This window comes from Diuraphis noxia, unplaced genomic scaffold, assembly GCF_037042655.1.
Source record: "Diuraphis noxia isolate RWA-SAM2 unplaced genomic scaffold, SU_Dnox_SAM2 contig0003, whole genome shotgun sequence".
NCBI lineage: Eukaryota > Metazoa > Arthropoda > Insecta > Hemiptera > Aphididae > Diuraphis > Diuraphis noxia.
Genome location: NW_028301713.1, coordinates 25218734 through 25342553, shown reverse-complemented (window position 1 = coordinate 25342553; position 123820 = coordinate 25218734). Strand labels below are relative to the sequence as shown.

Here is a 123820-nt window from a genome sequence, read left to right as displayed (position 1 = left end):
CGTTTACAGTTCAAATTTTTACGAAATCTCTCGAAAACGCAAAAATTTGCAAGTAATTTTGAAGTTGAAAAATCATAAAAATTTTTTGTGTCTATAACTAAGAATTAAAAATATAACACTAAGTTTTCCATAAGTTTTCCTTCAAGTAGCTATAGAGAAAATTTAAAGCGTCATTATAAGAAAAATGTTTTGAGTGTTCGAGTATTAAATGTTTATGAAATCGCGTAACGACAACGATTTATCCTCAAACCAGGTATATATCTACGATAATATAAGGTATTATGAATTATGATAACTACATGCAAGTTTTTTGGAAAAATTGATTAACCATGCCTTATGCAAAATATGCGTCCTAATTGAAAAATAAAATATTTGTTTCAAAATAGAATATATGACAATATTTAAATATAATATATCCTAGACTGACAAATCATCTCCGTTCAGAATCGTTTTTCGTATACAATGATACCTATCATTGCATTCAAATTTAACCTACCCTAGTCAGAGGTCCATCCAACCCCCTAACCCCCCCCCCCCCCCCCAACAGCAGAGTGACATCCACTTACCCGCTTTTTTTTTCTTTAAAAACATAGTACTATATTACAAATTCAGTTTAATTTTATCTTTGCTTATCTTCATTTAAAATCGTTTTTCATCATATTATACATGCTATAAGTTGGTTTCTTAATTTAATACATTCAATATTATGTGCTTTCCCAATTTGTATTTTGATAAACTCAAAATGATTTTTAAGTTTATTATACTTTGTGATTTTGTACGTTTTGAATATAAAACATGTATTAACAATAACATATAGCGTAAAAAACGTTTATCGTGTTATATTATGGCATAAATGAACATAAAGATTAGCTATTATTTATAATATATAATCTTAAAACATAAAAAAACATATAAAATAATATAAAGGTATAAATAATTCATTATTTTACTAAAAGTAAAAGTAATAATACGGTAAACAATAGAAAATTACAAAGTAATTACCATCGAAAATTGAAAAAAATTGACATGCACCACTTAGTCAAAAGGAAAGATGGGGAAAATATTTAAGAAAATGAGATATTTTGTCATATTTTATATCAGAGTTGGTGGTCTAAATTGTTTTTAAATGAATGTGGGTGGATTATAAATATTTTTTTGATGGTTACAAATCATTACAAATGATATTACATAATTTCAACTAGATTTCAGGTACCTGCAAGTCGAACTTCCATTTTGGCGGGGCTGGGGTGACGTCACCCTGGCACCGCCACATTGAAAAAATTTTTGAGCCGTTTTGGGTGGGTTACAAATTTTTTTTTGGTGGTTACAAATCGTTACAAATGATATTACATAATTTCAACTAGGTTTCAGGTACCTGCAAGTCGAACTTCCATTTTGGCGGGGCTGGGGTGACGTCACCCTGGCACCGCCACATTGAAAAAAATTTTTGAGCCGTTTTGGGTGGGTTACAAATTTTTTTTGATGGTTACAAATCGTTACAAATGATATTACATAATTTCAACTAGGTTTCAGGTACCTGCAAGTCGAACTTCCATTTTGGCGGGGCTGGGGTGACGTCACCCTGGCACCGCCACATTGAAAAAAATTTTTGAGCCGTTTTGGGTGGGTTACAAATTTTTTTTTGATGGTTACAAATCGTTACAAATGATATTACATAATTTCAACTAGGTTTCAGGTACCTGCAAGTCGAACTTCCATTTTGGCGGGGCTGGGGTGACGTCACCCTGGCACCGCCACATTGAAAAAAATTTTTGAGCCGTTTTGGGTGGGTTACAAATTTTTTTTTGATGGTTACAAATCATTACAAATGATATTACATAATTTCAACTAGATTTCAGGTACCTGCAAGTCGAACTTCCATTTTAGCGGGGCTGGGGTGACGTCACCCTGGCACCGCCACATTGAAAAAATTTTTGAGCCGTTTTGGGTGGGTTACAAATTTTTTTTTGGTGGTTACAAATCGTTACAAATGATATTACATAATTTCAACTAGGTTTCAGGTACCTGCAAGTCGAACTTCCATTTTGGCGGGGCTGGGGTGACGTCACCCTGGCACCGCCACATTGAAAAAAATTTTTGAGCCGTTTTGGGTGGGTTACAAATTTTTTTTTGATGGTTACAAATCATTACAAATGATATTACATAATTTGACATAAATTATAATTTATATATAGTAAGTGGCGGGGCCAAGGTGACGCACCTCCTATTATGTATGATATTTGGACTTATTTTAGATTCTGAACGAAGTGATGAATGTATTGATTTTACAATGATGTGTGTTTTTTTTTTTTTTTTGTTTTTTTTTTTTTGTGTCTGTGTACAGCATAACTAGTCGAAATAATGCTTCGATTTCAAACTTTGGGGGTGGTTTCCGATGTATAATTGAAGATCCTTGGTGCATTATAGAGGTCAAAAGTAAACATTTTCCAACAGTTTTCAAAAAAATCGAGAAAAACAAAAAAAAAAATGACAGAAAAACGGGAATTTTTACGCAAAATCAGTTTTCGACCAAATCGATTTTTTTATATGGTTGTAATTCAAAAAATAATCACTTTAAATACTTGAAATTTTCACCAAATGTTTATGTTAGTGTTCTCTATATACAGTTTAATTTTCAAACATTTTCGACTTTTTTTGAGTTATTTATAGACCACTGAAATTTACACTTTTTTTGAGAATTTTTTTTTGAAGTGTCGGTAAAAAAATGTTGGACGACCAAAAAAACTTGAAAATTTAATACAAGGTTCCTTATGAGTTTTTCTTATTGTAGCTAAAAAAAATTAAAAATCGTAAGTCACAATTTTTTTTAATAAGCTTTTATAGTTCAAAATTTTACGAAATCTGTCGAAAACGCGAAAATTTGCAAGTAATTTTGAAGTTGAAAAATCATAAAATTTTTTGCGTTTATAACTAAGGATTAAAAATACAACACTAAGTTCTCCATAAGTTTTAAATTGACATGCAGGTGGAAATATATGTACTATTTGAAATCATGAAATTGACAACAGATGGATTGTGCCTTACAACAAACTTTTGCTTAAAGTATTTTGATGGTCATATTAATGTTGAATTATGTAGTTCTATAAAGTCGATAAAATATGTAACTAAATATATTAATAAAGGCAGCGACCGAGCTACTTTTAGCGTGCAGTCGACAGATGAAGTGGACCAATATCAGTCTGGTTGCTACATTTGTAGCTCAGAAGCAGTTTGGCGGATTTTATCATTTAGTATACATGAGAGAGCACCAACTGTTATCCATCTCGCAGTTCACTTAGAAAATGGTCAAAGGGTATATTTTTCAGAAAGTAATGTAAGTGATGTTGTTGATTATCCGCGAGATACGACACTAATAGCGTTTTTTAAATTATGCGCAGAAAATGAATTTGCTAAAACGTTGACTTATGATAAAATTCCAAGTTACTATATAGGGAATCAGGTTGGTAAAAAGTTTAATCGGCGTAAACAAGGAACTGTGGTAGAAGGGCACCCTGGCATCAAAAAAACCGATGCTCTGGGCAGGGTATACATATACTATCCATCCTAACAATACCTAGTGTTTTCACTTGAGGATGCTGCTCCATATAGTTAAAGGTCCAACTACTTTTCAAATTCTTCGCACAGTGAAAAATGTAATTTATGATACTTTTCAAGGTGCATGCAAAACGTTGGGTTTATTGGATGACGAGTCTCATTGGGAAAACACGCTATCAGAAGCGTATATAATATATGTTGCACACCTAAATCACTAAGATGTTTATTTGCTATCATGCTAACGTTTTGTCAAATTACTGATCCTTTGATGCTTTGGCAAAATTATCGTGAAAGTATGGCCGACGATATGCTGCATCGAAAACGACAGGAATTGTCATCAAATTATATTAGTTTTGAACAAAGTATATTTGATGAAGCTTTATTTGAATTAAACAAAGACGTGGAAATTTTATCGGGAAAATCTTTAGTACATTTTGGTTTTCCTTTAGCGATAAACATAAATAGAACAACAATTAATATTGAGTGTTTAAGAGAGAGAAATTATGATCAACAGCAACTATTACTGTCCGTTCAAAATGAAAATCAATTAAACCGTGAACAAATAATTGTATATGATTCAGTGAAGTCGTCTGTTAACAATAATGAAGGCAAAATATTGTTTTTAGATGCTCCTGGGGGCACGGGTAAAACTTTTTTGATAAATTTACTTCTTGCAAAAGTATTAGTATATCATATAAAAAAAAATATTTAATTAATATTATTTTCAAATTCAATCATTTTGCCCGATTGTATAATACTATAATCACACTAATATAAGTTGAAATACTGCAGTAGTTCCGATTACAATGCACTAGTCCGTATTAAAATCTGTTTAAATTATATTTCTGAACGACTCAACGACAGTACCTGTCGTAAAGTCGTTTATATAAACTTTATCATTTTTATTGCATTATACCTAACAACTTCTGATTCTTTAAATCAAACTCCTGGATATTTATCGGCAAATACATCAAGGAAACAAAAAGTGGCTATGGAGATTAAATCTGGAAAACAAGAAATAAAAAATTTAAAGAAGAATATCGTAAGTTTAAGTCAACAATCATATAATTATGATACAGTTGAACATTTTTTAAGATTAAATGAAAAATATTTATCACCTGGATTATGTACTATTGTCAAGTCCAAAATTAATTTAAAATAAAAACAAAAAGAAGGTTATAGATATAATAATGAAATCAAACAATTAGCATTAACAATTTATTTTTCAGGACCTAGAGTCTATAAACTTTTATTAAATATTCTTTCATTACCATCAATATCAACTTTCAAACGGCTAACTCATAAATTTGAAATGATACCAGGCTTGAATGATATTCTTTTTAATATTGTCAAGTATAAGAGGAATAAATGTCAACTGGAAACAACCAATTGCATATTTTTTAGTATCAAGTAATTATACCGGATATGACTTGCAGGATATTATTTTTGAAACTATACGTAAACTTTTTGATATAGGATTAAATATAAAAATATTTATTACTGATATGGGTTCTAACTTTGTTAGTTTCAGTAAAAGTGTTAATGTTACACCAGCCCGACCTTATTTTAAAGTTTGTGAAAATAAAATATATATATTTGACCCTCCCCATTTATTCAAATCAACAAGAAATATGTTTTTTCAACATAATTTCAAATTCGAAAATGACTTAATTGAAAAAGAACATTTAGTATCATTTTTTGAACAATACAGCAAATAACAGATAGAACTGAGTTTTGGAATAACTTTTGTTCAATTAATATTTTTATTTTTTTTCATTAAGTGACCGTAGCACTACATGTTTAATACATATTTTATGTTTATTTTTTAGTACTAAAAATAAAAATAAATCCGATTAAGTCAAAATAAAATAGCCTATTTGTGAATCTGATTATAAAAACAATTTTTATGGTAAAAGGATTCATCTAAGTCAAGTAGTTTATGTTTAAGAATTTTTTTTAAATTCAATATTTTTTTGGTTAAATTAATTCGGAACGTACCTAATAACTTTTTCAAAAATATGATTTTTGAGAATTTGCTGACATGAGTATATTGTTTCTTTAATTATTTACTTATCATTATTATGTTTTGTAGGTATAAACGGTTTTCCCAAATATTTTAGATCTTAAATCAATAATCGATGAAATAAAATGCATAACCAAGATAAGAAAATATCGATTACGACTAACTATTCACTATTGACATTATTTCAGTAAAAATTAAGAAAAGTATTTATTTTTTTTTTTTTATAGTGAAAGTGAAAAGAGGCTTCAACAACTAAAGTTATTAGTATTGTGTACATATTAAATTATGTTCATTACATTAATAATGAATATTCAAAAGTTACAATAGTCTGAAATTACAAATACATGTTTTTTTTTGTTTTTTTGTGTTTATTATTATGTTTTATTCAATCTGTTTCAAAGGAGAACAGTAAGAATAATAGAAGCTAAGATAAAAAAAAAATAATAATAATAATCTATAAAATGGCAGACATGAGTAAGATTTTCTTATGCTAGGTTATTATTGTACATAGATTCACATAGGAAGTGGCTAGAAAGTAGAAGTTTTAATTTGTAGAGGAGGCCAGAGTGCCAGACTCTATCAAAAGCTTGAGAGACGTCGAGGAAAGCACCAGTTTAGTATAACTTTTCCTCCAAGGCATATCTAATTTTGTCAACCAGTCGATGGACCTGATGGATCGTTGAGTGACTGTTGCGAAAGCCAAATTGGGAGTCATGTAGTATTTTGGATTCTTCTACTGTAGGCAGTATTCGTTTGAGTAAGAGTTTTTCAAATAGTTTGGAGAAGGTTGGGAGGAGACTTATTGATCTATACGAGGAAGGACAGTAAGGTGGTTTTGGTTTTTTTGGTTTTAGTATGAGTATAATGATAGAGTATTTCCATAATATAGGAAAGTATAATAAATGAAGCATTGAATTGTAAATTTGAGTTAGGAAAATTATGGTTTTCCTGGGAAGGTGCTAGAACACTTCCGTTGTAATAAGGTCAAAGCCAGGTGTTTTTTTTAGATATTTTTCTAAAGTTAAAGAAGGGTATTTATTATAGAAACTATTAGCTACGTAGCCCGAAACATATTCAGCACACCATTCTTCTAATATTTGTGTTAAGTATTGACGGTCGATAGTTGTCGATCGCGGTTGTTATACTATTGTACTCATACGTAAGATAAGCTATGATAACGAGCTATCGGCTCGACCGGTCAAAGGAGCAGTTTTTAGTCTCATGACAGCTGCGACCGATGCACCGTCAACCGCCAATTCTAAGTGAGTAAATGAGAACAAAAGGTATTATTATAATTAAAATTTAAATAATATTCTATGCAATTTATAGGGTATTAAACTATATCAATAAATTTATAAAACACAAAGATATAAAATTATTTGGTTAAACAATTATTTATTGTATAAGTGGTTTTATATTTATAATTTAAAGTTCTAATTGTCGTGCGTTCGATAAACATAATTAAAGTAAATCGCCGTACGGCCTGAACATATAGTCCTTCGAATGCGGATCGCGTGCAAATTGTGCGCGGAATAAGTGATGCAAAGTAGCTGACGTGGATTCAAATTGGTGCGAGTGTTAGAGGAACACTATTACACGAGGTATCGAAAGGTAAGAGAGCTTTAATATTCCTTTATATTAGAATCTATAATACCGACATAGTGTATTTCACCTAAACGCCTAAAATAACACAACCACCACACAGTATACACATACAATCATCCAATAAGCCCATCAAGGTTATCGACAAAATAATAAGTCTCAGACCACAGTAAGACAGTATAGACTATAGGTAACAGTTAGATTAGCGTTACTGCGTTAGAAAATACACAGATCATAATAATGTGCGATAAAGCAACTTTGATAAGCCGACGCGGCGTTATAAAAGGCCGATTAAAAAGATTGTATAATTTCGTATAAAACTTTCCTATGCTGGAACGATTTTCAAAAAATACAACAAGAAATTGAACAAAATGCCGAAGATGCACTCGAAGAAGAATCTTATAGGATAGAGGTCGAAGAGTTGTATTTTGATATAATTGCCAGTTGCGAAACATTGTTTGAAAAAATAAAATTGTCGAACGAAACAAACGTAGACGAAAATGAATTGAATCAAAGGTCATCGCGTCAATTGACAAATATATCTTGCTGGAGTGTAAGTGGTACATCAAACTAAGCATCGATAGTCAAGTTGGCCGCCTTAAGCGTAACGGAATATAGTGGAGACTATAAGGAGTGGTCAACGTTTCACGATATGTTTATAGCACTAATACACTCGAATGAAGCCCTAACTGATGTACAACGATTTTTCTATTTAAAATCAGCACTTACCGGGGAGGCAGCAAAAATGATAAAAAGTTTCGAAACATCGGCACAAAACTATACCACAGCATGGGAATGCCTAAAAGAGCGATATAATAATAAACGCGTTTTGGTAAAGAATCATACGAAAGCGATTTTCGACTTAAACACATAGACCAAGAATCATCGGCGAAATTAAGATACTTCATTGATTCACTACAAGGGCACAGAAAAGCATTAGAAGCGTTAGGTTACGAAACAAAAAACTGGGGTCCACTTTTAGTGCACGTAATTCTGATAAAATTAGAGCCACATTACGTGAGTGGGAGACTCGAGCAAACAAAACAGAAGTATCCGAAATAGATGAGTTAATCGAATTTTTGCAAAAAAGATTTCAAATATTAGAAGCAGTTGAAGGTGTTCAAAAACTAAATACCAAAAACGATCAAAAAAGACGGCAGCCCTCATCAAAATCAAAAAAACATGACGGAGCGATGTTTCAAAAAACAAGCTTAATGCACGCAACGACTCGACTGTTAAATTAAAATGTTACGTATGTAACGAAAGCCACCCAATTAACCATTGCACAACATTTTTAGCGTTGTCAATTCCCGAACGAAAACAAAAAATCGATCAATTAAAAATGTGTGTTGTATGTTTATCAAAACACGCTGAAAATAAATGTAAGTTTAAGGGCTGTCGTAAATGCGGCGATAAGCACAATACACTGTTGCACACAACCGTCAATGATGATAACAATGAGCCCACAGTATCGACGTCAATTAACGCTCACGCAGCAAGTAACGCCGAACAAACACACGTTTTACTGTCACGGCTATGATATTCGGGTTCACAAAGTAATTTTATTACGCACGAGTTAGCACAAAAATTACAGCTCGTTCGAAAAAGGGTAAATTTTGCAATCACCGGGATCGACGGGGCGACTAATCATGCGCATTTTTCAGTAACAACAGCAGTGCAATCGCGAACTACGGCATATAAGGAAACACTCGATTTTTTAATATTACCAAAAATAACGCCTAATCTACCAATAAAAAAATTAAATTAGCAAACTCAGATATACCGAAGTATGTCAAACTCGCTGATCCGTCGTACACGGAACCCGGAAAAATCGATCGAATTCTAATAGGCGCGGAACGTTTTTTCGAAATATTAAAATCTGGCAAGTATAAATCATATGAAAACGGCCCAGTGTTCCAGGAAACCGAGCTAGGGTGGGTCGTAGCTGGACTAATTACCGACAAAACGACAACTAACGTACACATATTCGTCGCGCAAACAATAAATAAAGAAAATTCGGACCCGCTACAAAACCAGTTGTCGAAGTTTTGGAATCTTGAAGAAATCACGACAACGAACCATCACGATCTGGATGAAAAACGGTGTGTTGAACATTTCGAAAATACCGTCAAATGAGGTGACGACAGAAAATTCGTCATACAATTACCAGTAACAAAAGAAGTAGAAAAATTAGGCGATTCACGAACAATCGCTCAAAAACGATTTTTTGCGTTTGAAAATCGTTTGCGAAAAGACCACAAGTTGTACGAAGGTTATAAAGAATTTATGAACGAATATTTGCAACTTGGTCATATGGAAGTTACTCCGGGTAATACGAACACACAATCGTATTATATGCCGCACCACGCTGTATGCCGAGATAACAGCCTCATGACAAAAATACGTGTGGTGTTCGACGCGTCATATGCTACCAATATACGGGTTTAAGTTTAAACAACGTGCTACTTAAAGGACCTGCCATTCAAGATGAGTTAATCTGTATTGTCTCCAGATTCAGAACACATAAAGATGTACTATCTGCTGACATAAAACAAATGTACAGACAAATATGGGTATCCGAAAAAGACAAAAACTTACAAAACAAAAAACTCTATGCGCACAGGAAAAGGTAATAAATGTATTATACATTTGTGCTCTATAGTCTATAATATATCATAATTATTATAATTGTTGGATCATTTCCAACGCAATATTTTATTTATTTTACATTATTTTATCATTCATAAATTGTTAATAAATCTAGGCCGAGATGAAATATATAAATCTAAATGGTTTGGATACGAACATATGCAGTTTTTAAATGATAAAGATGAACCAAGGAAAACCATAAACGTGAGTTTAAAGTTAATGTTGAATATTGAAAAAATAGTTAGCTTACAGTGGCGCAACAAGCGGGGGTGTTGGGTTGTTGGGTGGTACTACTTACACTAGGACACCAGGGTACCTGACATTTTTTAGGGCACTATATTTGATGTGTTTGTGATATCGGAAATTTCCAAAAATAATATTTAAAAAAAAGTTATTACGTTCTAAATAAATTTAATCAAAATATATTGATAGGTATATTAAAATATTCTAAAAATTAACTACATAACTGAGAAAAATGTTTTTATCATCAAAATTGTTCTTATAATCAGATTTATAAATTGGATATTTTTAATTTAACCTATTTGAAATATTTTAATATATATAGGTATAAAATCTATACTATAACTATGGTGACCAGACGTACTTTTAGATTCTGAACGAAGTGATGAATGTATTGATTTTACAATGATGAGTGTTTTTTTTTTTTGTTTTTTTTTGTGTCTGTGTACAACATAACTAGTTGAAATAAAAACGCGAATATTTGCAAGTAATTTTGAGGTTGAAAAATCATAAAATGTTTTATGTTTATAACTAAGAATTAAAAATACAACAGTAAGTTTTCCATAAGTTTTCCTTTAAATAGCTATAGAAAAAACTCGAAGCTTCATTATAGGAAAAATTTTAAGTGCGTTTGAATTTTAAATTTTTCGAAATAGCGTAACAATAACGATTTATCCTCAAACGAATTTAAGTATTTGTTATTATTCAAAAAGTATAAGTCGTAGACACATGAAAATTTTACCAGTTATTTAGATTGGCATTTTCTTCACATGATTCAATTTTCAAATATTTTGACTTTTTTTGAGATATTTATAGACAACTGAAATTTTCAATTTTTCAGACATTTTTTTTTTTGAAGTGTCGATAAACATTTTTTGGCCCTATCAAAATACTTGAAAATTTAATACAGAGTTTGTCATAAGTCAGTCATATAGTGATTAAAAAATTATAAGAATACATAGGTACAATTTTTTTTTATAAGCGTTTATAGTTCAAATTTTTACAAAATCTGTCGAAAACGCGAAAATTTGCAAGTAATTTTGAAGTTGAAAAATCATAAATTTTTTTGTGTTTATAACTAAGGATTAAAAATACAACACTAAGTTTTCCATAAGTGTTCCTTCAAGAAGCTATAGAGAAAATTCGAAGCATCATTATAGGAAAAATTTAAAGTGCGTTTGAATTCGATAAATTTTTTTGGCCCTATAAAAATACTTGAAATTTTAATACAAAGTTTCTCATAAGTTATTCTTATAGTGATAAAAAAATTATAGGAATACATAGGCACAATTTTCTTTTATTAGCATTTTAAGTTCAAATATTAACAAAAATTCGTCAAAACCATGAATATTTTTTTTAATGTCTGTCATCACGTTTTGGGGCAGTAAAAGTGCTTTGATTTTTGACTTCAGTACCTTATTTAATCAGTAAGTGAATCTAGTTAGTACTGGGGGTCAAAAGTAAAAAATTCTTATATATTTTTCTAAATAATCGGGATAAACAAACTAAAAATTAACAGAAAAATAGGAAATTTTACGTACAATCAGTTTTCGACAAAATCGATTTTGATTTTTGATGTAACTTTAAAACAAATGAGCATTGATACATGAAATTTTCACCGAATGTTTATATAAGTATATTCTATCCACCATGAAATTTTCAATAATGTTTGACTTAAGTTAAACTATTCATAGGTATATGCAATTTTCGATCATTATTAGTTTTTTTTTAAATTATTAATATCGATAAAAATTTATTTTTTGGGTAGAAAATCTTGAAAATTTGATACAAGGCTTTTTAACATATCCTTATAATAGCAGTTGAAAAATAAAAGAAATTCATAGTCACAATTTTTTTTTTTTATAAGCAATCAAATTTTAAATGTTTACAAAATATGTAAAAATCACAAAAATTCGCAAATTGTTTTAAGCTAGAAATTCATAAATAATTTTCTTTTTAAATCTAAGATTTTAAAATTTAATACAAGATTCCTTACAAATTTTTCAATCTGTATCATAAAAAAAATGTCTACCGGAAATTCAAATTAAATTTTTATTAGCATTTGAATTTCAAATATTGACAAAATTTCGTCAAAACCATGAATATTTGAAAATTATTTTGTAGTTCAAAATTCATTATATTGTTTGTATTTATATCTAAGGTTATAAAATTCAACAATAAGTTTTTCATAAGTTTTGCTTCAAATAGCTATAGAGAAAATTTGAAGCGTCATTATAGGAAAAATGTGTTGAGCGTTTCGAGTTTTAAATTTTTATGAATTCGCGTAATGATAACGATTTATCCTCAAACCCGGTATATTGTATATCTACGATAATATAAGGTATTATGAATTATGATAACTACATGCAATGTTTTTGGAAAAATCGATTAACCATGCCTTATTCAAAATGCGCCTTAATTGAAAAATAATTTATTTGTTTCAAAATAGAATATATGACAATATTTAAATATAATATATCCTAGACTGACAAATCATCTCCGTTCAGAATCGTTTTTCGTATACAATGATACCTATCAATGCATTCAAATTTTATCCCATCCATTACAGTAACCTACTGTACAGCAGAGCGACATCCACGACTTACCCGCTTTTTTTTTATTATTATTCTTATTATGTATTGCAAATCACCTATATACAATTACTCCCCGAATGTTTTTTGCATTTATAAAACTAGACTTGATTTTTTTTACTTGTTTTACACAAACGTCATTTGGTTTTTTGTTGATTTTATTTATTTTTTAATTATTATTTAGTTTGCGTTTATTTTTTTTTAGTGTGTAAATAATACCAGCACCGATTATGTAGATTTTGAGCAAGTATTGTAATGTATAGTTTGCCGCGGATGTCCATTGCAAATTATAACTTCAGATCAAATAGACTTGGTAAATATCAGACCAATTTTTTTTCTCTATTACTAGGGAACGGACTTTTGTGTCATAAAAAATAAGAAAAATGTCCTAAAAAAATACGACTTAATGCCGTAAATAAATGCTTTAATATCAAAAAAATTCCCTTCAAAAATGCCATTAAAAACTTTAAAAATGTACTTAAATTCAATAAAAACACAATTTCGAACTTAAAACTTATAAAAAACACATTCTTATGAAAAACTTATCTGATAAAAATATTGAATAAAATAACAGCTATAATATGCTACACTGCTACAGTAACTTGTATGTATGTACAAAATAACATATCCTATATGTGTGTCTACACGTGTCAAAAATAATTTCGTCTGGGTTTATCTAATCGGTAAAATACATAATAAATATTTATTTTTATTTTTTTAGAATACATTTTAATTGAATTTTACCCATTCCTATATAAATATGACTTAAAAACATATAAAATACACTAAAAATGTAAAAAAAATGTAATAAAGTATTAAAAGGCAAAATAAAAATTACGTTTTTTAATTCCTTGATGTATGAAATGAACTTTGTGCTTGGAAAGCAATGTTTTCGGAGATTCAGAAAAAAATGCAATTTGCATTAAAATCCGTTCCCTATCTATTACCATGGTATAAATGTAATTTCACAAAATACTAATAGCCAATTATTGAAAAATCCTAAGCCTAAACGTTTTAACCGTCTAGTCGTCGTAGAAAAAAAATCTTGGTAACAAAATCTCACTAATCAATTTTACAACGCAATATTTTGTTTTTTAACGACAATATTACTAATCATCAATGTATCATGGATACTATGGCAATTTGTATGATATATTACCGTGAACTAATCGTTTTTGCGTTCAAATCATAAAAAATTTAAAACTCTTGTTTGACTTTTATAAGACACTGACCCTTCCATCGCCCTGCAGTTACGGCCTTGATGGCATTACATAATACTCATGCGTAGGATTCCTATTATAGCTATATCGCCAAGTTTAAATCAAGTCTAATTTGCAATCCGTGTTTGGCTACTAATATATACTTACATGATACACTCTATTCAATAGAGTCTATTGCTTGGCAATGGATTAAATATGTCGATATCGTATCAATTATAATATAATATTGTAACAAATTGTAATATTGTTGGCTTCTGCATGCTTGTGCACTTCGGTGGTAGTCATGTTGTCATACCGAGATCCAATCTATCAACGCTTTATTAGACGATATATATAACAACATTCGGGCGGACGTATATTCAACAGTGCAGCACTAAACTCGGGTTGATGAGGTTTTAATGACGGTTTTTTTGGTGGCTGGTGAGGGGGGGGGGGTGGAAAGGTTGAATGAAGAACGCTCGAGCCAACATAATATTTTTACTTTCTATCACGCGAACATGGTATTTTAAACAATCGGTTTTATTTAAAAAAACAAAGAAAAACAATTAAAATAAGATGTGTCCCCCTCCCCCGGAATAGATCTTTGAATAAACTCTTGAATGGACGTCCGGTGGGAAATGTGTTTTATATACTTACCTGCGTTCAACATGTTATCATTTTCTATAAGACGTAGTACGTAGCATCAGGTTAGTCTTGCTCCGCACAAACGCTGATCATAATGCTTATTTATATAATATAATGCTTTTATATATACATTTTCCAAAATGGAAAACAGTGACCCGGGTAACCCATTTTCTCTAGACCAATTTAGATACGAGTTCAGCGTCGCAAAATTAATAAAATCTCTTTCGAAAAATCGCAACTATGATCACACTGGACACGTACATTTAACCACCATTTCTTAGTTACACTTTTTGTTTTTGTTGTAACGTCCCAGCATACAGGAGGACGAACGACTTGTGTTGAGGTAGATGGATTGAGCGAAATAAGTATAACAACTTGTTTTATGATTAATTATTATATATTTATTTGACCTGAATAAAACACTATTATTGAACAAGAATGATATAATTGAAAATTATTCTAAATCCGAATGATTAATTTGTACTGGTGTCTGGCGTGAAGGTGCTTGCACTGACTCTGGTAGATCACGTCTGATTTTGGGCTATTCGAGGCTCTCCTATATAGTCCTACTCTCTGCGTTTCCGCTCCTATCGAAAAGATATGTGTCCATGGTCGAATCATGCCAATACGTACGCGCGCAATATTAGGATATCGCATATCGCAGCTTTCCACGCTCGCGCGGCCGTTCGGTTCACATCCTGTTATTCGTGATACGTAATCTCAATAAACCAAAGCCATATTTTCTCATTATGACATTAATCAGCTCTCACTATTTCGAGTAATTAATCTCCATTGGTCTTCTACTCAGCTATCATATACTCCAGGACACCTACGTACATTTACGTGTATATGCGGATTTTAGGTGTCTTAGCGGGACGTCAGTACATAGCATTGTTATGGCAGTGCAGACGATGACGTCTTATCCGACTTTGGTTATCGAATAATAATAAATAATAATTCAATATATATACCTATCCGTGGGATACGAACGTGGTTGTTCTACTCAAACTCCCCATGACCCTTCCATCGTGCGGTGCGGATCAAACAATGCGGGAGTACCCCCGCACTGATGCACCATAAATTAAATTTGGAAAACTCATACCTACCCCTTCCTACCTATACTTATCTATACCTGATAGATAGATACCTACTTTATATAGAGAAAAACAGGCTACCGGATGTGCCCCAGCCACCCCTCTCCCCGGTTTGAGATAGAATTGTCTCGTAATCGTAAGACTTTAAAGCGTTGACGGCTTTTGCAGGTCAGCTCACTTACTGCTCAATATTCTTGTACATAATATATATATATACAGCTGATTACAGATATATAATATATAATATTTGCTGATATTTTTACTGTTTATCGTTACGTTAGCTGATTATTAATGTTAAACATTGTTGTCGAGAATGTGCCGTCTCGGCCCGATGACAAGAATCGTCGCGTTGTCATCCCGCTTAGCGTCAAAATGCGCGCAATTTCGGAGATTTTTTTTGTTTTTAAAATACACATATTACATTATTGTTATCATTATATACATACACGAAAGTCATCTGCAATAGCCAGCCGGAAGTCGCGTCGTTTTAGTATGTTTTTCAATATTATTATATCTTCTACATAATACTATAATATAATTGTACGCGAACCATAAAATGTAATATTAATTATTATTATTGTCATATGTTATCATTATGTGGCGGTATATCCTAGATCTGCCCGCTGGGCAGCGAACGGGCGAACGAGAATTCAATTTAATTTCTTTATAGGTACTTAATGTCACGTTTTAGTTACTGCCGTTATATAGTACGTTATATTACTTATTCACTCTGCGTGTTCGCATACTATGGTTCTGTTTAACACGACTATTGCTTGTGCAATCATGTAAATTACGTACCCTTAACTATTATGATAACAATATCGAATCGACAAGTGGAAGCGTGGGTGTTCATTTTAATTTTATCTTTTCCCATCGTGCCTAAAATCGTTCCTAAAATATTAATATAACATTATTATTATTGTTGTTGTCGTTAATGGCCGCCGAACTGAAATCTTCGGTACTTCGAATCGGAAACCGCACGTGCAGGGGCGTTATGAAAAATATAATATTACATAATCATAAGAGTGATAAAACATTTTTCATCAGAAAATTATTTTACTTACTTTTAGCCTATGATATGTAGATAATTTTTTGTTTGTCGTTGTAATTTTATATTTTTGTGAGCTTATTAGATTAATCGTATTTTACAGGTAACTAATTAATAGGTATAAATCAATTTTTTTAATAATTACCTAATAAAGTAACTCAAATATTTTTCAATTTAAAACCACCTATTTTCTTATTTTATATCACATTTTAAGTCATCATGATATGATCCCTAGTCAGCAATTCATAATAGTAGCAGATAATTCACATAATATATTATAAAATGTGTGATATAAGATGAATTCTAATTAAATGGTCTAATGTGTAAAATTTATATATAACTAATTAATTTAAATTTAATAAAAATTATCTGTGATAAAAAACAGTACTAACAAATTAATAATGTAAATTCTATGGATATTAATATTATTGGTATCGATGTCATCTCATTGGCGCGTCGCGTCAAATCGTAGGTATATAGGCATACAATTTACTGCATGGTTTCATTTTCATTATGTATATTTACGGAATTACCCACCGCAATACATCGTTAAAAACTATTTTGACAAAAATAGTATTGGTAATCTGGTTTATGAGACCTGTTAGATCGTGGCGTTACCAACTGCAGCAGAACAATATTATACGTACACCACATTTAGAGTGAAAAATACAAATTGTATATTCTTGTTTGATGGTGAAATCTAGATCTAAGAGGCACATAGGCGCGATTTCAGCTTTGACTTTGGAGGAGGACTATCCAAATATAAATCAAACAGACCCGCCCGGGATAATATGACTATACCGGTAAAATACGATTGAGAACGTTATTTTTGGTAACACAATAAATTGAGAACGCTCATTATTTTTATTTAATTTTTAACGTTGCCAAATTTAATCGAACAATAATTTGAGCACGATAATCGACTATCAAACGATAAAGAATGTTATGTATGGTATGTAGCAAATAAGAGTTCTAATAATTTATTAAAATATATAGAGTATGTTTGATTATGCTATCCCGCTTTAACTAATTCATATAGGTAACTCATTTGTCATAAACTCATAACATATTTATTACATTTTTTATAATATTCTACAAGTTTTACTTTTTTTTACATAATATATAATACATATTCTTATAATTCTACATTTTTTTCATTTTTAAACATATTTATATAACATATGATTTTCTTCTAGAATATTTGTTAAATGATAAATAGTAAATGATATGGCAACGTTTCACGTAAATTCGTTCTCAATAGTGACCTTTTTTGGGTTTTTTTTGGGGTGAGCGGTAAGTTCTTTGTTATTTTTAAGTGTTCTCAATCGTTCGGTCAAAAAGGTATAATGTTCTCAATCGTTCGATAGCCGACTATACTATAATAATTATAGTATAATTTAAACAGGTCGTTAATTATACGCTAATTATATATAACACATTTTTACAGGGGGGTAAAAACATCCTATATCAGAGATGGCAAACCTTTTGATAACTGCGGGTCAGATCAAAATGTTTGGTTTGATTTTATTTGCCTCGAGTGTCAGAAACTTTTCAGGCCTTGTTTTTGCTTAAAAAATAGCAATACATTCAATCGCATACTTTAATCTACAATTAACTACTTAACAAATAATTTCTCAGTTAATTGTTGTAATATTTGATTTTGTTTATCCTTGAGCTGAGAAATTTGAATTAAAAAAAAAATGAGGAGAATGTAAAATTGTATTCCATGCGTGTGTATCAAATATAGTATATCAAACATTGTATACAAATCTAGTTTATAATGTAGAGGTGATATAGTATAAAATATAAATATAGAACAATTGTAATTTATCAAATAAAATCATATATTATCTAAATCTGCCTAGAAACTTATAACATTGTTATATTTGTTAAAGTACATTTAAAAATAAAAATTATACTATATAAATAGTTATTAACAGTGAATTAAAATACTTCTTATATAGTAAACTCTTGTAATAATAAAATGTATTTATACAATAATCAACTAGAGTAGTATCTAGTAAATATATCTAAAAATAAAAACATAATCATATCATATAATTTCAATGAAAAGTTTAAATATAAACGGTTCTATTAAATTACTTGTGATTTATACCCGTGTATTAAACCAGGTTAACAATTATAACTTTTTCAATGATAAACCAAATACGCAATTAAATGTAATACTTGAGATTTGTACATTATTCCTCAAATAACAACCTAAACCTAATAGAAAAATACGCCATTAATGCTTGTAATTTTATTAAAATTATACGTACTAGTTTCTTTCTACTTACGATATTTCGCTATTTTGACAAAACCCGAACACTGATTCATAAAATTCTTTAAAAAAATTAAATTAAAAAATGTTATTTTCAGTTTAATACAATATTATAGGTGCATTTCCCTGGCACCCTCACCTCGGGATTTTGGAACCAAATAAGGAGCCTTTTTGGTGCTACGTTTGTGCTGCTTTGTGCCCGACTTTGAGCGTTTGTGCAACAAACCCCAATTTTCAACGAATTTTTCATAGTGGGGGTGCTGTCGTTTCCACAGCACCCCCACCTTGGAACTTTCAACTTTGGATTACGCCATTCGTTTGTGCCACATTTGTGCTATTTTTGTGCTGCTTTGTGCCCGACTTTGGGCGTTTGTGCAGCAAAACCCCGATTTTTAACAAATTTTTCAAAGTGGGGGTGCTGTGGAAACCACAAATCACCCTTAGCTCAACATTTTAGTATACCAAGTAATCCTTAAAAGACTTATTTTACCTTCTCATATTCTAAATAATCAATATGCAAATTTAACCATTTGGATAAAAATATTCGTTCATTAAAAAATGTAATATGAAAAAAATCAAATTTAATAAAAAAAATGTTTAATTTGCGATTCTGAACGAAGTGATTAATGTATTGATTTTACAATGATGTGTGTTTTTTTTTTTTGGTTTTTTTTGTTATAGTGCGTGTGTTGTTACAGCACTAGTTGAAATAATGCTTCAATTTCAAACTTTGGGGGTGGTTTCCGATGTAAAAGTGAATATCCTTGGTGCATTATAGAGGTCAAAAGTAAACATTTTCCAACAGTTTTCAAAAAAATCGAGAAAAACAAAAAAAAAATTGACAGAAAAACTGGAATTTTTACGCAAAACCAGTTTTCGACCAAATTGATTTTTTTATATGGTTGTAATTCAAAAACTAATCACTGTAAATACTTGAAATTTTTACCAAATGTTTATGTTAGTGTTATATATATACATTATACAGTTTAATTTTCAACAAGTTTTGACTTTTTGAGTTATTTATAGACCGCTGAAATTTTCGATTTTTTTGAGAAATTTTTTTTTGAAGTGTCGGTAAAAAAATTTTGAATGACTAAAAAAACTTAAAATTTAATACAAGGTTCCTTATGAGTTGTTCTTATTGTAGCTAAAAAAAATTTAAAATAGTTTGTCACAATTTTATTTTATAAGTGTTTATAGTTCAAATTTTTACGAAGATTGGCATTTTCTTTACATGATTACATTTTCAAAATATTTTGACTTTTTTTGAGGTATTTATAGACAACTGAAATTTTCAATTTTTCTGTAAAATTTTTTTTGAAGTGTTGTTAAAACTTTTTTGGCCATATCGAAATACTTAAAAATTTAATACAAAGTTTCTCATAAGTTATTCATAATATAGAGATTAAAAATTACAAAAATACATAGGCACGATTTTTTTTATTAGCATTTACAGTTCAAATTTTGACTGAATACATAAAAATTACGGCTATGTTCAAATTATGTTAGATAGAAATTCATAAAAGTTTTTCTTTTTAATTCTAAGATTTTAGAATATAAAACAATGCTCATAATATATTTTTACAATAGCAGTTAAAAAATAAAAGAAATGTATAGTCACATTTTTTTTTTAAAAAGCATTTAAATTTTAATTTTGACAACATACGTAAAAATCACAAAATTTCGCAAATTGTTTTAAGCTAGAAATTCATAAAAAATGTTCTTTTTCAATCTAAGATTTAAAAATTTAATACAAGATTCCTTACAAATTTTTCAATCTTTATCACAAAAAAAAATGTCCACCGGAAATTCAAATTAAATTTTTATTAGCATTTGAATTTCAAATATTGACAGAAATTTGTCAAAACCATGAATATTTGCAAATTATTTTGTAGTTCAAAATTCATTATATTGTTTGTATTTATATCTAAGGTTATAAAATTTAACACCAAGTTAACCATAAGTTTTGCTTCAAAATAGCTATAGAGAAAATTTGAAGCGTCATTATAGGAAAAAGTTTTTGAGCGTTTCGAGTTTTAAATTTTTATGAAATCGCTTAATGATAACGATTTATCCTCAAACCCGGTATATTGTATATCTCCGATAATATAAGGTATTATGAATTATGATAACTGCATGCAATGTTTTTGGAAAAATCGATTAACCATGCCTTATTTAAAATGCGTCCTAATTGAAAAATAATATATTTGTTCCAAAATAGAATATGTGACAATATTTAAATATAATATATACTAGACTGACAAATCATCTCCGTTCACAATCTTTGACATCGGAAAGTACCCTCGAAGTTAGAAATTAAAGTATTATTTCGACTAGTTATGCACTTATGCTTATGCTGTACACAGACACAAAAAACACAGACACACACACACATTATTGTAAAATCAATACAATATTCATCACTTCGTTCAGAATCTAAAATAAAATAGTTATAGTAAAAATTACAATAACTGTTTATTAAAAGATGCCTCAAATCCAGGTTTAAGAAAAAATGTTAAGTTCATCAACAAGCTATCTTGTTTAGTCAGATACGCATATTAAATAAAACATAAATAATAGAAACTATATGCATGTTGAAACAAGTTATAAAGAGGTGATTATTAATGTCGTAAATACAACGGTTGAACAAAACTATTTCAAAATTAAAGTTGCTCAAAAACATTTTGAACAAAATAAATAAACTTTAATTTGAGTACGTTCATACCATACATTTCAACCTATTATATGACAAAATTAAATATTTTGTTTCACTCAATCCTCATTAAAATATGATACATTTTAAAACCAAGTTCATTTGTTTTAATAATTTGGATATTACCTATTTTGTTTCATAGTTTATTAATATAATATAATTATAGAGCTCCTTTTTAAAAAAATTACGAAAAACAAATATTAAAATCGGGGGAGGGGGGGTTGCAAGACTAATGGACCTTGTACTCAAAGCTATTATATCAATGGTGTTTAGAAAAATATTTTTCGAATTTATGAAAATCAAAAAGTAACTACCTAGGATCTCATGGTAAATGTTGCTATAAGTGCGTTGGCTGAGTGGTAAAAGAGTCATATTATGCCCGATTTTTTTATAACAACCCTAAAAGTGGGGGTGCTGGAGTCGTGCTTCAGTTATAACTTTTTACAGCTTTCGATACAAACGACGACTTTTGCGGTATAAACAGAGTACAAACGATCGCCCCGGGTTTTTTTACGAAAGCTCAAAGTGGGGATGCAGGGGACATGGACCTTCAGTTAGTCGTTTGTTGTCTGCTGTGATTGTAAGTATCTTGTTTTTACATTTCAATAGATTAAATATTTAAGATAGTTATAATAATATTTTTTCCTATCTTACGATTTTAAACAGTTTACTAGTAATAGTATACCGATATACAACTACTTTGGTATAAATATTTTATATGATGAAAGTCTGGTATAAAAAAAATATGTATACATATTCTATAAATCAGTGACAAGTGTGCCGTGGCTAAATATGGGTTGGAGTTAGGGTGCCGCGAGGGCAAAAGGTTGGGAAACGCTGATTTAGATTATGGGAAGTTAAAATTAGTCTTTTAAAGATTAATTGGTATACTAAAATGTTGAGTTATTCCAAAATTCCAAGGGGGGGGGGGGGGGGGGGGGTGCCAGGGAAATGCACCTCAATATTATAGTACCGATTCATATACCATAGTTTAATATTATCATAATATATATAGTAATGATAATTAATTTTATATACCTGAACTGTCCGTGGATGAATAATTCATAATAAAATCTTTCAGTGGACCTGAAATGATTTGAATTATGTTTAGGTAAGATGTTTGTTATTACTTTATAGTTGTTACATTTTATATTTAACCAAAAAAATGATATACAGTAATAAATATTGTTACGTATCTATAAAATATGTACGAGATACCACGCAATTGTGATACAAAATAAGTATTAACTATGACTAAAACTAATAAGCCATTAATATCAAAAGCGTGCGGAGGTCAACAATAAGAATGTGGTGAATAAAATATAAAATTGGTTAAATTATAAAAGTGCTTTCACACGTCCCTTCTTAGAAATGACTGTAGACCCGTGTGAAAGGATACGAAGCGGTCAGCATATTAAGTTGAATCACAATACAGGAAAGTCCTCTCCTAAGGACGAAATCATATTATGTAAGAGAGACGGGGACAAGAGCTCGTCAGACGGTTTTTAAAATGTGAGCCAGACGGTTCTTAAATTTGAACTAGACGGTTAGGGACATTTAAGACACTCAGAGGCAGGTCGTAATGCCATCATTGTCTTTTTTTTATATCATTATTTCAAAATCAGGTCGTAACACCGCTCACCAACACCTAATAGATTACTACATAGTAATTTTGTATCAAGTTTAAACGTAAAATAAAGATATTGTTAAGGACCAAATCCTATATAAGAGAGACCGGAGAGACGGGGACAAATGCTGGTCAGAAAGTTTTTAAAATGTGATCCAGACGGTTCCTAAATGTGAGCTAGACGGTTAGGGACATTCAACTCATTCAAGACACTCAGAGGCAGGTCGTAATGCCATCATTGTCTTTTATATCATTATTTCAAAGTCAGGTCGTAACACCGCTCACAAACACCTAATAGATTACTACATAGTAATTTTGTATCAAGTTTAAACATAAAATAAAGATATTGTTACACTTATACATCAGTTAGGTATATTTTCATTCCTACGTTGATGTATGAATCGACGTTCAGTCGGGAAGTAACAATGCACATGAATATACATGAAGACTTTACAATTTAAATTTGTTATCGGCAGAAAAACAAAATTATAAATAATTATAAATTATAGTTATAGATCATTGATAATAATTACTCACTATATGTTGTATCATTTTTTATTTTTGACAGTGTTTTCTCTAATATAAAATATAATTGATGGTATTATTTACTGTAGCATAAGCTCGTAAAAACGCATGCTATAAACTTACAGGTATATGTATAGTAAAAACACAGAAAGGAATGTGAAAAACTTGTGATGCTTCTAATACTATTATAATGGTGTATAATTTTTTGATAATTATTCAGAGAAAGATTTACTTAAGGGGATTCGATATCACGATTTTCTGTCTTTGTCTAACACAAAGAATTTTAACAGTGTTCTCTGCCAAACGTATATAAAGTGAAGCGATAAGATTTCTGAAAACAAATTCGAATTTTTCGTCAAGTATACTTTAGATCAACTTCCGCACATTTTTTAATTATTTTAATTTTATCTTCTGCAAAAATTGAATAATGTAATTTTTAATATAACATTTTTAGAAATATAAAATATTAAAAATGTGAGGAAGTCAATCTTTATAGTATAAAACCTTAATTGGTTTTTTAAATTCTTATCGCTTCATTACATCAATAATTGGTGGACGTATATTGATTCCGCCGCCGGCTATTAATTCCGCTGGCTACTGTTTAAAATATCTAGACATCGATTCCGCCGGTTACTGTTTATAGTATTTACAAATCGACTCAGCCAGACACTGTTAATCCCCTCCCCCTTGTATTTCAAAATATATAGTATATTATAATATGTATAAAATGATAATAACTGTATAATTCGAAACTAAAATATAATATATTCTAATTAATACGTGTATATGAATATATTATAAAATATTAAAATATATAGTCTAAATTGTATAAAATGATAATTGTTCGTTCCGCAAACAATACGTCCGTCAAGTTGGCACCGGCACTTTCTCCAAACAACTCAAAATTGGTATCAAAATTTTGCTACGAATTCGCTACATTTTGCTACGCTATTTTTAGAATTTGATGCTATTTGGTTTTTTCGAAAATCCGGAAACAAACATGCCGGTGCTATCTTGACGTAGCACCGGAACTTTCTCCAAACAAATAAAAATTGGTATCCACATTTTGCTACGAATTTGCTACATTTTTCTACGCTGTTTTTGGAATTTGCTACCTCCTGGTTTTCCCGGAATCCTGGAAAACAGAAAATTTCCCAGCACCAGCACTTTCTCCAAACAACTCAAAACGGGTATCAAAATTTTGCTACGAATTTGCTACATTTTGCTACGCTATTTTTAGAATTTGCTACAATTTGGTTTTTCCAGAATCCCGGAAAATCGAAAATTTCCCAGCACCGGCACTTTCTCCAAACAACTCAAAATTGGTATTAAAATTTTGCTACGAATTTGCTACATTTTGCTACGCTATTTTTAGAATTTGCTACTATTTGGTTTTTCCGGAAATCCGGAAACAAACATGCCGGTGCTATCTTGACGTAGCGCCGGCACTTTCTCCAAACAACTCAAAATTGGTATCCACATTTTGCTATGAATTTGCTACATTTTGCTACGCTGTTTTTGGAATTTGCTACCTCCTGTTTTTCCCGAAATCCCGGAAAACAGAAAATTTCCCAGCACCGGCACTTTCTCCAAACAACTCAAAATTGGTATCCACATTTTGCTATGAATTTGCTACATTTTGCTACGCTGTTTTTGGAATTTGCTACCTCCTGGTTTTCCCGGAATCCCGGAAAACAGAAAATTTCCCAGCACCGGCACTTTGACCAAATACCATGATATAATAGGTATTAACATTTTTTATTTTCATAGATTATTGTTCCATTCATGTGCTATAATGCGTTTCACAACTAATTATAATGCGTTTCACAACTAATTTCACAACTCACGAAGTTCAAGTGAAGAAATAGGACATTACACTTCACATGTTAAAAGAGCTAATGGCCTGTGGAATATTCACGACGACTTGGTAAACAAAATAACAACATATAAAAACACCGAAAAAATTGAAGTTCAACCCCATATTTTATTTTATGTAAAAGAGTAAAATAAAAGTAAAATTATATTAATTTGGAGAATAGATGATAATAATTGAAATAAATTTAAAGTACTTATATTTCAGTTTATTAATTTTTGTATATATTTTGTTTTATGATATGTTTTGTATATTTCGTTAGAATTATTATTATATTCGTACAACTATTATACCTTTTGAAGCCCATTTAAGCTTTTGTATGAATAAAGTTTTTGATTGATATTGTTTTATGTCAATTAGACTGTTTATCTAATTACAATTATTCTGTTGTAACTGTTTCACCAAGTTGAGTAATTTTAAGCATTTTTATGATTATATTTTTTGTTTGTCACTCTTATATGCCAATTAGGCTGTCTATTTAATTAATATTCACTTTTTAATTGTTAGTTATATGCCAACCAAGCTGTTTATTTGTTTTATTATTAATATTATTATCCCCTTTTGATTGTTATTAATTATTTACTAAACAATCCGGTTACTTATTATTATTACTATATTCTTTATTGAGTCAAATAAATGGTAAAACTAAAATGAATTTCTACAGTTCATTTATTTATAATATATACTATACTTAGACAACGATTGTCCAGTACTATAATATTAACATGTTGAAAATAGGTTTATACATATATTGACTGGAATATTTTTAATTTGGAAATTTAAAATGTTGATAACATCTATTTAAATTTAATTTAATTTTTTGTTGTTCATACCCAGTGTCGGACTGGCTCGAAAAGGCCCAGTCCGCGATTTGGAAAAAAGGGCCCCCCAACAGTAGCCCAAAAAAACCATCGTGACATCAAACATTATAAAGAAAAACACAGATTCAAATTGTATCATAGATTAATATTTATTTTAATTAATATTAAAGGTAAAACAAATTAAACAATATATATGAATAACATCTCAAATCAATAACCTTGATAGTTCTGATGGACTTTTAGCAATAGTATTTACAACAATTTCCTTATCAACAACATAGTCTCTTTCAATATTTATCATTAATAGAGTTTCCATAATATCTTGAGAAATTAATGACCTTAATTTAGTTTTAATATTTTTGAGTTTGGAAAATGTACGTTCACATGTAACTTGTGTACATGGTAACGTTAAAACAAATTTATACGCCAATAGTATATGTTATTAAAAGAGCCGAATTGTTGAACAATTTCGTACAAAATATTAAAAGCACATCTTAAACAATTGTTACATGAATTGCATTCTAAACTGTGGTCAATATTTAGTTCTGGTTCAGAGTCAGATTCATTGTCAAAAGATAGATCATTTTTTGAAAATGTGTCATTAAAATTTTTAGTTATTGAATCAAATTGTATTGCAAATTTCCCGGGATTCCGGGAAAACCAGGAGGTAGCAAATTCCAAAAACAGCGTAGCAAAATGTAGCAAATTCATAGCAAAATGTGGATACCAATTTTGAGTTGTTTGGAGAAAGTGCCGGTGCCAACTTGACGGACGTGCAAACAATTATTCAAAAACCTGATTTTTCGCGCCAGTACGTTAATTACGTTAATTACGTGCCAACTAATGCCTCAATTCCGGTGGCGGAAAATTTGTGTGGAGCCAAATTATTTTATCCATCAGAGTTTAAGTTATCACGTATTATTTATTATCAGTATATTTTGATAAGATATTTCATAATAATAATATTGAATTGATTAGAATAATTATTAAATAATTAATAATTATAACATCTAGAGTATACCAGTAAACACATTTTTAAATAATATAATCATTTATATTATTAATTATTGTACCTTATTTTACTGTTTTTTTAGTCATATACTTAGTATACTTGGTCAAAACTTGCTTAACTTTGAATAAAACTGATCCAAATTTAATATTTATGATCAAAAATGGCAAAAATTCCCAATTTATTAAAAATAAATTTTCTTATGTCAAAATGGAAAAGAGGATCTCATAGTTTGTCGATCGACTTTCAAAGATACACACATTATTATATTATTTTTTTAATAGCACCAATACATGCATTCGTTTCTGCATCCAATGTTGAAACTGTTCCTCTTACAAAAAACAATAAATCGGAAAGAGGAAAAATGGCACTACAAAAAAGGATTTTAATAAAAACAATTTTTGACTTACTACCTATTACATTTACATTTTTTTATTTTAATATTGAATATGACTCAGTACAGTAAATTTATTTTACTTTTAATTTCATTTGATTAATTTTTACAATTTTACATTTAATTTTTTTAAATATGGGATGTAATGATAGATCGCTTCCACGTACACCCTGGGCAACGTCAATGACCTATGACTATTATAGTTAAGAGGACGCTATACCCGCATGTGTTGTCTCCGTCTTACAAGTACGTAACATTGCAAAATCTGTTTCGCGCGGGAAAGAACCGAGAAGGCTACAGTCATAACTAAAAAACGAAATTCTCACCACAGATAAAAGGGAATTTCGACTGTGCAACGTTGTTTTTATTTTTTTGATATTAGAACTGAAAAAAAAGTTATTCGATTTTGAAAAATGCAAAAATAATGCATTTTGAAACAATAAGAACTTTTTTCTATTTGTGATATCGAAAAATTGAAAACAACGTTGCACAGTAAATGTTCTCCTTATTATGTGGTGAAAATTTCGTTTCTTAGTTATAGCTGTAGCCTTCTCGGTTCTTTCCCGCGCGAAACAGTTTTTGCAATGTTACGCACTTGTAAGACGGAGACAATACATGCGGGTGTAGCGTCCTCTTAATTTGACGGCAAAAGATCTATCAAATGACAAACTATGTAATAATATAATATAGGTATTATATTATGTATTAATAATTTACAACTATATTGTGTTTCTATAAAATCCAAAATACCTATCTTATCAAATAATCTTATCAAAATATACTGATAAATTAGCAATACGTGATAACGCCACCGGAATTGAGGCATTAGTTGGCACCATGGTTAAATAACTAGGTATGATCGCAACTTTATGATACGCAGGTGTCATGGCCGCCACTGGCAGTGAATATTATCACTTCGATTTATCAGTTTACAGTTATCAAAACCATGTTCAAAACAATATTTAAAGCAATAAAAATACAAAATTGAAATTACAAATTATTATTTTATTTTAAAAATGTATTATTTAATAAAATAAACATCAAAGTTTGATTTAAATTTAAATTTAATATCATTTTTATTTTTGCCACAAGCATCAATCCATTTATTACAATAATAAGAGTTTTTCGGGAATCTTAAAAACCTTATATTTGTATCATTTTTGTCATTGCATCTTTTTTTCGTCCACTTTTACAGTCTTTTACCGCACACCAAGACATTTTAATAATAATTAAAATTGATAGTTGACAATATTATTAACGTCAATGGCACAAACGAATAATAAATAAAAGACTAAAAGTGCTAAGATTCCCGCTAATTTTTGTTTATACAAATTAACTTGAATTATCTTAATTCATGGTTTTGAGCGGCGAAATTCAAGTGGATACTATATTAAGACACAAGTTATATCGTGTTAGTTTTTCATATAAAAAGAATGGGACGAGGAAAAATAAATAACAAATCATTTTAGTAATAAAAACAATTTTTATTTTACAAGAATAGAACATGTACAAACATATTTAAAACCTACATAATATACAACTAAAAAAATCAAAACGAACTTTCAATCAAGCTTTCAAATTGAAAATTAATATTCAATCCAATATTATGGTCAAATATGATAACTGATAAGCGTAGTCGGTTATCAACATTATCGGAAGTTGCAAAATCCAGTGATAAAAATCACTGCCAGTTGAGATTTCTTTCCATGATAAATCATGGAATGATAGTACATGCGCAGCCCATAACGAAAATGCGCCTCAATGCGATCATACCAAGTTATTTAGCCATGGATGGCACGTTAATTCCACCACCAGTAGGCTGGTCGTTTGTGATAGTGGTGCGCCGTTATCTAACTGATAGTGGGCAATGTGCGTATTCCAACGGTTACATTTTTATATTATTTTTATGCACTTTCAATATTTTTTCTTCGTTCATAAAGTTGTGTAACACTTTCAGTGCCACCGAAATTCTGTATTTTGATGGATTAAATGTTTAAGGTGGTACTGATCGCATTTTCGTAAATTATGTGTTTTTTCATTGGCTACTCAAAATTCGTTCATTTTCTTAAAGGCTTCATATTCATTAAATTACGTTCGTACTTTTTTCCTTGTTTTTTTATGCCTCTCGAGCTGTTCGGCCATTCAACGAGCCTCCAATTCAGTTATTCAATATTCAATTTGTTTTTGTTAATCTTAGATACATTCGTTCTCATCAAAAATGCATACATTCATTCAATACGTCATATTCAATCATTTCATTTTAGTCATCTGTGAATTGTTTTCTGTAAGTATCGTTCAATCATTTATTGCGTTCAACCCATTAATATTATTCCTCAATTTAGGATGCACCATGAGATACTTACAGAAGCACGTGAATTTTTTTTGTCATTGTGAATTATATATTGTGTTCAGTGATTTATTCGTCCGAGTTGGTGGCCCGTTAGTTGTACGTTCTCAGGATTGTCACACATTTAATTATTATTATATTGTATTTTTATTGTGCAAATATGTGCATCCTGAGACGGTAGCGTTTAGTTCAAAGCCGCTTACCAGGGGCGTGCTCACGGGGAGGGGGGTGTCATATCCCCCCCCCCCCCATGAACTTTATTTTATGAATTTTCTTGAGTTTCTTGCTAGTTTCGCTTTTCTCGAAAAAAGAGGTAATGCATAATTGGTTTTAATTTTTAAGTTGTGTTAATAATTATTATCAAAGATATAAAATATATATTATAGTAGTCGGTAGATACACATCTGTGAGTAATATTATGTTGTTAGATACCAATGGACTATTATAACATTAAAACATTTCAGTCCATTATGTTTCGATATCTATATTATGAACGCGCCCATCGATATATCAGTACGACAGTACAGATTATATCAATCACAACGGACCAAAATAGTTCGTTCCGGGATTCCCGTCACAATCTATTGTTATCAATAACCGAGCCATAATAAACTAATAACTGCGGGCCATAGACTGTAGAGTACTTACATAATTACATCTATCTCTGACTATAAATTTAAATAGGATTTGAGACTATTTTTTCAAAAAATCAGTTCTTAAATGCAAGTGAAATAGAATCCTTTAAAAATCTGGCAGAGTTTTATTTACCGCATGTCAATAAAGACTGATTTGGCTGAACTGAAAATATGGCGAACAAAGATATTGGACAATTCTGAAGTCATTAAAACTGGCCTAGATGCTCTCCAACTCTGCAGTTCCTTTATTTATACAAATTTGAATAAGTTACTAATAATGTTATGTGTCCTACCCGTTCCAACATCCACCCCAGAAAGATCGTTTTCAACATTAAAGAGGGTGAAGACATACACTAGAAACTCAATACTTAAATTACAATACTCTTTAACTTATTAGTTTAACCGACATTCAATATTTACTTGCATTTTATTTTAGGACCGTTTTAATGGATTAACGTTGTTGGCAGTACATAAAGATATTAGCATTACTCCAGATGAAGTCTTGGATGAAATGTCTATGAAGCCAAGAAAACTTGAACTTATACTTTAGGTCTTTAGATCTATACTTTTATTATATCCGATTATATAAAATAAAATATTTTATAAAATGTTAATTATGAATATGTTTAGCTCTATATCTAGTATTATATCATATAATATACCTAATATATCAACCTACTTCTAAAATATCAATATATACATTTTGTGTATATGACAATCAAAAAAACAAGATACAATTTATCCCCCCCCCCCCCATTAGAAAAAGCTGAGCACGCCCCAGCCGCTAACGGACACCAGTTCCTCAGGTAACCAGCTGACGAGCTGCCAGATTATTATTCAGTATTATTATTATTATTTTACTTTGCTAATCAAGCACTTCAATATTATATTGTTTACCTTTGATAATCCAGCATATTGTATTTTATCCACTTATTGGGTGCCAAATAGCTTTCTCACACTTAATATTATCATTTGCTGTATTATTCGAAGCCAATAGACTATATTGTAACATTTGTATTATCATTTTTATACTAAACCAAAGTACCTACCTACCATCACTTAGAAATTAGAATTATAATAAAAACAATTATTTAACATATTCGGGTTACCTATTTTATTTCCATCATTATTCATTTAAGGTCATTACTATTATACTTGAATTTAACTAACGCCTTGTCGTGAAGGCACCCTGATTAACCTATATTAACGTAAATTATTATATTTGATTTTTGTTCAGAGCTGAACGCGACAGATAATAATTGTATAATTCAAAATTAAAATGTATAATATAATTAAAATAAATATAATATAATTGTATTTACTATTTAATATATTATTTCCTTTATATATTATGTGTCAGTTTGTATTTTTGAATCGGTTTCCACCAATTTTGCGTCAAATGAAATCGGCATTCAACAATTTATATTTCTGGCCAAATTGTTTTTGCACCAATATGTATATCTTCTTCAAAATCAGAAACTATTTCCAATGGACTGAATGATAAATTGATTTCTGAACATTTTTCAATAACGTAACCAAGCGATCGCGCATATGACGTGTCTTTATATTTTTTGCTTGATTCACATAAATTTTTGCAGTACACTTATTATTTATCTTTATTTATACGCTGCCATTTAAGAGCATCTAAAAACTTTACATAGTCTTTTTTATGATATTTATGATCATTATATGAAATAAAATCATTTTTTCTTTAACTAGAAACTATGGTAAAGTTCATTATAATTTATAACTGATAAATAATACGCTTTAATAAATATAATAATACTTATGTGCAACACTATGCACGTGATGGAGCAATTTCGTTAACTGATTAGTAACTAGGCGAGAAGTAACATGGGAAGATTAGGAAGTCCACATTTTAACAATATAAAAAAAATATAAATATAGGTCTTTATAGATATTAAGATATATCATATCTTAAAGATAAGATTTCAGTCAGAACTCAGAATCATAATTGACATCATTTATGTGTAACGAAATATGTTATAGAAATACGTATATAAATATAATTTAGACTATATACATATTACAAAATATTCACATACGCGTATTAATTAGACTATACATTTTTTGAATTATTATACAATTATTGTCATTTTATACATTTTATTAATATATATAATGTTATACATCATACTATGTAGGAGTGTATATTTTAAAATTCATTTACAAGGGAAAGATAAACAGTAGCCGGCTGAATTAATTTCCGCCCTGAATCAATATGTAGATATTATAAACCGTAGCCGGTGGAACCGTTATATATATATATATTTTAAACAGTAGCCGGCAAAATCGATGTAGGTAAACCTTTTTCCTAAACAGGTAATTTCGGCGGAATCAATAATTCCCCCAATTGTGAATTGGTACGTGTGGCAATAAGCATGTCACTAACACCTTATAGCTTACTACAATGTAATTTTATATCAATTTTAAACGTAAAATAAAGATATTGTTACACTTATACATCAGTTATATTTTCATTCCTACGTTGATGTATGAATCGACGTTCAGTTGGAACGTAACAATACACATGAATATGCATGAAGATTTTACAATTTAAATTTGTTATTGGCAGAAAAACAAAATTATAAATAATTATAAATTATAGTTATAGATCATTGATAATAATTACTCACGATCGTTATCATCTTCATCATCCTCACGATAGCTGAATATGTTTGACAGTACTTTCTCTAATATAAAATATAATTGATGGTATTATTTACTGTAGCATAAGCTCGTAAAAACACATACTATAAACTTACAGGTATATGTATAGTAAAAACACAGAAAGGAATGTGAAAAACTTGTGATGCTTCTAATACTATTATAATGGTGTATAATTTTTTGATAATTATTCAGAGAAAGATTTACTTAAGGGGATTCGATATCACGATTTTCTGTCTTTGTCTAACACAAAGAATTTTAACAGTGTTCTCTGCCAAACGTATATAAAGTGAAGCGATAAGATTTCTGAAAACAAATTCGAATTTTTCGTCAAGTATACTTTAGATCAACTTCCGCACATTTTTTAATTATTTTAATATACTTACTATATTTTAATATAGTTACTTTCTGAAAGCCAATAGTCTCTTTCTCAACGCTAATGAGCATTTCGTTGTTAATTCTGGTAAGTTTTTTATTTAACTCTGCTTGTGCCTTATCTTTTACATCAGGATGTTTAAGTTTTCGTAAGTCATATCTTTTTCCATTTTTTGGGATTATCTTTTTCATTCTAATTTTGAAGGTGGCCACTAGTGGGACGGGGTCTGATTGACGACCTGCCCCTGGGTATTTTTAACCGCTATACAACTATTTCTGAATCTCTGGTTCACTAATATGTAATCGAATTGATTTCTTACAACTTTTCCAGGTTTATCCATTGGGGATTTCAATGTGTATTACTTCCGTGGATGTAATTTGAACCATGTATTCATTACAGCCATTGTATTTGTTTCCGCAAATATTTCCAACCTGTCCATTCGGCTATTTCTTTCTCCTAGTCAAAATGTTCCTACGCTCACCGATGTCCTTCCTGCTCCCAATTTTGCATTTAAGTCCCCCATAACGATCGTTAAGTCTTGTTTTTTCCACTTATTCATGACTTCATTAACACATTGATAGAATTCTTCTATCTCATTCTCTTCTTTCTCCGCTGTTGGAGCGTAACTTGAATGATGTTAACATCTACTGGTGTAGCTAATAGCTGTACGAGTATAGCTCTTGAAGAGATTGGTATGAAGTTCTTTATCGATTTAGCCATTTTATCCGCCAGAATGATACCTAATCCATACTCATGTGTTCCAGTTGTTGAACCTGAGTAAAGTACTTTGTGGTTTTCTATATTTATGTTGCCTGAATCTGGCCAACTCATTTCGCTGATACCGAGGATTGAAATATTCATCCTATCCATTTCTTTAATGGCATTGTGTATTTTCCCTGCCTGATACACTGTTCTTACATTACATGATCCAATTATAACTTTCTCCTGTTTCTTAATCCTATAACGAACATCAGTACTTCTATATGCAATCGTTCCTCCCGAGCATCCGAATGAGGAACTTACTCCGGATAATAATTTAATCGCACTCGTAGTCATGATGATATTTACTAGGACTTATCCATTTTGGATCTTTAATGAGGTGGATTGTACAAAAATTCTTCCTCATTCCTATGCCGTTGACCACGCTCTGTAGTTCATCCGCCTTAAGAGCCGGTTTCCCAACTCCAGAACAAAAGTGTCCCTCTCATTTCAGCTCCGCCACCCGTAGCTGTTGGCTGCTATGAATTAGATCGCTTATGCGATTGTTCGGCCTCCTTAGTCGAATTTTACGACAGGCGTGGAGTTACTATGGGTAAATTCTACTGTCCCTACCCACAGGAGCCCGTATAATAATTAACGAGGCGTATTTTTTGTTGCCCCTTGGTGTCAAATTCCTAAATACGGCCCTGGTGATGCGGGTTGCCTATATTGAGTAGTTAATACAAGTTTGGGAGGATCTTGTACTACGAATTGCCTATACAGAAGTTCCTTTGATTTTACATGTACAATTTAAGTGGGAGGATATTCAGAACCCCCTATTTGGCTATTATATACTACTATTATCAAACATTAAAATATATAATATAATTAATATAAATATAATATAATTGTATTTAATATATTATTCCATATATATGTATGTGTCAGTTTGTATTTTTGAATATGCTTACACCAATTTTGCGTCAAATGAAATCGGCATCTGGTCACTGTCTCACCGTCGCCGGGTCGAATCCCAGTCATGGGTGGACATCGCTTTCTGGGCAGTACAGGCTGTCTGGAGAGTGAGAGGCCGCCGCCCTCAACCCGGGCATAGCAGAAACCTACGGGTGCCCATTAGAAATTCTGCCAAATAAGCGTCCAAACTAGGCCTTCAAGCCAACTGACGGACATAAGTGCCATATGCAAAAATAAAAGTATATGTGCAAGTCGGAACCAGTAGATTTGAGTCTGTAGTACATGAATGAATCAATTAACTGTGGGTTTAATATGTAGCGACCAATATATTTATATTTTGATTTTGATTTTGCCAAGATTTATTTTATTGGGTGTTATTTACATATCGTAATACAGTAATTCAATCATAAGAAACCCTGTTACCATTTATTACTTGAGTGATTAGCCTTTAAGTACACACACACATCTCTTTACCACATAGCTCACTAGGATTTTCACGACGGATTCAACCAATGGTAATGAGCTATAACACATACAATATATACAGTATAATATACTGAGTATTTACAGTACCACAAAAATACGACGGTCGGTATGTGTGATAAGCTATATGCTACGAAGAATCTCGGTAACCAGGCGCATGACCTATTATTGTTCGTTCCCGAAAAACAAGAATGGGTACAATTTATTATAAAATAATATTTCATAGTGAATCAATTCCCTATTTCCCCGATGCAGAAAGATGATGAATTGATAATACAATATGTATAATCTGTTACCTAAATTATTTTTAAATAACTAAGCAAATGTAATAATTTAACCGCGTGATATCCGTTAGGTATAAATTTGATTTTTCACAATCTAGATACACAGACAACGTATTATCATCAATCCATATTTTTGTTACATGTTGAATGTTGTAATATAATTAGTCATGTATAAGCACAGTAAAAATTATAAAATAATTAAGTATAAATCTATGAACAACTCATTATGTTAACTTACTTACTTAAATGAAAGAATCTTCCTGTAATGAAAATATAATTTATTATAATTATTTTAAATCTCAGTTTGTCATTGTTTTATATTTCAAACTAATAAACTACACATACACAAAATAATACAAAACTATATAATAATATTTAAGCTATAATTAATTTAGCCTAATGCAATGAGGTATGTTCCACATTCTCGCCTAATGGATTGAATATCTAACCAAAATATTCCACTTGATGTATAGAGTATAAAATTCTAATAGCTGTCAGATGTGTCGATAAGTCAATGATATTCAACTAAGATTCCAAATTAATTCATAGCCAATTTAAAAAGAAAATTTACTTATGGATCATAACTCAATGGCCACTAGAATTTAGGTGTGGTAATATAAACATAAGTCAGTGGCAACAAATATTTGTTTAAAATATTTTGTATTATTTTGGGCATTTGACTCACATGAGTAATACACAATAAGTCAATAAATCAAAACCTCAATATGAGAAATGAAAAATCTAGTGAAAATCCAATGTTGTAAAAATGTACAATTTAAAAGACTCATAAAAACTTAATTTAACTCTCTGGTGGATATTTTTTTTTGTGCTAAAGATTTGCAAACTTGTAAGGAATCTTGTATTCAATTTTCAAATCTTAGATCTAAAAGAACATTTTTTATGAATTTCTAGCTTAAAATAATTTGCGAATTTTCTTGACTTTTACGTATTTTGCCAAAATTCAAACTTTCAATGCTTATAAAAAAAAATCGTGACGATGAATTTATTTCATTTTTCAACTCCTATTGAAATGTTAGGAGCCTTGTATTAAGTTTTCAAGCTTTTCTAGCCAACAAATAATATTTGATCGATATTAATTTAAAAAAAAACTAATAATTATCGAAATTTGCATATGCCTATAAATAGTTAAACTTAAGTCAAAAGTTTTTGAAAATAGCATGGTGGATATAATATACATATATAAATATTCGGTTAGGTTTGATGTATCTATGGTCATTTGTTTTAAAGTTACATCAACAACCAAAATCGATTTTTTTGAAAACTGATTGTGGGTAAAATTTTCCGTTTTTCCCTTAATTTTTAGTTTGTTTATTCCGATTATATAGAAAAATATTGAGAATTTTTTACTTTTGACCCCAAAACGTACCAACTAGATTCACTTTCTGATTGAACGAGGTACTGAAGTCAAAAATCAAAGCACTTTTACTATCCCTAAACGTGATGACAGACACAAAAAACAAAAAATTAAAAATTAAAAAAAAATTACTCACCAAATTTATTTTCTTCTTTATTCTCGTGTATGTTTGACAGTGTTTGCTCTAATATAAAATATAATTGATGGTATTATTTACTGTAGCATAAGCTCGTAAAAACGCATACTATGAACTTACAGGTATATGTATAGTAAAAACACAGAAAGGAATGTGAAAAACTTGTGATGCTTCTAATACTATTATAATGGTGTATAATTTTTTGATAATTATTCAGAGAAAGATTTACTTAAGGGGATTTGATATCACGATTTTCTATCTTTGTGTAACACAAACAATTTTAACAGTGTTCTCTGCCAAACGTATATAAAGTGAAGCGATAAGATTTCTGAAAACAAATTCGAATTTTTTGTCAAGTATACTTTAGATCAACTTCCGCACATTTTTTAATTATTTTAATTTTATCTTCTGCAAAAATTGAATAATGTAAATTTTTAATATAACATTTTTAGAAATATAAAATATTAAAAATGTGAGGAAGTCAATCTTTATAGTAGTCTTGTCGACAACTTCAAATTGGTTTTTAAAATTCTTATCGCTTCATTACATCAATAATTGGTGGGCGTATATTGATTCCGCCGCCGGCTATTAATTCCGCTGGCTGGGTACTGTTTAAAATATCTAGACATCGATTCCACCGGTTACTGTTTATAGTATTTACAAATCGATTCAGCCAGACACTGTTAATCCCCTCCCTCTTGTATTTCAAAATATATAGTATATTATAATATGTATAAAATGATAATAACTGTACAATTCAAAACTAAAATATTTTTTTTTATTAATTTTACAAGATATTTACAATCTATTCATAGAATAATAAGCAAATTAGATAAGAGCAATAAAAAAAACATGAGTAATATGATGGAAGAAGCCACCCAATGATGACACTACCTATTTTGTTAAGTTTAGTAGGGGGAATTTGATCTAGGAATCAAGCATGAAACTAAAATATAATATACCTATTCTAATTAATATGTGTATGTGAATACATTATAAAATATTAAAATATATAGTATAATTAATAAAAAATATAATATATTATTCCATTTATATGTATGCGTCAGTTTGTATTTTTGAATGGGTTTCCACCAATTTTGTGTCAAATGAAATGGAATCTAACAATTTATATTTCTGACCTGCAAATGGCTTTTGCACCAATATGTATATCTTCTTCAAAATCAGAAACTATTTCCAATGGACTGAACGATAAATTGATTTCCAAACATTTTTCAATAACATAACCAAACAATCGCGCATAATATGTGTCTTTATATTTTTTGCTTGATTCACATACATTTTTGCAGTACACTTTTTATTTATACACTGCCATTTAAGAGCATCTAAATACTTAACATAGTCTTTTTTATAATATTTATGATCATTATATAAAATCAAATCATTTTTTTTCACAAGAAACTATAGTAAAGTTCGTTGTAATTTATAACTAATAAATAATACGCTTTAATAAATATAATAATACTTATGTGCGACACTATGTACGTGGTGGAGCAATTTTGTTAACTAGATCGATAGTCGATACTGATTAGTAACTAGGCGAGAAGTAACATGGGAAGATTAGGAAGTCCACATTTTAACAATATAAAATATATTATATAAATATTATAGGTCTTGTGGCGACAGCATTATCACCACTTGATATTGTATTTATCGTATTTATTGTATTTATTTGTTTTTATTGTAAACTTGTACCATTTTTACCGTACCCATATTTTATTGTAATATGTTTCCACCTGTGCAATTATTTCGCGCTTATCGCGCTCCCCTCCGCGCTCGACTGGGCCGTCGCGACGACAACGGCGTCTCACGCAAGCTGGCCTACCGCAACACTACCGTTTTTCCTCTGCGACCGCACGCAACGTTCTCAAAATCTCAATCTGTTTTTCCGTTTTTTGTTAACCGCGCTCTCATAGTCGCATAGACCATACACCATTTGTGTCTTACCGCGTTTTTTTGTTTATATCAGCGCGAGATAGAACGCTCGTCGTAGCCCCGGCTCCGCGTAACCCACTTTTTTTTTCTTTTGTATCACAACTGTGAGAAATCTCTGTGTTTGTCGATTGTCGACCACAATAAAGCCAGTCTATCTTATCACGTGTTGTTTTGTTTTGCATCTGTTTTAACTTGCCTACCTCATTTACGAGTACGGGCGTGCTGATAATCGCCACGCGAATTACCACAGTCTTATAGATATTAAGATATATCATATCTTAAAGATAAGATTTCAGTCAGAACCATAATTGACTTTTATGTGTAACGAAATACGTTATAGCAATACGTATATAAATAGAATTTAGACTATACACTTTACAAAATATTTACATACACGTATTAATTAGACTCTACTATTATTTAGGTTTGAATTTATATATAATTATTATAATTTTATACATTTTATTAATATAATATATATTATGCATCATATTATGTAGGACTGTATATTTTAAAATACATTTACAAGGGAGGGATAAACAGTAGCCGGCTGAATTAATATCCGGTGGAATCAATATGTATAGACATTGTATAAACCTTTTTCCTGAACAGGTAATCTCGGCGGAATCAATAATTCCCCCAACTGTGAATTGGTACGTGTGGCAAACAGCATGTCGTGAAGCAAAAACGTATTCTCTGTCACACGTTTATTGGCAGAAAAACAAAATTATAAATAATTGTAAATTACAGTTATAGGTAATTGATAATAGTTACTCACGGTTTGTTGTATCATTGTTTATTTTTGAAAGTTTTTGCTCTAATATAAAATATAATTGATGGTATTATTTACTGTAGCATAAGCTCGTAAAAACGCATACTATGAACTTACAGGTATATGTATAGTAAAAACACAGAAAGGAATGTGAAAAACTTGTGATGCTTCTAATACTATTATAATGGTGTATAATTTTTTGATAATTATTCAGAGAAAGATTTACTTAAGGGGATTTGATATCACGATTTTCTATCTTTGTGTAACACAAACAATTTTAACAGTGTTCTCTGCCAAACGTATATAAAGTGAAGCGATAATAATAGCGATTTCTGAAAACAAATTCGAATTTTTTGTCAAGTATACTTTAGATCAACTTCCGCACATTTTTTAATTATTTTAATTTTATCTTCTGCAAAAATTGAATAATATAAATTTTTAATATAACATTTTTAGAAATATTAAATATTAAAAATGTGAAGAAGTCAATCTTTATAGTAGTCTTGTCGATCAAAAATCAATCAATTGTTTCAATCAAAAATAAAGTAGTAAAATATTGTGACATAATAATACGCTTGGTACCTAATTTAATTTTGATAAAAACCCATCCAGAGTTGATTGAATTTTCCCTTTTACCGTTCAAAATGACTCCATTGACTGGTATGTGAATTTAATAAACGAACTTTTTATTGTGTGTTAGTATACTTGCGGGTCTTGTGGTCACTGTCTCACCGTTGCCGAGTCGAATCCCTGTAGTCATGAGTGGACATCGCTTTCTGGGCAGTACAGGCTGTCTGAAGAGTGAGAGGCCGCCGCCCTCAACCCGAACATGGCAGAAACCTACGGTTGCCCATTAGAAATTCTGCCAAATAAGCGTCCAAACTAGGCCTTCAAGCCAACACACGGACATAAGTGCCATATGCAAAAATAGAAGTATATGTGCAAATCGGAACCAGTAGATTTGAGTCTATAGTACATGAATGAGTCAATTAATAGTATTATGTATTTGTATGTTCACAGCCAGCTTTGACGCGGTAAAAAAAATTGTTCAAGTAGAAATGTTCCGCTCCGAGAACACCGATTATACCGCGTAACACAATACGGTGATTACACAAAATTATCCGTCTGTTTGCGGCTTGCACAAAAATATTTACCGTATCAACTATTTTTTTATTAAATGTTTTTCAATCAAATATCGATAATTTTTTATAAAAATAATATTTCAAGTACAGAACACAAATTATTTAATAAACTTTTTTTATAAAAATTAGCGATATTTGATTGAAAAATTAAAAAAAAAACGAAAAATCTAATAAAAAAATTGTTGTAAATATGAAAAAAATTATAAAATATAAAAAAAAATACGATAAATATTTTTGTGCAAGGCGCAAATAGACGGACAATTTTGTGTGATCACCGTATTGTGTTACGCGGTAAATCGGTGTTCTCGGAGCGGAACATTTCCGCTTGAACAATTTTTTGTACCGCGTAAAAGCTGGCTGTGAACATACAAATACATACTACTATTAACTGTGGGTTTAATATGCAGCGACCAATATATTTATATTTTGATTTTGCCAAGATTTATTTTATTGGACGTTATTTACATTTCGTAATACAGTAATTCAATCATATGAAACCCTGTTACCATTTATTACTTGAGTCATTAGCCTTTAAGTACACACACACATTTCTTTACCCCATAGCTCACTAGGATTTTCACGACGAATTCAACCAATGGTAATGAACTATAACACATATATTATATACAGTACCTATAAACAGTATGGACACAAAAATACGACGGTCGGTATGTGTGATTGCTCGTATATGCTCGGTAACCGGGTGCATGACCTATTAATGTTCGTTCCCGAACAACAAGAATGGGTACAATTTATTATAAAATAATATTTCATAGTGAATCCCTTCCCTATTTCCCCGATGCAGAATTATGATAATATAATATGTATATCTATTAAATTATTTTTAAATAACTAAACAAATGTAATAATTTAACCACGTGATATCCGTTAGGTATAAATTTGGTTTTTCATAATCTTGATACATAGACAGCGTATTATCATGAATCCATATTTTTGTTACATGTTGAATGTTGTAATACAATTAGTCATATATAAGCACAGTAAAAATTATAAAATAATTAATTATAAATCTATGAATGACTCATTATGTTAACTTACGTAAATTTAACATAATTGATTCAATGTTACTCGGAACAATGAAATAATTTGCTATGAAAATATAATTTATTATAATTATTTTAAATCTCAGTTTGTCATTGTTTTATATTTCAAACTAATAAACTACACATACACAAAATAACACAAAACTATATAATAATATTTAAGATATAATTAATTTAGCCTGATGCAATGAGGTACGTTCCACATTTTCACCTAATGGATCGAATATCTACCAAAATATTCCACTCGATGTATAGAGTATAAAATCCCAATGGCTGTCAGATGTGTCGATAAGTCAATGATATTCAACTAAGATCCCAAATTAATTATAGCCAATTTAAAAAGAAAATTTACTCATGGATCATTACTCAATGGCCCCTAGTGGCGTAGCTAGACACTTTTTTCTGGGTAGGCCCGATATTTTTATGTAAGGATTACCAATGAATAGTTTTATAAAATAAAAAAGTATCAGAACACCGTATACATTTATTTCAGGCATATTACATGGATTTATCTTATGTTTTAAAACTAATAGTATGAAATTAAATTAATAAAAAAGATATAGCTTTATTAAAATATTTTTAGATTGAAAATCCAATTTTCTTTTTTTCATTGATGCAAACTCGTCAATTATAGCAGATGGATTTTCTATGAATTTTCCACTTATTTCTCTCTCAATAGACAGCAAAGTTAAATTATTTAGTCTGCTACTTGTCATCGTTGACCTAGATATGTTTTTACTCTTTTCATCGTCGAGAAACTCTTTTCTGCTGAGGCACTAGATACTGGAACTACCAAAACATTTTCAATAATTTTTGTTAATTCTTCAAATCCAACTTTGTAATTTTACTTCTTGATATAATTCAAAAAGATCAGATACAGATAAAAATAAGGGTTTTCCCAGTTGATATTGGCATTTAATTTTTTTTTAAATTTTTATTTAAATTAATATCGAAAGATTACTGGGCCTCACTGAGAAAAACTCGTGTTGAGGCCCATGGGTTATCTTAGATTACAAACAATTCTAATTGTTTTAGGTACATATTACATTATTTTTAAAAACAAATAAGGAGTTTTTCATAAATAATACCAGTAACTATTACAAGCGTTAAACTAGTATGTTACATACAATTTTAATTCTTACACATATATTCATATCGTATAGCCAGTGGTTATTTTTTTTTTTTTAATATGGGTAGCGGTAAATTAACCATATCATTGGGCATCAAGTTGAGTATCTTTGTTCCCAAAAAATAGTAAACTTTTCGACAATTAGTTTTTTAGGGCCAATCTAAGGAAAATTTACTAGCTGCATATCTGGTGTTGACCCCATGGTTTATAGAATCCAACTGATTATGTTTTTTCAGATATATGGTGATTGTTTTTAGGTATAAGAGTTCTATATTGAGGACATTAAAGTCTTCGAATAGTTTTTCGGTTTGATATCTCCAATTTTTCTTGTTTGCGACCCTGAGTATAGTGTTTTGGCATTTCTGGAGTGGTAGAAGGGCGTTGTTGTAGGCAACACCCCATCCGATTATGCCATACGATACTATTGACTAGAATAGTGCTAGGTATATAGTTCTGATGTCTTTGAAAGGCAATATATCACGTAATTCTTTCATTATATATATCATTTTTTTTAGTTTATTTGTGACGGATGTAATCTCAATTTCATATCAGAGCACATTTCTATGCCTAAATACTTATAGTTTTTGACAATACTAACCGAGTTACAATCACAGCTTTCCAATGTATTACAGTTGGTTTCGTGGATTTTTATATTGTGTATGGGTGGTAAGGTTTGTTCAGACAGTGAGTGGAGTAAGATGGTTGATTTCTTGAGATTTAGAAATAAACTGTTATCGCTCAACCAATTATGGATAGATTTAAGATCGACTTCTATATTTTGGAATACTTCATTCCAAGAACTACCAATACAGATCAGTACGGTGTCGTCTGCATAACACACTATTTTACTATTTTACTTAAGTTGTTTTATATCGTTTAAATGGATGTTAAAAAGAACCGGAGATAGTGTAGTACCTTGAGGTACTCCGCATTTTATAATATTTTCACTAGAAATAGTACTGTTTATTTTTACCCTCTGTTTTCTGTTTTCTAGATAGGATTTAATGAGAGACAAGGCCGATCCAGTTATGCCTATATTCTGTGTTTCACTTAGAAGTTTATCGTGATCCACTGTATCGAAGGCTTTAGCCAGATCTAAATAAATTGTAGCACATTTTTTTTCTTCATCGAGAGCAGTACCTATAGATAACTTTTGTGACATTAACTATTGCTTGGTCCGTGTTTTTATCAGGTCTAAAACCGAATTGATATTCAAAAAGAAGATTGTTTGGCTCTAAGAAGAATATAAGTTTTTTTTATGATTTTTTCAAATGTTTTAGCAATGTTTGAGATAACTGATATCGGATGAACGTTTTCGAGAGCTGAGATAGGACCTTTCTTATGTATGGGGGTTATTATAGCTACTTTAAAGGCATCTGGTACTTTATTTTGTGATATGCATAGATTAAAAATATGACTTAATGGTTTACAAAATATTAAACTATGTTTTTTTAGTAAATCGGAGGATATTTTATCAAGACCGAGTGAAGATCCGTTTTTTTGATTTAAAGATATCTTCAAAAATTCCAGAATGAGTGATCGGATCGAATTTATTAAAGCTAACCTTGTTTTGCGAATTATTGTCGAAGTTTGTAGTGTAATTGTAGGTATTTTTACAGTTTTTTAGTGACGTAATTAAATCGGTAGCTACATTTGTAAAATACTTATTACATTTTTCAGCCAAAACATAATCGGGGTTTTCATCAGTATAATCATTTTTGTTTTTAGAGTTATTTAATAATTCTTTAAGGTTACTTGATTTCTTATTTTTTGCTAAGATATTGTTAATAGTCTGCCATTTAAGGTTTGTGTTATTTCCAGATTTTAGTAATTCTGCTTTATAGTAAAGGATCTTTGCATTTTTTATTATTTTTGTAATTTTGTTTCTAAAATTTACGTAGTAATCTTTTAATTTTAAATTAAGCGGGTGTTTCTTAACTTGTAAATGGAGACGGTCTCTTTGTCTTATTGAGTTAATACTGGCGGTAGTGGCCCATGGTTTCAATTTTTTGGTTTTTGAGGAGATGGATATTTCATCCGAGGCTTGGTTTTTTAGGTTATTTAAAGTGTTAGTGAAATATTGAGTGGCTTTATTTACATCAGTGACTTCAAGTATTTCTGACCAATTGTGGTTTTCAATTGAGTTTGATAGTTTTTGATTATCAGTTTTTAATATTTTAAGTGGATTTGGCATATTATTTCTTTTATCTAATATATTGCCTAAACTAAGTATTGTCGGGTAGTGGTCCGTAATGTTAGAGAGTACAATTATTGATACTATGTTAGCATGGGACTTTGTTTTAATAAAAATATGATCTATACAGGTATTTGAAATTGGTCTAGTGATGATATTGATAAGCGATGCAAACCCGAACTGTGCCATTGCCAGTAAGTACTCTTCTCGTATTTTAGAATGCTTGATCAAATCAATATTTAATGCACCTAATAACATTTTGTAACTAACTGTTTTTAAAGTGGAATTTAAAAGTATTATATCATTAAGCTCGAATAAAGTTACGTCTATTTTTTATTTATAATTTGGTAATAAATTCATTTGATCGATAAAATGGAAATGTTTCAGCATAGCGACAAATTATTTCACTGTCTAAATAGGTTGGTGAATTTTGGTCTAAAGTTGCATACATATCATCATTTGTATTAAAACGTCAGTTCATTTCGAAATATATTACGTCTAAAATATTAAAAAATATTCTCTTTTGCTCTGTTTTCATGTCATCAGACGAATAAGCCATTCTTTTACCAGTGGTAATAGTTACATAATAATCGGCCAAAATACTAGAATTTTGAAGTGTTCTATTTGATGACAAATTATCACTTGATAGCGTAGGTATTTTAGAATTTTGAGCAATAACCAATGATCGCATATAGTTCAAAAAACTTCTCATAATTACATAACTCTAATATTTGTTGCTTTGTTATATTAATTAATAATGTACAACGTTTTATATCAAGAGTAGTTGATTGCAGGTTAATTGATAAGCATTTAATAATATTTAATATTTCGTTTAAGCACACAATTATTATGATAACTTCAAACTTAGCAAACTGTATGGCCAAACCCTTTGCCTCTGCAGCTTCTTGTTTTTTAGTACTTTCTCTAAATGCATTAAGAACTTTTAAAATATCAATAAAATGATTTTTTTTTAAATGTAATACCCTTGTGTTTTGAAACCCACCTTGTTTCACAATGACGTGGTACTTTATACTTAGTTTCATGTAAAAAAGCATGATGACGAATTGTAGATACCGATTGGAACGCATAAATAGCTTCTAATAAACCAAGTATTTCATATACGTCTTGAATATTTTTCGTTACATCAACTAGAACTAGGTTTAACCTATGAGCATGGCAATGAATATACGGACACGGATTTTGTGCTAATTCCCTTATTTTTGTTTGAACACTAGAAAAAGCTCCGGACATCACTGACGCACCATCATATGATTGACTTACACAATTTTAAATATCCAAACCAACATTATTTAAAAAAAATATTATGCCATCACACAGTGCTTGAGCATTTAAATCGTTCAATTCGACAAAACCTAAAAATCTTTCTTTAATTTTTAAATTGTGCAAATATCGAATACAAATACACATTTGTTCAATTTTTGACTGACCTCATCTACAATTAAACTAAATATCTGGCTCCCGATATAAACTTCATTTACTGTTAATTGTAATACAAGCTTGGATGTAGTTTTTATTATATCATTTTGTATTTCAGGCGATATGTATTTGCTATTTTTAGGTAATAAATTAAAATTTGTTTTAAAATGTTCATTTTCAATGGAAAGTAATTTTATAATTTCTAAAAAGTTACCTTCATTTACGTCATGACGTGAACACAAACTTGCATCATAATTTTCACTTTTGAATTCTTCTTTTCTTTCTCTTCAATTTTCTCATAGTTCGATATATTGTCGTGCACAATATAAAACACACCTTATTACACTTGTTAAAATAGCTCGATTTTTTATAACTTGCTCCTTGACTTGCTTATTTATTTGAGTCGAAATTGATCTAGTTTTTTTGGTTGATAGCCATGTGCCATATTTAGCAATTGCATTTTTATGTGAAGTAGTATTATCATGTTTTTTAGTCATGTTACTTATATTTTTCCAATCAGAATATCCACCAGTAATTAGAACATCTTCTTGCGAATGAGAAGGAAATGGCGACAACAATAACAGAATACGGCATTCATCTTAATTGAGTATTTCAACCGTGGGTACTTATTGTACCAACTGCTTTGAAAGCTACGTTGCTCCCCAGATATAAAAGTACGAAGAAAACTGATGACAGGTTGTACAGCGGTATCCTCACGAGTTACACTAGTATCAAAAATGTTTAAATTCAACTGTTTATTTGTATCTGATATTGGTGTACGCGCACTTGATCCAGGGTCATTAGGCTCCGAAGCAGTTGAAACAGCAGTTGATTTTAAATTACCTGATGTGATTAAAAAACGTTCCATTTTTCGAAAACGAGCAACGCGACGGACTATGTTAAAATAAAAGCGGGAATATAATCACTATGTTGTACTAAAGGCGTTCGGAGTGACGCAGTGTGCGATTAGTATTATACTAATCGACAATCGCAAGCGTATCTATCCGACTACAACTTATTACCGTCTCGTTATTTTTGGAAATAAAGGCTCTGTTAAACAGAACGCGTTATAACGCGCGTTAAAGCGGTAAATGGCTCGTCGGCGTGGTGCTTTCACGCGCGTGAATAACGCCGCGTTGTAACAAATTACAAAATCACGTGACGTGAAGATAACGCTTTCTGTTTGACAGAGCCTTAATCGTCAATTGAATGGATAAGATTAATATCTATCATATTGTAGGTAACGGGCAATACGGGCTGTCGAGCTATAATATTATATTATACACTGGCTTTGATGCACTATATTTCATTTCGACGGATGCCGATTAACAGGATTTGATCGGTTATTAAACCACAACACTCAAAATAAAAGACGTGTCATTAATTGATTTTCAGAACCGATTAAAAACCATCAGGATTTAATTTTGTTAATTAAAACCGTATTTACAATATATTTAATTCTATTATTTTAAATACATATATTCATATACACTACATATTTTATAGGATAAACATCTTCTTTTTTTTTTGGAAAAAAGTGGGTAGGCCCGGGCCTACCAGGCCTACCAGCTGGCTACGCCACTGAATGGGCCCCTAGAACTTAGGCGTGGTAATATAAACATAAGTCAGTGGCAAGTAACACACATTACACAATATATCAAAACCTCAATGAACAATTATTCACTACATAGTACATAATATAGTTAATAAAAGTATTATCATACGACATATATTATACACATCATGAGGAGGAGACATAAACAATAAACATACTAATCAAAATTAACAAATCAATTACAAAATCGAAATTAAACTATGAATCAATTATTTGTGAGTCAGCTTCGTATTCAACACTTAAACCAATAAATAGACTCAACAAGAGTGTATATAAAGATCAGCTTTAGAGGCTTTCCGTAATTGTTGAATTTGTGACATATAGCTGATAAACCTATACCTGATATAAAAAATACTGAAACATCTCTTAAACACGCTAGAATATGGCGTATTAATGACGTATCATATTTAGGATTTAGCTAGAAAAATTTTATCCAATACAAAAGAAAATGCAAAAATACAAAAAACTGAAGGTATTGAATTATAATATTCTGCTGTGACATATAGGTACTCATAATAGATTACATTATAAAAGGGTAGATGTAAAATATGATAATATAATAACAGTAATACATAGTTTGAATGATATGGTGCTTGTAATGTTATTATAATGTTATAAAATCTCGTATCTAATATCATTGATTATAAATACTGTAGATAGCCCACTGCTATAGAAAATATGCTGCGCCGTAATTACTGCCGTTAGAGAGCGCTAAGGAATAAGGCCTGTAATGAAATAAAATAATTGTTGATAATCGTCGCCGACCGCCGCGCGCCGCCGAGGACAACCGTTGTCGTGCGTTGTCGTGCGTCGTTGTCAAATAGTCAAACCATAGACATAATAATATATGGACTGCGCTCAGAGAGAGAAAACCGGGACCGATATAAACTGAGAGAGATAGCGATTGTTGGGGGCAAGCATGGAAGAAACTATTGAATATTTTTATTTAAGCCATGAAATAATCATTATCTAGTTTCTAGTATCACCAATGTCCAAAACAACAGTCAAGTCTCAACAAGTAAAAACTAAAAAGTAAGAACTGCAAGAACATAATATTTTAAATTATTATTAAATTATATAATGCATGAAAATCAAGTAATAAAAATATTAAGCAATAAGTAGGTACGTATACTTTGTAAAATAATTTAACATAATATTTACTATTATTACACATTTATTAATAATAAACATATTCATGGTGTATAAAATATAGACGTATTTCTTCCATGACTGCCCCCAACTATCGCCATCTCTCTCAAACAATTTCGACGACCTGACATGATAGACTGGGGGTGAGGAAAGCGCAGTCCATATATTATTATGTCTATGAGTCAAACGCCGTCGCAGTCGTTCAGCGATTGCAATGTTTCCTGTGCGCGATGACACAGATGACAGACCCGATATCCGACATCGATGATGGCTAGAATACGAATATAATATAATATAATATAATATAAAATACTGTATGCAGTTTGTTCACATAAAAAGTTTTTCCCTTTAATTCGATTACCTAGGTACTTACTCGTTTGTGAACATTTAAAATAGGTACTTTTCAAATACTTATGTCAAAACTAAAATTCATATTCATATTCATAATATCACAAAATTAATAAATTATAGAAGAATTTTTTATACCATGACTATAATATTTTCATCAAAATATTCAAAAATCAAGTGTTTAAAAATTACAAATATTTAATTAGGTTCACTAAAATGTTTTTTGATTATAATATGATTAACGCAATTTGTACACTGGAAATAGTAAATACATCGTTATTCTGCAAAATAAACAGTGTAACATTCATCCGATTTATTTATTTTACTATTATTGACTAAATTACCATTGTACTTACCTCTGTGACCACTTCTAAACCAATGACTAAGCGTATTTTACAATTTATTGTTTTATTAAAATTTTTCTATTTATGTTCAAACAAAAATAATATTTTTTTTTCATAATAAAATTATACAAGAAGAATTTTAAATTAATAAAACAATTGAGTTTTTTTACAACTTTATTAACATATAAAAAAAGTTACTATTTTAAATCTGTTTATGTACCTAATAACATGTATTATAAATAGGTGTGGTAAATTACTTAGGTATTTTGTAAAACCCGAAGTTTATCTGCATTTTGCATTATTCGTTTTCCAATGTTTGCATTTAGCCACTTGCATTCTTTGTATAATTTTATTGTTAAAAGTAGTTCAATTACATATTGAAAGTGTTCTTTGCACGAAGATTGAAAAATTGAATATTTGTCCTCTATTTTGGTTTCTGCTTTAGAAATTAATTGCGTTAATAATTTTTTGTTGCACTTAATTTCATCAAAATTATTTTTAAAAACATGTAAACATATAGTAGATATATCTAATAATATATTTGTTGGTGCTTGCAACCCATACCCTTGGCCTGTATAATCATACGTTTTGTTATGCAATAAAAGTTGATTTTCATAATTTTTATTTGTTTTTGTTATTAAATTTAATTTGCACATTTCACAATTGAATTTTTGAATGCATTTTTTTGCCAAGTAACCAGCAAAATATGTTATGCTACAAGTCTCCAACGATATTGGTGTTGCCTCGACAGTTGTTTTAGGGCTACCAGAAGTTTCTGAAAAAGTAGAAACTGATTCGAGCGTTTCACTTAAATCTTCGACTACTACTGGCCCCGGTAGTACAGTTACGTTTTCTACATCAGCTATGGTTATGTAATTGTCGTCATCATCCTCACAGTTTCTGCAACACGTTGAACATTGCATTAAACTGTAAGTGCATATGACCAAAACAACAATGGAAAGTCCTCGCTGTTGGATTCCTGTTATATCCATTTTTTTGTCTCATTAATGAAAAAAAATTTTCCAACGCATCTTGTGTTAGACGGTTTGTCATTAAAAAGTAATCTTTTCCTGTAGGCTGATATTGGCTCATATCTCTTTTTCAAAATCATCAAGATTATTTAGATCAGTTTCTTCTTCGGCTTCTAACTCCATAGAAGCAACCCACAACTTCTTCCAAGCATTTCGTAAATTTTCCTCAGTCAAATTATCCCAGGCAACTGCTGCCATGTAACAGCAGTGTTTCAAATTCAATAATTTTGAAAATGCAACAACACTCTCTCCAGTGCCTTCATTTAATAAAAGTCTCCTCAACATTTGTTTTTGGTACATTCTTTTGAACTTTTCGATTACTCCCTGATCCATGGGTTGAATCAAAGACGTTACTTTTGGTGGAAAAAACATGACTTTATAATCTGGATCAATTAAATTCAATACTTTGGCGGATGGGTGAGTGGGTGCATTGTCTAGTAGGAGTAACACTTTACCTGTCTTGTGATGATACATAACCTGTACTAATAATAATCCAAAAACGATAGTTATGATAAATTCGACAACGGATAATAGAGGGTTCGTATAACGGAGGTTCGGATAATCGAGGTTCTACTGTATGAGTAGATTTAAACAAACAATTTGATTACAATATATATTTGTACCTAAATTAGATTTGTAATGTTAAAATGGGTAGGTACTAGGTTAACACAAACTCCATATTTTATTTTAATTTACAAATAAGAATAAAAGTATGAACATTTTATTTAGTGTTCAGTTATATAGTGTAAAAATTAAACTCATAAAAGGGTCATGCTCATGCATAATATTTTTTTTAAATAAGAACTATTTTTTTTCGCTCATAATTACATATATTATGCTTATCCAGCGAGCCCAAAAAATTAAAATCCTATAGGGTCTTTTTCCTTCAATCAGCAACTCTAAGTAACAAAATATGTCAATGATAACACAGAGCGTACGTCGCGGGGGGCGAGTGTGTACCTTCATTTTTGAACCAATTAGCAAATAATAATTAATGAAGCAACCAGAACGCAACCGGATAGCGGATAGCGCATGGTACTCATGGTAGTCGGTAGTCTATCAACATGAAAGTGCGCAACGTATCGTCGGTCCCCACTTCTGCAATCACTAGCGCTTACAACGTTCACCGCCAATACTAGGCGGGTGCCCACAGCGCTGTATAACGGCTGCCGCTAACTGACGTACAGCCTTTTTCCTATAGCAGTGGGCTATCTATAGTATTTATAATCAATGCTAATATTAATATCTGTATTGTGCAAATCACAATACGTATGGGAATGACACGATGCACAAAAATCAATTTAGGTACAGGCCACACGTCATGATTATTGTGGTCTAAAAATATTTTTAAAACTAGCCCCTATTGAGAAATGATTTCTCATTCTGATTGTTTGAACGTGTTGTTGTTAATGTTGTTATATACGATAAGAATACAATTAATTATATTGGATTTTATGGCTAGCTCTCCTTGATGCATAATTCTATTTATATACATATATGAGGTTCTTTTCAATTAATCAAAAGTAATATTATAACATTTATAACTATGTTATAGCCATTGAGTTTCATTTTGACAATCTAACGATTGTCTTAATATGACGTATTATCATAATATATATTTGATTATAATATGTATGTTGCGTATTTTTATACTTGGATTACCTATTGTAATACATATTTAACAATCTATAACCACGACTTATATAAATTTTTTTCATGTTTGAACCGACTACGTCACGGTTTCGTGATTGCTTTCGCATTCTCTCACGAAAACCATACTATATATTACACAATATATAAATAACTATAATATATACTTACAAAATGATTTTATAAAATTTTCAGTCAAATTTGAATCTTTATAATTTTTATCTATTGAAAGATAAATTATGTTATTTAATACTTCCAGCATGTTACTGTTTTTGTAGTTTAATCTTTACTCTGATTACAATAAGAATAGTAGACGGCGGCCGATTTGTGCGCATAAAGCCACCCTTACGTCCGCGAAGTGGAGCGAAGCACTGGCGCGCCGTGAGAGCTGTGAGCAACGGGAGGAAGAATAATGGGCGCGGTTATCACCGGCGGTGACGAAAACTCGTATAGTAGACAAGCGTCCAGGGTCAGAGAACCGAATGGAATCAAAATGGTGGATTTTTATCATTAATTTACACTGAGATAATATTTGAAATACTTCTAACCATTTTGTGGTTGCATCAACAATGACAAAAAAATATTTATTTTGAAATGGTCCAAGAAAATCGCAATGCACTCTAGTCCACGGTTTTTCTGGCCATTTCCAAGGTGATGTTACAGATTTTGGCGGATTTTGCCTGACATTAATACAATTGTCGCAACTTTGTGTGATATTTTCGATTTCTTTGTCCATTCCTGGCCACCAAAAGTATGATCTCGCTAAACTTTTCATACTGGAAGAACCCATATGACACGAATGAAGTTCCTTGAGTATATTATTTCGAAATTTAGCTGGTATAATAAAACGGTAACCCCATAATAGACATCCCTGTTCCACTGCAATTTGAGTTTTTCGTAAATTATATGAATTAAGTTCTAAATTTTTAGAAAAACCACTATTCCATTCTCCTGTTTTGACTGCGTTTAATACTTTGGCGAGAATTGTGTCTCTACTTGTTTCAATTTTTATTTTAGACCAGTCTAATGTGAAAGGTGATTGTTCGTGAATAAAATTAAGACTGATACATTCTTCATTATGATTTTCAATTTTTAATTTTGAACTTTTTATTCGTGATAAAAAATCGGCTGTATTATCTTCGGATTTTACATATTTTATGTCGAAATCGAATGATGATAAAACATAGGTCCATCGTTGTAACCTATTAGCCGCGTAAATTGGGATACCTTTCTTATCACCGAAAATATATATTAACGGTTTATGGTCGGTTTCTAATAGAAAATGCCTACCATATAAATAGTCATAAAATTTCGTAACCCCGTAAATAATTGCTAAAGTTTCTTTTCAATTTGTGGAAATTTACATTCTGACTCAGATAGAACTCTTGATGCATATGCTATAGGTTTTTCAGTACGATCTAGGTACACATGGGAAAGAACTGCGCCTAGTGCATAAGATGATGAGTCTACAACGAGTTTAATCGGAATATTATGATCATAATGTGCCAATACGGGTTTCGAAATTAAAATTTGTTTGACTTTATTGAATGCTTGGTCACATTTTGGTGTCCAATTCCATTCACTGCCGTTACGTAAAAGAGTGTACAATGGTTTTAAAATATTTGCAGCGTTTGGAATACATTTTATGTAATACGTAACTAAACCTAAAAATGATTTTAGCAATGTTTTATTTTCTGGGACAATGGCATCGTTTATAACATCTGTGTGTTTTGTTAGTGTGTGTAAACCATTTTCATCTAACCTGTGACCCAAATATTCAATTGACTTTTGCATAAATTTGCATTTATTCAACTTTACTCTTAAACCTGCATTTGACAATACATTTAGTAATTTGTCTAAACGAGCATTGTGCTCTGTGATAGTGGAACCTGCAACAATAATGTCGTCTTGGAATATACCTATGGCCTCAAGACCTGCTGTTGAAGTTTCCATAGCTTTTTGAAACTCCCCTGCTGACGACTTTATTCCAAAAAGGGTTACGTGTATAGCTAAATAAACCTTTATGTGTGTTAATAGTGGTATATTTGCGATTAGATTCTTTAATAACCATTTGTTGGTATGCGTCATTTAAATCTATTTTCGAAAAATATTTTGAACCACTAATATTTGCATATAAATGTTCTATTTTTGGAAGAGGGTATTCAGTCCCTTCTAATACCGGATTTATTGTTATTTTAAAATCACCGAAAATTCTAACCGTGCCGTCTGGTTTTAATATTGGTACTATTGGAGTTGCCCATTCGCTGTGGTCAACGGGAACTAAAATGTTGCTTTTGATTAAACGCTAAATTTCGGTTTCAACTTTTCCCTTTAATGCTAATGGAATAGACCTATGTTTGTAAAATTTAGGTACTGTCCCCGCTTTGATATTTAATGAAATTTCGTATTTTTTAAAAGTGCCTATTTCATCTTTAAAAACATTGTTATATTTTTTTATAATACTATCGACACTTACGTCATTTTCAATACTAAACAAGGTAAAACATTTTATGTTTTTTATATCATTTCGACCTATTAATGGAGGACCACCATTGTCGATAACATAAAGGCACATTGTAAATTTTTTATTTTGGTATACCGAATCGACAAATATTTTTCCTATCGGTTTAATGTCGTTGCCGACGTAATCAGATAGCGAAATGTCATTTTTTTTAAATTTGATATGACTAAACAGTTGATGATATAATCTTTTTGAAATTACGCTATGTTGTGAACCGGTATCAATTTCGAAGCTTAAATTATTGTTTTGTACAATTAAATTAACTGTAAACGGTTTCACCGCTTTATTTTGAAAATTTTGATCAATTATGGAAAAAAAAGTATTTGAAAGATCATAATTAACTGTTTCGTCATCATCATTATTATCATACAAAAATGTATTTTGTGTTTTTATATTTTTCTTTTCTTTCTTACCCTTTTTACATACGGTGGACAAATGACCTTTTTCACCACAATTGTTGCACTCGAAGTCCTTGTATCTGCAGTCTTTTTGAAAATGATTGTAACGGCCACAAATCCCGCATTTGATTTTTGACTCCTTGTATGTGTTGAACCCCTGCTTGGCAGTATGTCCATTATTTTTTTGTTGGTACTTCAAGTCTGCGTATTCTTCTTTTTTCCAGCCACTCTTGTCATTTATTGCAGCTTCTTTGGCTGTCGCGATTTCCATTAGATTTAAATATGTAACTCCAATTTTTGAGGCATCCTCTTCTAACAGACGATCTTGGATTGGTCCTGAACCCATTCCGACAACAAATATGTCTCTAATGACTGTTGTTAGTTCCAACGAAAACCCACATTTTGAAGCAAGATTTTTGACACGTGCACCCTATTGGCACACCGATTCATCTTGTCTTTGTTTAGCTTGATAAAATGTATACCTAGCCGCGAAGAACGATTTTATTGGTTTGAAATATTTGTTCAAACTTTTCATTAGAGTTTCATACTCAACATCGTTTGGCGTGCTAGGAACACATAAACTAAAAAGTACTTTGTGAATTTCCTCACTGACTGATGATAATAGAATGTCTCACAACCCTTAATGTACAACCTAGTGTCTTGACGCATTGTGCTCCACCAATATCTTGAACGTATTTTGGCTAACGTTTTAACAACATCAAAATGTCCCGAGTCATCATGACAAAGTTTGAATACGGATTGCCTGACTGAAAATGGAATCACAATTTTCGCTTGTTCACGGCCATGTTCTTTTTGAATGAAAACAAGAATTTCATTTTCATATCTGTACAATTCTTTATATTGTTTACATTGATTGTCCTGTTTGTTACTGGATAGCTCCTTGGCTACTTGTTTGCAGAATGGATCTGTATTTTGTGCTATTAAAATACGGCTGTTTGGTGGTGTAAAAACTGCTAAACAAACTTTGATTGTGTTTTCTTCTTGGTTATCTTCTATTGGATATCTTGATAGATGATCTGCAATTTTGTTAAGTCGTCCAGCTCGAAATACTGGTTCCATATCAAATGCAGCTAGATCTACTACGTATCATGCAAACTCCTGTTTAATTTAGCTTTATTTATAATGTAAGCGGTAGAATAGTTGTCAGTTATCAATTTGAATTGTTTACCAATTAGATAGAGTCAAAATTTTTCAGTAATTGACCAATGAACTGCTGTAACTTCCAATTCGTTACTATGGTATCTTTTTTCTGCATCTTTTAAAGATCGGCTTGCATATTCGATAACTCGTAATTCACCATCTTGTATTTGAGTTAAGCAAGCGCCTAATCCTTCGTATGAAGCGTCTGTTTCGACCGATGTAGGAGCGTCAGGCACAAAATGTGCTAAAATCGGAGCAGTTATCAGTACAGTCTTCAATTTGACGAAGGCTTGAAGTTCCTTTTCATTTAAAGATATTGCAGTATTTTTGTTTTTATCGTTGGTTCTGATGTGTTTAGTTTTCAATTTGTCTGTAAGAGGTTTGGCAATTTGTGCAAAATTCTTTATGTATCTTCTTAAAGTATTTGCAAATCCAAGAAAACTGCGAAGTTCATTCAGAGACTTGAGTGTTTGGTATCGACTTACAGCTTGTGTACGATCTGGGTCAGGTCTATCACCTCTAGAGTCTAAAATTCTGTCAAGAGTTTTCAATTCTGATACTGCAAATTCACATTTTTTTCTAGTAAACTTAAGATTGTATTTACGTGTTGCTTTAAAAAGAGAATGAATAAATTGAATATGTTTATCAAAAGTATCGTGCGCAGATCATCATAATATTTAGCTAAACCGTTATCGATTAAATTACTGTATGCGATAGATATAGCTCGAGCTAAAATAGCTGGTGCGTTAGTTAAACCAAAAATAACACGACAAAATTCTATATGATGATCAGGCGTAACAGCAGCAGTTTTGAAGATATCATCTTCTTTAATCTTAAAGTTATTGAAGGCATGTTTAACATCAACAAGTGTTTTGTATTTCTTTCCTGCTATTTTGTGAACCATATCGTCCATTTTATCAATTGGAAATGGATCTTTGATTGTGAATGGGTTTATTGTGCGAGAATAGTCAACAACAAATCTTCTTGGAGTAGACTCATGATGTGGTTGTTCGATGACAAATGCTGGAGCACCATATGGAGATGTAGAATTTCTACACACACCACTTATAATCCATTTTTCTACCTGTTCACGCATAGATTGCTTGTCAATTTCTGATGCTTTATATGGTTTACACTTAATTGGAATATCTCTAGTTAAATTGATTTCCATATGAAAATTAGGAAATTCGCCAATTTCATTTTCTGATGTGGAAAAAATATCATTATACTCAATTAACATATTTTCTAATACTTGTTTTTCTTCACTTGACAAAAAATATTCAGTAACAGTATCACATTCAGATTTGCTACTAATCAGAGTTGGTGTTTTTGAAATGAGAGGTTTACTGTCAAATCTGGACTGAATTACACAACCAATAAACGACTTATTAGATTTTATACAACCAAATTCTTGAGTTGTAGATGGAGTGTTAATGCAAATTGCTCCATTCGGTTCGATTATGATAGTGGCATGTACTGCAGCTTGCCAATCACGTCCTAATATCATAGCAATTGGAAGTGATTCTCATAAACCTACTTCAGGCATAGTGTAGTCGATTTTTCCAACCTGTATTCTTAACGTGATCCAGCCAGATGGAGTAAAATCTCCCTCAGGTGTAGCGTATGGTCCGTCTTGCCATTCATGAATTACAGCATCTTTGGGCACAAAACATTTTCTTAATAAGGTAACACATGACCCGTTATCCGGCAAGGCGTATATCGTAATTGATCCATTAATGGTAACTGGTATTTGAGAAATATTGACTAAATCTGTTGAAATACAATTAATACTTTTACTGTTTGTTAAATCTTGTATTTTTTTCTCAGACTGATGTTTAATATCAGTTGACTTTTGATTTTTGGTATTGACTTTATTTGAATCTCTATACTTAGAAACACTATCAGGAAAAGGGCAGTCATAGCTTATATGACCAAAAGTTTTGCATTTAAAACACAGTTGCTCATCCTTATTATCTGTAGTAGGGTTATAACGATGAATTGGTTTAGTTGTTTCATTTGGAACTTTAGTATTATTAAATGTATTCTGATTGTTACTATTAGTAGTTGTATTTACTTTACGAATAGTATCAAGTGGTAAAGCGTGGTCAATGAGTTCTTGAACAGTTAGGCATCTAGCTGTTACAAGCGGAATAGTCCAAATATTATCATTTATTCCTTCCAAAATAAGAGATACGCGATCGGATTGTTCCATTTTGAATGGTGCCTTTTCGATAATAGCATCTTTATCAAAAATGTAGTCTACAATTAATTCATCTGTACGTAAGACGCGTTTACTTTGAAATTTAAAAAAATCAGAGAAAGACATTTTACACTTGAAACGATCAGTTATTTTATCCTGATACTTTATGCCAATTAAGCGCTGCACCTCTAAGTCGAGATACTGCGTTGACTAACGTTAAAGATGATGTCCAGTGTGCATGACTAGATATAAGTTCTACTTCTAAGATCCAATCAGTAATGTCTTCATGGTTATTCCCGTGATACAAAGAGATAGCATTAGCTGTATCATTAGTTGATAAGATTTGAACTTTATTATTATTGTTTGCACTTAAATTATCTGAGATCAATTTATGAGTATGTACAAGTTGCGTTAATAATTCAATAGAAATTGTACTGTTATCCTTAGATTCGATCTTTTCATAACTATCGATTTTTTGTTGCATTTCTGATAACTTGATTTGATCTTATTTTTGTTTAAAACGCGAGGTAATAATTGACTCTTGTAGATTATCAGCGACAAGGCGTTCGTTGTCGGCTAATAAAAAATCAATAAGCTCATCTTTGTTTCCTTTGTCCGGAAGATGTCGAAACTTTAACTCTTTTCTGAGTTCATCCGCTTTAATAGTTTTAAGTTGATTGATGTCAACAGAATCGAAAATTGTAGGTGTATTCATGACAAATTAATTTAATACGAGAAACTGAAAAACAACAAACAAAAAAAACCGATTTAACTGATTTGTTAATAATTCACTGACAAACGTGAGTACGTGACACTGACAATCTCACAACAATTACGTAGATACCACGCACTATCTGTTTACAGAACTGTTTGTGATACTAACGACTTGGAGTATGCTGCGAAACACAATTATTCTGTCGTCACTGACATCAACCCACGAAGGTCGGTACTTGGTTCTAACCTATAATTTCAGACGTAGTAATTGCTCATAAGGCTAAAACCATGTGACAGCAGATCTTACTGAAAGGCGACAATAAATAATTATAGATTACGCGGAATTGGTTTCACGTTTTACCACAGCGCCATGTAATAACTAATAAAATAATATACTCGAATATTAAATAGTTAAAACAGTTTATTTTAAAAATTACACAAACTTAGCGAGACCGATTCGACGACGCGCACTATACGACGTCCGATCGACAACTAACTACATATAAATGATAATGCTGATAATGAAATATATCTTACACTACATAATATTGATAAATGATAATGCTGATAATGAAATATATCTTACACTACATAATATTGATAAATGATAATGCTGATAATGAAATATATCTTACACCTATAATACCGACATTAACAGCAATAAGAAACAATTCAAATACACCAACCTCAAAAAGAAAAACATCTCAGACATCGCCAACAAATAAAAAATTATACTACAACGCTGTTTAAACTCAACTAAAAAAACAAGGAAAGTATTGGAAATGGTATTAGAAACACCAAGCAGAATGGAACAAAATCATATTAGTGCATCATTAATATTCAAAAATAATACTGCTTAATAGTTAATGATTCTTACCTATTTATATATTCCCTGAATCAAACTGTCAAAATCAAATATTAATTTATTTATACATGACTATATCATATAATCGTCTGACGAATAATTGATTTTGACATAATATTTTTTGTTTTTTACCTTAATTGATTTTTATATAATATGATGTGTTTATTTTATACACTGAGTCAAACTGACAAAATCACATATTATTTTATTTTTACAAGACTATTGACTATATTTAATGTAGTATATTATGATCTGACATTCTGACGAATAATAAAATTGATTTTGACCTAGTCAAACATTATTATATTAATTATTATTTATTTTTCATAATTTCATATTATGTCATTATGATATTATATAAGCTATAATAAATATTATGCTAAAGTCTGTTATCAAAATTTTGTATTTTTCTTATCTAAGTGTAAATTAATGATAAAAATCCACCGTTTTGATTCCATTCAGTTCTCTTTCCCCAGACGCTTGTCTCCCGCATACGTTATCTTCGTCTTATACAAACGCATAACATAGCAAATTGTATGCTCAGCAGTCAGCAGATCACGTATATAGCTCCGTTAGTTTAAAATTTAGAGTAAATTGACTTCTTACAAAACTTAAAAGTAACAAGTAATGTAAACCGAGGGCATCAAGGAGACTTTTTACTATACCTAATTTAATTTTAAAGTGAGTTATATGTATTTTAAAATTTTACATTGTTCGTATATCTTAAAATACTCATAACTCACTTTAAAATAAAAATATAATTAAAAGCCTACGAGTTGCTCTCGATAGTAATGTTACCTTTAATTTTTGTAAGAGGTCAATTTACTCTAAATTTTAAACTAACGGAGCTAAACGTGATCTGCTGAGCATAAAATTTGCTATGTTACACACTTGTAAGAGGGAGACAACATATGCGGGTGTAGCGTCCTCTTAAGGCCTTCATATTTGATTAAATGATTAATGCGTATTACCTTCTGTTATTTTTTTAATCATGTATATAAAATATTTAAATATAACACTATGTAACTATAGTTATCTATCCTTACTGATATCCTCATGCGCTTCAGCCCCAATATTTTGGGTACAATTTTCATCTATAAAAATATCAATATAAATAAATAATTAAATAATATAATAATAATTTTTATAAATCTTTGTATGTTATATTGTTTTAAAAAAAAAACTAATTAATTAATTAATATTGCTGATTAATAACTGCAATGAAAAGTTTATTATAAAACATTTTTAATACATAATAAGAATTAAGAATAATAATTAGATTTACATAACACCATGGTCTACATAACTGCGTAATCCATTAAACATTTTTAACAACACAAGTAATATAATAACATAACCTAGTATTTATACTATGAACAAAAAGGAATTAGATATGTCTAATTTCAACACTCCCCTTCAATTCCTGCATAAAAAAAACTTTATCATATAAACAACTGAAGTATTAGGTAAACGTGTAATCCATTTTTTAACAAATTATTCTTAAATTTACTAGTAGGCAAGGATTTTGTCAGCATATCAGCTCCTTGATCAGTTGTATGTATGTATTTTAACCACTAAACAAACAGAAGGGAATCATAAGGCTCATCGAAAAACCGTCCAACATTTCTAGATTTTAAACGTGTTGCCACGTACCGAGAAATTCCCTTTATTTTAAGTTTTCTGTGGTTTGTGGCTACATTGTTAATCTGCAATTCCACTCATAACAACAACAACTTACACAGTACAAAACGTCATGGCTAACACGTTCTGACGATTTTCGAATAAACAGTGCTGCACGGCATATAGAAAAAAGGGAAATTCCCGGTACGTGGCAACACGTTTAAATTCTAGAAATGTCGGACGTAGTTTTATCATCTCCCATAAGAGCATATGTTAAATGAAATATGATTCTCTTCTGTTTGTTCTGTGTTTTAACTACACTATTCCTTCTTGCTTTTTTCTTGAATGTAGGTAGTAATTAGTGATGTTTATATATCAATATGTTTGGTACGTTTATGTATTCAGGGTTTAATGTTAATTTTATGCAACTTTGAATATCTTCATAGAGTAATGTAGGTTCACTAACCTAACCCCAGAACTCAGATATTACTCTTAGGGTAATGAATTAAATTTACTACATTATTGATCTCTCATTTTAATTTCCTAGTCAGCTTATTTATTTATTTATAATATATAAACGCCAAACGGCAATTTTAAAATATCAGAATAAGTATAAGTTAAAAGTTAATAGATACAATAATAGTATAATAATACAAAACAATAATACACAAAAAAAAAAAAGATCATACAGAAAAATACACCATAATATAAACTAAATGGTAATACCTATTAATTTAATAATATAAAACTATAGTACAACATATTTATAACCAGTATATTTAATTACATATTAAAATCAAAATTAAGATATTTCAGATTACGAACCATTCTGTGTAAGGGGTGATTATGTCCGTATAATGTATTGTAAATTGGAACTTGGAAAAGTGATTGATTTCAGGAGAAGAAGGAAGGGATACGAAAATATATTTTAGAGAGGAGATCTATGGTGCCACCTAGGAGCGAGATTATAAAGCGCTCATCGGCATCTTGTCGACGAGTTGACAGCATTGGTATTCCCAAAGAACTACGTATTAGGGAATAGTCATGTGTAGGGTGAGGTATCATCATTATGTAGGCAATGTAGGGAAGAAACCTATTTTGTACACGCTCGAGTCTTAGTTCGTCTTTGGCTAGGTAGGGATGCCATACTACCAGACCATATTCTAATATAGAGCGTACTAAAGATAAGTATAATGCGCAGAGACAACGGGCAGAAGAAAACTGTTTTGTATTGCGTTTAATAAAACCCAATACTTTTAAAGCTTTACCCATGATAAAATAAACAGGTATGTCAGTAACTTACGGTTATTACTTATTATGCGAGTTTGCGCAAAGATGGCGTCCGGTTTGCGCCGCTTTTCATTTGCTGAAGTGTTATCATTTATCATGGTAATATGATTCTCAAAATTCTCAAATTATTCATGATAAGGTAAAATAAAATATAAAAATGTAAATTGTAATTGATTAAACTATTGAAGTATTAATATTAAACAGTTATTGAATAAATTATAGTATAAGTTCATAACTTAATGAAATAAACTTAAGTAATATTGTAATATAGACTATACATAACCCACATCATAGATAACTATTATTTTTGCATTATGTTATATTAAATATATTGTTGATTGTTAAAGAGCTAAAATAAAATCATTATAATATTAAACCCTATGTAATATTATTGTTCTGAGGTAATATTTATTAGATAATTAACAAATAGCGGGATTCAGATTAATATCATTAAATTAAAATTAAATTTAAGGTCATGCTTATGGGAGATATGATGATAAGTGATTACTGATTACGTATAATTGATAACACGCGCAAGCCGGCCGCCATATTGTGCGCACCATAAAGTTGCTGACATACCTGTTTATTTTATCATGGCTTTACCTACAGTGACATTTATATGGTGCTCAAAATTTAATGATGGTGTATAATGAATACCAAGATCTTTATAGAGGAAAGCACGGTTAAGAAAAGTGCCATTAAGGAAATAGTTGTGGTGGATAGGAGATCGCTGCCTAGAAAACGACATAACATGACATTTACTTATATTAAGGCTAAGACCAATGGAGTTCGCCCAACTTGCAAAAATAAGTAATTCTGATTGTAGGATATGACATTGATTAAGACTGTCTATTTTAAGGATAATTTTTATGTCATCCGCAAAAAGAAGGAGTTTAGCCTTTGTGATCCATTTGGTTATCGAGTTTGACAAACAGAATAAATAAAAGAGGACTAAGGTGACTTCTTTGAGGAACTCCAGATGGTATCACAGCTAACTCTGAAACAGCATTTTTGATTTTTATAAATTGTTTTCTACCAGTGATGTAAGAGTGCAACCAAGATAGTAGGGGATTCCCAATACCTAAAGACTTAAGCACCATTATAAGGCAATCGTGGTCCACTGTTTCAAATGCTTTATTAAAGTTTGTAATGATTCATCTACTCGACCTCTGTGTTCGATAACTTCTGATAAATAAGAAGATGCAACACCACTAGTTACGGTTGATTTATGTGATCTAAAACCATGCTGCTCCCTTATAATAAGATGATTAAGACTACGCTTTATTCTGGAGTATACTATCGATTCAAATAATTTACCAATATGTGGTATTATAAAAATTGGCCTGTAGTTTTGGATATCAGAGTCGTCACCAGATTTCAAAACCGGTGTTATAGAGGATATTTTCCCGATCATGGGGAATATGCCTAAATCTAATGAACGCCTGAATAGTAAATAAATTGGGTAAGCAATAGAAAAACGACAATTGTACAAACATTGAGCGGATATGTCATCTGGGCCATTAGAGTAAGTATTTTTTAACGTTTTAAGAGCGGAAAAAACATCGTCGACAGTAAACGTTATATCGGAAGGCAGTTCATAAGATAAGTAATCGGATGAGCCAGTAAATGGCGAAAGTTGGAGAACCGAGGAATTGAACGTCGAGGAGAAATGAGTTGAAAACAGATTAGCTGATTCAGTTGGAGTATTTGAAGTAATATTACCGAGATGGAGTGATGACGGAATTGGAGGTTTCTGTTTTAGATTATTTAAAAATTTCCAGAATTTGGAGGGGGAAGATGATAGAGCCTCCTCGGCATGACTAATATGAGCAGAGTAATCAACTTTTGCTCTATATTCAGAGAAAACAAGATGATCAGATATCAACTTGGTTCGCTTATAAACTGCATGGGCTTTCTTCTTGTTTATTATGAGATTTTTGAGAATACTGGATGTCCATTTAGGACATTTAGAAGGCGAAAATACTTTAACGGGGACAAACTTATTTATGGAGCTTGGAAGTGCATCATTAAAGACAACAGTAGAATCATCAACTGAATAAAGCGAAAAGGTATTTTCCCAATCAAACGATCCTAGATATTGGAGCATAGATTTATAATCAGCCAATTTATAATCACGGTATTTATGTGTGTCTATAGCAGTTATGGGAGTTGGAATAGGAAAAGATATTAACAAAGGTGGGTGGTAAGAATCCGGAAAAACGATTGGAGTGTTGGCAAGTTGGATAGTAGGTGTATCAAAACTAGAAAAGACAAGGTCAAGAAGTCATCCACGGGAATTAGGCACTTGATTAAGCTGGTAAAAATTATAGTACGAGAAAGAATCGACAAGATGAGTAGAAGTTTTAGACATTGTACCAGATGCGAAAAGACTTTGGTTGCTTTTAGATCATTTAATAAGAGGTAGATTATAGTCACCACAGAGAAGGATAGAAGTAGGGTTAGTGGATGATATTAAGTGTTCGATAGAGCTGGTATGGGCCTCAAAATCTGGGAGCGTAGACACAGGTGGTAAGTAAACTGCACCTATAATAGTTTTAAATGAATTAATGGACAGAAGGGTATATACTTGCTCAAGCGTGTTGATGTTTGTACAGATAAGAGATGTTTTTATATCCGACTTGATTGCAATGAGAACACCACATCCTCGTGAGTAGTTACTGTTAAGAGAATTTCTGTCAACCCTGAAGATTTGATAGCCATTGAGCCCGAGTTCAGAGTCATGGACATCAGAAGAGAGCCATGTTTCTGTGAGGATGATAACATCATAACAAATAAAAATGGGAATAGAACTTCTAAAATTACTTAATTTAGTTTTTAACCCACGGACATTTTGGTAGACAATGTTAAAACTATTTAGATTAGAATTCGAATGATTATTATTTTTAAAGTGGTTTACAAAATCAAAAAATTCAGTAGATGTATTAACAGATAATTTACAAAGATAACATGAAGCTAGGGGTACCAAATGGAAACATTGAGGATCGATAAGGTATGACGATGATTGACTGACGTCACCACAGGTCCCTGGTATATTATTCAAGCTGGTTAGTTTTTTGCACGAGTGACATTACCATGAGTTGAATGGTTTAATTGAAAATCCTTATCTGCCGGGACAATGTGTTATAATTTAAAATAGAGGGAACGCCGTTGAAATGTCTGACCACTATATTATTTTCTCTGTTCTTCCTACGTTGTTCCAAATCGGCATAAACCTGACGTACTTGTTGCCGTTACATTAATGTACGATCACGAACAACAGACACCAATAAGGGTGGGTCCGTAGCAGCACGAGAACACATACCGGTTACAAAGTCCTTAATGAATTGTTGGGAAATGATCTTTGATGAAAATATGACTTTTAATGGGCGAGGGTTCTTACCAATAGTTTGACCCAACCTGATCATCTTCACATCTGGGGGCAGAGACATAGCAAGTGGTAGAATGGACTCATACAGATGCTGTAGGTCATCAGATAAACGTTCAGTTGGTATAGTAGCAGAAGATTCAATAAGTTCGTGGACGATGGCGTTAAAAGAGCATTTTTCTTTTTCTGATAATTCTTGGAGTAGCTGAGGAATGTTGTCTTCAGATGAAGAGGGCAATTTACTCACGTCAGATTCAATGACACCGATCCTATTGTTGAGAGTAGAAAGTTCGTTGCGAAGAGACGTATTGTCTGCTCTTACATCAACAATTTGTGAAGCTAGTGAGTCAACACTGGCTTGAAGTTCACAAAACTTTTTATTGAATGAATGGGATAAAGCCTTACATTGAGCCAAAGTAGCATCCTGAGTTTTAAGCATGGCCGAAATTACTCGATTAAATTCTGCAGACAATAGTGGGGTGGGTGAAAGTGGAACTGAAGGCTTGACAGATTTGAGCAACATTTGCTGGTCAGAGACTTCAGGTGAATTAAGATTATCCGAAGACATGCAAAGAGATGCAAGACAAATAGCAGTAGTAATTAAACACCTTGAATAATCAGTTAAAGCAGAATAGACTGATTCCAATATATACGATAACGTAATTATGGTGACCTTGACACGTTCCGCGGACGAAATGAAGATAACGAGAGTAATAACACAATCCTGTAAAACGCATGCACTGTGTTTTAATGAGCAGCAAACGACGATAAGATGTAATAAATATAAATTTACCTTCACTCCTTGAACAAAAGGAAAACGGCCTTTAAAGGAAATATATTAAACAGACTGACTCAAAACCGACACCAGTCTGTACGCGAACTTTTTATAATTTTTGGACTTAAAAATAAAAAAAAAAACTGACTATTATGTCCGGTAAAAACAAAAAGAGAGCACGGAGCTTAATTAATTGTGTATTATACACTATGAAAACACGTTTTGGCATGGCCACTAAAATTGCAAGTAAATCGATTTTAATTTGATGTTGGGTGACTATCTTGCTGGGTAATAAAATCTGATTTTGATTTCACAAAAAAATACACTAGACAAACACAGCATAAGCATTATCATTCAATCCGACATACGAATGTTATTGTACATATATTTAAAAAAAAATCAAACTATTAATAAGTAAATTATGCATTAGAAAATAAGTAGTATGTTTTGGTATGTTCTGTACCCTCCGCAAATCCAGGTGATCCAGGTACCACACCCAGCCTATGCTATGCTTTCGCGACCGTGTCCAGCCTTGCCCCCTCCCATCCATGTTCGACCATGCCCGTCCATACCTATCACTTACCGACCCCTCCCCTCCCATCCATACCTTACATGCCCACCCCTCTTATCTATTCCTATCATAAACATACCCCCCCCCCTAAAAATTAAATATTAAATAAAACTATTAACCCTCTCTAGTCTTGATTTTCTATAACCAATAACCATCATATACAATGGATGAAGTCATCAGGCTAATTCTTAAAGTTAGAATAACCTAGAGCTCCGAATATTTAGTGAATTACATGTATATGTAATACATGTAATTCTGATTGAATTCGCTCTAATGTTTTCACTCATTTTAGTTTCACATCTAATACATAAGCATAATATACCGAGTGGCTGCATCCATACTATATAATCTAAGTACTATCATTTAATCACCATATTGTTGTATATGTATGTATGTATGTATATATGTATGTATGTATGTATGTATGTATGTATGTATGTATGTATGTATGTATGTATGTATGTATGTATGTATGTATGTATGTATGTATGTATGTTTGTATGTATGTTTGTATGTATGTATGTATGTATGTATGTATGTATGTATGTATGTACTGGAGGCTTACATATAAACGCGCAAATGTGTTGACTCAGGGTAAAAGAGTGTGTGACCATTTCGGTTCTCACGATGGTCTACGTGACCGAAATGGTTGGGTCAGCACATACCGAAAACCCCGGACGGACCGTTGCGACGGGCCCGGTCGGTGGTCGCCAGTCAGTCGAGTAAAGTCTGGAAAGAGTGAACGACACGAGCGTATCTACACAGAGCATCTTTTAAGTTTATAACAGAGCATCCTTTAAGTTTTGTAACAGAGCGTCACTCATATAGTTTTAATCAAAACCTCTCATAAGTCGTAATAATGTATCAGTGTTAATATATTGTTTTTTTAAAGTGTTTAATTTAAAAAATCATCAAATATATACCTAGTAAATCCGTGTGTTATTTCATTTGACGCCAATATCTACTATTTGAATACCATACGACGGTGGACTACACTTCAATATTATCAAGTTATCAATATCATATCATAGACTTATTTCCTACGGGATGGATATATTATATATTAAACACATTATATTATTATCATATATATAACATATTATCATTCACACACCATTTTATTATATAAAATATACTATATTATTATAGATAACCCTCCTTTACAACCCACCTACCTATCCAATTGATCATACCTCACGATCGTGTTAGTGTGTAAAGAAATAATATTAAGTATTATTCATATTTAATTAAACGATATTTAGTATAACGTCTATTATACTAATCGAATATAATATAATATTAGTATAATACACATTGATATATTATGAAAGTGTTTCACTTTTATTTATCCTTTAATAACTATTATAAGGATAATAGTTATCGATAATATTATAAACAGTGGAATCTAATTTAAATCATATTCGATTTTCTTCTTTCGAAACTAAGATGTATACCTACCTAGGAGAAAAATTATATTTAACTATCATATAAATATATTACACATTACTATATTGTTTACGAACACCAACGACTAAACGTAACATATTAAGACCCCTAGAAGTGTTTTTCTTTCGATTACCTTTAATGTCTATTATCGAGATGTTAACAACTGTTATTGATTATATTATTATAAACAATTTAATTTAATTTAAATGATATGTGAAATATCTTCCTACAATGTAATGATTGAGCATTATATGTATGTTTTCTTATATATTTATATTATTATAATATATTCAGTTATATTATTCATTTATTTCCCTTTTATATATTTATATATACAAATATATAGTAGGTATATTAATATTAAAGAAATGATATTGAGTATACTATTAAAGAAATTAAATATATATAAGTAGTAGGTTTATTACTATAAGTAACACACATTGATATATTATATACAATTAATTAGAATTAAACTCTTGAAAATCCTTATTACAGAGTGTGAAATTGTTTTTACTTATAATAATCTTTTTAACAACTGAAGTGTTAATAATCACTGATAATATTATGAGTAATCAAATCAATAATTAGTATGATATCATCTCATAATTATTCCTTTTATTAGGTATAATATTTTCAATTTATTAGAAGACATATGAAATACTGAATATTACCCTTCAAACTTTGAAGGAACATACATACTAGAGAAACAATATACAGTATAATAGTATATTAATAGTATTAGAGCTCTCCTACCATTTTGATAAATAGGTGTATAATATGTTATAATATAATAAATAAGAATATTAGCTTTTATTAATACAATCTTTTTAGATTTAAGTGTAGATATGTAATACTTAAATATAACAAATTGTATATATCATATCACTTAATGTTTATAGTTTAATACCTAAGTACATACAGTTATCGAATGATAGTGATATAAAAATAATATTATCATTATAGTTAAATAATAACCGAAAGTAATCATTTACTTACTATCTAATTATATTATATTATATTATATTTATATATATATAGGTAATAGGTATATTATTATAACTATCACACATTAATATATTATATACAACTCACTGAAATAAAACTCTTGAAAATATTATTACAGGATGTGAAATTGTTTTTACTTATAATAATCCTTTTAATAACTACCGAAGTTTTAATAATCACCGATAATATTATAAACAATCAAATCTAATTTAAATGATATTTGATTATCTTCTATCAAAAGTAATATGTTCTTAAGTGGTAAATTTAATTTAATTATTAGACAAATATATCACATTTTAATATACTATTTACGAATAGCAAAAATTAAATATATTATTATGAGATGTGCTGTAGGTGTTATTACATACTATGTGTAATATCTATGACAGAGAATACAATATATACAATGGAAAAATTATTAAGAAAAGATTTATTAAGGTTAATAGAAAATATATAAGTATATCAATTTCATATAAAGGTTATATTAAGTTAAATACTAGTGAATTAACAATCATTAATTTAAGACAATTATTTATTATATACATATATGTATCATGATTAATTAAAGGATATATTTCTAACATTTTTTTGTATTCAAATCGATAATTAGGATGTTTGAAAGAGTATTTGTAACATGTATTCCCAAACCATTTATTAGGAAATAAGAACGCATCAGCTAACACGTTAGCCGATTGAATATCTAACACTCTTCAAGTATCACGAATAAAATAATAATCCATCAATCTCTCGATGAGCCCATTTGGACTTATGGATCCAACTATAGGGCGCTACCAAAATCTCCAACATCAACCGCATCCAAAGATTCCAATCAAAAACTTTACGTACAATTCTTAAAGCGCCATTCTTTGTTTCTAATCACTCCCTCCACTCCGACCTCAAAATTCCGTATGTCTCTGAATTAGCGAAAACACATCATAAACGTTTCAATAGCTGCATAGCCCACCATACAAATCCCTTAATCTCTGACCTATCATCTAGCTGTTTCTATCCCAGGTAACCCAACCAAAAGATTAAAAAGGCAGTGGTGTCGTGACCTGCTAGCCTAAGTGAATATATGTACAATAATAACCTAGCCTAAGAAAATCTCACTCATGTCGTAGTACCTCCACTGGGAGGCCTCACAATCCGCCAAATCTGCCATTGTATATATTATTTTTATTTTTATCTTAGCTTCTATCATCAATTATTCTTATTGTTTCCTTAGAAACAGATTGAATAAAACATAATAAAACAAAATAAAATCTCGATGAGGTGGGGTCTAACATTAAATTTATTTCTTTATTAATTTCATCACAAATCACGATAGATATTTAACTTTGATATATCAGGAGTGGTACGAGCACGCGTGCGCATTTTCGTATAGATATTTCGATCCTTTGACATACCACTCTTGATATAATTTAAAGGGAAATTATTATAATCATATAGTTCCTTCTACTTTGATATTAAAAAGTTTACCATCACATGTTTATACATCTCTAGATTGAATACTTTACAGGGTGTCCCGCGGGGATTTACACATTGCGATATCTCATGAAATAATGGAGATATCAAAATTCTGGTTTTATAATAAGTTTTATAGAGATGAAAACTACAATTATTTCATTTTTTAATGTATTTTAATGTTTTTGTAAATAATTTAAAAAATTAATGATGGCCATTTTATAGAGTTTATTTTTTTGAAAATATTGACGTTTCAAAATTGTATTTTCATTAATTTCCTGATTTTTGATACTTTTTCTAGTTTTGAAGAAATAAAATATGATTATAAATTTATAATTATTAGGAACATGGAAAGTATTCGGCCTGCCGTATGGGAATGCGCGCGGCGCGGTTGGTCACATGTTTGATAACATTATGGTGTTAAATAATTCGCAATTTTTCTCAAAATTAAAAAAAATATTAAAAATCAGAAAGTTAATGAAAATAAAATTTTGAAACGTCAATATTTTCAGAAAAATAAACTCTACAAAATGGCTTAATCTTTATTTTTTTTAGAAATTATTAAATATAAAAATATATTTTTTAACTTTTTTACCAAAACATTAAAATAAATTAAAATATGAATTAATTGTAGTTCTTAACCCTGTGAGTCATATTACAAAATCAGAATTTCGATATCACCATTACGAGTATTTCGGCAGATATCGCAATGGTTAAATCCACACGGGACACTTGTAGATGAGCTAATTGTTAATGTATTTTTAGAAGCCTAATATTTTAAGTTGTATATAGCATATATATATTATGACAATAATATTTTTTTTTTTTCAGGGGAGCCCGCGGCAACATAGGCCATTGGGTGTGGGGTGGTACGGTAGGGGTTATTTTTGTATATTTGTGTGTAGGTTTTTAAGTGGGTAGGGTTGTAACACGTGTTTGTGTATGTGTGGCAAGGATATGTTGTTGAAACCCCGGGTGGTCAACCATCCGGGAGCTAGCAACTGCGACCGGTACGTACGCTCAGTGCGTTTCCGCAGATTGAGCGTACGACCGCGCATCACCAAGCCAGACAATAATATTGTATGGTTCGTAATTTAATGTATTATTATGTAAATATAATTAATATAGGTACAAAACTATGCTTTTACACGAATATTTAATAGTGTGCCCTAAATCACTTAGGGAACGTAGTGAAGACACGCACTACGGAGTCTAACCGGATTCGGGCACTAGTCCCCCAGCTCAGTTAGGGTCCGGAAATACGCGGACGGGCACGGTCGAGTATGGATGGGAAGGGGCAAGGCTGGGCACGGTCGCGAAAGCATAGCATAAGCTGGGCGGGGCACCTGGATCACCTGGATTTTCGGGGGGTACAAAACATACCAAAACATACTACTAAAATATTATAATATAACATTCTAAATAACTAATAATGTACACTTACATAATTTGTTCAATATTTCGTCAAAAACCTTCTCTAGATTTATAAAAAAATAAAATGTATCACGCATAGATGAAACTCGGGTTGTAACTGTACTTATTTTTCATTCTAATTAACTACTTGTGTATGTAATTACAACATTCAAATATCCAATGATATTTAAACTATTATTTTAGTGTGATGAAACTAAACATTACACTCAATTTTCCATAATGTATTAATATCTAACCAAAATATTTCACTCGCATTATGGGGTGAATGAACAGATATGATTAGATTAGATTATAATTGATATGTCAGATATTTTGAGAAGTCAGCAATATACAACTTAGATTCCAAATAAATTAATAGTCAATTTAAAAAGACAATTTAGAGACGGATAACTCAGTAACTTTTAATACCTAATTGTGATATAAACATAAGTCAGTGGTAACAAAAACTTGGTTAAAATTATGGGCGGTTTGCGTTTGGGCGAATTGCCTTTTTACCCGTATAATAAAAGTAATGTGCACGTGTCTGACAGCCAACCGTGTAGCACGTGTTTACCTTTTCGCGAATGGCATTTTATAGCACATCACTAATGGACACACATATATACGGTAATATAATATTATATTATTATGTAACTACCCACCAAATCGCAGAATGAGCAACGTTAATAAGACGGGCAGACCGTCATTATCGTCGGTCATTACAAAAACGATACCGAATAAACTAAATGATAAAACTATTTCAACACAAATAACTAAATCTAAAAATGTATATCTCTCACAACACACTCTCCCTAGTTGTTCTAAGGTACCTAAAACCACTACTTCTACCCCACTCTTAGTTCTCCTACTGCGACTACATCAACATTATTGTCATCGGCGTCTTCTGCGTCCAGCGTTATCAACAATCAAGTAATAAATACTAACAATACCTTACAAAACACAAACCGTAATTACGCGTCCGCGGCAGCTAAGGAAAACTATCCCAGCAGAGAACAAGCACTTGTGTTCAATTCAATAGACGGTATACCCCAAAGAGACTATATTTTCGCCATAGGCAAAATAATCCCGCCTAAAAATATTGTTTTTGTATCACGCATATCGAATAACCGCTTTTGTATTTTTCTTTCAACCAAACAAATACTTGACTCACTTCTAGAAGCCACTCAAACGATTACAATTAACGACAACGTAATCCAAATACGCAGACTTATTAATCCTGCTAAGAGGATAGTCATATCTAATGTCTGCCCTTCTATACCAAACTATGTAATACTCGACGCGCTCAAAAATATCTATGTTAACCCTGTATCCGAAATTTCCTACCTCAAAGCAGGTATCAACATTGAAAACTAAGAGCACATCTTAAGCTTCCGTCAACAGATGTTTATTAAACATGAAGACACACCAAATCTCCCTGGATCTTTGTCACTACTCTACAATCAAACTGAATTTAGAGTATTCTTCACTGATGACAGAATCACATGCTTTTTATGCAAATCCACTGGCCACACCTCTAACACTTGCAAAAAAACAATTGTCGACCCCCAAACCTCTACCACACATAACCAACCCGATTCTGTCGAAAAACCACCCTTGGAAGAACTTACCTCATACCCCCTTTGTCTGACACTCTTGAAACGAATATCACCCCTTCCCCAATAAAATATCCTAATACTCCTTACATACCCACCCAAACAATGGAAGGAATAACAGAAGACTACCTAGCAAACGAAACCTCTCAGCCCAGCCCCCATAACAGTACTGAAAAAACCGAAAACCATCTCACTCCACCATGTGAACCACATAAAAGGCCCCTTTCTGACACCTCATCTCTAGCAACACCTCCCTCTCCCCCTTCGGTAAACTTAGACGCCGAGAGAAGCAGGAATAGCTCAACAAAAAGTAAAATGGACAGATCTCGTTCTAATTCCTCATCCAAGATAGCTGACAAAATATCCGACGGGCTCAAACCAGCTGAGGACATCCTCTCTAATGACTCATCCATCTCCTTAAATCAATTCAAATACGTACTGGAAAATTTCACTAACAAAAATTTAAATATTCACAACATCTGCAAAGATATTAACTCGGATATTACATCGCTTATGCTCTTGATTGATTCAGTACGACCTCAAGTCACCGATCGCTCCACCAAAGCTCTACTCACCAGACTGACCAACTTTCTATTCCAAGCCTTACCACCGCCTCAAGACAACTAACCCCCTATGCAACCCCACTCGGCTCATTCTCAATACTACTGATCTCTACCCACCTAATATACCATTCACTATCTATTAGTAACATCTTATCATGAGCACAATTATCCAATGGAACATCAACGGCTACTATAAACGGACAGTCGACATCAACCGTATTGTATATGACTTTCAACCTAAAATTATATGCTTCCAAGAAACCAACCTAAAAAATAACCACACTGCCCACATCAAAAACTACTCAGGTTATTTTAAAAACAGAACTTTCGCTAACAGATCAAGTGGCGGCTTTGCCACCTTCATTAATAATACTCTTGAAAGCGAAGACATCCCAATAATTTCTGACCTTGAAGTAACAGCTACACTCGAAAAATTTGTAAAACACCTATGCATAAGCAATATATATATATTTCGGACAGTAAAATCTTTACCAAACAGCACCTCACAGATATTATACGTCAACTTCCTAAGCCCTTCGTACTCTTAGGTGACTTCAACAGTCGCAACATAGCATGGGGTTGCTCGCACACCGATGATCGGGGGAAATCAGTAGAAGAATTTCTAGACGATGAGTCCGTTTTCCTCCTCAACAATAATGAACCTACCAGACATAATATTGCCAACGGTACTTTCTCAGCAATTGACCTTTCCATCACAGACTATTCGACACCACTATTCGAATGGCAAGTGCTGACATCATACAGTAGCAGTGACCACTGGCCTATAGGTATTCAGTATTTTAATCACTCTCCCGGCATAAATCATAGAACCCACTGGAATCTCAAAAACCGCAACTGGGACCTCTACTCGCAACTAATCGAACATGACCTCTGTTATACTCCACTAGACATAAATCCATGTTATACCCAGGATAAAATTGACTCAATAGTTAACAAAATAGTTCACGGAAACTATTTTAAATGCAGCCCATAAGTCAATCGGACTTAAGACCAACCTAAATCCCAGGAAAAAAATGTTCTATGGTGGAATAAGGACTGCCTCGATGCAATTAAAAACTATAAAAAGAGACTCAACCGATATATAAAAAAAACCAAAACTCTTGAAGACCGCATACTCCTAAACAAATGCTATGGCCATAGCCCGTTACACTACTAAAAATAACAAAACCCTCTCATGGAAAAATTTCACATCTTCCATAAGCTAGAATACTTCTCCTAAAATAATATGGAACAAAATAAACTCTACCAAAGGTAACAAATTCAAAACCATTCTTGATATTCTACACTACAAGCAAGAAAAAATATTATCCTCTCCCAACGCCAAACCTTGGAAAAATTATAAACAAACGTCTAATTTGGATGTTAGAATCAAAGTCTCTTCTTAACAAAGAGCAATGTGGTTTCAGACGTAACCTCAACACTAGATGCGTTAACTTCAATACATACCGACATCTCCTCCTCATATAGAAACAAACAACACCTCATTGCAATTGCTCTCGACGTCAAAAAAGCATATGACACTGTATGGAAAACAGAGTCTTAACACTCTTAACAATTCTTCACAACTGGGAACTGAATGGTAATCTCCTTAGATTTATAAAAAAAATTCTTGCCAACCGAAAGTTTTGCGTAAAAGTCAATAACCACCTCTCATCATCCCACGATATTGTCAACGGACTTCATCAAGGATCTGCTCTCAGCGTTACTCTTTCTTCTCGCCATTAATGACATTTTCGAAAAAATCCCTAAGCCGGTCAAATACATTCTCTTCGCGGACGATTGCCATATCTACTGCAGTGAATCGCAAATTGAAACTACCACCCATTTTCTTCAACTTTCCCTGAATGCCCTATCCAGGTGGTCGTCGGAGTCTGGTTAACGTTCTCTCCCTCAAAAACACAATGCATCATATTCAACAAAAAGAAAAAAGATCACATTCTGCAAATTTCTTTCATGAACTCCCCTTTGACCTTTTCCAATAATATCCGTATCCTGGGCCTCACGTTCAACGACAAACTTAGCTAGCGCCCCAATTGAAAAAACTCAAAGGCGAATGTCTAACAAGAATGAAAATCATTAAAATACTCTGTAATAATACACGGGGATCTGAGACAAAATGCCTCCTCCTTATATTATTCTAGAGGGAATTGTATATCAACCTAGATATGGCTCAGTCTTATTGCAGGTCGGCAGTATCACTCTACTTGGTGTGTTAGAAAAGCCGTCAAAAGGAAAGCCGAAGAAGACTTAAATGCAAGACCAAATAAGATAATACATAAAGAGAATCAGCATATGGGATTCGTAGAAAACATTTTCCCATAATTCCCACAACTATTAATGAAGCGTAGTTCGACCAACTATTTAAAACTCAAATCGATATTTAAACTAATAATAAACAATTTTGTTTCGTTAATAGAGAAAAACAAATTATTTTGTTTACGTGAACTGAAAACTTAAAACATATTTGTGAATGTGAAAACGTTTTTGGCGACGGAACATTTAATTACGAACATTTATTTTTATCAATTATATACAATACACATATTCAAAAATAATTATTACATACTCGTAACATATGCACTTCTGAAATCAGAATCTGAAAATCAATATATTTCTATGTGGTTAAAAAAAAAAATCGTGTCTTGCTTTAACAGGTATAATTATTAATGGACGAAAATTTCATTCAGATTTTGAAAAAGCAGCTCATAACGCAGTTATTAATTCATTTTCGGATTGTCAATTGATGTGCTGTCAGTTTCATTTAGCGCAATGTTGGTTTAGACAAATTCAAAAAAATAAAATATTGTTAAGAGAATATGGTACCAATTCCAAACTTTGTTTTTGGCTTAAACATTTTTTTGGATTACCATATTATTTACCATCCAATGAAGTAGGCGATGGTTTTATGGAGCTCATATCAATCGCTCCAAAAACTCAAAAAATCATCGAATTTACAGATTATATGCTTGATACATATATTTCAGATGAGGGTATTTTTCCTCCTTATTTATGGGCAAGAAAACCTGGAAATGATCATACCTAGCAACCTAGCAAAATAATTAAACATGGTTCATGATTGTATTCAGTGGCATATTTTATTATTTACCACATTATTTGACCAGAACGCAAGGGATTTTAAATAGAAACCGACCTACAAATTATCGGCCATGAATAAAATACACTTTTAAGTCATAAAAAAAAGCCAAATTCAATATTCACTACAAGCTATAAATTTCTTTAAATTTATATTGATTTAAAAAACTATTCTACTAACATAATTAATATGGCATTGATGGAATTTACATATTGATTAATTTTTAAATCATTAAACTATATATACCATACAATTTTGAACATATACTTGTATCCTGTTCTGGTATATTATGATGTTACACGTAAATGAAGCGTTCGACCAACTATTTGAAACTCAAATCGATATTAAAACTAATAAAGAACAATTTTGTTTCGTCAATAGAGAAAAACAAATTATTTAGTTTACGTGTACTGAAAACTTAAAACATCTTTGTGAATGTGAAAACGTTTTTGGCGACGGAACATTTAATTACGCTCCTAATTATTTTTATTAATTATATACAATACACATCTTCAAACACAATTATTACATACCCTTATCACGTGCACTTGTGTCATTAGAATCTGAAAATCAATATATTTCTATGTGGTTAAAAAAAAAATCGTGTCTTGCTTTAACAGGTAAAATTACTAATGTATGAAAATTTCATTCAGATTTTGAAAAAGCAGCTCATAACGCAGTTATTAATTCACTTCCGGATTGTCAATTGATGTGTTACAAATTTCATTTAGCTCAGTGTTGGTTTAGACAAATTCAAAAAAATAAAATATTGTTAAGAGAATATGGTACCAATTCCAAACTTAGTTTTTGGCTTAAACATTTTTTTGGATTACCATATTATTTACCATCCAATGAAGTAGGCGATGGTTTTATGGAGCTCATATCAATTGCTCCAAAATCTCAAAAAATCATCGAATTTACAGATTATATGCTTGATACATATATTTCAGATGAGGGTATTTTTCCTCCTTATTTATGGGCAAGAAAACCTGGAAATGATCCAAACACAACAAATGGAGCAGAATCATTCCACGCACATTATAATTCCCAATTTTATTCATTGCATTCAAATGTATTTCAAGTAATTAATGTGTTACAACAAATTCAAGTAGAAACTAACACAAAATGCAATGCTTTAAATAAAAATATTTACAATATTCGACGAAAGTCATATTAGAAAAACAGGAATAGTTAAAAACATGCTAGAATAAGCAGGTATATATCAGGTGAAATTAAACTCTTAGAGTATATACAACGTATGGGAGTAAAATTCCCAGAAAAAAAAACTTAATAAGCAAAAAAACAGATATACTTTTTCAATTTTAATTATATTTTAACTTCATTTTTAAAAAATCTAAATCATTTCAATTTTTAATTACACGCGCACACACATAAATAAACAATCCATCTTTAATCATACCCGTGGAATTCACGGAGAGTCCCAAGTCTGTCAAGATGAGAGGGACAATGGATTGATAAAATACAGCTTCCCAGGGTATTAAAAATAAATAATAAAAAAATGGTCGCCCAAACGCATTACAATGTTGTAAATAACTCGCCCAAACGCATTATGCTAAATTGTCCAAACACATTGCAATTTTTAAAAATTCGCAAAAACCCGTGACGTCCAAAATTATTATTGTAATTTCGGATAGTCGATTAATTCTAATGAGTAATACATATTAAACACAATATATTAATACCTCAATGAACAGTTCAATATACATATTTCCAATAACAATATAGTATTACTTAAAATAATATCATACACAATTATTATTGCATTATGTATTATGTATATAATATGTAACCAATGAATTTATTAACATTATCTCTCAAAATGTAAAAGTAGATTAAGCATTATAATATTGACATACCTATCAACCTAGCAAAATAATTAATTTCGACCTACGAATTACCGGTCATGAATAAAATACACTTTTAAGTCATAAAAAAAAACCAAATTCAATATTCATTACAAGCTATAAATTTCTTCAAATTTATAATGATTTGAAAAACTATTATAGTAACATAATTAAAAATATAGGTATGACATTGATGGAATTTACATACTTTACAATTTTTAAATAATTAAACTATTAAACTATATATATATATATCATACAATTTTTAACATACTTGCATCCAGTTTTTGTATTATGATGTTAAACATATACATTTGTTCTGTAAAAGTTCAGATTATAATAACAGCAAATATTAATTATTTGTATAAATATAATTCTTCTGTACATCTATACACATATGAACTCCTCCCATACGACTAGATCGATGATGATCAAATTTTTTATGTGTGTATTAGTTTCACAATTGGACTCTATAGGTCCACCCCAAAGAGTTGCTCAAAAGGACATTTTGAGATTTATGATAGATATTTTAGATTATAATAATAATAGGAGAAATGATTAGTAGAAATTTAATTTATTTTAGTTTTTTAACGGTTATCATCGTTGGCTTAATAATGAAATTATTAATGATGCATTGATGCACAACGATGTATTTTCAGTTATCGATATCGGTTCATTTATATCGTGATATCGAAAAACGATGTACCTATACGTCCTATACCTATTAATATAATATTTTTAAAACTCTAAAAAAGGTGCAATATTAAGCACAAACTTAAAGCGTATTTAATATAATATACACATTTATTGACGGTTTTTTTTTTTTTTTTTTTTGGAATTGATTGGAATTTTTCGAAAATAAAAATGACAATCTAAAGCATCTCATAGCGGTAGGTGTGGTGTACATCCTTAAAACTCAATACAGTTTTTGTTCTAGAAAAATATAAAAAAAATCACAGGTCCGAAAATATTACTTACATAGAGATATCGCTCGGCATGAATTCCGATTTCCGATCTCGACCTATCTCCAACATTGATGCCCAGTCCAACGTCCAAATTGGGCGGTTAGTGACAATGGAATTTTTGATAATTACGAAAAATTTGAAAAAATAAAAATAATGAACGCCGTCCGTAGACTTCCAACGCGTGACGACAGTTGGCGTGATCGCAGCGGCACGCCTGTGCATGATGTGATCAAATAGGTAGTATACAAGACATTTACTGTAGGGGCCTTATGGCTTATCGTATTGCTCATCATTAGTATTTAATGGTTATTCGACATTGATTCACTGTCAATACGTGTATAAATAGAAAATATACATTTCAAATTGCAACGAATTGTTATTGATCATCGATATACATAGATTTCGATAAAATATTCAATAATTTAGTCTTAACTAGAAATTATACGTTAAAACAAATACAGTAGTCGAATGCAGGGAATGAGGTGGGGCCTTAAAGAACCGGTTACAAAACCTAAAACCTTGAAAGAATACTAATAACCTTTATTTTACACTTTTAAAAGACCCTAACAAAAACCGAACCTTCATACAAACCTGAAAAAATGGGCATAGCCGTTTTCGACCAAAAACGTATCCTTCCCCTTTCGGCCGATTCGCTTTTCGACCAAATTTAAAATACATCGATTCTTTTCGACCACAACATAAAATTTATATAATAACACAATCACAATCTATACACAATCGGCACAATAAGAATATGAGCTAAGAGAAGGAAGAATGAAATTTTGAATGACTAGGTATTCTAGATAGTGTTTGAAGTATACGAACTTATTTGAATTCTAAACAGTCCTAAGTCTGAATAAATGAGAAGAAAATTGTTTCTGGTTGAATATATCATAATAATTTGAAAACAGAATTTAACAAGGTTACATCATCATAAAAGCTGGCGGAAACCAATTCATATATGTTACCTGTATACAACACGGGAACCAACTCGTATGTTACCGTAGACAACCCGGGAACAAATTCGACAATTGGGAACCAATTCGTAGTCGTTCTTTATGTTTGCTCCAATATAAAAAGGTAAAAAGTGCACAATCATTTTGCACCGAGGCCATTGGTACACCCATATAATGCTTAATTTTATATTTTTTACGGGCAAAGTCAGTCAAAAGGTTAAAGATGGATGTGCTTCATTGAAACTTAGGGGGTGTTTATACTTTATACCCTATTTTTTTTTTTTTTTTTTTTTTATTATCTAAATGGTTGGCACTGATTTCATATTTTATTATTTTTATAATTGCAAATATAAAACAAATCTTTTTTCTGGGCAATGGCGGAAAGCATGGATAATGGATATAGTATAATCATTAATCATACTATTATATATGTACATCGTAGTTTATTATGTGGATACACAGGACGTGATATAATGTATTTGAAACACGGAAAACAAATGCCAAACGAGCATAATATGGTAAAGGTTGAAATTGTCCCGAAACTATAATGTTTTACTAAACGAGTCACATGTAGCTACATAGGTACGATATGTTTTACGTCTTTATTCATTTTGGTTAAAAAATCTGAATACCAAAAACTTTTATAATAAATTACAATTATATAGTAAAAAAATGATCCCGTTGAGCGAAATTCAATATATTTATATGAGAAATGTGTGGTATATAATATATCATAGAGTAAAATCTTATTACTTACTATAGCAACTGATAAATTTATCAAATTCTATAAATAAATAAATAGTTAATAAAAAAATTGTTAGATGTTTTACAAACAAGATGAGGGTAAGATAATTAACATCTAATTTATATTATCCATAAATTATATGATTTGCCATAAAATGTAATAAAAATAAAAATTATACTTACTTTTTTTACCATCTTCTACCGTCCAATTCCCTGTAATTCCAATAATACAAAACATAAAAAATATAGCAAATAATGCAATAATGTTAAATTTAACCATGATTATAGATACCAAAAAAATATTAGTAATAATTACAACGGTAAGTGTGATAAATCAAGAATAATATCGAAACTTGCTCAACAACGATATTTAAGCCATTTAAAAAGTTATTTTGCAAATACGTAACAAAATGTGTCAGTCTAGTCCAATTGAGTAAACTATTTGAAGAAATATTAGTAGGTATGAATTATATTTTGATGTTTACCTTCGTAATACGTTCAGACGTAGTGTATATACTAATAATATTGGTTGTAGAATTCATTAAAATGCTAAAAAATTCAATAAAAATGTTAGTTTTAATTTTTTATACTCTGAGTCAATAATTATAGTACGTATGTAAAAATAAAATCCGATTACAATGACTCAATGCATTTTAAACATAACACCTATTTATAATCATTATATGTGGCTTTTGAAAATATGGCACAACAATAATTACCAACTTTCGAAAAAAAAACATTTTGTATTTTTAATATAGATACGACAGCAAAACGAGTACCCGTAGATACTTGAAATTTTAACCAAACGTTAGCCCTTTTTAAGATTTAATACAAAATTTGCTCAGAAGTTGTTAACAATTAATGTATTTTGGAAATACATTTTCAAAATATTTTATTCTTCGAGTTTCAAAATTAAAATATCGAAGATTTTATGAACATCGCAAAAATTTGAAAAATATTTTATAATTAAACATTCATAGTATTTTTACTGAACATAACTAAGACTTCAACATTTAATATGAAAATATAATAATAACGAGTTACTTATTTCTTATAATTTAGAATTTTTGGTTACAGTATAAATTATTTTTCAATTAATATTGTATTCAATCCTATGTGTTGTTGTATATACGCCAGCCAGTTTACAACACACACGCACAAATTATATTAAATTATAAAAAAACGACAATATTGCATTCATAATAATACCTTTGCTTACTAGCTGTTATTTTCAGCCATGATCAGACAATTAATGTAATTTAAAATAAAAATTCAATGAAGATGAAGTTATTAATGATTAACAAATTGTATATTAGACTAATGAAGCAATGAGATGTCATTGAATTTAAAATTCTCGATTCATCAATCAATATTTTTAAAACAATATATAAAAGACAATTGTTAATGTATTGCTATTATATTTAACTACATAGATATAGAGTGTGACAGAACTTCTTCATTCTGAAATGTTTTACGTATACCTGCAATGATTTTATAATATTTCCACAATGAATTATATTTCAATTCATCAATTGTAATGACGTCACCGAACACCTAATGAACAGCACAGCATTACAAACATTTTGTTTAAAATTAAGTAACAAAAATGTACGAGTGACTTCATATTAAATATTCAAATCTAAGGTATGGGTATGGACAATATAAACGATTTGAACGTTTGATTATAAAATAATAATGATATTCAAATGTTTGTCATTTTCCCTAAAATCTTCAGTATTCTAACTTTGAACACGAAGACATAAATATTTTTAAAATACACTTTCAAAATACATCAATTATTATACGGCGTTCGTTGATTGCGTTCCGGACAAAGTTAAACGATTTTTTCCTACTTTTTCTGTGTTACGATTACGTCCTATTGTATAATAGGTGAGCATAAATTGACATGCGATAAATCTAATACTTATATTTGTCACATATTATGTTGTGCAGATATATTTAAACATTGATTACGTTTACGCGAACACTTTTAAATAAATTATTTAAACCCATTTTTAATGCTTAATACAAATTTGATCAGAAATTAATAGAATAATAATTGGTGTATTTTCAAAATAGTTATGTCTTTGCGTTTAAATTTAGAATACTAACCATTTTCGGGAAAATATTTTTATTTTATTTCTAAGGATATTTTTGTAATATTTTGAGCAATTCGAAGCTTTGATAGATTCATATAGAATTTTATAGTAAAATAGAGTAAAATATTATATGTTGCTAATAAGTAATAAACTAATAACCATAAATTCACAATTATTTTGCTCATCCATACAGTGTGAACTGTGAACTGCCTGTCTATGAAACCCAACCAATATTTTTTCTCATTTAAACCTTAACCGGATATAGATATATTAGTGATAATAATATTGAGATTTCAGTGCACAATTCGTTTCTCTCTCTCTGACCCACGTGCAACATACCAAATTATGTTTATCAAATGGACCCTGTGTCACCCTAGAAATATAGTTATACAGCTCAATTATCATAGCCAGTGGCACATTTAGTTTTTGAGAGAGGGAAGTTAAGGGGTTGTAAAAACGTTTAAATAACAATAGAATGACTTTCAAAAATAATTTTCAGCTAAAACATGTCTAAAATAATTTTCTTATGATGTATGTATATAGACATAGATAAACCTTCACTCATAATCGTTTTTCGTATGCAATGGTTCATTACTGTGCCATCACAATGACATCTCGAAAACTATTGTACAATATCTATTTTTTGATTTTATTTCAATAACACGAATGGAGACTATTATTCCATATTCGGTGTTGGTCGATAATTTGATATTCGTAATATAGGTAAGTACTCGTATCGTGTATTCATATCATAATTTTTATCAAAAACTTTTTTCAAATTATAACTTCTTACTGTAGTAGGTACATACGTATTTTAGTTACGTTGATTTTAGCTTTTCAATAAAATGCTAAGAAATGCAAAAACAACGTACATTGTTTTTATCACCTGAATCAATAATTATTAGTACGTCTGCAAAATAATACACGCCGCACCTTGGCTTGACACATTTTAAGCGTATTATTATAATAGTTGTGATACGTGGCAAAGAAAAATATTGCACAGCAATAACCAGTTTTTATAATAATACATTTTGTATTAATCTAACACGATCCAAAACGAATACCCGTAGATAGGTACATTAAATTGTCGTCAAACGTTTACGCGAACACTTTTCAATAAATTATTTAAACCCATTTTTAATGCTGAATACAAATTTGATCAGAAATTAATAGAATAATAATTGATGTATTTTCAAAATATTTATGTCTTTGCGTTTAAAGGTAGAATACTATCGATTTTTGTTAAACCTGGAAAAAACACGGCGCTTGTGCTCAGCAAATCCATTTTTAGTTTGTCGCCTATTCCTACTTCAACAGCTACAGTAGGAAAAATATTAATAAATTCGGATTCTAAAATATAAAGATAATTGTAAAAATGTTCATGAGGTATATTTAAATTCCCAAATGTTAATTTTTCAGCATTTTCATGTGTGTAAAAAAAAATCGTCGAAATGTTTGTCATTTTCCCTAAAATCTTCAGTATTCTAACTTTGAACACGAAGACATAAATATTTTTAAAATACACTTTCAAAATACATCAATTATTATACGGCGTTCGTTGATTGCGTCCCGGACAAAGTTAAACGATTTTTCCTACTTTTTCTGTGTTACGATTACGTCCTATTGTATTATAGGTGAGCATAAATTGACATGCAGGTGGAGATATATGTACTATTTGAAATCATGAAATTGACAACAGATGGATTGTGCCTTACAACAAACTTTTGCTTAAGGTATTTTGATGGTCATATTAATGTAGAATTATGTAGTTCTATAAAGTCGATAAAATATGTTACTAAATATATTAATAAAGGCAGCGACGAAGCTACTTTTAGCGTGCAATCGACAGATGAATTGGACCAATATCAGTCTGGTCGCTATACATTTGTAGCTCAGAAGCAGTTTGGCGGATTTTATCATTTAGTATACACGAGACAGCACCAACTGTTATCCATATCGCAGTTCACTTTGAAAATGGTCAAAGGGTATATTTTTCAGAAAGTAATGTAAGTGATGTTGTTGATAATCCTCGAGATACGACACTAACAGCGTTTTTTAAATTATGCGCAGAAAATAAATTTGCTAAAAGGTTGACTTATGATAAAGTTCCAAGTTACTATATATGGAATCAGGTTGGTAAAAAGTTTAATCGGCGTAAATAAGGAACTGTGATGGAAAGGCACCCTGGCATCAAAAAAACCGATGCTCTGTATACCCTATACAGTATACATATACAATCCATCCTAACAATACCTAGTGTTTTCACTTGAGGATGCTGCTCCATACAAAGGTCCAACTTCTTTTCAAATTCTTCGCACAGTGAAAAATGTAATTTATGATACTTTTCAAGGTGCATGCAAAACGTTGGGTTTATTGGATGACGAGTCTCATTGGGAAAACATGCTATCAGAAGCGTCTATATGTTGCACACCTAAATCACTAAGATGTTTATTTGCTATCATGCTAACGTTTTGTAAAATTACTGATCCTTTGATGCTTTGGCAAAATTATCGTGAAAGTATGGCCGACGATATACTGCATCGAAAACGACAGGAATTGTCATCAAATTATATTCGTTTTGAACAAAGTATATTTGATGAAGCTTTATTTGAATTAAACAAAGACGTGGAAATTTTATCGGGAAAATCTTTAGTACATTTTGGTTTTCCTTTAGCGATAAACATAAATAGAACAACAATTAATATTGAGGTGTTTAAGAAAGAGAAATTATGATCAACAGCAACTATTACTGTCCGTTTAAAATGAAAATCAATTAAACCGTGAACAAATAATTGTATATGATTCAGTGAAGTCGTCTGTTAACAATAATGAAGGCAAAATATTATTTTTAGATGCTCCTGGGGGCACGGGTAAAACTTTTTTGATAAATTTACTTCTTGCAAAAGTAAGATATGGTGGAAAAATTGGTCTTGCGGTAGCGTCATCTGGCACTGCAGCTACACTATTAGTAGGGGACCAAACAGCTCATTCTATATTTAAACTTCCTTTGAAATATGATAGTGACGATACTATGAGTGTCTGTAACGTTTCAATGCAAAATGTAAATTGATGCAGGACTGTAGTCTAATTATTTGGGACACAGCGTCAATGTCCCAAAAAACTTCAGTTGAAGCTTTAGATAAAACTATGCGAGACTTGCGTCATAATAATAGCCCAATGGGTGGCTGCACAGTGTTGTTCTCTGGAGACTTCCGTCAGATCTTGCCTGTGGTTACAAGAGGGACAAGAGCTGATGAAGTCAACGCGTCTTTGGAAAGATCCTACTTATCGCCTTATATAAAAATATTAGAACTTATAATATGAGAGTGCTATGTACAGATCAAGATAATATACATTTTGTCAAAGATTTACTTTTAATAGGCAAAGGCGAATTTCAAGCAACGAATGATAAAATAAATATTAAAAGTTTCTGTAATTAAATACCCACTATAACAAAATTGATTCAAAACATGTACCCAAACATTCAAAATATATCTTCTAAATCATTGAAATGGTTTCAAGAAAGGGCTATTTTCTCACCAACAAATGAGCAAGTCGACAAATTAAATGATTTGATTCTATCTAGGTTCGACGCTCAATCACAAATGTATTATTCAGTTGATACAGTTTTAGAAAAAAAAATGCAGTCTATTTTCCAACTGAATTTCTTAACTCTTTAACGCCTTCTGAAATCCCACCACATACACTGATTTTCAAAATAGGGGCACCTATTATTTTAATGAGAAATTTGAGCCCACCTACACTTTGCAATAGTACAAGACTACAAATCAAAAATTTGAGAAGTTCATTACTCGAGTGCATAATATTAACAGGCTGTGTTAATGAAAAAACTGTTTTAATACCAAGAATACCAATTATATCCTCAGATTTACCTTTTAAGTTTAAACGTATTCAATTTCCCGTTAAATTTTCATCCCGTCAAAACAAACACTTAACGTTGCTGGAATTGACCTAAGCGTTCAATGTTTTTCTCACGGTCAACTATACGTCGCCCTGTCACGTGTGACATCCAAATTTAATTTGTATATTTTTTCCACCGATCCAAAAAAAGTTGATAACATTGTTTACAAAGAATTTTTTTAAGTATTTGAATAATTATCAAGATACTGGCATAATTCATATCTTTTGTTCCATCCATAGTTATACCTACAAAATGTACATACACAATTTACATACATATACAATACATTTACCACTAAATACAAAAAAAGCGGGAAAGTGGGTATCGCTCTGCTGCACGCAACGACTGTTAAATTAAAATGTTACGTATGTAACGAAAGCCACCCAATTTACCATCGCACAACATTTTTAGCGGTGTCAATTCCCGAACGAAAACAAAAAATCGATCAATTAAAAATGTGTGTTGTATGATTATCAAAACACGCTGAAAATAAATGTAAGTTTAAGGGCTGTCGTAAATGCGGCGATAAGCACAATACACTGTTGCACACAACCGTCAATGATGATAACAATGAGCCCACAGTATCGACATCAATTAACGCTCACGCAGCAAGTAACGCCGAACAAACACACGTTTTACTGTCGACGGCTATTATATACATAAGAGGTAAATCAGACAAAATATTTTGCGCCCGAGCGCTACTCGATTCGGGTTCATAAAGTAATTTTATTACGCACGAGTTAGCACAAAAATTACAGCTCGTTCGAAAAAGGGTAAATTTTGCAATCACCGGGATCGACGGGGCGACTAATCATGCGCATTTTTCAGTAACAACAGCAGTGCAATCGCGAACTACGGCATATAAGGAAACACTCGATTTTTTAATATTACCAAAAATAACGCCTAATCTACCAATAAAAAAAATTAAATTAGCAAACTCAGATATACCGAAGTATGTCAAACTAGCTGATCCGTCGTACACGGAACCCGGAAAAATCGATCGAATTCTAATAGGCGCGGAACGTTTTTTCGAAATATTAAAATTTGGCAAGTATAAGCCATATGAAAACGGCCCAGTGTTCCAGGAAACCAAGCTAGGGTGGGTCGTAGCTGGACTAATTACCGACAAAACGACAACTAACGTAGACGTCATATTCGTCGCGCAAACAATAAATAAAGAAAATTCGGACCCGCTACAAAACCAGTTGTCGAAGTTTTGGAATCTTGAAGAAATCACGACAACGAACCATCACGATCTGGATGAAAAACGGTGTGTTGAACATTTCAAAAATACCGTCAAATGAGGTGACGACAGAAAATTCGTCATACAATTACCAGTAATAAAAGAAGTAGAAAAATTAGACGATTCACGAACAATCGCTCAAAAATGATTTTTTGCGTTTGAAAATCGTTTGCGAAAAGACCACAAGTTGTACGAAGGTTATAAAGAATTTATGAACGAATATTTTCAACTTGGTCATATGGAAGTTACTCCGGGTAATACGAACACACAATCGTATCATATGCCGCACCACGCTGTATGCCGAGATAACAGCCTCACGACAAAAATACGTGTGGTGTTCGACGCGTCATATGCAACCAATATACGGGTTTAAGTTTAAACAACGTGCTACTTAAAGGACCTGCCATTCAAGATGAGTTAATCTGTATTGTCTCCAGATTCAGAACACATAAATATGTACTATCTGCTGACATAAAACAAATGTACAGACAAATATGGGTATCCGAAAAAGACAAAAACTTACAAAACAAAAAACTCTATGCGCACAGGAAAAGGTAATAAATGTATTATACATTTGTGCTCTATAGTCTACTAGCCGACCCGTCACAGCTTCGCCCGTGATTGGTTGTTTATTTTGCCTTCGGACCATGATATGTAGAATTTTTTATTCAAATATTATTGTTTATTGTGATCGGCTAGTAAATATAAAAAACGGTTTCTAGCGTTATAAATGATAAAAATAAATACTGATAAAAAAGAAATAATTTATGGTTGATAAAAATTTATTAAAGAAAATTTATTAAAGATTTATTAAAATTTATTAAAGAAAAAAAAAGAATTAAAATATGAATTTTATAAGACTTCTGAGTATATGATGTTTTTTGTTATATTTCCTGTTGAAATTAAAATCATAAGATGATTCGGGTCTCCAGTTCGAGAAAATGCCACGTATAATTGCCCATGTGAAAAGCACTCTGTACTAAGATCTACGCCAACGTACTTGAATGTTTGACCTTGTGCTTTGTTTATGGTAATGGCAAAAGAAACTTTAACCGGGAATTGAAGCCGTTTGAAAGAAAACGGCAAGTCAGAGGGAATCATGGGAATTCTTGGAATAAATGCAATTTCTCCTTTCGCTGGCCCTGTAAGAATTACGGCTTCTATAATATTATTTCGCAACGATTTTATTTGTAATCTTGTACCGTTACATAAGTTCGGTGGTTGAAGATTACGTAATAATGTAATTGGAGCACCAATTTTTAATTTTAGTTTATGAGGAGGAAATCCCGAAGGAGAAAGAGAATTGAGAAATTCTTGTGGATAATGAATAGCATCATCTGTTGATGTAACTGTATCAATAGATAGATATTCACGTGAGTGTCCATCGAATTTTAGAAGGATGATATCATTAATTTCTTCTGCTGTTACATTTCTTGGAGAGATTATAGCTCTTTCACATAACCACTGATCTGATTTATTGGACAGATTAAAAATGTCTGGATAAACTGTAGAAATCAACTCTAACACGTTATTGACCACCCGTCCAATCGTGTGATTGACAGAAATGTAACCATTTTCATTTTCTAAAGTTCCATTTCCAATTTTCAACAACTGTGCTGGAAAAATATCGTCCCCTCCGCATAAATAAACTCTCATGTTTGTTCGCAAATAAAGTTTTTCAACATAGTTCCATATATGGGAAGATTTTAAGCAAGCATTAACGACATCAGCTCGAGTACCTTTAGGGATTACTGGTAAGGTTTGACGGAAATCACCAGCGAAAACGAATGTTATGCCACCCATAAACTTATTATTACACCTAAGATCTTTTAATGTTCGATCAATTGCTTCGATATGTGATCTGTGACTCATTGTACACTCATCCCACACAACGAATGAGGTTTTTTGAAGAATTTTTCCATGAGGGCCATTTTTACGAATCGGACAAACGTATTCTGTATCAAATAATACATTTAACGGTAACTTGAAAGTCGAGTGAGCAGTTCTGCCGCCACTAAGGAGAGTTGCTGCTATACCAGATGAAGCTACTGCTAATGCAACTTTACCTGAGGATCTAATTTGAGCCAACAACAAATTAATTAGGAATGTTTTTCCTGTACCACCCGGAGCATCTAAAAAAAAACTCTTCCTTGATGATTCATTACGCTTTCTGTAATAACATTAAAAGCATATTTTTGATCATTTACTAATTTTGGTAAATTGATTTCTACAAATTCTTGTAATCGGTTATTATCGTAAGAACGCAAAATTGAGAATTCAAAAGGATCAGATGCATTTTCATTTCGAACAGGTGAGTTTTATAAAAAATATTTTTATAAAAAATAATGATTCTGTTATAAATATGAGTTTTATAAAAAATATTTTTATAAAAAATAATGATTCTATTATGCAAAATCAACAAAGTTTGGAAGTTTAAAAAAAAAAAATTATATTCTACAGGATGAATTGAAGTTTTATTCAATATTTAAATCTCATACTCTTTAATATTGCCTTCAATGATAATATAATTTTAATTTTTTTCTATATACTATATTTTATCATTATTTGAAATAAAATAAAAATCAGAGTTCAATGTGGCGTGTAAGAAGTCTTCTTCTTTCAGATAAAAAAAATAGTTATCAAAATTTGACAATTATACCTGTTAAGGCATATTTTTTATTAAATACACCGTAACAATTTTCTCTCGAATAGGTATTTTGGACAGTAAATTAGTGGAAAAGTATTTCAATCCAGGTGACAATTAAAATATGAGATACATTTTTAAAATTGTATAGAATTATGGAAAAATTAAAAAACCGGAAAATGGCTAAGTTCTCGAATTGACGGGGGTCATATTAGTCTTGATTTAGACTTGTTTCTCTAACCATAAACCTATAAGAATAAAATTGCATGCAGGATACAGTTTTGGTTCGATTTTGGTTATTTTCCTGTAATATATTAATGTGATAACCGTCTTCGCCTCTAGTATACATCAATGGATATTGCAGTGCATCATAAGATCTATTCAATTCGGAAACTCGACTCAATTGTCCACTCCGACCGTGCAGAACTATATCTCTGAGACCTTTATCTTCATTAACTAATAATACAGCTACTTAATCGATGGTAGGTGCATTATATTGACCTCTGTGTTCATCTTGAGGAACTCTGTCAGCATGAATAATTAACTTAAAGTTTTGCAACTCATCAAAAGACCTCGACTCCAGATTAGATCTAAAGCTCTGTATGAGGTGATTATTTTCACGCAAAACTGTTTGCAATGATTCAATGAGACCTCTTTTCATATTTTGAATCATATTTGTTCGAATAGATATTTGATCCGACTCTGACATAAAATATATTTGTAAAAATTTAGCATTATTTCCAATTTCGGGTAATAAACTACCTATTAAATGATGCACTTGACCCTGAATTTTAAAAGAGGGCATGAAGTTCCCTTCACTTATTTCGTTTGCTCCAAACGATGTCATTTGAAACAGAGTGTTATACCGTCTAGAATTATCAAAGAAATGTTTTGATAGAGGGTGAGAATTATCAATTAAACTTTTAATTAGGTCTGGAAGATCCTCAAATTGGTGTAAAACAACTTTACCGTCAGCGCAGCAAAGTCCATGGGTTTCATCTTTCCAATTTTTTGCATGGCACTTAGGACATAATATAGTCATTCGTCCAATTTGAAGTGCTTTAATATTTAAATAATCAATCTCGGATTGATAATTAAACGCTGATTTCATACTCAAAGCGTTACGTTGCTCCTGAGCACGTGTTTGAGAACGTTCTGGTGTGTTATTTTGTTGCCTTCTGTTATACATTCGAGATGCATTGGCAGTTCTTCTGCTAATGCGTGCTCTTTGCGCTCTCGGCATGATAATGAATTGGCCACTTACTCAAAATTTGGGTAAGAAAAAAAGGTAAAAAAACTAAGTACAAATTATGCCAGTGTGCTGATGCCAGTGACTGATGTTCTCTTAGATTGTTTACTATAATGTAATATTACAAAAACTTTAGCCACAGCAACGCGTGGCCGGGTCGGCTAGTAATATTATAATATACAAACATGCCCGATAAACCAATAGCAACCACTATATAATACACTACTTATTATTATTTTAATCTGCAACAATAAACTAAATTTTTTATAATTTAGTTTGTTTTTTTTCTAGACAGATGGCGCCACTGTTGTATTTTTGACATACAGATTTCCTACATTTCGGGTGGATTTTCATAAAATATTCTTTCATAATAACCTTGTCCTATCAGTAACCAATAGTAACTATATGTCATACAATAAGTTTACTATATGTTTCCATTTTATATAAGAACAACTCATCCTCTTTGGATCTGCAACCTATAGAACCGTAACAACTAAAAATATTTAGTATATTTTTTGGCCGAAAGAGGGCGCCACTACTTTGATTCTGTTTTTGATTTTGTATGAACTTTATACTTTTTTTTTATTGACAAAAGTGTTACTATAACCTTCAGCGGAGTGTCGGGTTTCAGCCAAAAAAAATTTCAACCAAATCGGTTCAGTAGTTTTCTCGGTTAGCGTGGTCTAAGAAAAACCCTTACAATTTTATATAATAGTATAGATAGATAATATATCATAATTATTATAATGGTTGGATCATTTCCAACGTGATATTTTATTTATTTTACATTATTTTATCATTCATAAATTGTTAATAAATCTAGGCCGAGATGAAATATATAAATCTAAATGGTTTGGATACGAACATATGCAGTTTTTAAATGATAAAGATGAACCAAGAAAAACCATAAACATGAGTTTAAAGTTAATGTTGAATATTGAAAAAATAGTTAGCTTACAGTGGCGCAACAAGCGGGGGTGTTGGGTTGTTGGGTGGTACTACTTACACTAGGACACCAGGGTACCTGACATTTTTTAGGGCACTATTTGATGTGTTTGTGATATCGGAAATTTCCAAAAATAATATTTAAAAAAAAGTTATAACGTGCTAAATAAATTTAATCAAAATATATTGATAGGTGTGTTAAAATATTCTAAAAATTAACCACATAACTGAGAAAAATGTTTTTATCATCAAAATTGTTCTTATAATCAGATTTATAAATTGGATATTTTTAATTTAACCTATTTGAAATATTTTAATATATATAGGTATAAAATCTATACTATAACTATGGTGACCAGACGTACTTTTAGATTCTGAACGAAGTGATGAATGTATTGATTTTACAATGATGAGTGTTTTTTTTTATGTTTGTTTTTGTGTGTGTGTACAGCATAACTAGTTGAAATAATGCTTCAATTTCAAACTTTGGGGGAGGTTTCCGATGTAAAAGTGAAATTATACAGGTCAAAAGTAAACATTTTCCAACAGTTTTCAAACAAATCGAGAAAAACAAAAAAAAAAAATGACAGAAAAACGGAAATTTTTACGCAAAACCAGTTTTCGACCAAATCGATATTTTTATATGGTTGTAATTCAAAAACTAATCACTGTAAATACTTGAAATTTTCACCAAATGTTAATTCTAGTGATATCTATAGACAGTTTAATTTTCAAAAATTGTTGACTTTTTTGAACTATTTATACACCACTGAAATTTTCGATTTGAAGTGTCGGTAAAAAAATGTTGGACTACCAAAAAAACATGAAAATTTAATACAAGGTTCCTTATGAGTTGTTCTTATTGTAGCTAAAAAAAATTAAAATTCGTTAGTCACAATTTTTTTTTATATGCGTTTATAATTCAAATTTTTACGAAATCTATCAAAAACGCGAATATTTGCAAGTAATTTTGAAGTTGAAAAATCATAAAATGTTTTATGTTTATAACTAAGAATTAAAAATACAACACTAAGTTTTCCATAAGTGTTCCTTCAAATAGCTATAGATAAAACTCGAAGCTTCATTATAGGAAAAATTTTAAGTGCGTTTGAATTTTAAATTTTTCGAAATAGCGTAACAATAACGATTTATCCTCAAACGAATTTAAGTATTTGTTACTATTCAAAAAGTATAAGTCATAGAGACACATGAAAATTTTACCAGTTATTTAGATTGGCATTTTCTTCACATGATTCAATTTTCAAATATTTTGACTTTTTTTGAGATATTTATAGACAACTAAAATTTTCAATTTTTCAGAAATTTTTTTTTTGAAGTGTCGATAAACATTTTTTGGCCCTATCAAAATACTTGAAAATTTAATACAGAGTTTGTCATAAGTTAGTCTTATAGTGATTAAAAAATTATAAGAATACATAGGTACAATTTTTTTTTATAAGCGTTTATAGTTCAAATTTTTACAAAATCTGTCGAAAACGCGAAAATTTGCAAGTAATTTTGAAGTTGAAAAATCATAAATTTTTTTGTGTTTATAACTAAGGATTAAAAATACAACACTAAGTTTTCCATAAGTGTTCCTTCAAGAAGCTATAGAGAAAATTCGAAGCATCATTATAGGAAAAATTTAAAGTGCGTTTGAATTCGATAAATTTTTTTGGCCCTATAAAAATACTTGAAATTTTAATACAAAGTTTCTCATAAGTTATTCTTATAGTGATAAAAAAATTATAGGAATACATAGGCACAATTTTCTTTTATTAGCATTTTAAGTTCAACTATTAACAAAAATTCGTCAAAACCATGAATATATTTTTTTTTGTGTCTGTCATCTCGTTTTGGGAGATTTTATATATTTTTCTAAATAATCGGGATTAACAAACTAAAAATTAAGGGAAAAACGGGAAATTTTATGCACACTAATTTTTCGACAAAATTGATTTTTTTTATTGATGTAACTTTAAAACAAATTACCATTGATACATTTCACCGAATGTTTTTATAAGTATATTCTATCCGCCATGAAATTTTCAAAAAATTTTGACTTATGTAGTACAACATACGTACTTTGACAACATACGTAAAAATCACGAAAATTCGAAAATTATTATAAGCTAGAAATTCATAAAAAATGTTTTTATTAAATCTAAGATTTGAAAATTTAATACAAGATTCCTTACAAATTTGTCAATCTTTATCACAAAAAAAATTTCAACCGGAAATCTTTGTGGACATGAAACTAGTTCCATCTTAAAACGTTTCCGTAAAGATTCCATGGTTTTCCCAAAAACAGCATTGTTTAAGAGTTTGAAGAAATCTTTCTCAAACTCGTTAGCAGCTTTTTTTCTCATTTCGGTATTTAGTTCGATATATTTTTTAAGCCAATCCGATTGTTTAAACTCAAGAACTCTGTGTACTTTTTCTACAATTAATCCATTTGCTATGGCTTGCTGCAGGTTACGATAGTGGATTACGTAATTTTTTTTCGAATGAAGAGTCGCCATAAGTTTTTTCACTTTCGATCCAGGAGGAATTTTATTTTCAGGTAAAAATGGTAAATCGTCATGTAATTGATGGAGTTCATTAGAGTATGCCATGTCCACCTCATACACTCTGCCTTTATCTGAGGTCGGTGTCAAAGCATCTAGTCCATCTAAATTAGGCTCAACCCACTTAAAGTCACCATATGGCATGTGTTGTGACATTGCCCACCCATACAAATTGTTACAATCTTGGTAAACTATCCATGATTTGGGCTTTGTTGGGTCATAATCTGGGGTTTTTTCATTATTAGCTTTAGCGTACCTCATACTTGCTTGTGTAAGGCCGCCGCGGATTGAATTTTCGAAAAATAAGTGGGTGTTATAATCAGAGAGCAATTCCAGTTTAACTTTGGTATATTTTAACATACAGTCAAATGAAAACCCTGGAGCGGTGTAATAGTATGCAGGATCTAAGTTGTAAGTCTTCATGCACATGTCTCTGAAATTTTCAAATATGTCAGCCAACAGCAGTACATCAATTTTTAGATACAAATCGCTATATTCTCCCAGGGTTTTGCATTTGAAATGGTTCCATACTGTGACTGCATGTTCGTATTCCTTATCATCTATATGTTCTTCCGTTAATGTGCTGTAAAAATCTTTTTTCTGAGGCAAAATCGTTTTTTCTAATTTATCCCAACTATCTGTAAACTCGTAAGGATATACACCCTTACGCGTGACGAAATCCATATCTCTGGGTCCGAATGCTTTTGCGGTTTCTCTGAACTTCTCGAACCCAGGTGTTATTAAATTTTCTGCTAGTGTTGATAACTTTGATGGCATGAATCGACAAGAGTCTATGAATCGAATTGAAAATTTATTGGAAACGCGTTTTGAAAATGAAATATATTTTTCTTCACTGTTCGGAATCACTGAGATTGATTTAGTGTCATTTCCGAGTTCGGTCACAATGAAATGTGCATCGTAATTAGACAAATTATGTAGAAAGCACGGTACAAAGTTAGGTTTTTGGAGTTTTAAGTTGCAGGTGTTACATAGTGTTTGCCTGAATCGTCCTGATAAATGGCAGTGATCTGCCACCTTTTGGTTTTTGACAGAAAAGTTACATTCACATAAGTTGCAAGTAATTTTCAATGCATGTGTTCTTTTTTCTTCTTCAGTCATCAATATAGGTATATTTGTTTTAAGTAAATCTTCTACTTTCCTTGCAATCTCTGTAACTTCATTAACGAAACGCTTGGCTACATCCTGATGTGACTCGCTTCCGCGAAAAATAACAGGTGATGTTGGTATCTCATATTTCTCAAGCAAATGAATCGGTACATTTTCTGTAGCCTTTACAAAAACCCCATAGCTCATCGGCTCGTGCTTTTGAATAGCAGACGTATTCTTGCCTTTACTCTCTGTACATTTAACAAGAAGGGCCTCGAAATCAGCATATATCGCGAACGGATGTCTTTGAGTGTTACTCCACCCATCGAATTCTAACAATGTACCGGGATCAGGCATCTTGGGTAGAATTGGTTTGTGTGCTCCACATATCAACTTATGTTGTTCAAGCCCTGCCTGACCTTTTAATTTATATTTTGTATGTATATTGTCAAAACTGGTGAAGCAACGTTTGCAAAATACAACATTTTCGGTGTGTGATGTTTTTTGTGCTCTAATAAGACGAGAAAAATTTGAGATGAATGTGTAGTGACTTTTATCTCCGTTGGTAATTAGCAATAGATCAAAATGGTCATTTTTTTCTTCATCCACAACTTTAAGTGGGTAAATAATATGTTTTTTATTCTTTTCTTTTTTTAATCCAAAAACGTTGACTGATACTTTCGGATTATTTTTTTCAAATGTTTTTATTTCCTTCACAGGTGTTGGGAATTTTAAACCACAAAAGTTATATTTGTCCTCGAGCGATGTATAATTTTCAGCCACTTGATTTTTGGCATTACCCGAAACATGTCTTGCTAGGATTGCCCACTTAAAACACTGTTGGTCCGAGTTTTGGGGATTGATAATTGCTTTTTTATTTTTTATGTCATCTGGAAGTGTAATATAAGACGAACCACCCATAGGCGAATAACTATATACTCCTAACAGTAAACCATCTATTGATTGTAACGTAAATCCACTTCCTTTAGAAGTATAAATTTCTTCTTCAAGCAAAAGATTGACAAAATCTTGATTAATTTTACCTTCGATATCTGTATTCATGAAAATTTCCTTGGCTGAGGTCTTAAATGCTCGATTTTCTTCTGAATTTTCAACGTTCGGACGGTTATATGTTGCTTCCAATTTTAAATTATATTTGATTGGATGTGTTACCGAAAGTGATTTCAGTAGTTCTATTAAGTCTTTTTTTATTGATTCTAAAAATGTTCTGTAGTTGGTCAAATTATCTGTATTTTTCACGTAATACCAATTGATTTTATTCGATAACGATGTGCCTGTCTTAATGAATCCTCGTGCCTTGACAATGCTCATGCGTGTCTTTTTAGCATTTGCTGCATCGCTAGAATTTTCCGTATGATAAGGGCGCTTATGACCATTGCGAGATTGAACTGAAAAAAAAATAGTAATGTATTACTAAACATTATAGAAGTGTGTATTACAGATTGAAAATCTATAGAAGTTTTTAATAATATAGAAAAGATATGTGAAGAGGTAAATAGTTGTTATAAATATAAACGTTTTTAGTAAAAGTACCTGAACAAGAATTAAGAATTTAAAAAAAAATGTTAGTGATGTGTTTATCATATAGAAAATAGGTACGATTTTTAAAAATAAACATTAATAAAAGGATGTAGGTAACAAGCTCTAGTATTATATACATGTATCTGTAATATATATATATTATATATTATAGGTGTAAAAGTAAAAAAAAAAAAAAATATGATATAGAGCTCTCAGTTATAGTAATAATACACAACGTTATTTTGTGTAGCATGAAATAATATAGTAACAGTAAGATATATACGCTGGCGTTCGTAATGATAATAGTAATAACTATTTATTACTTTAATTATGTTTATCGGAAATATTATCAGATTATTTAAAATATATTTGAAAGATATATGAAGATATATATTATATCATAGAAGGTAAATTAATATATGAATAAGATATCTACCATCGTAATCGTAAATGTGTTCAGCTGGTTTAAAAAAATCTTGAATTTCTCGCTTGGTTATGGTTGGTTGTTGTTGAATGACAATATTTGAACCTGAAAATAGTATTATTATTAATTAGATAGGTACTTGATTAAATAATTCATCGAATAAACTACATTTTGTTTAACACCTATATTATTTATTACTATAACGTATTAATATGTTTTAATGTAATAATTAAACATGATAATATACGCAGTCTTGATTATACTTATAGTGTATCTAATAAATCTGTTTATAGTTTAAAAAAATACTTACGATGTTTATCCTTGCTATGTCTGATGAGGTTATCTTTTCGCGTGAATATTTCCGAGCATATACTGCATGAAATCTTATTGGATACATCGTGTAACTTGGTATGTCTGTGTAGACTACTGTTCCTAGTAAAGGTTTTATCACATATACTACACACAAACATGATTACGCTTAATGAAAACTAAAGAACAGTAGATTAACTCGCGAAACAAGACTTTACCCTTCAACGAATAGATGGATAATGAATTAAAGAAAAATATATTATGCTTTAAATAAAAAGTGTGAAATAGTTTAATCTAAGCGAGTTAACGCATGCGCTAATATCAGAACTAGTAGTAGAAAAAATGAACTACGGTGTTCAATAAAGACGTAGAATGACAATAATTTAATTTTTATAATATCTGTATACACTTTAAAAACACTTAAGAAATCTGAAACATAACACGATGTGACACTTGGACGGTAGTACACTGACTGATTTCATATTGCTCTATGCACTACTTTCTGGCTGAAATTCATTGACAATACTCGGACATGTCTGTACAGGCTAGTACAGGCGTGTTGTAGTCGTACAATAATTGTTATATTATAAGGCGTGAGGATGGGTAGCGGGGGTGAAAATATAATATAGGTTAGGTGTGTGTGTGTGTGTGTGTGTGTGTGTGTGTGTGTGTGTGTGTGTGTGTGTGTGTGTGTGTGTGTGTGTGTGTGTGTGTGTGTGTGTGTGTGTGTGTTTGTGTGTGTGTGTGTGTGTGTGTGTGTGTTTGTGTGTGTGTGTGTGTGTGTGTGTGTGTGTGTGTGTGTGTGTGTGTGTGTGTGTGTGTGTGTGTGTGTGTGTGTGTGTGTGTGTGTGTGTGTGTGTGTGTGTGTGTGTGTGTGTGTGTGTGTGTGTGTGTGTGTGTGTGTGTGTGTGTGTGTGTGTGTGTGTGTGTAGGTGTGTGTGTGTGTGTGTGTGATACATTCGGGTGTATAACGTATGCTTTAGCGAGATGTTTATTGGAATTGTATTATATATAATATTTAAACTGTATGATTTGCTAGTGTGTGATGTTGTATGTTATATAGGTGAATAATGTGTATGCGTACTGCGTTTAGTATATATTATGTATGCTGTAACTATGTGAGTGTGTGCGAGTGTATTTTACAATTAATGTGTGCTATAATATGGAACCGTATACGTTTGCTTATACATTTTAATTGTAAGTGTACGGTCATTATGATATTTATATGTATTTGTATACTTGTATTAATACGTTATATTTCGTATGCTAACGATGTGTTTTATTAAAGTATATAATGTAAATTGTAAAATATATGTGTATGTGTGTGTGTGTGTGTGTGTGTGTGTGTGTGTGTGTGTGTGTGTGTGTGTGTGTGTGTGTGTGTGTGTGTGTGTGTGTGTGTGTGTGTGTGTGTGTGTGTGTGTGTGTGTGTGTGTGTGTGTGTGTGTGTGTGTGTGTGTGTGTGTGTGTGTGTGTGTGTGTGTGTGTGTGTGTGTGTGTGTGTGTGTGTGTGTGTGTGTGTGTGTGTGTGTGTGTGTGTGTGTGTGTGTGTGTGTGTGTGTGTGTGTGTGTGTGTGTGTGTGTGTGTGTGTGTGTGTGTGTGTGTGTGTGTGTGTGTGTGTGTGTGTGTGTGTGTGTGTGTGTGTGTGTGTGTGTGTGTGTGTGTGTGTGAGTTACGCGTATGCGTGTATGTGTATATGAAGGGGTGGTCATATATTTGATCGGTAAGGGAAAAAAATATGTCGGTCAAGTGACCGATTTAGTATATACAAATGTATGTCAGAATATTAAATATTTTTTTTAAAAAAAGGGGCATAATAGGGGAGGTAATGTATTTTATGGGGAAGTGGTAAAATGTAAATCGCGCACGTACGCGATCGGGCGGCGGTCGTGATTCATTTAGGTTAATATGTGTTGCGTATTGCCTATATTGAGTAATTAATACACGTTTGGGAGGTGCATGTACTTCGAATTGCCTATACTGAGGTGCCTATCCTTTTACATGTAAAATTTAAGGGGGAGGTGCTCCAGAACATACATATTTATACTACTGCTCACTTACTGCTCAATATTCTTGTACATAATATATATATATATATATACAGCTGATTACAGATATATAATATATAATATTTGCTGATATTTTTACTGTTTATCGTTACGTTAGCTGATTATTAATGTTAAACATTGTTGTCGAGAATGTGCCGTCTCGGCCCGATGACAAGAATCGTCGCGTTGTCATCCCGCTTAGCGTCAAAATGCGCGCAATTTCGGAGATTTTTTTTGTTTTTAAAATACACATATTACATTATTGTTATCATTATATACATACACGAAAGTCATCTGCAATAGCCAGCCGGAAGTCGCGTCGTTTTAGTATGTTTTTCAATATTATTATATCTTCTACATAATACTATAATATAATTGTACGCGAACCATAAAATGTAATATTAATTATTATTATTGTCATATGTTATCATTATGTGGCGGTATATCCTAGATCTGCCCGCTGGGCAGCGAACGGGCGAACGAGAATTCAATTTAATTTCTTTATAGGTACTTAATGTCACGTTTTAGTTACTGCCGTTATATAGTACGTTATATTACTTATTCACTCTGCGTGTTCGCATACTATGGTTCTGTTTAACACGACTATTGCTTGTGCAATCATGTAAATTACGTACCCTTAACTATTATGATAACAATATCGAATCGACAAGTGGAAGCGTGGGTGTTCATTTTAATTTTATCTTTTCCCATCGTGCCTAAAATCGTTCCTAAAATATTAATATAACATTATTATTATTGTTGTTGTCGTTAATGGCCGCCGAACTGAAATCTTCGGTACTTCGAATCGGAAACCGCACGTGCAGGGGCGTTATGAAAAATATAATATTACATAATCAGACAATTATTGTTCGTTTGTGATCGCGATAGTCAACGTCATTATGTCCTATACGCAGTGTTTAATAATAACCTATCACCCGAATTTCCCATTAATCTAAATCGCTTTTTTCCAGTTCGATTTTCAAACCTTGTTGCCTAACTTGACACGTTTTCCCACTCTCGAAAGTTTCGAACCGATCCCGCGGAAATTAAGATTTCTGGATCTCACCGGTGCACGCATTTAGCAGAAAAATATATGATTTTAGATGGTTTTCGAGCAGACTTCGAATTACTTCGTTTTACAAAACATCGTGCACTCGTCATAATTCAATATACCATTAAGGTATTTGATAACTCCAAGGTAGTAGCAGATTCGCCGATCTCATCATATTATTCTGTAACTCTGTTTACCCGCGAGTAGTTGTATATAATCAAACAAAACTAGAAAATTTTTCTTGGTCGAACCGTTCTGAATTTCGACATAACCAGTGTTTATTTCAGACCTTCTATCCCGGGGGGAGGGGGGTATCGTAAATTTTCAAGGGGGTATGTCTTAGAATTATATAATTAAGAGAAGTAAAAATATTATTTTAAGTTCAATTTATTGATATCAGATTGATACTTAATAATTTAAGTTATTAAGGTATTATTTTTTTTCTAAGAATACATAAATTATTAATAATCTTATTTTGATTAATTATATGGAAAAAAAAAATATAACACACATTTACTATACATACATTACTTATACATTATACTATATTATTAATAATACACCAATATGAGCTTAAGTCATATACATTTTAATATTTATTATGTTTATTAAATTAAATTAAACGAATCCGGCGATGCTTTTGACGTGCATACAATTACCTCATTTACAGTATCTTCAGTAGCCAGCAGGACATCAATACGGTCGATTTTCAAAGTTGATAATAAAAATTATCAACAAAAATTATCTGTTGTAATAATATATTCTAGACTGAAGCCTAGAATTATTTTTAAAAAATAATTAAGTTTTTCCTCGGAATGACCTCCAACACATATCATCTTTCTCACAATCCCGACAAGACGCTGCTGCGAGCATGAAACGTATCTTGGTTATATTTATTTATTTTTGAAACGATTATTCGTTACCTTACCCGCTTTATATCATTTAATTTGCATAAATTTTTATCATTAAAAATGATTATCAAACGAACCAATCATACAAATATTCTGGATTCAACACTGATTTACTTTATTATTAAATAAATTTCTACGTAATTTGGTTTCATTGAATATAATATCTGCATTAAAATCTCCTATAAGAGATAATAATAGGTTATCAAACATTGAGGATTTGTTGTACTTAATACGTTGTATTGTTTTTCAATAAAACATTCATATCTTTCTAATTTTCAGAACTTACCTACCTAGGCTACAAATTTATACCTAAGTATCCAAAGACCATAGAGAAAAATAGGTTATATTTAATTTAATTTTTAAAAATAAAGAATTTAATCAAATATATGGTTTCACTATTTTGTTTTGTTCTATTACTACCGAACAAAATAACACATATTATGTGTGATAATGAATAAGTGTAAATTTGTTAATACAATTAATGTTTCAAATATGATTAATAGCTTAAGAGTGATAAAACATTTTTCATCAGAAAATTATTTTACTTACTTTTAGCCTATGATATGTAGATAATTTTTTGTTTGTCGTTGTAATTTTATATTTTTGTGAGCTTATTAGATTAATCGTATTTTACAGGTAACTAATTAATAGGTATAAATCAATTTTTTGAATAATTACCTAATAAAGTAACTCAAATATTTTTCAATTTAAAACCACCTATTTTCTTATTTTATATCACATTTTAAGTCATCATGATATGATCCCTAGTCAGCAATTCATAATAGTAGCAGATAATTCACATAATATATTATAAAATGTGTGATATAAGATGAATTCTAATTAAATGGTCTAATGTGTAAAATTTATATATAACTAATTAATTTAAATTTAATAAAAATTATCTGTGATAAAAAACTGTACTAACAAATTAATAATGTAATTTCTATGGATATTAATATTATTGGTATCGATGTCACCTCATTGGCGCGTCGCGTCAAATCGTAGGTATATAGGCATAATATTTACTGCATGGTTTCATTTTCATTATATATATTTACGGAATTACCCACCGCAATACATCGTTAAAAACTATTTTGACAAAAATAGTATAGATACTCTGGTTTATGAGACCTGTTAGATCGAGGCGTTACCAACTGCAGCAGAACAATATTATACGTACACCACATTTAGAGTGAAAAATACAGAATTGTATATTCTTGTTTGATGGTGAAATCTAGATCTAAGAGGCACATAGGCGCGATTTCAGCTTTGACTTTGGAGGAGGACTATCCAAATATAAATCAAACAGACCCGCCCGGGATAATCTGACTATACCGGTAAAATACGATTGAGAACGTTATTTTTGGTAACACAATAAATTGAGAACGCTCAATATTTTAATTTTATTTTCAACGTTGCCAAATTTAATCGAACAATAATTTGAACACGATAATCGACTATCAAATGATAAAGAATGTTATGTATGGTATGTAGCAAATAAAAGTTCTAATAATTTATTAAAATATATAGAGTATGTTTGATTATGCTATCCCGCTTTAACTAATTCATATAGGTAACTCATTTGTCATAAACTCATAACATATTTATTACATTTTGTATACATATTTTTATAATGTTCTACATATTTACTTTTTTTTACATAATATATAATACATAATCTTATAATTCTACATTTTTTTCATTTTTAAACATATTTATATAACATATGATTTTCTTCAAGAATATTTGTTAAATGATAAATAGTAAATGATATAGCAACGTTTCACGTAAATTCGTTCTCAATAGTGACCTTTTTTGGGGTGAGCGGTAAGTTCTTTGTTATTTTTAAGTGTTCTCAATCGTTTGGTCAAAAAGGTAAAATGTTCTCAATCGTTCGATAGCCGACTATACTAGTATAATTTAAACAGGTCGTTAATTATACGCTAGGATATTTTGACCCCCGTTCAAAACACATTTTTACAGGGGGGTAAAAATATCCTATATCAGAGATGGCAAACCTTTTGATAACTGCGGGTCAAATCAAAATGTTTGGTTTGATTTTATTTGCCTGTCAGAAACTTTTCAGGCCTTGTTTTTGCCTAAAAAATAATTCAATTAAATCTAGAAACATGATTTTATTTGTTGTTAAGTATATAATATATTTAAACTTAACAGAATTTACTATTAACTAATACATATTAATATAAACACATATTTTTTTTAATTACAAAAATTAGTTTTTAATGAGAAATCTGTTGCTGCATATTTCCAGCTAGGATTATGATTTAGAGATTATAATTTAATACATGCTGCACTAATATTTTTGATTTTTTACGATATAATATTACAATAATTAGTTCAAATTAATTTCAAATTATCAGTAATATTTTTGGAAGTGAAGCAAAAATTATAAATTATATTTAAGTTTACGTGTTAGTGAAATAATGCTTGAGTGTCACAGGGTGACATGAGTGACATAGGTTCGCCATCCCTGTCCTATATGAATTCACCTGGGAGGTAAATATATCCTAGTATAATTTAAATAAAGTTTAATTTACCTAGTATAATTTAAATAAAGTTTAATTTATTCCGGTATATTTTTACCGGCGGTAAAATTAACCTAGCAAATTTTTACCTGTGGTAAATTTAACCTAGGATAATTTTACGTTTACCCCTCTTGTAAATTTACCGAGGGTATAAATATCCTAGGTTTTCTTTACCCCCGGTAAATATATCCTAGGTTAATTTTACCCCCAGCAAAAATATTCTAGTAAATTTTTATAGGGAGGGAGGGTTAAAAATATCCAGGGATAAAAATCACTATCTAGTTTGGTTATAAATGTAGTTTTTACCACACAATATTCTGTGTTTTCACTACTGATTCCTGAACACGGATTTAAATTTTATACAAATTTCGGAGAGATGTTTAAAATATGAATAGACAATTTTCCGAGTATTACGTAGAGCGGTAAAATAATTAATACAATTGGTACCTACAGTAGTGAAACACGTCTTGTTAGTTATTACAATACACTGTTTTCCATGTAATTTAATAATTATATTTTTATATTTTGATTGAAAATCCATTAAATAAAAAGCAGAGCAACAAGAAAATGTAATAACACTATTGTAATTGAATCTCTATAACATTATTAGTAATAATAATTGTAAATTATTAATGCCTAAATCTGGGTTTTATGTTCATAAATCATAATTTAAAACAACATGATAAAGAATAAACTGCATAACTGCATCCATGAGAATTGAGAGGTAAGCCTCATGGACATCTGTATGACGATGATTATTAAGCCGTTTCAAGTCGTTCACTAATCACTAACAACATAAAATAAACATATTATATTTATATGTAACACTGGATTTTCAATCGCATACTTGAATCTACAATTAACTACTTAACAAATAATTTCTCAGTTAATTGTTGTAATATTTGATTTTGTATATCCTTGAGCTGAGAAATTAGAATTAAAAAAAAAAATGAGGAGAATGTAAAATTGTATTTCATGCGTGTGTATCATTAAACAAATCTAGTTTATAATGTAGAGGTGATATAGTATAAATATAGAACAATTGTAATTTATTAAATAAAATCATATATTATCTAAATCTGTCTAGAAACTTATAACATTGTTATATTTATTAAAGTACATTTAAAAATAAAAATTATATTATATAAATAATTATTATTTATTAACAGTGAATTTAAATACTTCTTATATAGTAAACTCTTGTAATAATAAAATGTATTTATACAATAATCAACAAGAGTAGTATCTAGTAAATATATCTAAAAATAAAAACATAATCATATTACATAGTTTCAATGAAAAGTTTAATTATAAACGGTTCTATTAAATTACTTGTGATTTATACCCGTGTATTATAATAAGGTTAACAATTATAGCTTTTTCAATAATAAACCAAATACGCAATTGAATGTAATACTTGAGATTTATACATTTTGCTGCACTACCCTAATAGAAAAATTCCGCAATTAATGCTTGTGATTTTATTAAAATTATACGTACTAGTTTCTTTCTACTTACGGAGATGAGAACCTTTTACAATATTCGTACGGATCTCTATAAAAACCTTTAAAAAAATTAAATTAAAAAATGTAATTATCAGTTTTATACAATATTATAGTACTGATTCATATACCATAGTTTTATATCATAATATATAATAATAATAATGAATTTTACATACCTAAAATGTTATCTGGTTCATATTCCATAATAAAATCATTCAGTGGACCTGAAATGATTTAAATTATGTTTAGGTAAGATGTTTGTTATTACTTTATAATTGTTACATTTTATATTTAAACAAAAAATAGGCGGGTAAGTCGTGGATGTCGCTCTGCTGTACAGTAGGTTTTACAAGTGGGTTACTGTAATGAATGGAATTAAATTTGAATCCAATGATATTATATCATTGTATATACGAAAAACGATTCTGAGCGAAGACGGTTTATCTGTCTAGGATATTTTATAGATAATTAAAAATTTTCAAATCTTAGATTTAAAAAGAAAAGTTTTTATGAATTTCTAGTTTGAAATAATTTGCGAATTTTCGTGATTTTCGTGATTTTTACATATGTTTCAAAATTCAAACTTTGAATGCTTGTAAAAAAAAATTGTGAATACGCATTTCTTTTATTTTTCAAGTGCTATTGTAAAAATATGATAGGAGCCATGTCTTAAATTTTCAAGCTTTGCTACCGAACAAATAAATTTTTATTGATATTTATAGAAAAAAAACTATAAAAGTTGAAATATTAAAATGTCCGTAAACAGCTCAAAACAAATCTAAATATTATCAAATATAGAAAATGCCTATATAAACATTCAGTGAAAATTTCAAGTATCTGCGGTCATTTGTTTTAGAGTTACACCAAAATAAGAAAATCACTAAATGTGAAATCCAGTGAAAATTCAATGTTGTAAAAAGTTAATTTTCAAATGCTCATAAAAATTTAATTTGAATTTTCGATGAACTTTTTATTTGTGATAAAGATTGACAAACTTGTAAGGAATCTTGTATTAAATTTTCAAATCTTAGAATTAAAAAGAAAATTTTTTATGAATTTCTAGTTTAAAATAATTTGTGAATTTTCGTGATTTTTACATAATATGTTGTCAAAATTCAAACTTTTAATGCTTATAAAAAAGAATTGTGACTATGTATTTCTTTTATTTTGCAACTGCTATTGTAAAAATATGTTAGGAGCTTTGTATCAAATTTTAAAATTTTAGAATTAAAAAGAAAAACTTTGATGAATGATAATTTGAACATTGCCGTAATTTTTACGTATTTGTAGTCAATATTTGAACTTCAAATGCTAATAAAAAAAAATTGTGCCTATGTATTCTTATAATTTTTTAATCACTATAAGAATCATTTAATTTGAACGTATTTAGTCAAAATTTGAACTTTAAATGCTTATAAAAAAAAATCGTGCTTACGTATTTTTAATATTTTTTAACTGCTATTGTTACAAAGTTTTAGCTCAAAACAAATCTAAATATTTTTTAAATTTTATCAAATATATAAAATACCTATATAAACATTTAGTCAAAATTTCAAGTATCTGCGGTCATTTGTTTTAGAGTTACACCAAAATAAAGAAAATACACCAAAATCGCTAAAAGTAAAAATCCATTGTTGTAAAAATTTAAATTTCAAATGCTCATAAAAATTTAATTTGAATTTCCGGTGGACTTTTATGCTGCTATTGTAACAATATGTTAAGAGCCTTGTATTAAATTTTTAAGCTTTTCTGGCTAACAAATAAATTTTTATCAATATTAATTTTAAAAAAACTAATAATGATCGAAAATTTCAAATGCCTATGAATAGTTCAACTTAAGTGAAACATTTTTGAAAATTGCATGGTGGATAGAATATACTTATATAAACATTCGGTGAAAATTTCATGTATCTATGGTCATTTTTTTTTAAATTACATCAAAAACCAAAATCGATTTTGTCGAAAAATGAGTGTGCGTAAAATTTCCCGTTTTTCCCTTAATTTTTAGTTTGTTTTTCTCGATTATTTAGAAAAGTATTAAGAATTTTTCAATTTTTACCCCCCAAAGTACCAACTAGATTCACTTTCTGATCGAACGAGATACTGAAGTCAAATATCGAAGCACTTTTACTGCCCCAAAACGTGATGACAGACACAAAAAAAATAAAAAATAAAAAATAAAAACATACATCATGGTAAAATCAATACATTCAACGCTCCGCTCAGAATCTAAAATGATACACGCAGTAATAAATACTGTTACGAACCTATAAAATATGTACGAGATACCACGCAATTGTGATATAAAATAAGTATTGACTATGACTAAAACTAATAAGCCATTAATATCAAAACCGTGCGGATGTCACTAATAAGAACGTGATGAATAAAATATAAAATTGGTTAAATTATAAAAGTGTTTTCACACGTCCCTTCTTATAAATGACTGTAGACCCGTGTGAGAGTATACGAAACGGTCAGCATATTAAGTTGAATCACAAGACCGAATGTCGACATGTAACAGGAAAGTCACCACCGATCCTAAGGACCAAATCATATATAAGAGAGGCCGGAGAGACGGGGACAAGAGCTCGTCAGAAAGTTTTTAAAATGTGAGCCAGACGGTTTTTAAAATGTGATCCAGACGGTTCTTAAATGTGAGCTAGATGGTTAGGGATATTCAAGACACTCAGAGGCAGGTCGTAACACCATCACTCATTGTCTTTTATATCATTATTTCAGAGTCAGGTCGTAACACCGCTCACCAATACCTTATGGCTTACTACATAGTCATTTTGTATCAAGTTTAAACGTAAAATAAAGATATTGTTACACTTATACATCAGTTATATTTTCATTCCTACGTTGATGTATGAATCGACGTTCAGTCGGGCCGTAACAATAAACATGAATATACATGAAGACTTTACAATTTAAATTTGTTATTGGCAGAAAAACAAAATTATAAATAATTATAAATTATAGTTAGGTATAGATCATTGATAATAATTATTAATTACTCACGATACTTATTTTCTTCATCATTTTCATTGGCTTCCAGTGCTCGCTCTAATATAAAAAATAATTGATGGTATTATTTACTGTAGCATAAGCTCGTAAAAACGCATACTATAAACCTACAGGTATATGTATAGTAAAAACACAGAAAGGAATGTGAAAAACTTGTGATGCTTCTAATACTATTTTAATGGTGTATAATTTTTTGATAATTATTCAGAGAAAGATTTCCTTAAGTGGATTCGATATCACGATTTTCTGTCTTTGTCTAACACAAAGAATTTTAACAGTGTTCTCTGCCAAACGTATATAAAGTGAAGCGATAAGATTTCTGAAAACAAATTCGAATTTTTCGTCAAGTATACTTTAGATCAACTTCCGCACATTTTTTAATTATTTAAATTTTATCTTTTGTGATATTTTTAATATAACGTTTTTAGAAATAGATAATATCAATAGTGTGAGGAAGTCAATCTTTAGTAGTCTTGTCGATCAAAAATCAATACATTCATTGCTCCGTTCAGAATCTAAAATACTGTATGGGTATTTAAAAGAAATTGTTTTAATCAAAAATAAAGTAGTAAAATATTGTAACATTATAGTACGCTTGGTACCTAATTTAATTTTGATAAAAACCCATACAGAGTTGATTGGATTTTCCCTTTTACTGTTCAAAATGACTCCATTGACCGGTATGTGAATCTAATAAACGAACTTTTTATAGTGTGTTAGTATACTTGCGGTACAGTGATCACTGTCTCGCCGTCGAGTGACATCACAATGAGTGGACATCGCTTTTTGGGCAGTACTGGCTGTCTGGAGAGTGAGAGGCCGCCGCCCTCAACCCGGGCATGGGAGAAACCTACGGGTGCCCATTAGAAATTCTGCCAAATAAGCGTCCAACTCACGGACATAAGTGCCATATGCAAAAATAAAAGTATATGTCCAAATCGGAACCAGTAGATTTGAGTCTATAATACATGAATGAGTCAATTAACTGTGGGTTTAATATGCAGCGACCAATATAATTATATTTATATTTTAATTTTGCCAAGATTTATTTTATTGGATGTTATTTACATTTCGTAATACAGCAATTCAATCATAAGAAATCCTGTTACCATTTATTACTTGAGTCATTAGCCTTTAAGTACACACACACACATCTCTTTACCACATAGCTCACTAAGATTTTCACGACGAATTCAACCAATGGTAATGAGCTATAACACATATAATATATACAGTATGCACACAAAAATACGACGGTCGGTATGTGTGATTAGCTATATGCTACTAAGAATCTCGGTAACCGGGCGCATGACCTATTATTGTTCGTTCCCGAACAGCAAAAATGGGTACAATTTATTATAAAATAATATTTCATAGTGAATCACTTCCCTATTTCCCCGATGCAGAATTATGATAATATAATATGTATATCTATTAAATTATTTTTAAATAACTAAACAAATGTAATAATTTAACCACGTGATATCCGTTAGGTATAAATTTGGTTTTTCATAATCTAGATACATAGGCAACGTATTATCATCAATCCATATTTTTGTTACCTGTTGAGTATTGTAATACAATTAGTCATATATAAGCACAGTAAAAGTTATAAAATAATTAATTATAAATCTATGAATAACTCATTATGTTAACTTACTTAAACTTGACATAATTGATTGAATGTCCGTCGAAATTTTGAAATTTTCGCCTATGAAAATATAATTTATTATAATTATTTGAAATCTCAGTTTGTCATTGTTATATATTTCAAACTAATAAAATACACATACTTGTGTAGTTAATAATAACACAAAACTATATAATAATATTTAAGCTATAACTAATTTAGCCTGATGCAATGAGGTATGTTCCACATTCTCACCTAATGGATCGAATATCTAACCAAAATATTCCACTCGATGTATCTATAGAGTATAAAATCCCAATGGCTATCAGATGTGTCGATAAGTCAATGATATTCAACTAAGATTCGAAATTAATTAATAGCCAATTTAAAAAGAAAATTTACTCATGGATCATAACTCAATGGCCCCTAGAACTTAGGTGTGGTAATATAAACATAAGTCAGTGGCAACAAAAATTTGTTTAAAATATTTTGTATTATTTTGGGCATTTGACTCGCATGAGTAATACACATTACACTACATAGTTAATAAAAGTATTATCATACGACATATACACATCATGAGCAGGAGACATAAACAATAAAAATACTAATCAAAATTAACAAATCAATTACAAAATCGAAATTAAACCATATGAATCAATTATTTGTAAGTCAGCTTCGTATTCAACACTTAAACCAATAAATAGACTCAACAAGAGTGTATATGTTACATTGTTACATACAATGTCCGGAATTGTATATTTCGCAATTTGTACAGTGATTTTTGTACACATAGCGAATTGTACAATGTTGCTGTACAAAGTAACTATAGATTGTACAAGTTTCATTATACAATTCGCTATGTGTACAATAATCACTGTACAAATTACGAAATTTACCTTCATTGTAAATATTCAAAATTTAAAAACATAAATTACAATATAATAATTAACTGATGTATTTTCAAAGTATTTTCTTAACAAATATTACATATTAGTATATCATATATAATTCGATACACCTTGTCTTTACGTATTAGTATATTACAATCATCGAACAAATTACAAAATTTAAAAACATATTATAATAATTACAAATCGTAAGTATAAAACTACATATTACTGTACAGTGTACACAGTACACATTGTGATATGAAATAAAATACGTGAATCTATAATAAGATGTATAATTTCATCTCGTATAGTCGTATGAGTTGTTTTTCCCACGTTATGTGGAATCTAACATATTAGTAAAGGTATAATGCAATAAAAATTATAAAGTTTATATAAACGACTTTACGACAGGTACTGTCGTTGAGTCGTTCAGAAATACAATTTAAACAGATTTTAATACGGACTAGTACATTGTAATCGGAAATGCTGCAATATTTCAACTTATATTAGTGTGATTATAGTATTATACAATCGGGCAAAATGAGTGAATTTGAAAATAATATTAATTTAAAATTTTTTTTTTATATGATATACTTATATGCAATATTTGTTAAGAAAATACTTTTAAAACATACCACTAATTATATTGTAAACTATAAAACTTTATATCAAAATATCCAGTATTTCTATTTATTTGTTAATAATAGTAATAGTAATCTTGTGAATTGAACAATGAAGGTACATTTCGAAATTTGTACAATAATTATTGTACACATCGCGAATTGTATAATGAAACTTGTGCAATCTAGTTACTTTGTACAACTGCATTGTACAATTCGCGATGTGTACACAAATCACTGTACAAATTGCGAAATGTACAATTCCGGACATTGTATGTAACATAATATATAAAGATCAGCTTTAGAGGCTTTCCGTAATTGTTGAATTTGTCACATATAAACGTAGCTGATAAACCTATACCTGATATAAAAAATATTGAAACATCTCTTAAATACGCTAGACTATAGCGTATTAATGACGTATCATATTTAGCTAGAAACATTTTATCCGATCCAACCATAAACAATACACAAAAGAAAATGAAAAAATACGAAAAACTGAAGGTATTGAATTATAATATTCTGCTGTGACACATCATAAAAGAATATATTATAAAAGGGTAGATGTAAAGTATGATATAATAACAGGAATACATAGTTTGAAAGATATGGTGCTTGTAATGTTATTATAATGTTATAAAATCTCGTATCTGATAATAATATCTGTATTGTACAAATCACAATACGTATGGGAACGACACGATGCAAAAACATCAATTTAGGTACAGGCCACTTATGATTATTGTGGTCTAAAAATATTTTTAAAACTAGCCCCTATTGAGAAATGATTTATCATTCTGAATTGTTGTTATATAACATATATTTTGTTGTTATATACGATACGAATACAATTAATTATATTGGATTTCATGGCTAGCTCTCTATTCCTTGATGCATAATTATATTTATATACATAAATAGGGTTCTTTTCAATTAATCAAAAGTAATATTATAACATTTATAACCATGTTATAGCCATTGAGTTTCAATATTCATTGTGACAATCTAACGATTGCCCTAATATGTGTTATCATAATACATATTTGATTATAATATATATGTTGCGTATTTTTATACTTGGATTATCTATTGTAATACATATTTAACAATCTATAACTATGATTTATAATTTTTTTTCATTTTTGAACCGACTACGTCATGGTTTCGTGATTGCTTTCGCATTCTCCCACGAAAACCATACTATATATTACACAATATATAAATAACTATAATATATACTTACAAAATGAGTCTATGTATTTTACAGTATCAGTTACATTTTGAAAATTTTTTTCTGTTGAAAGATAAATTATGTTAATTGATACTTCCAGCTTGGTACTGTTTTTGTACTTCAATCTGTTTAGAGTTGTTTAACTTTACTCTGTTTAATAAGAATAGTAGACGACGGCCGATTTGTGCGCATAGTCGTGGCCGCGACGCACTGGCTCTGCTCTGGCGTGGCTATCACCGGCGGCGACGAAAACTCTTTTCCGCCGTCTACTATTCTTATTTTGAACAGAGAATATACATAATTTTGTACTTTATTATAACATATAAATATAAAATAATATTTAAATTATTATCTAGCCTGATGGACAGGCACAATTAGGGGAGGAGGCTGAGAAGGTATTAACACCTTCCATATTTTTGGTATTTATGTATCAAAACCTCGGATTATTAAAAAAATTCAAAAACAGCTTATCATCAGATACTAGACTACCGTAGTATAAAAAAATATAATTCGAAAATTGCCTCATAGTTGTAAGTGTCTTGAAAATGTAGAACTTATAAGCACCATCAGATGTTTTATTGAAATTACACCTATGACCATCCATCTTCATGTTCCTGTTTATGGATAATTGCAGTACGAAAATGTTCAACAATTCACAAATAATCAAATGTAATAAGGTAACAATATTCTTATATAGTTACTATACCATAAGCGTTAGGTATGGATTTGCTTTGTTAGTAGAAACCTTGTGATATCGCTCTACGTATTATCATTAAGGCCTATTACATATTTGATTAAATGATTAATGTGTATTTGTATGTGTATTACCTTCAGTTATTTTTTTAATCATTTTTATATGAACACAATATACATTATAAAATATTTAAATATAACACTATGTAACTAATTATCTATCCTTACCGATATCCTGTTGCCTTAGAACCGCATCAGTATGGTCGCTAGAATCTTCCTCTATAAAAATATAAGTATTAATAAATAATTAAATAATATTATTATAGTTGTATAATAATTTTTATAAATCTCTGTATTTTACATTGTTTTAAAAAAAACTAATTATTTAATTATTATTGCTGATTAATAACTGCAATGCAAAGTTTATTATAAAACATTTTTAACAACATAAGTAATATAATAACATAACCTAGAATTTATAGGTATTATGAACAAAAGGGAATTAGGTATGTCTAATTTCAACACTCCCCTTCAATTCCCGCATAAAAAAAAAAACTTTATCATATAAACAACAGAAGTATTAGGTAAATGTGTAATCCAATTTTTAACAAATTATTCTTAAATTTACTAGTAGGCAAGGATTTTGTCAGCATATCAGCTCGTTGGTCAGTTGTATGAATGTATTTTAACTACACTATTCCTTCTTGAACTTTTTCTCGAATGTAGGTAGTGATTATATAAGTGATATTTATATCAATATGTTTGGTACGTTTATGATATTCAGGGTTTAATGTTAATTTTATGCAGCTTTGAATATCTTCATAGAGTAATGTAGGTTCACTAACCTAACCACAGAACTCAGAGATTACTGTTTGGGTACCTAATGTTTAAGATTACTACATTATTGATCTCTCATCTTAATTTCCTAGTCAGCTTATATTTTCTACATATAGGTTGCACTTACTTTAGTTCATCGTCGTGCCCAAAATTCACCATAGATGGATTATTGCCTATACTTATTATAGTGCTTTCATATTTCCCTTGGATATCCTACTTAAATGATTAAATTGCAACTAAATCGATTTTAATTTGATGTTAGGTGATTAGCTGTCTTGCTGGGTAATAAAATCTTTCACAAAGATTTCACAAATAATACACTAGACATACACCGCATAAGCATAATCATTCAATCCGACATACGAATGTTGTACATATATTAAAAAAAAAAAAATCAAACTATTTATAAGTAAAATATATTTTCATTAGAAAATATTATAATATAACACTCTAAAAAACTAATAATGTATACTTACTAAATTCTTCCAATATGTAGGTAAAATCATTATCTAGATTTATAAAAAAATAAAATGTATCACGCATCATAGATGAAACTCGGGTTGTAACTGTATTTATTTTTCATTCTATAATTACAACATTCAAATATCCTATGATATTTAAACTATTACCTATTTTAGTATGATGAAACTAAACATGACACTCAATTTTCCATAATGCATTGATATCTAACCAAAATATTTCACTCATTACAATGGATGTCAGGTATTTTGAAAAGTCAACAATATATACAACTTTACTAAGATTCCAAATTAATTAATAGTCAATTTAAAAATACGATTTAGAGACGGATCATAACTCAATAACTTTTAAGACATAATTGGGATATAAACATAAGTCAGCGGCAACAAAAACTTGGTTAAAATTATTATTGTTATTTCGGATAGTCGATTAATACTAATGAGTTATACATATTAAACACAATATATTAATACCTCAATGAACAATTCAATATACATAATATTCCCAATAACAATATAGTATTACCTAAAATAATATCTTACACAATTACTATTGCATTATGTATATGTAACCAATAAATGTATTAACATTATCTCTCAAAATGTAAAAGTAGATTATGCATTAAGCATTATACTATTGACATACCTAGCAATATAATTAAACATGATTGTATTCAGTGGCATATTTTATTATTTACCACATTTTTTGACCAGAACACAAGAGATTTTAAATAAAGACCTACCTACGAATTACCGGTCATGAATAAAATAGTGTTAAGTCATAAAAAAAAACAAATTCAATGTTTACTACAAGCTATAAATGTCTTCAAATTTATATTGAGTTGAAAAACTATTATACTAACATAATTAAAAATATAGGTATGGCATTGATTGACTTTACATAATGATACATTTTTAAATAATTTAACTTTATATATCATACAATTTTGAACATACCCACATCCACAGCATGTGAAGGTTTTATGATGCCATACGTAAACATTTTATCTGTAAAAGTTCAGATAATAATAACAGAAAATATTAATTATTTATATAAATATAATTCTTCTGTACATATAATATATATATTCTATACACATATGAACTCATATCGTAATATTGAAAAACAATGTACCTATACCTATTAATATAATAATTATAAAACTCTAAAAAAGTAAAAGCAATGTTGAATACAATTTTAAGCAAAAACATAATGCGTATTTAATATAATATAATACTCATTTATTGACGAGTTTTTTTTTTTTGAATTGATTGGAATTTTTCGAAGATAAAAATGACAATCTAAAGCATCTTATAGCGGTAGGTGTGGTGTACATCCTTAAAACTCAATATAGTTTTTGTTCTAGAAAAATATTTAAAAAATCACAGGTCCAAAAATATTACTTCCGTAGAGAATTAGCTCGGCATGAATTCCGATTTCCGATCTCGACCTACCTCCAACATTGATGCCCAGTCCAACGTCCAAATTGGGCGGTTAGTGACAATGGAATTTTTGATAATTACGAACAATTTGAAAAAATAAAAATAATGAACGCCGTCCGTACATTTCCAACGCGTGACGACAGTTGGCGTGATCGCAGCGGCACGCCTGTGCATGATGTGATCAAATAGGTAGTATACAAGACATTTACTGTAGGGGCCTTATGGCTTATCGTATTGCTCATCATTAGTATTTAATGGTTATTCGACATTGATTCACTGTCAATACGTGTATAAATAGAAAATATACATTTCAAATTGCAACGAATTGTTATTGATCATCGATATACATAGATTTCGATAAAATATTCAATAATTTAGTCTTCACTAGAAATTATACGTTAAAACAAATACAATAGTCGAATGCAGGGAATGCATGAGGTGGGACCTTAAAGAACCGGTTACAAAACCTAAAACCTTGAAAGAATACTAATAACCTTTATTTTACACTTTTAAAAGACCCTAACAAAAACCGAACCTTCATACAAACCTGAAAAAATGGGCATAGCCGTTTTCGACCAAAAACGTATCCTTCCCCTTTCGGCCGATTCGCTTTTCGACCAAATTTAAAATACATCGATTCTTTTCGACCACAACATAAAATTTATATAATAACACAATCACAATCTATACACAATCGGCACAATACGAATATGAGCTAAGAGAAGGAAGAATGAAATTTTGAATGACTAGGTATTCTAGATAGTGTTTGAAGTATACGAACTTATTTGAATTCTAAACAGTCCTAAGTCTGAATAAATGAGAAGAAAATTGTTTCTGGTTGAATATATCATAATAATTTGAAAAGAGAATTTAACAAGGTTAACATCATCATAAAAGCTGGCGGAAACCAATTCATATATGTTACCTGTATACAACACGGGAACCAACTCGTATGTTACCGTAGACAACCCGGGAACAAATTCGACAATTGGGAACCAATTCGTAGTCGTTCTTTATGTTTGCTCCAATATAAAAAGGTAAAAAGTGCACAATCATTTAGCACCGAGGCCATTGGTACACCCATATAATGCTTAATTTTATATTTTTTACGGGCAAAGTCAGTCAAAAGGTTAAAGATAGATGTGCTTCATTGAAACTTAGGGGGTGTTTATACTTTACACCCTATTTTTTTTTTTATTATTATCTAAATGGTTGGCAATGATTTCATATTTTATTATTTTTTTAATTGCAAATATAAAACAAATCTTTTTTCTGGGCAATGGCGGAAAGCATGGATAATGGATATAGTATAATCATTAATCATACTATTATATATGTACATCGTAGTTTATTATGTGGATACACAGGACGTGATATAATGTATTTGAAACACGGAAAACAAATGCCAAACGAGCATAATATGGTAAAGGTTGAAATTGTCCCGAAACTATAATGTTTTACTAAACGAGTCACATGCAGCTACATAGGTACGATATGTTTTACGTCTTTATTCATTTTGGTTAAAAAATCTGAATACCAAAAACTTTTATAATAAATTACAATTATATAGTAAAAAAATGATCACGTTGAGCGAAATTCAATATATTTATATGAGAAATGTGTGGTATATAATATATCATAGAGTAAAATCTTATTACTTACTATAGCAACTGACAAATTTATCAAATTCTATAAATAAATAAATAGTTAATAAAAAAATTGTTAGATGTTTTACAAACAAGATGAGGGTAAGATAATAAACATCTAATTTATATTATCCATAAATTATATGATTTGTCATAAAATGTAATAAAAATAAAAATTATACTTACTTTTTTTACCATCTTCTACCGTCCAATTCCCTGTAATTCCAATAATACAAAACATAAAAAATATAGCAAATAATGCAATAATGTTAAATTTAACCATGATTATAGATACCAAAAAAATATTAGTAATAATTACAACGGTAAGTGTGATAAATCAAGAATAATATCGAAACTTGCTCAACAACGGTATTTAAGCCATTTAAAAAGTTATTGCGCAAATACAACAAAATGTGTCAGTCCAGTCCAATTGAGTAAACTATTTGAAGAAATATAATAGTAGGTATGAATAATATTTTGATGTTTACCTACATAATACGTTCAGACGTAGTGTATATACTAATAATATTGGTTGTAGAATTCATTAAATTGCTAAAAAATTCAAAAAAAAAATTTAGTTTTCATTTTTTATACTCTGAGTCAATAATTATAGTACGTATGTAAAAAAAAATCCGATTACAATGGCTCAATGCATTTTAAACATAAACCCTATGTATAATCATTATATGTGGCTTTGGAAAATATGGCACAGCAACCATAATTACCAACTTTCGAAAAACAAACATTTTGTATTTTTAATATAGATACAACAGCAAAACGAGTACCCGTAGAAACTTGAAATTTTAACCAAACGTTAACCCTTTTTAAGATTTAATACAAA

The 123820-nt window shown here is 30.5% G+C and overlaps 4 protein-coding genes and 1 pseudogene across 6 annotated transcripts; 1 reads left to right on the top strand and 4 right to left on the bottom strand.

Moving 5' to 3' along the window:
* Positions 1-18509: 18509 nt before the first annotated feature.
* Positions 18510-84780, bottom strand: LOC149057129 (uncharacterized). 3 transcript variants are annotated; one of them, XM_089222079.1, is made up of 17 exons: positions 84548-84617; positions 84378-84404; positions 81974-82018; positions 80368-80397; positions 79307-79336; positions 74575-74602; positions 62621-62668; positions 53887-53937; positions 42814-42864; positions 40619-40657; positions 37888-37935; positions 36619-36636; positions 33529-33585; positions 23805-23843; positions 22679-22726; positions 18944-18989; positions 18521-18872 (listed from the first exon to the last, which is right to left on the bottom strand). In XM_089222079.1, exons 3-17 carry the CDS (start codon positions 81977-81979, stop codon positions 18848-18850), a joined length of 564 nt encoding a protein of 187 aa, XP_089078205.1. In that variant the 5' UTR covers positions 81980-82018; positions 84378-84404; positions 84548-84617; the 3' UTR covers positions 18521-18847. The 3 variants fall into 3 exon arrangements, with proteins under 3 accessions (XP_089078204.1, XP_089078205.1, XP_089078203.1); XM_089222077.1 differs by having other exon boundaries at positions 18522-18872; positions 74575-74607; positions 84548-84729; XM_089222078.1 differs by lacking the exon at positions 23805-23843 and having other exon boundaries at positions 18510-18872; positions 74575-74607; positions 84548-84780.
* LOC149057131 (uncharacterized) lies at positions 29641-31421 on the top strand (annotated as a pseudogene).
* LOC149057130 (protein CFDP2-like) lies at positions 33529-35287 on the bottom strand. Its single transcript, XM_089222080.1, has 2 exons — positions 33946-35287; positions 33529-33865 (listed from the first exon to the last, which is right to left on the bottom strand). The coding sequence occupies exon 1, from the start codon at positions 34989-34991 to the stop codon at positions 34524-34526; it is 468 nt and encodes a 155-aa protein (XP_089078206.1). The 5' UTR covers positions 34992-35287; the 3' UTR covers positions 33529-33865; positions 33946-34523.
* A 6416-nt stretch (positions 84781-91196) lies between the features above and the next one.
* LOC149057128 (uncharacterized) lies at positions 91197-102776 on the bottom strand. The gene is made up of 7 exons (XM_089223298.1): positions 102417-102776; positions 102119-102211; positions 98701-101549; positions 93794-93798; positions 92882-93702; positions 92629-92770; positions 91197-91293 (listed from the first exon to the last, which is right to left on the bottom strand). Exons 1-7 carry the CDS (start codon positions 102574-102576, stop codon positions 91197-91199), a joined length of 4167 nt encoding a protein of 1388 aa, XP_089079424.1. The 5' UTR covers positions 102577-102776.
* A 7356-nt stretch (positions 102777-110132) lies between these two features.
* On the bottom strand, positions 110133-123329 carry LOC149057127 (uncharacterized). The gene is made up of 11 exons (XM_089222076.1): positions 123166-123329; positions 122996-123022; positions 120848-120898; positions 119888-119920; positions 118803-118853; positions 117894-117944; positions 115168-115218; positions 113502-113546; positions 110654-110701; positions 110491-110536; positions 110133-110418 (listed from the first exon to the last, which is right to left on the bottom strand). The coding sequence occupies exons 1-11, from the start codon at positions 123260-123262 to the stop codon at positions 110397-110399; spliced, it is 522 nt and encodes a 173-aa protein (XP_089078202.1). The 5' UTR covers positions 123263-123329; the 3' UTR covers positions 110133-110396.
* Positions 123330-123820: the final 491 nt, after the last annotated feature.

Excerpts from the sequence above, each read along its gene's own strand:
- LOC149057127 (XM_089222076.1), bottom strand. The coding sequence starts at position 123,262 with ATGGTTAAATTTAACATTATTGCATTATTTGCTATATTTTTTATGTTT. Across the intron at positions 123,023-123,165 it reads GGTAGAAGATGGTAAAAAAA|AATTTGATAAATTTGTCAGT; the intron begins GTAAGTATAATT and ends ATTTATTTATAG. Across the intron at positions 115,219-117,893 it reads AAAATACATAGACTCATTTT|GCGAAAATTTCAAAATTTCG; the intron begins GTAAGTATATAT and ends ATATTTTCATAG.
- LOC149057130 (XM_089222080.1), bottom strand. The coding sequence starts at position 34,991 with ATGACTACGAGTGCGATTAAATTATTATCCGGAGTAAGTTCCTCATTC.
- LOC149057129 (XM_089222077.1), bottom strand. The coding sequence starts at position 84,644 with ATGGTTAAATTTAACATTATTGCATTATTTGCTATATTTTTTATGTTT. Across the intron at positions 18,990-22,678 it reads TTCATCCACGGACAGTTCAG|AATTTTATGAATCAGTGTTC; the intron begins GTATATAAAATT and ends ATTTTTTTAAAG. Across the intron at positions 18,873-18,943 it reads TGTCAAAATAGCGAAATATC|GTTTAGGTTGTTATTTGAGG; the intron begins GTAAGTAGAAAG and ends TTTTTCTATTAG.
- LOC149057128 (XM_089223298.1), bottom strand. The coding sequence starts at position 102,576 with ATGTTTGTGTGTAGTATATGTGATAAAACCTTTACTAGGAACAGTAGT. Across the intron at positions 102,212-102,416 it reads ACATAGCAAGGATAAACATC|GTTCAAATATTGTCATTCAA; the intron begins GTAAGTATTTTT and ends TACTATTTTCAG. Across the intron at positions 92,771-92,881 it reads TAAACTAAAATTAAAAATTG|GGCCAGCGAAAGGAGAAATT; the intron begins GTGCTCCAATTA and ends TAATTCTTACAG.